General features: G+C 38.5%; 13 protein-coding genes across 29 annotated transcripts; 8 read left to right on the forward strand and 5 right to left on the reverse strand.

Annotated features, from left to right (window-relative positions):
- The first annotated feature begins 11,310 nt into the window (after positions 1–11,310).
- LOC103984973 (tubulin alpha-3 chain) lies at positions 11,311–14,463 on the forward strand. Its single transcript, XM_009402570.3, has 5 exons — positions 11,311–11,558; positions 12,089–12,303; positions 12,410–12,609; positions 13,403–13,911; positions 13,994–14,463. Exons 1-5 carry the CDS (start codon positions 11,446–11,448, stop codon positions 14,307–14,309), a joined length of 1,353 nt encoding a protein of 450 aa, XP_009400845.1. The 5' UTR covers positions 11,311–11,445; the 3' UTR covers positions 14,310–14,463.
- A 1,088-nt stretch (positions 14,464–15,551) lies between these two features.
- Positions 15,552–26,241, forward strand: LOC103984974 (uncharacterized). Its single transcript, XM_009402571.3, has 20 exons — positions 15,552–16,964; positions 17,117–17,320; positions 18,391–18,495; positions 18,604–18,669; positions 18,754–18,918; positions 19,620–19,694; positions 19,806–19,960; positions 20,112–20,247; positions 20,336–20,405; positions 20,483–20,610; positions 20,694–20,750; positions 21,115–21,300; positions 21,439–21,531; positions 22,611–22,696; positions 22,780–22,846; positions 22,984–23,050; positions 23,144–23,280; positions 24,831–24,922; positions 25,033–25,099; positions 25,712–26,241. Exons 1-20 carry the CDS (start codon positions 15,720–15,722, stop codon positions 25,874–25,876), a joined length of 3,366 nt encoding a protein of 1,121 aa, XP_009400846.2. The 5' UTR covers positions 15,552–15,719; the 3' UTR covers positions 25,877–26,241.
- Positions 26,242–26,836: 595 nt separating this feature from the next.
- Positions 26,837–28,626, forward strand: LOC135638996 (small ribosomal subunit protein eS28). Of its 2 annotated transcripts, none has more exons than XM_065152659.1 (2): positions 26,837–26,964; positions 28,238–28,626. In XM_065152659.1, exon 2 carries the CDS (start codon positions 28,239–28,241, stop codon positions 28,434–28,436), a length of 198 nt encoding a protein of 65 aa, XP_065008731.1. In that variant the 5' UTR covers positions 26,837–26,964; position 28,238; the 3' UTR covers positions 28,437–28,626. The 2 variants fall into 2 exon arrangements, with proteins under 2 accessions (XP_065008731.1, XP_065008732.1); XM_065152660.1 differs by lacking the exon at positions 26,837–26,964 and adding an exon at positions 27,826–27,850.
- Positions 28,627–31,281: 2,655 nt separating this feature from the next.
- On the reverse strand, positions 31,282–32,300 carry LOC135639185 (protein SOSEKI 1-like). Its single transcript, XM_065152984.1, has 4 exons — positions 32,109–32,300; positions 31,942–32,011; positions 31,735–31,867; positions 31,282–31,653 (listed from the first exon to the last, which is right to left on the reverse strand). Exons 1-4 carry the CDS (start codon positions 32,254–32,256, stop codon positions 31,282–31,284), a joined length of 723 nt encoding a protein of 240 aa, XP_065009056.1. The 5' UTR covers positions 32,257–32,300.
- Positions 32,301–37,997: 5,697 nt separating this feature from the next.
- LOC103984976 (DEAD-box ATP-dependent RNA helicase 37) lies at positions 37,998–53,789 on the forward strand. The gene is made up of 7 exons (XM_009402573.3): positions 37,998–38,157; positions 38,418–39,253; positions 39,832–39,915; positions 43,052–43,294; positions 46,490–46,657; positions 46,824–46,937; positions 52,757–53,789. The coding sequence occupies exons 2-7, from the start codon at positions 38,459–38,461 to the stop codon at positions 53,249–53,251; spliced, it is 1,899 nt and encodes a 632-aa protein (XP_009400848.2). The 5' UTR covers positions 37,998–38,157; positions 38,418–38,458; the 3' UTR covers positions 53,252–53,789.
- Positions 53,790–57,199: 3,410 nt separating this feature from the next.
- On the forward strand, positions 57,200–64,748 carry LOC103984977 (uncharacterized). 3 transcript variants are annotated; one of them, XM_065150480.1, is made up of 13 exons: positions 57,200–57,367; positions 58,566–58,792; positions 59,473–59,542; positions 59,974–60,170; positions 60,263–60,338; positions 60,452–60,535; positions 60,611–60,690; positions 60,800–60,926; positions 61,457–61,516; positions 61,981–62,031; positions 62,110–62,268; positions 63,045–63,177; positions 64,266–64,748. In XM_065150480.1, the coding sequence occupies exons 2-13, from the start codon at positions 58,620–58,622 to the stop codon at positions 64,436–64,438; spliced, it is 1,383 nt and encodes a 460-aa protein (XP_065006552.1). In that variant the 5' UTR covers positions 57,200–57,367; positions 58,566–58,619; the 3' UTR covers positions 64,439–64,748. The 3 variants fall into 3 exon arrangements, with proteins under 3 accessions (XP_065006552.1, XP_065006554.1, XP_065006553.1); XM_065150482.1 differs by lacking the exon at positions 57,200–57,367 and adding an exon at positions 57,495–57,721; XM_065150481.1 differs by lacking the exon at positions 57,200–57,367 and adding an exon at positions 57,496–57,717.
- A 2,586-nt stretch (positions 64,749–67,334) lies between these two features.
- Positions 67,335–73,352, reverse strand: LOC103984978 (uncharacterized). 2 transcript variants are annotated; one of them, XM_009402575.3, is made up of 9 exons: positions 72,965–73,352; positions 72,364–72,456; positions 71,861–72,283; positions 71,321–71,456; positions 71,022–71,184; positions 69,373–69,501; positions 68,690–68,884; positions 68,211–68,333; positions 67,335–68,056 (listed from the first exon to the last, which is right to left on the reverse strand). In XM_009402575.3, the coding sequence occupies exons 1-9, from the start codon at positions 73,143–73,145 to the stop codon at positions 67,946–67,948; spliced, it is 1,554 nt and encodes a 517-aa protein (XP_009400850.1). In that variant the 5' UTR covers positions 73,146–73,352; the 3' UTR covers positions 67,335–67,945. The 2 variants fall into 2 exon arrangements, with proteins under 2 accessions (XP_009400850.1, XP_009400851.1); XM_009402576.3 differs by having other exon boundaries at positions 72,364–72,441; positions 72,965–73,344.
- Positions 73,353–77,628: 4,276 nt separating this feature from the next.
- LOC103984979 (uncharacterized) lies at positions 77,629–80,788 on the reverse strand. 3 transcript variants are annotated; one of them, XM_009402578.3, is made up of 3 exons: positions 80,224–80,788; positions 79,670–79,746; positions 77,629–77,939 (listed from the first exon to the last, which is right to left on the reverse strand). In XM_009402578.3, exons 1-2 carry the CDS (start codon positions 80,740–80,742, stop codon positions 79,723–79,725), a joined length of 543 nt encoding a protein of 180 aa, XP_009400853.2. In that variant the 5' UTR covers positions 80,743–80,788; the 3' UTR covers positions 77,629–77,939; positions 79,670–79,722. The 3 variants fall into 3 exon arrangements, with proteins under 3 accessions (XP_009400853.2, XP_065006909.1, XP_018681424.2); XM_065150837.1 differs by lacking the exon at positions 77,629–77,939 and adding an exon at positions 78,130–78,555; XM_018825879.2 differs by lacking the exon at positions 77,629–77,939 and adding an exon at positions 78,584–79,541.
- Positions 80,789–87,887: 7,099 nt separating this feature from the next.
- On the forward strand, positions 87,888–90,559 carry LOC103984980 (glycerol-3-phosphate acyltransferase RAM2-like). The gene is made up of 2 exons (XM_009402579.3): positions 87,888–89,026; positions 89,530–90,559. Exons 1-2 carry the CDS (start codon positions 88,406–88,408, stop codon positions 90,430–90,432), a joined length of 1,524 nt encoding a protein of 507 aa, XP_009400854.2. The 5' UTR covers positions 87,888–88,405; the 3' UTR covers positions 90,433–90,559.
- A 2,736-nt stretch (positions 90,560–93,295) lies between these two features.
- LOC103984981 (AAA-ATPase At3g28580-like) lies at positions 93,296–101,539 on the forward strand. Of its 7 annotated transcripts, none has more exons than XM_065152174.1 (11): positions 93,296–93,791; positions 93,875–93,959; positions 94,049–94,086; positions 94,167–94,254; positions 95,868–95,967; positions 96,103–96,259; positions 96,500–96,591; positions 97,832–98,017; positions 98,102–98,851; positions 99,286–99,438; positions 99,624–101,539. In XM_065152174.1, exon 11 carries the CDS (start codon positions 100,041–100,043, stop codon positions 101,493–101,495), a length of 1,455 nt encoding a protein of 484 aa, XP_065008246.1. In that variant the 5' UTR covers positions 93,296–93,791; positions 93,875–93,959; positions 94,049–94,086; positions 94,167–94,254; positions 95,868–95,967; positions 96,103–96,259; positions 96,500–96,591; positions 97,832–98,017; positions 98,102–98,851; positions 99,286–99,438; positions 99,624–100,040; the 3' UTR covers positions 101,496–101,539. The 7 variants fall into 7 exon arrangements, with proteins under 7 accessions (XP_065008246.1, XP_065008243.1, XP_065008245.1 ...); XM_065152171.1 differs by having other exon boundaries at positions 94,175–94,254; XM_065152173.1 differs by having other exon boundaries at positions 93,296–93,779; positions 94,175–94,254.
- Positions 101,540–115,496: 13,957 nt separating this feature from the next.
- LOC135585707 (protein NUCLEAR FUSION DEFECTIVE 4-like) lies at positions 115,497–120,861 on the reverse strand. Of its 2 annotated transcripts, none has more exons than XM_065150523.1 (2): positions 120,372–120,861; positions 115,497–116,569 (listed from the first exon to the last, which is right to left on the reverse strand). In XM_065150523.1, exons 1-2 carry the CDS (start codon positions 120,852–120,854, stop codon positions 115,670–115,672), a joined length of 1,383 nt encoding a protein of 460 aa, XP_065006595.1. In that variant the 5' UTR covers positions 120,855–120,861; the 3' UTR covers positions 115,497–115,669. The 2 variants fall into 2 exon arrangements, with proteins under 2 accessions (XP_065006595.1, XP_065006594.1); XM_065150522.1 differs by having other exon boundaries at positions 115,497–116,902.
- Positions 120,862–133,515: 12,654 nt separating this feature from the next.
- Positions 133,516–140,219, forward strand: LOC103984985 (uncharacterized). 4 transcript variants are annotated; one of them, XM_065150183.1, is made up of 13 exons: positions 133,516–133,778; positions 133,906–134,004; positions 135,566–135,684; positions 135,793–135,976; positions 137,409–137,503; positions 137,593–137,722; positions 137,791–137,895; positions 138,416–138,522; positions 138,614–138,665; positions 138,990–139,079; positions 139,169–139,253; positions 139,319–139,380; positions 139,906–140,219. In XM_065150183.1, the coding sequence occupies exons 1-13, from the start codon at positions 133,590–133,592 to the stop codon at positions 139,990–139,992; spliced, it is 1,404 nt and encodes a 467-aa protein (XP_065006255.1). In that variant the 5' UTR covers positions 133,516–133,589; the 3' UTR covers positions 139,993–140,219. The 4 variants fall into 4 exon arrangements, with proteins under 4 accessions (XP_065006255.1, XP_009400857.2, XP_065006257.1 ...); XM_009402582.3 differs by having other exon boundaries at positions 133,517–133,831; XM_009402583.3 differs by having other exon boundaries at positions 133,519–133,831; positions 135,566–135,667; positions 135,833–135,976.
- A 302-nt stretch (positions 140,220–140,521) lies between these two features.
- LOC135639186 (uncharacterized) lies at positions 140,522–141,608 on the reverse strand. Its single transcript, XM_065152985.1, has 3 exons — positions 141,009–141,608; positions 140,718–140,964; positions 140,522–140,559 (listed from the first exon to the last, which is right to left on the reverse strand). Exons 1-3 carry the CDS (start codon positions 141,606–141,608, stop codon positions 140,522–140,524), a joined length of 885 nt encoding a protein of 294 aa, XP_065009057.1.
- Position 141,609: the final 1 nt, after the last annotated feature.

Consider the following 141,609-nt stretch of genomic DNA (forward strand, 5'->3'; position numbering starts at 1 on the left):
AAAATATATATATATATATATATATATATATATATATATAAAATTAAATCTAAGGGGAACTAACAAAATTATTTGATAACCCTACCCTCTCTAATTCCTAACACATGTTCACCCTCATTTTTAGAAATGATATGTTTCTCTAGAACAGCTCTCACCTCAGCTATGCTGCAATGGTCGTTATTGTTTGTCCTTATCCAATCAGACCAAATTCCTGTAGCCAAATCGTACGCACCCCCACAGTGATCACGTCATCCCAAGATCTGTACCTAAAAGTGATTGATGGATGGGGGTGTAGTTGTTGCATCAGCTGGTGACATGCAAGTTTCCTCTGTAATCCAGTTTGGTGGCTGATCCAAGTCAGCGCTCCATCGGTCACTCTCTCTCCTCCGCCAGAACGATCGAGGAGGTGGGCTGCAATCTCTCAGCGAGGCTCGCCCGATGGACACAGCCATGAGATGGGCACCCACCACCATTTGGTGATGAGATTCGAGCTCATTGGCACTTTTGGTGCATGCATGCTTGGAAGAAGAAGATGTTGCGGCAGAGAACAGCTCAGCAGCTCATCCTCGGTCACATTCTCTCCACTTGGAATGTTCTCCGCTCCCCATACTGCCCATGGATTGATACCATATGGTTTTTAAATCTCTCCCCTCTTTATCTTGTTTTTGTCGTTAATCATTGTCATTCTTTGCTAATACATGGAAGGTTGTGCTTCAAACATCATAAGAAGTATATCATCAATTAATTTTCATTGATCAAGTGATGCCAAAAATAAAAAGAGAAAATGGAGATCACCTTATATTATCTGCTCATGTAAAGGGTGACTACCTCATAAAGTGTAAAAGTGACAAAAGTGCAAAGATTATCTCAAAAACTATAAAAAAATTTGTCATTGGAAGAGGCATAAGATAAAATGTACTCGGGATGCATGAATCAGGAAAACTTAATCTATATAAAAGGAAATCCATCATAAATGGAGGCATAAGATAAAATATGTCCAAGGCGTATTAGTCAGAAAAAACCAACTCACATAATAAGAAACTCACCAGGGTGAGAGGCTTAAGATAGAATGTGCCCAAGATATGTAGTCGAGAAAATCTAACTTGCGTAATAAGAAACCTGCCACAATAGGTAGCACAAGACAAAACATGCTCAAGGTACATGAATTAAGAAAACTTGATGTACATGAATTGAGAAAACTTGACCTGTATAAGAAGAAACTCGTCACGCTAAGAGGCACAAGATAAAATATGCTCGAGACATGTGAGTTGCGTAAACACAACCAATGTAATGAGAAACTACCATGGCTAAAGGCACAAAATAAAAAATGCTCGAATCGAACAAGTTGATAAAACATGACCCTAGTAAGAAGAAACTTACCACAGCGGGAGGCACAAGGTGAGATGTGTTCAAGGTATATGAGTTAGGAAAACCTGGTCCGCATAAGAGTAAGTTCACCATGACAGAAGACACAAGGGAATAAATATCTGAAGTAGGGAGGTGGAGCATCGACCCCTCCTTTACTCGAGGTGAGTAGGTCACTGCCTAATATAGTCTATCATCTTGGAGCCCCATAAATTGAAGAGGGGGAGAGAGAGATACAAACACCTCAGGCAGAAAAATAGAGCTTCCGCATAATAACAAAAGAGATATGAACCCTTCGCCTTCGCTGAGGTGGGGAGGTCAATGTGCCTAACCCTCGCCTTCGCTTGAGGTGTTGAGGTCGGGAAGCTCGACCCCCTCCTTTGCCCGAGGCATGGAGGTCCGACCCCCACTTTTGCACGAAGCATCGAAGTTGGGAAGCTCGACCCGCACCTCCATTGGAGGTGATGAGGTCAGGAAGTCCATCCCCTGCCTCTGTCCAAGGCGATGAGGTCATAAAATCTAATCAGATCGGGAAGAAATGGGAAGGTTGGGGAACCAACCCTGTCTAACCCAAGTGCATTCATCGACGATACGAGTGATAGGTCGATGATAGATCACCACTAGCAACGCGTGAGCATGATGAGGTAGACATGTAGGATGAACTAGATATGCCATTTGATCAATAATGGATCAAAGAGGTATAAGCTTGGCGTGTCAAATGAACCAAATGCCGCACTTTGGACCCTTTTCGCAATAGCCCCAAATCATACATTGGAAAGAGGACAAATGATAAGGAGTATACCATCAGTCAATCTTTATCCAACACGTGACCATGTGGGTAAGATGAAAGGAGAAGATGAAAGTCATCTTCCATCAGTTTGCCCATGTGGGCAAATGTCCAAGGCAAATGATTATGGTTACTCGTGTTAGGATCGAGAGCACTAAGAGGGGGGGGGGGGTGAATTAGTGCAGCGGAAATCTTACAGCGATTTTAAAAGCTAAAGGCTGCGTTCGTCCGATAAAAAACGATTTCGATATAAAAGTAGAATCACAGTGCAGTTTGCATCTAAGCGCAGTTTGCGTCTAAGCGCAGTTTGCGTCTAAACTCAGTTTTACGTTCAAACGCAGTTTTACGTCTAAACGCAGTTTTACGTCTAAACGCAGTTTTGCGTCTAAACGCAGTTTTACGTCTATACGCAGTTTTACGTCTAAACGTAGTTTTACGTCTAAACGCAGTTTTGCGTCTAAACGCAGTTTTACGTCTAAACGTAATTTTACGTCTAAATGTAGTTTTGCGTCTAAAAGTAGTTTTGAACCTTGAAAAGCGTTTTACGTAGAAAGCAATTTGCAATTATAAATGGAATCCGAATGTAAGCGTAAACTGCAGTGTGAAGATCGTACGAAAACACGATTTACGTTTGAATGCAGATTCTGAAAGATCAGAGCTTAGAAACTCGTTCGTAAAGGCGCAGAGGGCAGTAGCAATGTAGGAGGTTTGCAGTAATGATAAAGTGCTCAAGGTAAAAGCAAACCAGAGATTTAGAGTGGTTCAGTCAGTCTTGACCTACTCCACTTTTGGCTTCCTCCTCCGACGAGGTCACCGACGTCAACTAGCTGCCTTCCTTCAATGGGCGAAGGCTAACTGCCCTTTTACAGTTTCTCTCCTTTTGACAGGCTCAGGAGACAACCTTTACAGATCCTTTCTCTCCTCTCTTTACAACTCAAGACTTGAAGAACAGAAGGAGGAGAACTTTAGGACTTTACACAAATTTGAGCTCTTTGAATCACTGAAAAGATCAAGAATTCGGTGTGGATCTGTGTCTTTTCAGTGCTGAATGGGTGGGGTATTTATAGGCCCCAACCCAGTTCAAATTTGGAGCTCAAAACGATCAAATCGATCAAATCCCAGAATTCTGGGATCAGGCGGTTGCACCTCTTGACTGGAGAGGTGGCACCGCCTGGCAGAGCTCGACGACTGAGCTCAGGTGATTGCACCTCTCTGCTAGAGCTCGAAGACTGAACTCGATGGTTGCACCTCCTGGCAGAGCTCGAAGACTGAGCTCGGTGGTTGCACCGCCTAGCAGAGCTCGAAGTCTGAGCTCGGTGGTTGCATCACCCAGTCTAGCTCGAAGACTGAGCTCTGGGCGGTTGCACCTCTTGGCTGGGGCGGTTGCACCGCCCAGCCTCGCAGCCCTGGCGGTTGCACCTCCTGGCTGGGGCGGTTGCACCGCCTGGTGCAATCAGGGTCCGAATGGTTCGCTCCATTCGGCCCAATTTGAATCTTTTCAGGGGCCCAATTGCCCCAAGATTAAACTAATGGGATCACCTCCCATTTTCAAGCTTAATCATCGTGCTAACTACGATTAACTCTAAGACAACTTCTGCAGCTTTGCTCCGATGCGTCAATCGCTTCTTCCGGCGAGTTTCCGGCGAACTTCCGTCGATCATCCGATAAACCCTCGGTGATCCTTCTGCGGACATCCGGCATACTCCTGGACTTTGCGACGATCCACTTGGCGAGTTCCGACGAGCTTCGCTTGGCAAGCTTCTGGACTTCTCGGATCTGTTCTCGCTGAACCTCCGACGACCCTCCGAACTTCCGTCGAACTCTCGAACTCCCAACGTGATCATGATCTTGACTCCGGCGCAACACCTGCTGCTTGTCTTACTCTCATCGTAGTTAATCCTGCACAACAAATCAAAACTTCGATCGAGACAATTAATCCTAAGCAATTAACCAAGTTGTCCGACATGTCATTGGTCCCTCGACGCTTCGTCCGATTCTTCGGCGCATCGTCCTCTTCTGCGGCCTATTGCCCAATCGGCCAGTTGACTCTGCAACTCCGATATCCTTGGCACAATACCCGCTCTTCTTGGCCCGATGCCCGAGTCCACGGCCCGAAGCCTTCTGTCGATACGTCGACCGATCCACCGGCCCGACGTCCAATCTTCTGACATGTTCCTTCGGCACAACATGATTTTCCTGCTTTAATTGTCTCATCCTGATCGAAGCATCCTGCGTCACTCAAAACGCAGATTAAATCATAAACATATATCAAGTGGTTTCATCATCAAAATACGAGATTCAACAATCTCCCCCTTTTTGATGATGACAACCACTTGATGACGGAGTTAAACTTAACTCCCGGAGTTTAAACAAACTCCCCTTATCAATATGCCATATTGATAGAACCTTGAATTCAAACTGAATTCAAGTCATTGCAATATTCATCATGAATACTTGCAACACGTCAACATGAACATATGCATAAACTTATGCATCACATGTCATGTCATCAACATACTTTCATCAACATACTTCTCCCCCTTTGTCATCAACAAAAAGGAGAAGTATCACAATCAAGTGTTTGTGATATAGATTCAACTTATTGCATGAAAAAACAGTATCAAGTTTTATCATCATGCAATCTTGGAGCTAGAAGATTTAGCAAGTGTTACATCATGCTTAAAACATTCATGCTATCAAGTTTTAGATATGCAAGTTTTATAGCATATAAGATAGCACTTTTAGTGATATTCAAGATAGCAAGTTTTACATCATGCAAGCTAGCAATTTAGAGATGTTCAAGAAGGCAACTCTTGCTTCTTGAAAATTTTGCTCACTTTGCTAGATGCGCAAGTTAGCATTTTTGCCTCTTGAGATAGGCAAGATAGCACATTTGCTTCTTTTGAGATAGCAACTTTTTGCTTCTCTTTAGACCAACAAGCTAGCAATTTTTACGATATACAAGTTTCACAACATATAAGCTAGCAAAAATTTCGAAAGCAAATGCAAGATAGCTTTCTTGTGTAAGTTCATGATTCTTGCTTCCTATTGCAATGTGCAAATTGCAAGTTTTGCTTCTTGAGATATTCAAGATAGTGATGTTCAAGAAGACAATTTTTCTTCTTGAAATAAGCAAGTTAGCAATCTTTGCTACTTAAAATAGGCAAGCTAGCAGTCAAGTTTTTGCATCTTCTTGACTTGTACAAGCTATCTTCCCCTTTGTCATTGTAAAAAAGAAAGAGAGAATACAGTTTTGTAGTTCTCTTTTCCTTTTACAACGATTTCAAAATCATGACAAATGATGAATAATCAAGTTATGAATGTCAAGATAATTTTTTATCATGAATATTTTATCATTGCATGCATCATTATCATAAATTGAAGTATTACATGCATGATATCATATCACCATTCATAATTACATTAATGTTTCAATATAACAATTTCTTCTCAAAATGTGTAACTTGGCACTCATAGCATTTTAAATCATGATTTACATCATATGCAATACATCACATCATAATTAGAAAGCACAAGTATTGCATGCATAATTGCACATCATAAATGTTTCATATCATAATGGTATCAATTTTGTCAAATTATATCCTACCATGCATGATCAAAACTTCTCCCTATTTTATCATTGAAAACAAGAAGAAAGTAGGGGGGAGAGCATAAAAGTGTTAAATATTTCAATCATTTCAAGGCATCATAGATCAAGTCATGATTCGTGATTCAGCAAGTTAGTTTTCAATCATCACATAATTCTTTTAAGGAATTTTTGAAACATAGGAGAATGATTAATTTAAGCATACAATGTTTCAATCCAATTCAAGTCATGAATATCAATGCTTTCATATTGTGAGTATCAATTCATGAATACCACAAGATATTATTTGTGACTTCAATTTTGCAGGATCAAGATTATGATTTAGATAAAACTTATTCAAATCAAATCATTAACTTGAAATTCATAATCAAGTCATTAAAATTAATTTCGAGATTCACAAAATATCATGAAATCATTAATCTCGATCAGATGGGAAAAGCATTTTATTAAGATATTCTTTTTCATCTAAGCATGCCTTAGTGTTTATATGCCAAATTAAGATAAGCATGAAAGTTCAAGACATAAGGCAAAGAAATCTTATATTATGAAATTTATGATATCAAGGCTCATGATTGATTCGAAAAGATATAGTACAAAGAGCAACTTGAAACATTCTTATCAAGATCATATTTTAAAATATTCCAAGTTTCAAGATATCAATATGACACTTCATTGAATTGCATTTCATTTGAAGAACTCCTTTTTGATAAATGTAGGGAGCATAATGAACGATCTTGATTTATAAAGAGCTTCATGTTATAATTATCAAGATCATGATTATGATTATTCTCTTTAGCAAAAACACTATCATTCATATTTCGAGATGGAATTTATAAGCAGGAATCATTTCATCAAATCCATTTTAGAAAAATATTTTTTATAAGTGTATGAGAAAATGCGATTGTTAGGATACCAATTGTTAAGTGAATCCGAAAATGAAATTAACACTTTCATATATTCAGACATGATTTTTGTTATAGGTCTTGAAATTAAATCAAGAAGATCAAACAAGCTCATGATCATGGATAACTTAAAGTCTCATGCATAAAAATTGTTAATAACCATTTAATATTACATCTTTATGCATTACTTTAAATCAAATGTGATTTCATTCAACAATGTTAATCAAACATGATACACATTATTACTTCTTAACCATGATCAAAATCATTTTGTTTGTTTATCATAAAATATGCAATATTATCATTTTCGAAATTATCAGCATGATCATAATTTTTGTATTTTTATTTTTAAACATGTAATTTTCAAGAAAATTAATTCTAAACTAAAAAAGAAAATAAATCATGAAAGCATCAAGTAATTTTAAAATAAACCAAAGGCATTTTAATTACCTCAATGTCGTAGGCTGGTAAGGCGTAGTTTGCCGCCTCGCTTTTGTTGACTTTCTCGTCTTCAGATGAGCTCGATTCATCCCAATTTTTGTTCTTCTTCTTGCGTTTAAAGCAAGTAGTTCCATTCTTTTTGCTTTTTAATTTTCGTTTCATTTGTAGTTTAAGTTCACCATCACTTGAGCTTATGCTCGAGTGGTCTTCAAATGTTCTATGTCCCAAATCCTTTCTGTTCTTTGGAAGGTGGTTCTCAAGTTCATCACGTGCATTGCACGTCATTTCATATGTGATCAATGAACCAATTAGTTCTTCAAGTGGAAATTGGTTCAAATTTTTCGATTCTTGAATAGCAGTTACTTTTGAATCCCAAGTTTTAGAAAGTGAGCGCAAAACTTTGTTAATGAGTTCAAAATCCGAAAAGCTTTTACCAAGTGATTTTAAACCATTGACGACATCCGTAAAACGGGTGTACATGTCAACAACGGTTTCGCTTGGTTTCATATGAAAAAGCTCGAAATCATGCAGTAAAATATTAACTTTCGAGTCTTTGACTCTACTAGTTCCCTCGTGCGTGATTTCAAGAGTGCGCCAAATATCGAAAGTCGTTTCGCACAAAGAAACCCGATTGAACTCATTTTTGTCCAAAGCGCAAAATAAGGCATTCATAGCCTTTGCGTTTAAAGAAAAATACTTTTTCTCCAAATCCGACCATTCGTTCATCGGTTTGAAGGGAAGTTGAAAATCATTTTCAATGATACTCCATAAATCCATATTTAGAGAAATCAAGAAAACTCTCATTCGAGTTTTCCAATAAGTGTAGTCCAATCCGTTAAAGAACGGTGGACGAAAGACCGACAAGCCCTCTTGAAGAGCCATTTCTCTCGGGTGTAAATCCGAAATGAGAAATACCCCGCTCTAATACCAATTGTTAGGATCGAGAGCACTAAGAGGGGGGGGGTGAATTAGTGCAGCGGAAATCTTACAGCGATTTTAAAAGCTAAAGGCTGCGTTCGTCCGATAAAAAATGATTTCGATATAAAAGCAGAATCACAGTGCAGTTTGCGTCTAAGCGCAGTTTGCGTCTAAGCGCAGTTTGCGTCTAAACTCAGTTTTACGTTCAAACGTAGTTTTACGTCTAAACGCAGTTTTGCGTCTAAACGCAGTTTTACGTCTATACGCAGTTTTACGTCTAAACGTAGTTTTACGTCTAAACGCAGTTTTGCGTCTAAACGCAGTTTTACGTCTAAACGTAATTTTACGTCTAAATGTAGTTTTGCGTCTAAAAGTAGTTTTGAACCTTGAAAAGCGTTTTACGTAGAAAGCAATTTGCAATTATAAATGGAATCCGAATGTAAGCGTAAACTGCAGTGTGAAGATCGTACGAAAACACGATTTACGTTTGAATGCAGATTCTGAAAGATCAGAGCTTAGAAACTCGTTCGTAAAGGCGCAGAGGGCAGTAGCAATGTAGGAGGTTTGCAGTAATGATAAAGTGCTCAAGGTAAAAGCAAACCAGAGATTTAGAGTGGTTCGGTCAGTCTTGACCTACTCCACTTTTGGCTTCCTCCTCCGACGAGGTCACCGACGTCAACTAGCTGCCTTCCTTCAATGGGCGAAGGCTAACTGCCCTTTTACAGTTTCTCTCCTTTTGATAGGCTCAGGAGACAACCTTTACAGATCCTTTCTCTCCTCTCTTTACAACTCAAGACTTGAAGAACAGAAGGAGGAGAACTTTAGGACTTTACACAAATTTGAGCTCTTTGAATCACTGAAAAGATCAAGAATTCGGTGTGGATCTGTGTCTTTTCAGTGCTGAATGGGTGGGGTATTTATAGGCCCCAACCCAGTTCAAATTTGGAGCTCAAAACGATCAAATCGATCAAATCCCAGAATTCTGGGATCAGGCGGTTGCACCTCTTGACTGGAGAGGTGGCACCGCCTGGCAGAGCTTGACGACTGAGCTCAGGTGATTGCACCTCTCTGCCAGAGCTCGAAGACTGAGCTCGATGGTTGCACCTCCTGGCAGAGCTCGAAGACTGAGCTCGGTGGTTGCACCGCCTGGCAGAGCTCGAAGTCTGAGCTCGGTGGTTGCATCACCTGGCAGAGCTCGAAACTGAGCTCAGGCTGATGCACCTCTCTGCCAGAGCTCGAAGACTGAGCTCGTTGGTTGCATCACCTGGCAGAGCTCGAGACTGAGCTCAGGCTGATGCACCTCTCTGCCAGAGCTCGAAGACTGAGCTCGGTGGTTGCACCGCCTGGCAGAGCTCGAAACTTGAGCTCTGGCGGTGCTACCTCTTGACAGAGGAGGTTGCACCGCCCAGTCTAGCTCGAAGACTGAGCTCTGGACGGTTGCACCTCTTGGCTGGGGCGGTTGCACCGCCTGGTGCAATCAGGGTCCGAATGGTTCGCTCCATTCGGCCCAATTTGAATCTTTTCAGGGGCCCAATTGCCCCAAGATTAAGCTAATGGGATCACCTCCCATTTTCAAGCTTAATCATCATGCTAACTACGATTAACTCTAAGACAACTTCTGCAGCTTTGCTCCGATGCGTCAATCGCTTCTTCCGGCGAGTTTCCGGCGAACTTCCGTCGATCATCCGATAAACCCTCGGTGATCCTTCTGCAGACATCCGGCATACTCCTGGACTTTGCGACGATCCACTTGGCGAGTTCCGACGAGCTTCGCTTGGCAAGCTTCTGGACTTCTCGGATCTGTTCTCGCTGAACCTCCGACGACCGTCCGAACTTCCGTCGAACTCTCGAACTCCCAACGTGATCATGATCTTGACTCCGGCGCAACACCTGCTGCTTGTCTTACTCTCATCGTAGTTAATCCTGCACAACAAATCAAAACTTCGATCGAGACAATTAATCCTAAGCAATTAACCAAGTTGTCCGACATGTCATTGGTCCCTCGACGCTTCCTCCGATTCTTCGGCGCATCGTCCTCTTCTGCAGCCTATTGCCCAATCGGCCAGTTGACTCTGCAACTCCGATATCCTTGGCACAATACCCGCTCTTCTTGGCCCGATGCCCGAGTCCACGGCCCGAAGCCTTCTGTCGATACGTCGACCGATCCACCGGCCCGACGTCCAATCTTCTGACATGTTCCTTCGGCACAACATGATTTTCCTGCTTTAATTGTCTCATCCTGATCGAAGCATCCTGCGTCACTCAAAACGCAGATTAAATCATAAACATATATCAAGTGGTTTCATCATCAAAATACGAGATTCAACAACTCGCACCCCCTATGTTGACACCACCCCCCTCCCTTATTGCCCACGTAAACAAGAAGCCAATGTAGAATATTTTATGAAATATTTTGCTCTTATATATTAGGTATAAAAGCTTATTTTTAGCATAATGAAAAGGGGATGATTTTTTTTTACCACTAGCGTTCACACTTATACACCTCGAGTTACTAACTTGGATATTAAAAAAAAAATCTCTCGTAATCTCAATTTTCTTATATGTGCCATATCAAACAACTCTATGCATATAGATCAAGAACACATCAAGTTCACCAAAATGTCAACAACTTCTTCCCTCAGCAAAAAGAATTACTAGAAACAATAAAAACTATATAAACAATAATAAAATCTTATTAGGAATATCTCAATGATAAAAGAATAATAAATATTAAACCCCAAAGAGTAGGAATATCTTGAATAGATTAATTATGCAATAATATAATATCAGTAATATGAGATATATTAATTATATAACAAAAATCATATTACATCGAATAAATTATTATTATTGTTATGGTATTAACAAGATTTATAAAATTATATGATGAAAAATAAAGTTAATTGAAATTGACATGAGATAGTGTCAAGAAAAAATAAAAGATTAATTTCAGTATTTTTTTTAATGATGGTGCCTGAATAATTATCCAAAATGTTGTGAATTTTGTATCTATGTGTTTACATGAGGATACATTTAACAAACGTCATGGACTTTTTTGTAAAAATAACGAATAACACGTATCAAAGGAGGGCGAGAGAGGGAAAACTACTCGGTGGAGAAGGGCATGCCGGTCTTTTCGACCCAACATAGGCGCCCAATGGCAGAGCAGTGGACCCCGACGCGCACGCGGGCCCACCAGTTGCCCGGAATCCAAAGCAACCAGTCGAATCTGGTCGAACCGCTCGTCCGTCCCACTCTCCCCTGCCCGAGCCAAATAAATGCCCGCCTCCCCTCGCTGCGTCCTTCGCCCAAAGGAAAGCGAAACCTCCCCTCTTTCTTCCGCTTCCTCTCGCTCCTCCGACAAATCTTTAGGGCTTCTGCTCCAGATCGAGACGGAAAGAAAGGGAGAGGGAGAATAGAAGATGAGGGAGATCATAAGCATCCATATCGGTCAGGCCGGGATCCAGGTGGGGAATGCCTGCTGGGAGCTCTACTGCCTCGAGCACGGCATCCAGCCTGATGGCATCATGCCCAGGTCTTTGTAATCTTCCCCGCTTTCAATATTGCGCATCCGTCTTTTCTTGTCGTTGTTATGCCGTTTCTTTAGATCCGGTTGTGTTCTTCGTGTCATTAATTCGTCGCCTTCGTGGGGGTGGTTTTAGGCTGATTTTGGCCCCTGGAATGTCGAGATCCTGGGGGTTTTCCTTCGAGATGAAGACAATGATCATCTGTATATCCAAGATCTCCTATTCGAAATCAGTCCTGATTTATATCTGTAACCTGGCAATATCTCGTAATGAACTTGAAACTTGGTATCAGATCTGATTTATGATATTCTTTAGAAAAAGGTAACGTGGAAAGTTAATGTCAAAGATCGCACCTTTCTGGTTTTGTCCCTTAAATGAGTTATGCCCTCATTTGTTTAGCAAATCATGGCTTGCATGTTTCACTGGTGTGACATTCCTGATCGCGTCTTTGAGGAATTGTCGCGAAGGAGACTACTTTTTGCTGCTCTGATGAACAATTTGTGTGATTATTGGCTGACGCATCTCTTGTCTCCATCAGTGATACTTCGGTAGGGGTGGCATCCGATGCCTTCAATACCTTCTTCAGCGAGACTGGTGCTGGCAAGCATGTACCAAGGGCCATCTTTGTAGATCTGGAACCGACTGTCATCGACGAAGTCAGAACCGGTGCGTATCGCCAACTCTTCCATCCCGAGCAGCTCATCTCTGGGAAGGAGGATGCCGCAAATAACTTTGCTCGGGGCCACTATACAGGTATCGATATTGTTCTTCGTTTGCTATGTTCACCTCTTCTTTCTTTTGAATAGTCCCCTTTTCCTACCTTGGATTTGACCCTGTATGGTCTTGTGAGCTGCTGCAGTTGGGAAGGAAATTGTAGATCTCTGTCTCGATCGTGTCAGAAAACTAGCGGACAATTGTACTGGCTTGCAAGGGTTTTTGGTTTTCAATGCTGTTGGTGGTGGTACTGGATCCGGTTTGGGTTCCTTGCTTTTGGAACGGTTGTCTGTGGATTATGGGAAGAAGTCGAAGCTTGGTTTTACGATATACCCTTCTCCTCAGGTATTAAGAAGTTGTGCAAAGGCTTTGATACTTTCAGTTTGATCGTGACTGTCTGATAGATCCTCTTTTCTGGAAAGTAGGTCTATGTTATTGATTCTGATTCGTTTTCATTATTATTCTGATATTTTGAGACTTTGAAGTGAAGGCTTACTGTTAGTATATAAACTTTTATCTGATCTAGCTGAACCCAAAAATCCTATTATCAGAAGAGTATTGTTAGCAATCAGATAACATCTCCATTTCATGGTGGAATCATCTATGAATCGATCAATTTTCCTGTAAAGCACATGAAATTAGGTTGGAACTAGTGCATTCTGGTGTAAATGTCTCCAATTGCGCAATGTGTGCTTCTATGTATGGAGTATGGAGCATCATAATAAATCAAATTATTTTAATGAATTCATAATAGAAAATGAAATTAAGTCCCAATTTGTTCCTGAAGTTTGTCACAAAGCTGACTAGGATTTTATCTTACATTTTCTGTGGCCATAGAGTCTGATCAAGAACACAAGAACAATATAAGAACTTCCCAGAATCTACATAAAATCCTTAACCAGCAATGTACTTTCAGTGATGAACCTTGAGAAGAATATGGATACAGTATCCTTGTATAATGATACATTCTTATGAGCAATGGTAGGTAGGTAAGTTGGTGTTTAGTTGCTATTCTTGTTTGGTGCTTCTATATTGTGTAGTTGGTACTAGTGGCCCAGTTGGTGAATGCTTGTGAAAATATTGATTCTGTCTTTTCTTTTCTGTGAAAGATGGTTAATCCTATGGTATTTTGTTGTAGGTATCTACTGCAGTTGTGGAACCATACAACAGCGTCCTCTCCACACATTCCTTGCTCGAGCACACTGATGTTGCAGTTCTTTTAGACAATGAAGCCATCTACGATATCTGCAGAAGGTCTCTGGATATCGAGCGGCCAACCTACACCAACTTGAACCGGCTGATATCTCAGATCATATCCTCCTTGACTACCTCTCTGAGGTTTGATGGGGCCATTAACGTGGATGTCACAGAGTTCCAGACCAATCTTGTTCCGTATCCCAGAATTCATTTCATGCTGTCCTCCTATGCCCCTGTTATTTCCGCTGAGAAAGCATACCATGAACAGCTCTCTGTCCCTGAGATCACAAATGCAGTATTCGAGCCATCCAGTATGATGGCCAAATGTGATCCAAGGCATGGAAAATACATGGCTTGCTGTCTGATGTACCGAGGAGATGTTGTGCCTAAGGATGTCAATGCCGCTGTTGCAACCATCAAGACCAAGAGAACTGTCCAATTTGTGGACTGGTAAGCTTATACCAGCATCACCACTTATTGCATCATATGTTATTTTGGGTTGGAATTGACTGCTTCATCCTATTCCATGAAGGTGTCCTACTGGATTTAAGTGTGGAATCAACTATCAGCCACCAACAGTGGTTCCTGGAGGAGATTTGGCTAAGGTTCAGCGTGCCGTGTGCATGATCAGCAACAACACTGCTGTGGCCGAGGTGTTCTCACGAATCGACCATAAGTTTGACCTCATGTATGCAAAGCGTGCGTTCGTTCACTGGTACGTCGGTGAAGGGATGGAAGAAGGTGAGTTCTCAGAGGCACGAGAGGACCTGGCTGCCCTGGAAAAGGACTACGAGGAGGTCGGAGCAGAGGGTGCAGATGATGAAGAGGATGAGCCAGAGGATTACTGAGTCATGTTTGCATTGTGAGAATTTGGTCTGAGTTGGATGTGCAATATCTCAAGCTTGTGATTAGCGTCGAGCCCTCGTTCGATATGTTCTCGACTTCTGGTTGTTTTTAAACACATGTCGGGTTTATTAAAATTGTTCCAGTTATTTCAGGTTATGCAAATGTGTATTTGAGTGTAGTTGCTTCATTAAGGATTCAAGTTTCCGCACATCCGCATACCGCACATCCAATGAGAATAGATCTGATCAGTTATTAAACTAATGAGTTACAGTCGATATGATATCTAAAGGTTTGTTGGCTCCATGAAAAATTCACGATTTGTCATAGGGCAAAGACCTAATATGATATATCAGCATATACAACTTGGTCGATCAAGTAGCTCAGTCGTTGATGGGGGAAAATATCGGTGATGCTTATATCAACTAATCATATTGGTGGTTGATGGGAAAAAACATCGGTGATGCTCTGATTCGATTCAGGCCTATATATGGAAAAAGATTTTGAGCACTCACTATTATTGTTTCTACTAACTCTTCTTTTTCTTAGGTCTTCTAAAATTAAAATTGGACAAGATTCGAAGTTAGGTTTAACTTTTTCTTCCTCTTACTATTTCGACTTTGTATGGTTTAGACAATTCAAAATAAATCTTAAATAATCTAATTAGTGAATATATATATATATATACATATATATATACATATATACATATATATATATATATATACATATATATATGTATATATATATATATACATATATATATGTATATATATATATATATATACATATATATACTATAAAAGATGCTCTTCTACATCCCTCCAAAAGCCCAACCAATCCTTAATCTCCTCTTCCTTTCCTAATACTTCAAACAATAGCAACGTCAACGTCAAAGGAGATGATGTACAGTGCCATTTTAGCTTCCTCTTGTCATCTTTTGCTTACTAGTTTTGTCACCGCATCGTGTCTGATTCTAATGTTATTCATTCATAAATCATATATATACACATTTTTAAAATACGGAAGATGATAAAAAAAATATTGATATATCTTTTTTTTTTTAAGAAAGAACTTAAAAAAAATCATAAAATTTTATTGTTTCAAATAAAAGTAAAAAAAAAAATATTCGAACGACTCTTTCTATCCAAAAATACACAGTTCGGGCCGTGTCAATTAAACTCACTTAATTAACAGTTACAGCCCATCTCACCCACGTCTTAATCCGCCCCCTCCATCTCTTTCTCTCATCTCCAAAACCCTAACCATAAAAGGGGTCGACAAACCCCCAAATCCACGAGCCAGAGAGAGAGAGACAGTGCGAGCGAGTGCCCGCCCGACTTCCCCGATCTCTCTCGACTCCAAAACATCATCTTTCTTCTTCTCCGCCTTCGTCTTCTTCCACCGGTACAAGCATGGATCAACAGCAGCAGATTGCCGCAATTCTCGGGGCGGCGGAATCGGGGCCCTTCGAGTCGCTCATAGGCCAGTTGATGTCGGCCTCCAACGAGCAGCGCACCCACGCGGAGTCCCTCTTCAACCTCTGCCGCGACCACCACCCCGACGCCCTCGCCCTCAAGCTTGTCTCTGTCCTCCACTCCTCCCCCTCCCCCGACCTCCGAGCCATGTCCGCTGTCCTCCTCCGCAAGCTCCTCACCCACCGCGGCAGCGGCGACGCCGACTCCCCCCTCTGGCCCCGCCTCTCCCCCTCCTCCCACTCCTCCCTCAAGTCCCACCTCCTCTCCGTCCTCCACCGCGAGCCCGACCGCTCCATCGCCAAGAAGGTCGCCGACACCATCTCCGCCCTCGCCGTCTTTCTCCTCCCCGATGCCGACTGGACCGACCTGCTCCCCTTCCTCTTTCACGCCGTGTCCTCCCCCGAGTCCACCACCCGCCTGCAGGAGTCTGCCCTTCTCGTCTTCGCCCAGATCGCCTACGTCCTCGCCGACGATGCCTCGTTCATCGGCCCCCACCTCCCCACCCTCCACTCTCTCCTTCTTGCCGCCTTATCCCACCCTTCGTCCCCCGATGTCCGTGTTGCCGCCCTCTCTGCAGCTGTCAACCTCGTTACCTCCCTCGAGTCTGCCGCCGATCGCAACCGTCTCGCGGATCTCCTACCCGCCATGATGCGCACGCTCACCGAGTCCCTCAACTCCGGGCAGGAGGCCGCCGCTCAGGAAGCCCTTGAGCTCCTTGTGGAGCTTGCCGGAGCCGAGCCACGGTTCCTCCGCCGCCAGCTTGCTGATGTCGTTGGTGCCATGCTGCAGATCGCTGAGGCCGATGGGCTTGAGGAGGGCACGCGCCACCTGGCGATTGAATTTGTTATCACCCTTGCGGAGGCCAGGGAGCGTGCTCCTGGGATGATGCGGAAGCTCCCCCAGTTCGTCAGCCGGCTCTTTGCTGTGCTCATGAAGATGCTGCTAGATATTGAGGATGAACCTGCCTGGCACACTGCCGAGGTTCAGGATGAGGATGCAGGGGAGACTAGTAACTATGGCATGGCCCAGGAGTGCCTCGACCGTCTTGCCATTGCTGTTGGTGGAAACACAATTGTTCCAGTTGCATCTGAGCTGCTACCAGCCTACCTGGCCGCTCCTGAGTGGCAGAAACACCATGCAGCTCTCATCACTCTTGCTCAGATCGCTGAAGGCTGCTCAAAAGTACTCTGATCTTTAACTACTTTATCATCGATTTGACAAAAAGATAGGATTTGTTGTCATCATAATTGGAGTTTCTTTAAGATGGTGTAAGTGTAGTATTACTAGCATAAATGTTGTTTATTATATTCTGTTTGCATTCTCTTCACGTACAGGTGATGTTAAAAAACCTGGAGCAGGTGGTGACTATGGTCCTAAGCTCATTTCAAGATCCCCATCCTCGAGTTCGCTGGGCGGCAATTAATGCTGTTGGACAGTTGTCAACGGATTTGGGGCCAGATTTGCAAGTTCAGTATCACCAGAGTGTGCTCCCAGCATTGGCATCAGCAATGGATGATTTCCAGAATCCCCGTGTGCAGGCAAGTGGTCTAGAGAGGATTAATAGTTGTTATTTATGATTTTGTGTTGTCTAACTACAGATATAGATGGACTAATCCAAATCACTCTTTTTAGTTAAGAAGGTGTTGTCTGTTGTAGAAACGATGAAGAATTTGTAGATTCTATGATAAGTTCTTATGATATTTGTCATATTGTTTTGCAGCTGACCTTTGGATGAGTTTTATTAATTCAAGATTATTCCAACTGATTCCTTTCAACAAGACTGATGAATTCAATTTGTGAACTTAGCTTTGCCAGCTTATGTAAACTGATTATTCTTGTCTGAACTAACAACAAACCTTTTATACTTTTATTGGACAATTGATTATAGCTAAGGGCCATTGTAAGGCTTACATCAGCTTGTGAGTGCCCCAAAGCATCCAGTTAGACACAAGTATGATCACTATTTGAATAAGAAAAGTAACAGTGTAACGAGTCCTGAGTGATGATCACGTAGCTTATGGAACAACATGGTTTTTTGTGTATCCTTGAAACTCTATTTGGTTTGCAAAAATCAGCTTAATATGAGGATTTTCTATGTGGTTCTGTTTAACTCCTAATATCTGGTTTATGTTTTGCCTGCATGGTTTTATTTGTTAGTTCTTTTGACCATCTTTAAATTTGGTTAATCAATTAGACGCATAGCAGAATATATGTTACATGATAGAGATTATTATGACATTAATCTAAAAGGTGTCCTGTGCCACTCATTGGTTGAATATAGTGAGTGGAAAATCCTAGTTAAGAATTTCTTGTTTGTCTTCTCTTTTTTATTTTTTGTTTGGACTATAAATCCTGTAGAAATGGACAATGTCTTACTTAAATTGCCAGATAATTTCAAGGGAAGTAAGATGTTGTAACTGTAATAGGTTGAGAAGTTGGCTCATTCCTTTTCTTTTACACTTAAGCAATTTTTCATGTGTTTTGGTTGCTTAAATTTGTCATTCATTGTGTGTTTCTTTATATGTAATGTACATGCTTCTTGAAAATATACTTGAATTCAAAATATCCTGGGTCATCCTTTCTCAAATTGTATTGATTGATTCCTCAGGCACATGCAGCTTCGGCAGTTTTGAATTTCTGCGAGAACTGCACTCCTGATATCTTGACACCTTACCTAGATGGGATTGTTGGCAAGTTACTTGTGTTGTTGCAGGTATAGATTCGAAATTTGCATTGATCTAGTAAACTATCAATATGTCCTTGCTCAGCTTTGGGGTTAGAACTTAAAGATAATCATGAAATTTGTAATTGTTTTATTCAGAATGGGAAGCAGATGGTTCAAGAAGGAGCTTTAACAGCTTTGGCTTCAGTGGCAGATTCATCACAAGTACTTGTTTAAAACCATCTTTGTTAAACTGTTTGTCAAATGTGCTATTGACCAGAGAGTTTCTGACAAAAAATTGAACTGCAGGAACATTTCCAGAAGTATTATGATGCTGTTATGCCATATCTCAAGGTTATTTTAATGAATGCTACTAACAAGTCAAATCGGATGCTTCGTGCGAAATCGATGGAGTGCATAAGTTTGGTTGGAATGGCAGTGGGCAAGGATAAGTTCAGGGATGATGCTAAACAGGTGCAATCACTTTTTCAAAATTTTTTGATGTATCACCTGTGGTACATATTTGAGAAGTCTCTTGTGTGAATAAAGGCAGAGGATTATACAGATTGCTCTTTTATGTTATCTTCTATTTGTTGAGTTGTTTACATGCTACTATTTTATGTGAGCTTCAGATTCACATTCCAACAATTTGTTTTCTTTTTGATATATCTTACTGGTACTTCAAGTTTATTAAGTTCTCTAGTTTTAAATTTTACATGAATCTTGTTCATGGTTGTTGTAGCATGTTAAAAATGAGATTCTGTTTTTATTTTTAAAATTTTGATGAAATTTAAGATATTACACCTTCTTGTGTTGAGTATGGTGACAGAATGAGGTCTTTAGCCTTTAATAATGCCTTTAGCTGAAATTACAGCATGAACTTTGAGAGTTATGGTATTAACTAGTAGGTACAGGTTTCTGTTTAAGTACTGGGAGTTCCAAGTAGTTTGTTGCTTTTTGAAACCTCATTAGTACCGACGAGTGGCTAATTATTAGTCTGTCAATAACAACTTCTTGAGCTTCCTCTTTTTTCTTTGAAGAGTTAGTCTTTGTATTTTTGGGAAGTTCATGAAGAGTGTGTTTGTCTCTCTGTAGTTTGTACTGAACTATTTTTGCTTATGATGTTATTGTTTATTAGGCTTAACAGTCATAATTTTACTGTTATCATGTGCCAGGTTATGGAGGTTCTTATGGCATTACAAGGATCACAGATGGAGACAGATGACCCTACTATAAGCTACATGCTTCAGGTGTATTTTAGCTCCCATGGCTTAATATGCAAGACAAATGATATTTCCAATGTAATCATAATATGCAAGACAAATGATGTTTCCAATGTAATCATTCTTGTTCTTTAATAGGCCTGGGCCAGGTTATGCAAATGCTTAGGACAGGATTTTCTGCCATACATGAGTGTTGTTATGCCTCCATTGCTTCAGTCTGCTCAGCTGAAACCAGATGTGACTATTACTTCAGCAGATTCTGATGATGATATAGAAGATTCAGATGATGAAAGGTTTGTTTCTTGGTGCAAAATATAAAAAGAAAACAAATCATATTTCTTTCTGCTTGTTCATTGAGCTGGTCTGGTCAAAATGTTGACTGTAATATTTAAGATTGTCATGAACATATGCTATGATGTTTCTTACTTCTGCATTCGTATGCAGTGTTGAAACCATCACTCTTGGAGATAAAAGGATAGGTATTCGGACTAGTGTCTTGGAGGAGAAAGCCACAGCCTGTAACATGCTTTGTTGCTATGCTGATGAGCTAAAGGAGGGCTTTTATCCATGGATCGATCAGGTTGGTTATGACCATTGCCATACTTTTTGATAATGGAATTGACTTGCCTCTAGGGGAACTAATGCTATATAATGCAAACTAAATTCAGGTGGCTCCTACATTGGTACCTCTTCTTAAATTTTATTTCCATGAAGAAGTGAGGAAGGCTGCTGTTGCAGGTATCTATTTTTTTTTTCTTCATTTTTTTATAACATTCTGCGTATTGATGGTTTGGTTTATTTCTGCTTATCCGTAGCCATGCCAGAACTACTTCGATCGGCAAAACTAGCAGTTGAAAAGGGGCAATCTCAAGGCCGTGATGAATCATATGTTAAGCAGTTAGCAGATTATATAATTCCAGCTCTAGTTGAAGCATTGCAAAAGGTTATTCGTGCTATCTGATGGAATGATGTTATTTGTCTTATGACATGTGAGGTTTTTGATCTATCGGCATCATCTTTTTGCAGGAACCAGAAACAGAAATCTGTGCAAGCATGCTGGATTCACTTAATGAGTGCATGCAGGTATATCCTTGTCTTAAAGTTGCTTTATTGTAATTTCCTTTTAGAAGGAACACTAGGCCCAGAAGGTGATCCACATATGGAAGTAAGCTAAACGAACCATTCAGACACACTTAGTCACACAAAGCCCATAAGAGCCAACAATAAGGAAGAAAACACTGCATGAGTATGCCCAGCTTGCATGCATGGGGATCAAACCTCGACCTTTCATGAGGAAAATAAATGTTTTATCATCCAAGACAAGGGACCATGCAGTTTTTTTTGGTATCCTAGATTATGATAATTTATCATCTCCTTGTGTTGCTACAGATAAAAATGTAAACCGGTCCTAATTGTTGGTTGCAACTTCTATGTTTGTTTTTTGCAGCTTGCTGGGTTGCTTCTTAGTGAAAACCAGGTCAGAAGCATAGTTGACCAAATAAAACATGTGATAACAGCTAGTGCGGCTAGGAAAAAGGAAAGGGCAGAACGAACAAAGGCAGAAGACTTTGATGCAGAGGAAGAGGAAATGCTCAAGGAGGAAAATGAGGAGGAGGAAGAAGTGTTTGATCAGGTTAATAATGAATTGATACAGAATTATACTGGATTTTTGTAAAATTGTTTTGTTTTAAATGTGTTTTAATGCAACAGTAGTTACTTTGTGAAATCAAATCTTGCCCATTTTTTATCTGCCCTGGTTATTGCATTTCAGGTTGGGGATTGCCTAGGCACTTTGATTAAGACCTTCAAGGCTTCTTTCAATCCATTCTTTGATGAGCTATCTTTATACATAACTCCGATGCTGGTAAACTCTCCAAAGCTTTCTGTATGTTCAGCATATTGTATAAGATGTTTGGATATTGCATACCTTTAGTCATCTACTGTATTTTATGGAACTTCTGGATACCTATGTTCTTCAGCTATGTTAACATTTTTTTGTTGATGTTAAAGGCTTTTGAAAAACATTTTATTAGTATAAGCATGGCATCCAGAAGTTATGCAAAGTAGATTTCAATTGGACTTGGTTTGGCACAGTTATGTAGTTCTGCCTACTCAGCAGTTGCGACAATCAGCAGATAATGAAAACACAATGAAGCATGTAAAAGATTTAAAAAAGAACTAACAATACAACAAACAATAAGATGAAGACGAAGAGAATCAGGGTCTGTGTCCTGCATCTTTTTCTTTTTTGAAGGACTTCGTAGTCTGTGCTTGTCTCAGACAAATGCTCCTCTAACAATGTGGCTTCCCTTGTACATCAAATCCTAAACTATCATAAGAGTGATAATGTAGTAACTTAAATGTTTCTTTGATGTTGGAATCTTAAAATGGACTGTTATTAGTGATTAGAAATTAAGTCATCAATCTATAGATTGTGGAATCCACAAATGAGCTAATTCACTCCCAAGTATGTATGATTTTTTTTCTTCATATTGTGTGCAATTTGAGGAAGTGGATTCACAAATTAGACACTTCCAATTTTCTTATTTGTTTAATTTTTATGCAACTTTCAACCTAGGTCTCCTACTTTTTGACCCCCATGTTTGGAAGACTGTTAACAAATATTCACAATTGCATTATTATATTTTTCATAGTTTCATGCTAATGGAACATGGCTAGTATTTTATCCATGCATATTGGAGTTCATCTGGAATTGCATTTAGAAGCTTTCATATATCTAGTATTTTATCCATGCATATCAGAGTTGTTCGTCTGGAATTGTATTTAAAAGCTTTCTTGCTATAGTTACCAAGCTCTTTTTGCTCTGTCTTATGATCTTGTTGTGATATGAATTGAAAATAGTAGATTCTGCTTTTTAATAGTTAAATTCATCTTCATGAAACTTTCTCTATGGCATGGTTATGCATTGTCTTTTGCATACAGGGCAAGGATAAAACAGCTGAGGAGAGGAGGATTGCCATTTGCATTTTTGATGATGTCGCAGAACAATGCCAGGAAGCAGCTCTGAAGTATTTTTCTTTTCAATCAGCGGATTATTTTAGTAATTGTGCTTAGTATCTGTGTGTTCATATTATCTGTTTCTTTTTGACAGGTATTATGACACCTATCTTCCTTTCCTATTAGAAGCATGCAATGATGAGAATGCAGATGTTAGGCAGGTTTGGGTTCATTCTTCCCTTTGATCCATCTTATATACCTAGTGTGTACTTTTTGTTTAACTGGGATACATACTCATAATTACCACCATCATGAGATTACGGTTGTTAGTTATAAGTTCTTGTTTTTGCTTTTCCAGGCTGCTGTTTATGGAGTTGGTGTTTGTGCTGAATTTGGTTCTTCTGTGTTTCGGCCTCTTGTCGGAGGTAGCTTAATGTGAATTATGTTATTCACATAGAAGTTCACGTCTTTGGTGATCCCTCATGTTTATTTGTGCAATGTTTTCTTCCTCTATGTAGAGGCCTTGTCGAGGTTGGATAATGTGATTAGACATCCTGATGCATTGCACCCAGACAATGTGATGGCATATGACAATGCAGTTTCTGCTCTTGGCAAAATATGTCAGTTCCATCGTGATGGTATTGATGCAGCTAAGGTAGCTTTGTGTGCTCTCTTATTTTTGTCCTATATAGTTGTATCTTATAATCTATTAAAAGCTTATATTTTGCATAAAAGGTATTGGTAGTTGATGGCAACGGTATTATTAGCTAGAGAGATCATAGTGTCTCTCTCTCTCTTCTCATTCTATAACGGTGAATTTCTTAATCTCTAATGTTTTCTCATTGTATAATTTTTAATCGGTCTATCTGAATGAGGTATTTTTGTAGCCAACTCTAAATATTTGTCCAATTATATTAACAGCTCTATGAGCTTGAACTATTTATACTGTTGTCCTCAGATTTTTCATTAGTTGCAAGACATCTTTTTGTTTGTCAATTTCCTCCAAATCTTTGTATGGTTTGCAATTGAAGTATAATCCATGTCAAAGTAATGCTACAGTGGTCAATTGTGATTTACTTGTTTAATTTGATTGTTAAAAAGTGAGTTATCTAGGTTGGCAGGGGAAATTAGATAGGATTATTTCAAGATGATTTATTTTATCACAGGTCATCCGAGTTAAAGCCCATTGATCTGGTTGATTTTACCTTCATTAACTCTAAAGCCTTTGATTTAAATCAACTTAACCCTCCTTAACTCTGAACCGGATACAGCTTAAGAAAAGGCAAACTATCATTTCTTGGGTAATTCTACATTATGGTTCCACAAATTTATTAAAATCTTATATATTTAAATGTCAAATTTTGTCAAATGATGGTGGTTTGCATGGATATTCTTGGATTCCTTGTTAATCTTCTGTTATTGCATAATTGAGATGATTGTGTTTCTGTTTGAGCAAAATGAGACTTGCTGTACTATTTTGTTTTAGTGCCCTTGGGAAGTCATTTTGATACTCAAATTTTGACTTGCTGGGCTATTTATTGTACATGGAAGTTATTTGGATCCTCAATTGCGCACCCATAAATCATGTTGGATGGATATCTATTCATGAGGACTCATCAATCTCTCTAAAGATCAATTCTATATGTTACTGATGATTTGACATTGAAATTTTGCCTTTTTATTTATAAATCTTATAAAAACTTCTAATACTTTAAGTTCCACAACATAAAAAATATTATCTACTTATAATATGTTAAAATTTTATTTTATTCATCTGTGTTTCTCCTTTTTCTTTCCATATTGGACACTTCCGATGCACATCAGAATTTGATAGTGTTTTCATGCAGCCTTGCTTCTGGTGTACCATTCTTGAAATTCGTGTGCGTCTGTTTTCTAACTTAATTGTTGTGTTTTAGTTCTTATTGTAAGGTCATTTTGTCGGTCAACTTTCTATTTGCACTGGATATCACTCTGCTCCTATTTTTTTGTTATTGTACTTATCTTTAATTTAGTATGTCAAAGGAAATTGTCAGATTATTCCTGAGGCTGCAATCAGGTGTATTAGAATATTATTTTGCACTGGATATCATTGTACACTGCCTGTATGTACTTTTCTCATTGCCACACTTGTTGGACTTTCATGAATGCAATGCAAACTGACGACATTTCTCGATGTTAATTCTGCTATACATTTGGATTTGATAGGTTTTTCCTGCTTGGTTAAGCTGCTTACCGATTAAAAATGATTTAATTGAGGCCAAAATTGTTCATGAACAACTTTGCTCAATGCTTGAAAGGTAACTCCCTGATTTGTGACTGGAAATTAGAATATTTGATCCATCATAGCTTCTAATTCATTTTTTGGTTTGGTATTACACTGAATATTAACCATGAATTCTCTCCACAGATCGGATAGGGAGCTCTTAGGACCAAACAACCAGCATATTCCTAAAATAGTTTCTGTATTTGCCGAGGTGAGCTATTAGTTTCCCCCCTTTCATTTCTGTGGTAAAGTGATTTATATTCTCCCACTAGTTCTAAAATATAATTGTATAGTGATTGTTATCAGTGGCATTATGAAGCTCAACCTTGTATGCTTTTATCATGACAGAAACTTTATTGATAGTCAAATTTTATCCTGTCTTCCGTCTAGTAGCAGTACGGGGTTTTGCACAGTGCTTTTAGCATCACAGAACCTTTGATGATACAAAAATTTTAACCCATTTTCATGTTGGGTAGTGGTATGAAGTTTTTCTGCTGTGCTTGTATCATGATTGAGCCTTCATTGGTACTCCAAAAATCTTTTAAACCTTCATTGATACTCCAAAAATCTTTTGATCTTTGTCAAAGTTGCAGTGTTTACCAGGATGATTTTACATGTCCTTGGCTACTTGCTGTCGGCTGTTGCACTTGAATACCTTCCTAGCCCTATCAATAGTAACAAAATGTCAGATTGGTTTTTCGGCAATAGCTATTTTGCCATGTAGTCCTTTGGATACCGTCTAATGGTTGTACTACTTTTAGCGGCAATTTGATGTTGTTTGATTGTCACCTGAGATAGTGAATTCTTTTGTTTTTTCGTCTAGGTTTTGTGTGCAGGAAATGATCTGGCCACAGAACAAACTGTTAGCCGGATGATCAGTCTCTTGAGGCAGATTCAACAGACATTGCCACCATCTGTCCTCGCCTCAACCTGGTCTACGTTGCAGCCTCAGCAGCAACTCGCGCTGCAGTCTATACTATCTTCGTAACCTTTCCGGTGCCCCCACTGGGGAAACTGTTCTTTCTTATGGTTTGTGTGCCTTCCTACTTTACATCATTATTGCTTTTGCTTATCATTCTTTATGTCTATTCATCAAGTTGAATCAAGTGTGAGGGCATTGTTCGATCGAGTTTTATTTAAGTTTCAAGAGAATTTTGCAATTTTGGTGGGGTGATGTATAAAATCAACAGCTGGAATACATGTTTGTCATCTGAGGTGTACATTGTGAAGGGTGAAGAAAGATTCTCTTCTGTTGAATCTTACCGGTTATAGTGGAAGTATTGATCAAAACGGTCTGCTGCAGTTATAATGATTGTAATGTTCATGGAGTAATTGATTTCTGGTCAAGTGTCATGATGCCAGTCTTTTTGGTGATGGTTAGTGTGATCCCTGTAATGTTCTCTCATCGCAGTCTCTTGGAATTATTCTCACCATTGATGAGTAGCTCTACTCTAGTGCTTGCGTTTCCTTGACTTGTTGATCCCTTTGGTCTCTGCCCTAATATTGCAGATGTGTTAGGATTTCTGTTCTATCATGCGCATGAAATTGAAAGAATAATAAATAATTACTACATTAAAAGTTTCATCAAAAAGATATAAAATGCATCACAAGTCTCAAATAACAAAAATAAAAAAGGTTGAAATTGCTATTATTATCTCAAGTTCACAATGCTATTATCTGTAAAAGCTTATATCCTTGGAGGAGATCTGAGTATTTTTTTATAATAATTTTAATATTATACAATTTGTATTTTATTATCAATAATATTGCCTTTGAATGGTCTGAATTGTATTCTTAGCAGTGAGTTATACATATTATTAATTAGTAGTCCTTTATTCTCATGTTCTTGGACCGGGATAGACTTCTGGAAGAATCCATCTCAATGTAATTAGCCAGGCTTAGGTCATCTCGGCTCGAACCGGCCTGTTAAGCAGGCCTTTTTGACTCGCGGCCCAGAGTCTGAAGCCCTCGGTCGATGGCGCCTATAAATAAAACCTGACTAGGGTTGTTCTTGTTCTGCTTTCTCCCGCGGCCGCCTTCGGTTACCCATCGCCCCCTACGCGAGAGAGATCGTAGGTGCGTGCGATTGCTTCCGAGTCCCCAGTTCTTTTTTCGCTTGTTATCGATTTATCAGTGGATGTTGTGATGTCCTGGTAGTTTGTATTCTGTCATCCAGCAATACTGATTGTCGGTTCTCTCAGTCTTCTATCGAATTTTTTCGATTTGTGGAGGACTTGTACGCTAATTAATTTCTTGTAGCGCATGATTTGCATGTTTAGTTGGTTACGATGATCTGAGTCTTAAATAAGCTTCGAGTTGTTTGTTTGTTTGATATGATTTGCAGTGAGTTGTTTGTTTGTTGATATGATTTGCATCTTTAGTTGTTTACTTCTTTGATGTTGTGGTCTAATGGGCAGTTGTGCTGTTGTTTGATATATACATGAATTTAGATCTCGATCTCGTACTGGTTGACCACTTAGAATCATTGGCTTGATATGCTTTATGCTTAAGTTAATCGAAGTGTCTGTAATTTTTCCCATGTAAGAAGAGGTTGGCGAAGAAACATCACTTGACAGTCTGTTTCAAGCACCTTAAAAAGAGAGCACACAGCTATTTGACTTAGTTTGGTTTTGGGTTAAACAGGATTAAGCTGGTGGTTATTGGTTTGATTACTCAAAGGGCTAATTTTACCTAATTAGAATAGTTAACCTGGATAATTACTTGTCCTGGAGAGCGGGTTACAGTAGCTCACTCTCGTTTTCTTTGTTGATCTAATAATTGAGTTAGCCAGCTAGTTAAGTGACCAAACTAAAGAAAAGTAAGGCTATTTAACCGAGTTCCATGTTCTTTACAAAGGGTTAATTAAAACTTGTTTTCTTTGATTGATCAGATCTCAAGCTCTATGATGCCTTGTTTAATTTTGCGCCACCTCCACCGTAAGCCAAACACACCCTCATCATAGGTCATATATTCTACTGAGTTAATTTTCATCACTAAACTAGTGGGTTTTAATTTATTTCATTCAGTACAGATTTCACTACTTCATCAAAATATATCATAGAGGTCATCGTATATACACTGTCAGAACAACTAGCACAAGGATGCTACTTTCCTGCTGATGGTGTTCTGCAAGTTGCCATGTAATATGATAACTTACATCACTTTCCATTTATGGCAATGAGAAACTTAGTTGACACAAGTGCACTTCAAATGGTGGCACACTCTTCATGTTTCTTTTCTTGTAATTTCGTTTTCATTGTCGTGCCATTATTTGGTTCTTTGTTTTCTTTGGAAGTGGGAATTATGATGAGCACTCTTATCTGATTGCATTGCGTACCGATATGAACAGCATGGATACTCAAGCTAAGCTTGCAGTTGTGGTGAAGGTGATGGGCCGCACTGGATCTAGAGGTCAGGTTACCCAGGTTAGGGTTAAGTTTTTGGATGACCAAAACCGGCTGATCATGAGGAACGTAAAGGGCCCCGTGAGGGAAGGTGATATCCTTACCCTTCTTGAATCTGAAAGGGAGGCTAGGAGATTGCGCTGATAATAGTAATTATTATTATGATACTCTATGGTCTTTCTTGCCTACTTCAGTAGGCTATTTCTATTTGTCTACAAACTTGTATTATCGGCTCAGTGGGTTTTGTTCATTTTTTTTGTCGCATGGATTGTGTTGAAAATTTGAGAAACTGCTCTATGTTCTGTTTTGGTATGAACCCATAATATTTTAATTCGCTGTGGTGTTTGTGTCTGGTCTTAATTTATTGCATGTACTCACTCCATCAAAAATGTTTTCTCTTGGAATGAGCCGTGGATTGAGCATGGATGTCAATTTGTTCCTCTCAGATGAAATCGCATTTCAGCTCCTATGTTTTCTTTGAATTACCTAATGCTTCTGAAATCGCACCAACACCTTGAGCATGAACGTGATGTGTATATATTATCCAGATTGATTCTTGCAACACTAGAAACTCCAAATATAAAATCTAATATAGCCTCTCAAAATAATTGCATTTGTTCCTCATTTTTACTGACTGGCATAGCTGGATTAAATCTACTATTATGGCTGTTAAAGTTGAAATATTGTTGCAGATAATGGTTTTAGTAAGATCTCTGCTTTAATTGGTAATGATTTGTTGATGATTTTGCCAAATGCACTAATAGCTAGTGTAATATATGGATTTTGTTTAGGAGGCTATGTGGGAAAAAAAATCATCTGAACCACAACATTTGTATCATGCAATCACATGGTAAAAATCCAGACATTCAAAATTGCATTTGCTTGTAACTTCACCTGCATTTATTTATTGTTTAAAGAATATATAGAGCCAAACACTACATGTATAAATTCATGTATGCAAAGAATATACATGAAAAACTAAAACAAAACTGATCACAAAAACCAAAGCATTTCAAAGATTCATCATCATCAGTGCCATACCTGAGACATCATCTCCACACACTCACTGCAACCTTTAAATGTTCCATCTAGTTTATTTGATCTGATGATTGTCACCTCTTTTCTTCTTATTGTTCTTATTGTAATGATAGGTAGATATAGTACCATGTCCACCTGGAATGCATTGTTGGCTTTAGGTAACATGTTTTACCATGAGAAATTTGGGGACTGCTGCCTTGAACTCTTCCATTTTCGATTCACTGCCATAGCATTTTCATCATATCTGGGACTTTATATCCCTACTTGTCCATTGAGACCTTTACATGATTTCATGTGTGAATGCAATTTCTGCAGCTTAAATGTCTTCCCACATTGCCTGCGTGACGAATTTGCAACCAATTAAACCAATCATTAGTGAAATGGATTCGAGCGTAAAGTAATTAATTGCATTTGCACTTCCATCGAACCATGAGCAAGTGATTTATAGTAACCGGATATTATGAAATCTCTATGGGCTGATTATAAATTACCTTCCCGTTCTCAGTATTCTGGTCCATATAGTTATGAAAATGAAATATCCTTCTAGTCTCTAGATTTAAAAACTTTACAATAGAATTTCTATAATTATGAAAATGAAACATCAAGATTTGTTTACTCTAACATTGTTGGTTTAATCGATAAAAATATAAAAATAATAGATAAAAATGATGATTTTTAACATTTCAGTTGATGATTGCGGTTGATGTTGGGGGTTATACATGGTTGTTGTGGATTAGGAGAATGAGGACAAGAGATGAGAGTCATTCTACGTCGGTGTCGATGTAGTTGTTGAGCGACAAAAGGATCGCTCGACATCGATAGTCCTTTTGTCACTCATTGCATTAATGTCGACGTAATTATCGAGCGATGTCGCTCTACATTTATACATCGACATCGATGCAAATGCTGAGTAGTCCTTTCATCGCTCAACAATTACGTTGACGCAGTGAGCGATCTTTTTGTCGCTCTGCATCGATGTCGACGTAGTTGCCAAGCAGCGATTTGCATTGGCGTCAATGCAATTGTTGAGTGACGTTGCTTTGCATTTGCATCGGTATTGATGTAGTGACCAACCCTTTTGCTATTCGATAATTGCATCAACGCAAACGCAGTGAGCGTCCTTTTCGTCGCTTTGCATTTACGTCAACGTCAACGTAGTTGTCGAGTAATGAAAAGATCGTTCGGCATCTACATCGATGATCCTTTTGTCGCTCGACAACCGCGTCAATGCAGATGTAAAGAGGCGAAAGGATCACTCAGCAATTGCATCGACGTTGACATAAATGCAAAGTGGCTCTCATCTCTCATCGTTGCTCTCTTCATCCTCAATAGTCACTTGCGACGTTGTTCGTCACAACCAATGAGAATATTAAATTTATTTATTTATTTATTTATTTTTATATTTTTATCTATAAAACCTATGATATTAGGGTAAATGGACTTAGATGTTTTACTTTTATAATTATAAAAATTTTAATATAAATTTTTTAAGTCTAATGATCTAAATACTAAAGAAGTTAGGGCTAATATATAATTAGCCTAATATGTACGCAACTTTGGGACGTACTATTTAATGACATAATTTTGACTGCTATTTCAGATATCAATCACTATTGCAGCAATACCTATGAATCAAGAGTGAATAATGGTGTGCCATAAAACTTGGATTCGTGTCTTCACGGAGTCGGACTGTGACCCGTGTGTTTCTCAACCAACTACGACTCGATCCGAGTCACACGAGCCACGAATTAAGAGACGAAGAGTGTGACTTACGAGCAAGTGGGTGTCCCCGCCGGCGTGTAAACCGGGGCGGCTTCCTGCTTCCCCGCCTTCCGCCACCTCCTCCCCCCGCCGCTCCTCGTCCTCCCTTCCCTGCCAATTCCAACTCTTCAGCACACAGCAGCAAGGCCTGTAAATGCAAAGCAGATGACTCCTAATGGCACCGATGCGATCACCTTGAACCCTCACTGTCGCCGCCGCGGCCACCGCCGGACCGCTCCTCTCCCTCTCGGCTTATCGGCCGCAGGGCCCCGTCGTCGGTCTGATCCGCGGTCTTGCACCGGAGGATGTTACGTAGCGCCTGCGTCGCTCGCTTGGAGCAGTTGTTGCTGTCGCTGCTGCTGTCCATTATCGATGCCCCTCTCTCCTCCTCCTTCTCCTCGTTCGGCTTCTCCTTCGCTTCCACCTTCGACGCGTCGATCTCGGGTGCCGCTTTCTGCTGTGTTGGCGATGGCGGCAACACCAGTAGAGTGTCGGCGTCAGATGAGGCCGCCACTTTGGGTGGTTCCTCATCGACCGCCGACGTCGACGCCGGCATCATCACCTGGTCATCGGTGAAAGCAAACGATGCACATGAAGTCAGAGGAGATGAGTGGGTAACAGAAGGTGGGGTGCTGTGCTGCACCTTTTTGCTGGGGGTGGAGACGGGAGGATCCGTGGCGAGCTCGGAGCCTTTGAGCACGTATTCGGCGTCGGCGAAGGGCGTGATGGGGTCGTCGTCCGTCAGGTCCTGCCATATGTATCCGCCTCGATACCGTCTGAGAAATCACACCCATGTAATCATGGCACGAATAGCATCGAACGAAGAGGATGAGACGATGGAGTAGATCACCTTTTGTAGGACCAGGCGAAGGAGTCGGCCATGTCCTTCCCTCTGAACTCCGACAGCCATCTCTTCACATCTGGCAGATCGAGCAGGCGCAGGAAATAGTTGGGAAACAGCCGAAGAGATACGAGGAGATAGATCAAAGAGGCGCAAGCAAAGGGGAAGCACAGTACCGCGAAGGTAAACGTGGTCTCGACGACGGCGATGGATGCGGAGGAGGTGCGGGTGTTCCACCCGGCCATTCCGGCTGAGGAAGTACACCACGTTCACTCTCCTCATCTCTCCTCCTCCTGCTGCATTGGGTACCTCCACGGGCGTCATGGCGCATGCAAGTAAGTATCAGGGATTGCTGCATCAACCACCTATTCAACTCAGTCGAGGCTTCCATCGTCACCGAGCATACGTGAGTTTTATATAAGAAGGATTGCAGGACTGGCAATAGGAATATTTTAAGGTTTAATCGTCGTTAATACTCGTGGAAAAGTAAATAAGAATAGTTATTGCTATTACCATAAAACAATTCCTTCGCCCAAACAAAAATTAGTATGCATTAACCCCCCACATTATTACGGATCCCTTCGTCGTGGTGTTGATATATACGTAAGAATGGAACTCTGGCAGATGCATAAGGGTTTGGTATATAGTTGCCAACATGACACACAATCTCCAGAAATCGATGCATATTATTTACTCTTTCCTATCCATCAGAATATATGTTCGCAAGCTGTTTTTGGTCAGAAATGTAGACATCTAACTCATTAGTGTGATGCGGAAGACAACTCATGACTGGTCAGCTTATAAAAGGTCTTACCACATAATATATATATATATCCCTATAAGAAACACACAACATTATTTAATTAATGATTTCAGATATTGGTGAATGGAGTGAAAGTAAGTAATAATAATACCAACAACAACAATACAATACAATAATGCAATAATGAAATAGCTGCAAAATGAGGTCAACTTAGAATGCTGTCAGAATATAGTTGAAAAGGATAATAGAGGCGATGAGCACATCGGTGTTGGGTGTGTTTGTTAGCTCTCAAGGCAACGAAAGGCTAAGTTTACTGCCAAAACGAACCACAACCACAGCACGAAAGGAAAAGCCAACACAGATGCCAAGTTTACATGATCTTATTTGCGGGCTAATTATAGATCATCCTTTAGGGTTAGTCCTTCTTCACATCTTAATATTTATACTTTAAAAATTTATATCAAAATCTTTATAGTTATAAAAATAAAATATATATATTCATTTACCATAACATCGTTGGTTTTATCGATGAAAATATAAAGATAAAAGATGAAAAGATAATTTCAATATTTCAATTGATGATAGTGAACAACGTCGGTGATAACAAACGACGGCATCACTAGGGGCTGTGGATGATTACTGTGGTGACGAGAGATGAAGACCACTCTATATTTTGCATTGACGATCTTTTCCTTGCTCGGTAATTGCGTCGACATCAACGCAGTGAGTAGCTCTTTTATTACTCTACATCTATATCGGTATCGATACAGTTGTCGAGTGACATCATTGTGTATCTGCATCGGTATTGATGTAGTTGCTGAGCGACCCTTATCCATCGCCACTGCTCTCCTCATTCACAGCAGTCACCCACGGCCCCTAATAATGTTGCAATCCACCACCACTGACATTCTCTGTCACTATCGATTAGAATATTAAAATTATTTTTTTATCTATTATTTTTATATTTTCATCAATAAAATCGATAATGACAGAATAAATAGATATAGATATTTTATTTTCATAATCATAAAGATTTCAATGTAAATATTTTAAATATGAAAATAAAAAAACTAAAAAAATCTAACTATAAAGGATAATATATAATTAACCCTCTTTTGTTATGTGATGACCGGAGGGCAGAAGGTGAACATCAATATTTTTTCTATTCGGAAGATTTCATTATGAAAAGTTATGAAAGATTGTCACTAAATAACTATCATGATTTGACTTCCAAGAATTTGTTGCCTCTTACGAAGGCTTTGCGTGATGGCCAACTCTGAATGTCAACCTTTCAGTGTTGTCTTTTTATATAGATTGGAGTACAAGACTTGGCAATTGTATAATACACCAATCCATCAAATACCCTTTCATAAGAAACTTGGGGTGAAAAAGGAGAAATAGAACAAAATAAAACATTCAGCTTCCGAGAGAATGAGGGGAGCTCAGCTTCTTAAGTCCTTAGATTAGGGAAGCAGTCAACGCAAATATCACTTCCAAAGCCAGCCTTAACTCAGGACAAGAGAATTGTTGCATGAGGTGTTGACCTCACTTTCATCTTTGGCAATGCACAAAGGACAAGACCAAGCATACGATGTTTGGTAGTGCATCTTTCCTTGAATGGCTCGATGATGGGTTTATAGATGAAAGAAGGGGAGGAAGTATGTAACCATTAAATACTTTATGTTGAGTGTAAATTGTGTTAAGTTTAAATTAATGGTAATAAGCTCATATAAACTTTTTTAAGAGATTAAATTAGAGTGCAACAATGGCATATTGCATGTGAAGCTAAGTCGATAGGACTTTCACATCCATCATCTCTCTTTTCTATTTGAATCATTATGTTATGTTTAATGTAATGTTTGTATCATTTGTTATGATAGGATCTAATAGAATAATTAAATCATTATCTTAATAAACCTAAACCATCGATCAAGGCATTTAAGCTCAAAATAATAGTATCAGATCGCCCTATTGCTATAAACCAATTCAAATGTTCATTCAAATATTACTTATCAATTCAACATCTAATTCGACACTTGTATCCTATGGATGAGACAGGTAGCTAATTATCGTATCATGTCATATTGTGGTAAATGATATGTGATCAAATTTATTATTATATATTATATCTAATTTTCTCGACTTATTAATAGATGTAATGCTACATATTTTTATTTACAATAAGTATTATCTTATAAATAACACATGAATAAAACTTGTAGATGCGATTATTAGACCACAATAAAAAAGATAAAACTTTTACTTACGAAAACTGTAGTATTAGATGAACTTTTATCTTCTATATTTAGACCTTATTAATATTATTGTTCATGTATTTAAAAAATTTATATTATGATCCTTATAGTTCTAGAAATAAAATAGATAATCTTATTTTTTCTAACGTCATGAAAGAGAGCACGTGACATCACATGCTAGACTAATGTGAAATTGATAAGTTAAAAAATAAATTTAATATATTTTTTATTTTTTTTAATTTGCCTAAATTAAAATAGAATTTTAACATAGCAATAACTACTTGTAGACCCTGCCATCTTTATCTCTACCCATACTAGTCTATTATGTTCTTTGTCCGGACAAGCACAAAAGAGATTTATTTATCTTTATAAGATTTTGGCATAATATGTGATTTTGAGTAATAACATTACTCAAAATGTTGTCTCCTCTTAAAAGCAATCATACTAAAACCACACAAATAATACTCACATAAATGAAATATAATAATTTATCATATAACCTATCACGATAGGACATTTTCAAAAAACCATCATAATTAAGCATATAAGTTATAGCTATTGATCGGACATGAAGCAATAGCATACTCTTGTCCCGATGGCGATAGTAGCGATTATTATATGACGAATGAAGTTACGACTAGAGCTCAAGAAAGAGTCATGACATAAGAAGCATTGAGGAAGAAGGGGAGGAGGATGAGAAGAAAGACTAAGGAGCTGGGGAGCCGAGCGACGAAGGTCGATGCAATGCAAAGGGTGACGTAGAGATATTGAAATTATCTTTTTTTTTTTTTTTCATCTAAGTTATACTAATGCAGTATATGATATCACGTATTATATCTTTTAATAGTGTCACTGATGATATTAGGAAAAATAAAATTATTTCTTTCGGTTTTAAATTTATGAAAATACGAATATCTATTTTATAAATGAGATTATGGCACATCATCACTTATGGGGTTAAACAGAGTCTACCAACAAAGATTATCACTATATAAGGAAGACATTTTGCGATCGACGACATGCGATCATCGTAAGTACGTCCTCATTGTTGTCATGTATGATTCCATCTTTACGCAGGTGCATGATGAGAATGAAGTCATGAAGAACAGTGCTGCAACCACATAAGCCTCTTCCCTCGCTCCTCCTCCAATGCTTCCATCGCACTCTTTGGCATGAAGCCAAAGGAGGCCGGTAGGAGCACAGCCGCTGATCTCTCAGTCTTAACCATGCAAGTTGACGTTCCACCCTTCCCTCAACTTAACTTCTTCTCTCTCTCTCTCTCTCTCGCCAACCATGGCGACGCGTTCCGATCCGAGCAAGCAAAGCCGCATCGATCCGAGCATGTCCAGGAGAACAAGGAAGGCCATCGAGGTCTTTCAGGAAGAGCCGCAGCCGGAGGAAGCCACTGATGGCTTTCGACGCATGTCTTTGCAGGAACTGATGTCACAAGGTGCAGGCCAAGGCATTAATGGTGCTGCTGCTGTTCGTAAGCTCATGACTAATGCATCAAGAGATCAGGAGGATGCAGCGGCCGCAACAAGTAACGATGAGTGGGAGAAGACCCTCCCCATCGTTCCAAAGCAAGGAGGAGTAAGAGCTCATGGGATTCTGAACAGGTACGTGAAGGTTCTCAACAATCTGATCAAGGCGAGATGCAACTCCAAGGAGAAAGCAAGGTCTCAGTGAGGCTTTTGAAATATATATATGTGCAATAACAATGTATATATGTGGCTCATTTCTATGTGCTTGTAGACCTATATATATATATATATATATATATATATATATATATATATATGTGCAATAACAATGTATATATATATATATATATATATATATATATATATATATGTGCAATAACAATGTATATATGTGGCTCATTTCTATGTGCTTGTAGACCAAGTCATCCGCCATCCATTGTCCGAATCCACCTCCACCACCATTACATCTTCATCCACTATTTAAGGGCTCCTCTCTTCTCTTGTCATTCTCTCATCTTCTTCTTCTACCTCCCTCCCTCTCCACCGTGGCAAGCGGTCTCCGTGCGCTTTGCATCCTCTCGGCCTTCCTCAGCCTCATCGGCTGCTGCATCTCCACCCACAACGTCGTCGTGGAAGGCCGCGCCGCGTGTACTGCGACACTTGCCGTGCTGGCTTCGAGACCAACGCCACCGAGTACATCGAGGGTGCCAATTAGGTGAGGTTAGAATGCAGGAATTACACCACCGGCGAGGTCGTCCACACGGAGGAGGCGGTGACGGACAAGGCCGGAACGTACCACGTCGCCGTCCTCGACGACCACCAAGAAGATACCTGCGAGATGATTCTGGTGAACGGCCCCCGCGGCGACTTCTCCGAGATCACTACGCCTCTGTCGTCGCCACTCACAGCGTCGGGATCGCCAGCAACGTGCGCCAAGGACAAGCCGCTCGCCTCCTGTGGCCAGTTGCTCATGCAGAACGCGCACTGGGAGTTGACGAGTGAGAGAGGCGTCGACTACGAAGCACTAACCACTAAGTATATATATGAATCATTTAGCAGTCCTTTTTTCCTCTTTTTGGTTGGTAATTCTCAGCTAATTTTGATCCCAGAAAAAAGAACTTACTGTCTCGATCTCATCGGTCATAATGAATTGATCTTTTGTGCATGTAATATACAGACCCATATAATCTGCGCCTTTTTTTGGTTGGTGCCGCACCTAACTGACTTCTCATTGGAGACGGACGCGGGGCCCATGGTGGGGTCCCACGGACGCGTAACGAGGACAGGTCTTAAGCCAGGCTTCAGCGTACGCACTTCTCGTCGAGTAATCTTCGCGATTCCAATGTACGGACAACAGCCGCGGGGGAGCGAATCGCGGGATCCTCTCCTGGTGTTTCGCTGAACCTTGCACGATCGGACCGCTCATGTCGAAAATAGCAGCGGGACCCACCCAGACTATTGTGGATTTCGCCTCCCTTGACGGGGATTCGATCGTCTCGATTCAGCGCGGGATTGGAGAGAATCGTAATTCATGGAATGGAGGCGAGTCATGAGTTGGGTATTTCTCTTTCGGTCTCACGCTTTAGGAGATCGTTCCGGTTAGGTTTCCTTTTCTTAGCTTTGCTCTCCTTCTGGTTCTCTTACTCGATTGCTTTCCTTACTCTTGCGACGCTTGGATCGATCCCATTTTAGGGTTTCTGACTGATCCTCCTCACCATCTCTCCAGGTATCTCCGGTCCCCTAATCGTTCGTTTTGGTTTCGTTGTAAGTCTGGATTTTGGTGTTTCTTTTCCCTTTTTCTTCGTCAAACCGGACTTTCGTGATCGTAGTTTAGTTTCTCGTATTTTATTAGCTTTTCGGTTTGCTTGAGTATTTCCCTGTTCCTTACTAAGGATAAGATTTGGTATCGTGTATCTTTCTTTTTATTGGGCTGGGTGATATAATCTAGGGTTTGTGATTGTTGGCTGTTCTAAATCTTTTGCTCAGCTGGAGATTCGAGTTTGAAGATTGAGATTGTTGTCTGAATTATGCGAACTTCATGGGCTGATTCTGTTGCGAACGCCGAGAGCTCGGCGTTTGCGACCGGTGCTTCTGCTAGCACCACCAACACCAACGCTGCCGACGCCACTGCTGCTGCTGTTGTTTCTGCCCCTCGCCCTCCTCGTGCTGCCTATGTCCCTCCTCATGTTCGCAACCGCGCGGCATCTTCGGAACTTCCGGCGTCGCCTTCCGCCGATAGTTCTTCCGCTGCTAAATTTGCACCTGGGCCCGGTGCATCTTCTGGAGGAAGCCGTTGGGGTGGTGGCACCAGCCGAGACATGGGACGCACTGGCTCTGGTGGTGGTGGCCGGAGCGTGGGCGGTGGTTGGGGCTCAAGGAGCGGTGGGTGGGATGGGAGGGTGCGAGAGGTCAACCCTTTCGTGAACGAGGAAGAAACCACTGAGGTTGCTTTTGATGGTCAGGAGAATACTGGGATAAATTTTGATGCTTATGAAGACATCCCCGTGGAGACCAGTGGTGACAATGTGCCTCCGCCAGTGAGCACATTTGCTGAGATTGATTTGGGGGATGCAGTGAATGAAAACATCAGGAGGTGCAAGTATGTGAAGCCAACACCAGTCCAGCGCCATGCAATTCCTATCTTGCTCGCGGGACGTGACCTGATGGCCTGTGCTCAGACTGGGTCGGGAAAGACAGCAGCTTTCTGCTTCCCAATCATTAGTGGGATTATGAGGGGACCACCTTCACAGCGGCAGCGGGGCTCGAGGACAGTGTGTCCACCTGCGCTGATTTTGTCTCCTACCCGAGAGCTTTCTATCCAAGTATGCTTTCTGTTAATCCATGAATCCATTTAAATATCGTCTTATTCTTGTTTCAGTAATTAGCAGTAGTTCAATTGTCTGGAATGTGTTAACATGGTACTACATTCAATTAGTTATGCTAGAGGATTTTTTCACTGGGCATGAAGTTTTTTTGGTTGCATTTTCTTTTTGCAGATCAGCTGATATCACTTTGTCACTGTTTTACTGGTAAAATGACTTTTTTCCCACACTCCAAATGCACTTAAAGGAAAGAGATTTTATTGCTTTTTTTCCTTGCGACCAAATGAACCATTATTATCAGATTTTACAATTCACTACTGTTTTTGATATTTTAGGAGACAGCTTATTGCATGTTGAGTTATTTGTTTGATATTTTAGTACCTTATAGAGATACTGGTCCGTCCTTGATTAATGATAGTCCCTCTGTACATGTTTGTTAGTGGTTCTCCCTAAATGATTATTGCATTACTCTCTTCAACTTAGACATCATATGGACTCCCTGTTTGGTATGCTTGTTTCCTTCTCATTTTTCTCTAATGCACCTTTTTCTTTGTTGTTTTCTGTTGTTGGTGTCTTAGATACATGAGGAAGCTAGGAAGTTCTCATACCAAACTGGTGTTAGGGCTGTTGTTGCCTATGGTGGAGCTCCAATCAATCAACAGGTTCTTAATTTCCTAGTCTGAATTTAATTTTGTCATTGAATTGCCAATTCCTAATGAACGTATTCTGTGGAAATCTGTTGTTTTCCTTCTCATATGTACGCAAAATTCAGTGATTTTGGATAATATTTGATTCCTATAGGTTTGATGATTCCATCTAGGAACCAAAGCAGGTATTCATGCATTTGAGAACAAAAAAGAGAGCATTTTTTCTTTAGATGCAAAATTAGGAATTGCTTAGGGATGTTTTGGACAATTTATACCTTGGGTTCAATTTGGGATAATCCTAGGTAAAAAAAGAGGTAATAAGCATAAACGAAAAGGTCAAGGCCTTATGCATTGCTGTGACATGAAGCTTGCTTACACTGTCACCCATCTCTTCTCATATAGGTCTTAAACTGCTAAAATATGTGAGTGATGAACATCTTATATACAGAATAAAGGTCGGCATCGATTTATTATAGCTTTAAGTCCTCCTATCAGAGGTCCATATTTCTTTTAAAATAACTAGGTTCTTTGTGCATGTGCCATGCACATGATTTTTTTATTGAAGTTAAAAGGAATGAAGAGTCTTCTACATAAAAAGCAAATGGTTAGTGGACAATATAGAGAAGGCTACAGATTTTATCATGTAGTTTCTAAGGTGGCAACAGTATCAATATTTCCTTTGAAGCATATAATCAACCACATAAATTAATCATAGCATAAAGAGCTAAGAGATACTATTTAGCTAATAATTAGAGTGTGATGATACAAAATATATTATTATAAGCTTATGCATATCATCTATTCAACAAAACCAATTGCACTTTCAAAAATATGGACTATTCAGGTATGCTAATTTATAGTTTGTAGACAAAATGGTGGGTGTGGTTATAGTATATTACTAAAATCAAGGGTCTGCTGGACAAGAGCTTAATAAAATTCTCTTAAATTAGGACCATATTATTTGCTTTTGGAGTGTTGGTTTACACAGAAATCATGAAAGAGGATATATTTTGAGGTGAATAATGTAGAAGAGTATATTATTTCTGCTTCATAATAATCAAAAGATCTTCTTTCAAAAGCATTGCTTATTGAAAATACCATGATTCAAGGCAAATGACTATTTAATAAAATGAAGTGGAGAGAGGGGAAGGAGACGACGAAAGAAGTGAAAGAGAGAACTTAGGCAGGTGTAAGAGAAGAAACAGGAATGAAAAACAATAAAAGGAAGATGAGGGCTAAACACAGAACCAGATGAAGAAAAATGATCAGGCAGAGGTATAAGAATTCAAAAAAAAAAGAAAGAAAAGAAGGTGATCAGGCAGAGGTATAAGAATTCAAAAAAAAAAGAAAGAAAAGAAGGTGATCAGGCAGAGGTATAATAATTCAAAAAAGAAAGAAAGAAAAGAAGGTGATCAGGCAGAGGTATAAGAATTCAAAAAAAAAAAAAAAAAAAAAGAAGAAGGTGAAGGTAAACAAGAAAGTAGAGGAGGATGCAGGTATTATAGTTGTTAGCACACTTTTGAAAGGACATACTACTGCACCTATTGCTTGTGTTATGAAATGGTTCCATCATCCAAACCTCTCTTCCATCAGCTTCAAGCATAGCCAGGGCCTATCTGGCTCTTGACCATTAAAAGGGCTTAATTTTTTTCAGATTTAGCATGGTTCAAGATTGGACAGCATGGCGCAGTCGATTAATGCATCAATTCAGCAGAATTCAGTGCACAAGAGCTCAATTTATCATGGTACTAGCTCTGTAGTCTGTACAACAATCATTCAAGGAGAAGAAAACTCCTTGATTTTGAAGAGATCAAGCCTGTTTAGTGTTGAAGAAGAGTGGTTAGCTGAATCCTAGTTGGAACAGGAGTGGTGAAATATTTTAACACGGAAAAATAATGTATTATTTTTGTAGCAAAAGATTTTTTTGTTGTGATTCTAATTAATAACTTTTATTTTTTCTCTCCTTCTACTATGGGGATACCACATTTGTTGATTGGTTAATGATTATGACTTGAAGGCTCATATCATGGAGAGGATAAGGAAAAAAATGCAGGAATTGGAAAGAAAAGTTTAATTTTTTATGCTCTAGGAACTGTTTTTAAAATTAAGAGCCTAGTATAGAAAGGTTTGAGATTAAAAATCTATTTATAGTGGGACTATTATATTATGGAACAATTGATACAGGAGCCAATGTGTTTTAACTAGTTCAAGTTGAAATTAAGCAGTTTGACTGATATGGATTCCAAATGGTTCATGTCAAACTGACAGTTGGACTGAACTAGGTGAAATAAATTGATTTGTTTAAAATATTGAATGTTGCTGGAAATTTGGTGGTCTACATCCTAGACTGATTTCCAGATAGAATGATCTTTTGGTGGAGTGTCTGATTTTTTCCTTTTTTGCGAGGTGGAAATTTTGTTCAAGGATATTGTTTGTTTTCTCCTTAATCTTTGTATGTTTGACTTCGTTTGCACCTTCCCTTGCTCGAGGATTGTGCCCTTTAAGGCGAGAATTATTGCCAAGTCTTTAGCTCATAGGATCCTTGACATGGTCTAGAGTTTGCTACTCTAATTTCTTGATATACTTGTGTTAAGTTTACAATCTTATTTTTTCTGAGGGTTCTGTTTTCTAAGTAGCCTTAGTATGCTTGACTTTATTTGAACCGTTACATTTTTTTTAAAAAGAATTGAATCAGGTGCCAAGTATGTAAATTATTGGATCAATAATATTGTTACTCTGTCTAACCGATTTATGCTTTTAGTGAATTGTTTCCTTGGCTGCCTTATTTGCTTGAGTATATTCAATGCTCCCTCTCTGTTGGATTAACTGGTCTTCTAACAAAGTAAATTGTCCCTTTTGCTATTGATTAATTGTAAAATGTTTTACTTTGTAAGTATCTTTAACCACATATAATGCTGTTTCTGCTTGTTCTTTCTTTCAGCCTCTGTGGTTATTTAGTAATTCTTGTGATTGTTTGTTGCATGACTGCCTGTTTATTTGGATTGCTTTCTTAAAGCCAGTCTTTCTTTTAATAAATTATATCATGCTATTGGCAGAATTGGCTATTGGAATCTAGGTGTGTTACAATTATGTTTATTCTTTCTTTATTTCCAGTTGATTGTGCCTTCACAATGTTTATAAATACTGGCAGTTGCGGGACTTGGAAAGGGGAGTTGACATTCTTGTTGCGACTCCTGGTCGCCTGGTTGACTTGCTTGAGAGGGCCAGAGTCTCTTTACAAAATATCAGATATTTAGCCCTGGATGAGGCTGATAGGATGCTTGATATGGGTTTTGAGCCTCAAATTCGAAGAATTGTTGAACAAATGGACATGCCTCCACGTGGTGAAAGACAGACCATGTTATTCAGTGCCACATTTCCTAGAGAGATACAGGTTTTCTTTTCTAACTTTTAATCATGGTACCTGAAGAATCTACGGTGTTCTTTTTTTTAATGCTATATCTGGTTAGAACCGGTGATCTCACTATTTATGTTGGTGCTTATTTAAGATGAGCTGGAGAGTTTTCTCTCTATATTTCTGCTCTTCTATATTTAGTTGTTTTGATGCCATGGTACATAGATGAAGTAACTTTTTTTTAATGTTATGTGATATTATGATTGTCGCTTTGTAATTCTAAACTATTTGTTACTGGAATTGCAAGTACCAATGGGCCTCCACCCAGTCACTGACTAGATATATCTATATTTTTTTTTTATATTTTGATTTATGGCAATATATGGTCAATTTAGGTCTCAGTTTGGAACATATGGTCTTGTTTAAAATTTTCATGTCATTTTAATGTTTGTATTGCTTCTAATAGTTTGGTTAGGATTGTTTGTTTACTGTAATGAACCATCATGACTGTTTTCTCTTGTATGGTAAACTGTCATTCTCAGGCAAGGGTAATTAGGAGTGAACAATTATATTTAATAAAAGGTGGCAACTGCATTGCAGAAGGCTCCTGCACATGCGGAGTCTACATATAGTGGGGAGTAATTATATTAGTTCTTCCAAAGCTTGTGAACATTATTTTATACAACTTGTAGCTGGATTAGCCCAGTGATTGCAAAAGGCGCTCGGGCGAGGCGAGGCGAGGCCCGAGCGCCTCGCTAATGTCCCAGGCGGCGCGCTTCAAACAGGCGCCGCCTGGGCGCTCGCCCGAGCCCAGGCGCTGGGCGCTTCGGGCGAGCGCCTGGGTAAACCAAGGCGACCGAACCAGAATTTTAGGTCTGGTTTGGTCCTGGTTCGGTTGTTAGTTGGTTCAATCGAACCAACTAAACCGATATAACCCCAACCCTAACCCTAACCCAACATTAACCTGCTGCCGCTCTCGATCGCGATCTCGTCGCTCGCTGCCGCTGCTCCCGCTGACGCTGCTCGCGCCTCCCGCGAGTCTTCCCGCTGCTCGCGCCTCCCGCAAGCCCTCTCGCTGCTCGCGCCTCCCGCGAGCCCTCTCGCTGCTCGCGTCTCCTGCGAGCCTTCCCGCTCCTCGCGCCTCCCTCGAGCCCTCCCGCGAGCCTTCCCTCTGCTCGCGACTCCCGCTGCTCGCGCCTCCCGCGAGCCCTCCCAGCTGCCGCGAGCCCTCCCTCTGCTCGCGACTCCCGCGAGCCCTCCCGCTACTCGCGCCTCCCGCTCCCTTTCCTTTTCCCCCCGCCACTCGCCGCTGTCGACGCTGCTTCCTTTCTCCGTCAAGCTCAGACTGCTCAGTATACTCTTAAATCTTAATATTAAGTTTATTTGAATTTTGAAATGATTAATTTTCATTAATAGATTAATAATATATTATTTTGATTTTAATGTTATTAATTTTGTGATATTGTATCTTAGATTTTTTTAATTTAATAACATATTTTTATTTAAAATTTTAAATAATTATATTTATTAATTATATTATATATTTTTATATTTTAGCGCCTCGCTTCGTTCGGGCGAGCGCCTAGCGCCTCGGGCGTTTTTGGACCTTGGCGCCTTTTGGCGCCTAGCGCTTTTTAAATCACTGGATTAGCCATCCTTGTAGACTTCTATTTAAGTTTTTTAAAATGATTTTTAGTTAATTTTGTTTTCATATTAAATATGACATCCTTTTATTTGAGTACAGGCTTGCCTTGGGTCTGATTTGGATATATTGTAGGGTAGTTTGACCAGCTGTTGATTTATTAATCACCTGCTATAGAGTTTGTGGTAGGCTGTAACTCTTGTTTAAAATAAGTAATCAGCTGAGTAGTTTAAGGTGTTCACAAGTCAATATTTATTTACTTCTTGATGTCTTTACCAAAATAGGTCTGTAGATGGACTGACTATGATAAATAAGAGTGCAGTTGCTTCGATACAGTGATCAGGCATTGCATTGAAAGAAACTTATGTGATCTCTACCAGTTTCTCCATTTATTTTTCAATTTTCTGACACTTTTTTATTTTCTCCCTGCCATAATAGTCTAGTGGTCTTAACATTAAGCAAAGGACAAACTTGCTAGTTAATTTGCTGTGATCAAATGACTAGCAGTAATCTTGCTTCTAGAGCTGAAAGCGGAGGTCCTTAGATCCGGGCACCACTGGAGTCTCTTAATCATTCATCCGTTTCTTTTTCAATTTCCTTCTCATTAATTTTTTTTTTTTCTCCCCGCCATATAGTCCAGTGGCCTTAACATTAAGCAAGGAACTAACGTACTTGCTGGTTAACATGCTGTGATCAAATGACTCGCCATAATCTTATCTCTAGAGCTGAAAGCGCAGATCCTTAGATCCAAGCATTATCAGAGCCTCTTAATCACTCGTCCATTTCTTTTTCAATTATTTTCTTACTAATTTTTTCTTATTTTCTCCCTGCCATATAGTTTAATGGTCTTAAGATTAAGCAGAGAATTAACTTGCTGGTTAATTTTCTGTGATCAAATGGCTGGCAGTAATCCTATTTGCAGCTGAAAGCAGAGATCCTTAGATCTGAGCACTATCAGAACCTCTTAATCTCTCTTCGATCACCATAGATCAATTCAGTAATGCAACATTAACAGTCTGTATTGCTGCTCCTATGCTGCAGCAGTCTTTAAAAACACTGTTGAAGCAAATCATCTTTAAAGATATCCAAGTTTCTTTTGCTCCGACCATAGATTGCAGCAATGTTGATCGGGATTGGAAATAATGATGGTCCACTGACGAGCCCAGAGCCTGTGACTGTGCTGCCATGTTCTCCACTGTACAAAATGGTGAGCCTTGCAGCCCATGCACCATGCTCTAGCTCTCCACATGCCGGGGACTATTGATTGTGTTGGCAGTAGGTGCTGCCACAGATGATGATGATGACCATTATATTTATTATTAGGCATAGAATTTAATATGTGTATTCTATTTTGTTATGCTTATTGCTGATTCTAAGGCTATATTATTTTAGTTATGAAGGCTTGAAAACTACAGCCTAATTCTTTGTAATGAAATAGAAGACTCTTTAGTATCTCTATGAGGTCAATTGGTTTTGAATTAGATTCAGGCAAGCTCAACTATTTAATTGTTGATATTTAACATCATTTTCTTTTTATCTTCCTTTTATCCTTTTTGTGAAATATTAAGGTACAAATATTTCTTTGTTTGCAGAGGTTGGCTTCTGATTTCCTTTTCAATTACATCTTTCTTGCTGTTGGAAGGGTTGGTTCTAGTACTGAACTGATTGTTCAGAGAGTAGAGTTTGTTCTTGAGCCAGACAAAAGAAGCTACCTAATGGACCTCCTTCATGCCCAAAAGGTTAATGGTGCCTATGGAAAGGTAGGAATATTTTACAAAAGGTCATTGCCTTGTTTTTGGATCTAGGATGGCTTTGCTTGAACTCAAATTTTTAATACTCTTTTGCATGAAAGAACTTAGTCTCTTTGGTTATGTTTATCATTCTACTGTAATCAATATTTTTGATATTGTTGCCTCATTCTTTCAGCAAGCTCTAACTTTGGTCTTTGTGGAGACAAAGAAAGGTGCTGATTCGTTGGAACATTGGTTATCCATGCATGGGTTTCCTGCAACTACCATTCATGGTGATAGGACACAACAGGTAAGTGAATCATCATTGATCAAATTGTTACTTCAAATCTATTAGTTTAGTTCTTGTTAGCTCATAAATTATTCTACTAACTTATTTCCCTTCTCCTTGTGAGAATTTGTCATTTTGATTCTCTATTGTATCCTGCGTCTTTGAAAGGACGAGTAAGCTGTGCAGGATGTTTGAGAACTTGATACTGCTAGAAGACTATCTTCAGCTGTATCTGTTTTCTGAAATCTAGTTTGATCAGATTGTAACAAATTCAATTATGGCTTATGAAGCATGGATACAAAATCATTATACCGATATTATATGACGGATATGTTAACATGCCAAAATTTGAAAGTTTAGTATGTGGTAAATGCGATATAAAACTATTTGTAAAATTTATAACGATAAGTTTTGACATATGTCTGTGATTTTAGATTACGTTAAAGTTTAACATTTATTTTGTTGAACAAGACTTCAATATAACAAGATTTTATATTTTCTGTAACTTTTGGACCATATATTTCTACTTAGCTAAAATCTTCAATGTATATATTCAGATGTATTGTGTAACATATTTTATCCCTTAATTTAATTCCTTTCATTTCTAAATGTAGATTTTATCTTTTTTCTATTGTCAACAGTGATTTAAAAAGCGCTAGGCGCCAAAAGGCGCTATGGTCCAAAAACGCTCGAGGCGTTAGGCGCTTGCCCGAGCAAAATGAGGCACTAAAAATTAATAATATTAAAATTAATAGTATTAAGATTAAAATAATAATGTTATACTGTATACAGTATAATAGTATACTGTATACAGTATAACAGTATACTGTATATTGTTAACAGTATATTTTTGATTTCGAAAAAGGAGAAGCGAAAGAGAAGAGAAGAGTGTAAGGGAAGACCGAGGGTGCTGAGAAAAGTGGGAGCGGTAGCGGCAACGGTGAGCGACGACAGTGGCAGCGGTAGCGGCGACAGAGGCAGCGACAGCAGCGAGCAGTGGCAGTGGCTGCGGGAGCGACGAGCAGCGACAGTGGCAGCGGTAAAAGCGAGCAACGACAGCGAGAGCGACGAGCGACAACAGTGGCAGCGGCAGCAGCGAGCAGCGGGAGCGGGAGCGGCGACAGCGGCAGTGGCAGCGAGCAGCATGAACGACGAGCAGGGTTAGGGTTGGGGAAGTCGTGCTGATATCGGTGTTTTAGTTAGTTCGATTGAACCAACTAAAGCACCGGAGACCGAACCAGACCTAAACCGCTGGTTTGGTCGCCTGGTTTAACCCAGGCGCTCGCCCGAAGCGCCCGACGCCTGGGCTCGGGCGAGCGCCTAGGCGGCGCCTCTTTGAAGCGTGCTGCCTGGAAATGAAGCGAGGCGCTCAGGCCTCGCCTCACCTCGCCCGAGCGCCTAGGCGAGCGCTCGAGCGCCTTTTTAAATCACTGGTTGTCAACGACACAAATGGTGCCGCTAGCAAATACATATCATCTTGAATATCTAGTAATTTCATCAGGGTTCAAGTTTTACCCTTTATGCAATCTTAGGTGGATTGGGAAATTACTTGCTTTGACATGTAATATCCTTTTCCTGTTTTGCATGTATTTGCTCTAACATTTCCGTTATACTTAAATAACTTATCTTTTTGTTTTATTTGTGCAATAAAAGTCATGTGCAAGGCCTATTTATGATTTTTTGGAACCATTATGGTTCCAAAAAATAGATTTTATAATTCAAATTTTCAATATGAATTCAATATGAACACCATTATGCTTGACATCCTAGTTCATTCTTGTATATTTCACATTGGTGATGATTCTCTTTTTCAAAACATTTGCCATTACCTCTAAACTATCTTAGTAGCTTTCCTAACTGCTTATTTATCATCCTTTATATAAATTTCAAAATTCTTGTCATTCTTTTTTTTTTCTGGTTAAGCAATAATGCAATATAAGATGTTCTTTTCACAATAATTGATTTTCTTTATCACGTCACACTACCATCAACATTACGTTGTCAAAAATATGCTGCTACCTTTAGCTATCTTAAAATATGTTTTGCTAGTTGTTTAATGTTTTCTAGGCTAAATACACCAATTTGTTCTTTAGCCTCCTCTTTTGTAACCCTATACATTTATCCAACACAAATATAATTGTGAGTGAAGCATTCCTCATATATGATTCTGAGGTCTTTGCATGATATTTTTTCTATTATCTTAGCAAGGGGGAAAGAATGATTTGCATGATATTTTATCTATTATCACATGCTTTATATTTATCCTCAAGTAATAGCTATTTTTCCTCCCATCTACAAATGTTGAAGTTTTCATCATTGTTTCATTTTTGCAAAGCTTTATCTTTTTTCTGTTTGTAAATATCATTACTTTATTCTACATATGTGGACCAATTCATTCATTGGGTTAAGCTTTGAGGACTAGTGTGAAAAGGATACATTCTAATAATAATGAGCTGATTGTAATATTAATAGATAAGGTTATCCTTGTCATTATTAGCCAGTGGCATGTTGTGATGCATTTTCTTGTTAAATTGGCATGGCTTAATTTCAACAATTGCCAATGTCATATGAGATCGATAAGCAAATTACTGGTCAGCTAGATGAGCTTATTCTTGAGTTATGATTATGCATTAGCATATTATGGCATCTTTTGTGAAAAAAATTGTTGTTTGTTGAAATAACCTTATGTGAATTGACTTGGCCATGGACAACTAATGACTTAAAAAGATCAGGCAAGACCAAGTCAAGTGGAGGCTGTAAATTAATTCTTTTTTGGATCCATCAGGTTCTTGCGATATACCATCTACTATAATCTATTAGGCAGTTGTGATTATGCATTAGGATATTATGGTATCTTTTGTTAAAATTTGATAGAACGTTGAAATAACCTTATGTGAATTAATTTCAGCATGGACAACTACTACAACAACAACGGCAACATCAAAGCCGTGAAGTCCCAACTATTTGGGTCTTAGCCATGGACAACCAATAGCTTAGAAAGATCAGGCAATACCAAGTCATGTAGATGCTGTAAATTAATGTTTTTTTGGATCCATCAGGTGCTTGTGATATAGACTCAACTATAATCTACTAGAAAGTTTAGGATAGCATGGGTACTTGATGGTATCTGTAGGTGTATTCGATTCCTTATTGTTTCTAATGGTGTCATTTTGAGTTGCTTGTGAAACAATAGGCCTTCATTCCTAACTTTTTAGTGTTCTGACACCAATTTATCTGGTGTCATAGATTTATCTCATTCCTAGTGACGGATAATGGTGTATGACATGCAAGGATTGAAATATCATACCATACTAAATTTCGACATTCTCTCGGTACGGTATGGTACTGTATACTGAGCGGTATACCGTTCTATCATGAATGGTCGTCGCCCACTCGCAACAACTTCATTCAATGAACCGTTCGCCGCTTTTGCATGCTTGAACAGAGACATGGCAGCCTGTTTTACCTTAGTTTTATGTGTTTTTGCTTGTAAAAATATATGTTCGAACAGGTTGCAGTGCACAATGCGATCGCTCATCGTACCAGGTCAAAAAGCCCCAAAATGGCTTCGTTTTCGCGTGCCGCGGGCTGTTTTCTACAGCCCGTTGTAGCGTGCGAAATGTCAGCTATCTTAGCACCCTGGAACCCGTCGGGTGGCACAAGGTTAGATGGGGCTTCGCTATATTGTTGGGAGTTGAACAATCTTCACAAGTTCGCACGTTTTCTTGACGGGAACTTTCCTTCATGCCCAACACCCGGTGAGCAGTTGTTTGTGGACTTGCAACTGTTCGTTCTACCTTCTAAAGTCCTTGTTTTCTTTCTCTCTCTCTTTTCTCCTGTGTACACAAGGTGCTTGCTGCATTGCTTGTAAAACTTTCCTCTTTGCGAGATGTCGAGACTTGTCCGTCGCTCGTTTTCAATCTAAACAACTTTTTGGTTTACAGGTCCTTCGGGACCTGTACGAGATTGCAACTAGGCTGAACCTTTGCGGACGCATATGTCGCAAGGATGCCTCAAGACTTAGGCAATCCCAGCTAAGTCCGAGAAGTTGGCGCAAGGGTGCGTCGCGACTTAGGTAACTCAAACTAAGTTCGCGTCTTGACCGCAAGGGTGCCTCACGACTTAGGCAATTCCAGCTAAGTCCATGACAGTTCGATATATATATATATATAATCTTTTATTTATATATCTATTTATTTATATATTTATATATAAAAATTTTTAAAAAATGTGCGACGTCGCCTCTCTTCTCCCCAGGCAGGGCAACGTCGCCTTTATTTATATATATGTTTATATATATATATAATTTATTTATTTATAAATAAAAAATACCGCCCAATAGCAAGCGGTCTGTGTATCGGTTTACTGTTGGACCGGTACATACCGCCCATACCGGGTGGTATCATTCGAAACTGTATACCTTATTGACATGATCAAAATTACTTCCATGTTTTTTGCATCTATAAAAGTGTATCTTGCATTATATCTTGGACTTATCATGGTTCTTGATATTTGTACCATTGAGATTGTCTCCATGTTGTTGGCATCTTCAAATGGAGTTGCTTAACCTGTTATCATATCGTGGATTTTGTTTTATATATTTAAGGTGGATATTGTCAACCAAGTTTAAATTTTACTTGTTATGAAATGAATATTGCTTTTTTTCGAGGACTAGTTCTTTTAGTTATATAATGTCCATGTCCTGATGACTATGTTCTTACCTCAGGGTTTATTTATTTGAGAGCTTATGCCATTTTTTTTGTTTTTACAACCCCATCGAGTTTGGAAGTTTAAATTTTGCTAATAAGATGAAACAAATAAGGGGTGGTCCAGTGCATGATGCACTAGTCAACGTGGGTTGATATATGCAACCCTACTCTTTCATGCAGTGGTCATCTCCATGCTATGGTCTGGTCACCCAAGCTTAAAGGAGCAACCTAATTTTGGAGCCAAGACTTGTCTTTCACTATGACGAAATAAATATGAAAAGATCCCAGTGGACCATGAAAGAAAAAGCAAATAAGTAAAACTCTAAACTCTTTAGACATAGTTAAAGGATGACATTTGGCATATTTATGATTGAAGATTAGTTGATTCTCGTTGAAGGTAAATTATACAAAAGTTTTGCCAATTAGCAAATACAATGAGCCATACCATAAGTTTCTGAATGTAAATTTTACAAAAGTTGATTCTCGATGAAGGTAAATTTTACTAAAGCTATGCCAATTAGCAAATACAATGAGCCATACCATAGGTTTCTGAATAATTGGTTTGTTGTTATTTGATTTTTACATGTTGCCCACAGTTTTTGGGTGATTTAGCTTTTGGGAATTCCCTTTAGATAAAAATCATTCTTAGTGAAAAATTCTTGACATGGTTATCTAATTTTTCACTCTTATATATTCGAGATTCAGATTAAGCTTATTGGTGATATATTTATTTGACATCAATTTCTTGTTTTGATGCTATGTTTCATTGAGCAAATCCAGATTACTGTGAGGTTTCTTTAGAACCTACAAATATAACTTCCCAGTGAGATATGGCAACTTTGAGAATCGGAATTTCAGACCACTGATTCTGTGATGTGCATTTGAAAGATATAACTAAACCACAGTGATTGTGTAAATCTCAAAATTGTTGGAAGATCAGATAATTGTTCCATTCTTCTATACAGCTTAGAAATTTGAGTAATATGATTCAGTGGGTGGAGTAATTTTCATTACTCGGTTAAATTAACCTTCTTCTCCCTTTATGAGCAACACAATATTTTTTTTAAGTAATTTTTGTACCTTTTCTGTTCGGTAAGTGATATTTTGACCTGTTGTTTGTGACATATTTAGGAACGGGAACGAGCACTGAGATCCTTCAAGAGTGGTGCAACTCCAATTCTAGTAGCAACTGATGTTGCTGCCCGTGGGCTCGACATCCCCCATGTGTCACATGTTATCAACTTTGACCTCCCCAATGACATTGATGACTATGTTCACCGCATTGGTAGGACTGGGAGAGCTGGAAAGAGTGGTCTAGCCACCGCATTCTTCAATGAGAATAATTCATCTTTAGCCAGGCCATTGGCAGAGCTTATGCAGGAATCAAGCCAGGAGGTGCCAGATTGGCTTTCTCGCTATGCAACCACTCGGTCTTCATATGGTGGTAGAAACCGTCGATCAGGTGGAGCACGATTTGGAGGCCGTGACTTTCGAAGAGATTCCTCTACCAGGAGTGGAGGCAGTGAGTATTATGGTGGAGGCAATGGGTATGGAGGTGGGTCATATGCGGCATCAGGGTATGGAGGTGGTTATGGCAATCAAGGGTTGTCTAGTGCTTGGGATTAGCACCATTCCATTAATTTATAGCTTAGATATATTCACCCATTCATGAGGGTTATAATTTTGATAGCATGACACACTTGAAGGCTAAACATAGTTTGCGATATCCCTTTTCTTCATTGCCTGCTTAATCACTAGCAGTTTCTCTTTCCCCACTTTTGAGAGTATTATCTGACTGAATCACATATGATCGAATGGAAGCATGGCAAACTGTAATGCCTCAGGCAGCTTCATTCTCAATTTTTTTTTTTTTTGTGTGTAAGTTGGAGGTTGTAAAATATGTGATGAGACTTGGAGGGTCCTTTAGGGCTGTTTGGTTCGTCTCAAACATGTTTGTTTGACCTGTTAAAGTGGTGGGGAAGTAAAACATCATCATTGCTTTTGCTTTATGTGTTTATCAATTGGGTTCTTGTAAAATTTTAAGATACAGAAATCATTGTTGGGAGGTAGAAGGAAAAGGGGTGGTCTGTCAAGTCTTGTCAGAAACAGGTGTTATCTTGAAACTGATACTATAATCTGATCAAGATGCTGAATTGTACTTCAATGTCTTTCTACAGGTCGGGGACTGTTCTCGAGTAATGCCTACATATGTTCTATGATTATTTCAAGGAAATGACTTCAATATTTATTGTTTGAGCACATCAATAACTGACCATGTCAATTCTAGCATTATTTTTATTGGTTAATGTCCTGTGTTCTTAGAATATTGGTAGCATTTAGTGAAAATGTACGTTTTCACAAGGTGTTGGTGAGGTAATAGCGTATTGCTTACCTAGACTACTTGCTGTTATATTCTGTGCAAAGCTTAAGATGTTCTGATGATGAGATTATTACAAGTTTTGTATTGGGATTGTCCTATAAGGTATTTAGAATCCTTGCAGGATTCTTACATGTGGCATGATTTGATGACTACCGACTCTTTGCTGATTCAATATTGTGTTTTTCTGATTGCATGTTTTGTTGCAGTCTGCATCTGTTTTATTGTTTAGCTTGCTGGTTAGTGTAGGTACTACTTTGTACCATCTCACTTGCTAATCATGTGGTTGATTTTATGTCTAACATGCTGTTAAAAACAGGGAAAGACATGTACACTCTCTGGTCGATTGTGCAGGTAGAAGCTGTCGGTGGGGTCTGCACATGCCATTGTGGGGTTTGGTCTTGTGAGGATTTGATGATTTCTTGACAAGAAGGTATGAACCGTTGTTGAATTTTATTAATAACTTCACACAATTATTCAATTTGATTTATAAGCATTCGGTGTCATGGTTGTGATTAATTTTTTTCATCACTCAATCTAAGTAGAAGATGTGTATGTCATAAGATGTTAGGTTCTGAAATGTTATTATGTTTGATACTTTAAATATCTAATATAGTGGAATATAATCTAAATATAGTATTGAATGGATGTGGAATGCAGATGAGATGATAAATTTATTATAAAATTTAGATCCCAAGTGTATGCCATGTTTAACCTAGCTTTTGTCTTGATGGCTTCTGTAATCTAGGAATCCCAACAAAATTTCTTTCATCACCAATTGTGTTAGACTAATCCCAGAACTGAGGTTTGTCATGGGTTTAATTTGAATATTAAACTTTTAAGTTGATTTTGGAAATTGGAACTGAACCTATGGATTTGGTTTGGTTTGGAATTAATTAACTAGATCGAATGTCTTTAATATGCCAAGAATAATATTTAATGGTTTTCTAGTGGACCTAGATTATATTGAAAGTGACAACCATGATATATTGTAACCCTATAAGCGACGGGTAAAATAAAAATCTTTTATATTTCATGGTGTATGAATTAGCTAGACGTTTGAAATCACTTTGGCCATTCAATTATTAGCACTAGCCAAAACCTTTTTAGATGTGTGGGTCGAGAACTTTCCTGGTCCACAAGACAACAAAAATTTCACTGATGTTTTTTGTTGTTCTAGCCTATGATTTTTGTATAATATATTTCAATCACTAGAACTAGGAAGCTTTTCCCATGGTGTTTCTCTAGACTTACCTGCATCATTCTTTGCATGAAACAACTTAACTTGGGATGCTCTAACGAAGCAAAAATGATTTAAAAGCCTCATTAAAACATGAGGTAGATAAAAATCTGTCTCATTTAGCTCTCTTAGTTCCATAATGCAGATGCTCCTGGATGCTGTAGAGTAGTAAGTGCAGGGAAATAGTTGGGAAATGTTTGTTACAACATTATTATAAAAGACCTATCTATTGTATGCAGAGAATAATGGAGTTGAAATAATGCTTCCTACTTTGTTCCATAATTTAGAAACACATGCCATTATGTGAGGCCATCAACTAGTAGAGGGCCAAATCTTGATAATGTGAATATTGTGGGAGGACAAGAGGTAGAAAATACATGTACTGTAGCTTTTTGTTCAAAGTTTCTTGATACCTCCGTTTGAAAACCTTGTCTTGTTCCTACCTCATCTTTATCCTAGGTTGATAATTGTAGCACATCTTTATCCTATGATAATGCAATGTAATGTCACTAATATATGCATTAATTATACACTTGAAAACACATTGCCAATGTAAAATTAGGTGATGATTTTTTTTTTTTTGGCAGGATGCAGTTGGCAAGGGTGGATCTCAAGGTGGAGATAAATAAAACTGCTCCTATTTTTATCCCATTCAATATAATTTACGGTTAAAGTTGATTAAGCTTGACTTAATTGATGCACCTCAGTCTAGTTTGATTCGTCCTTACCACGTATCTTATAAACAATTTACTATTTCCATTAAAATTGATCTAGTTGTGAAATTGTCATCCCTAATTGTACTGTTTTGGTCACATCTCACTATTATATGCATAGGATCCAACAGTCGTAAGCGCCCCCCCTCCGTTAACGGCACGCAGAAATTAGATAGTTTCAGACTCCCATCATCTTGGTTGCATCGTCATTCATTAATGCTTTTCCATGTCCGGTATATTTGTTCGCTTATGTGATATCCTACAATATTGAAGCTGTGACATTGACTTGTCGACAGCCAAATGTGTTACCTCTCCTCCATGCTTGATTCCCTGAGACCTGAGGATATTCTTTTTCTTTATAGATTGGATATACTGTATGATGCATAGATCTCATCAAATCCATATATATGGATTTGATGAGAAATGGTGGCTTCAAAACTTAAAAGTTAGCTTTTTGTTTGATCAGTCGGTTCAAGAGGAAATTTATTTAATTTTAAGACTTTCCTATTTTTATTATAATATTATTTTTTTTCGTGCTGAAATTTACAAATTTGGTGGAATTTTTTTGACTAATATCTGATTTCTAAGATTTAGGATGATGACACACCACAAGTTTGCAACGAGAGGTCTTGTCCAACCAAATAATGTATCATTCTTCACCTCGGCATCCTTATCTTCACAATACTTCTCGATGACGAAGGCTGATACTTCCAAAAGATTCTACTTTGCAGATTCCGACGTCAGCCGCCCCTCTGGAGCCAATGAAATGAGCCGGATCGAAGCCACCGTCCTGATCCCACAATATGTTCTCTAAGCACGCACAAGCTCCGAGGAAGGCGGCGGATCCGGATCCGGATCCTCTCCAAGTTTTTGCGGCTGAGACACGTTCAGAAGTTTTTTTTGTGACCTGGGAACTTCTACGTGGGCATCGATTTCGTGGATTTTTAATTTGTTGTTTGCAGTATGAGAGGTTGAGGATCCTGCAGAACCGGAGTCCCGACTCCTACGCCCACGCCGCTCGGGCACAACATTCGAGGACCGAGGAAGGATACGAATCCGGATCCTCTCCAAGTTTCGCTTCTGAGGCGGGCCCCCTGTTCAGGATCTATGATTGGGCCATCGCAGAAAAGGCTTTCGCAGGCGATTGATGCTGAGATTATAAGATTCTGTTTGCAATATAATCTGGAGAGGATCCTCACGGAGCCGGATGGAAAAGTGGGTGTTTCCTTTGACACCGTTGCGAAAGGAACAACGACTGCCGTTGCCGAGTGAGGCAAGAGGGAGCATGATGGCGTTCTTTCTTCCACGCCATTATAAGAGCCTCATTTGATCGCTTCCTCGATGCTCTCCACAAACGGAGGCGTTCGTTGCGGGATCTCAATCCCCGCGTTAACCTGTCCAGTCTGACCGCGGTACGGTCTTTTCATCTACTTCTTCTTGTTTTTGTTGGGAAAATATCGCTACTTTGCGTGTTTGCTCTGTTCTTGTTCTCTGTGGTTGCGTGCCTTGAGGGATTTCGTTAGGTTTTGGAACGGTTGGCATGTAAAGCTTCACGTCTGATGTTCTTGAGTGGAATTTCCGCGTGTCGTGGGAGATTGCTGCTGTTCGAAGCTATAAAAACTCGATCTTTGTGCGTAGAGATCGAGGAAGATTAGGAAATTGGGCGTGGGTACGGTTGCATAGGCTACGCTAGCACACGGCGGGTGCTCGTTGATGCATGAGAGAAATTACTGGTGTTCGAGGGCCAAAAAACTTCTGCTTCGTATGTCTGTAGTAGTTCCTTTTAGTTTTAACGGAAAAATCGATAAAATTAAGGAGATTGAACATAGGTTTTCCCTTTGGCTTGTACGTAAGGTAGTACCACGAATCATATTCTTATTGGGTTCGATTTGCTGCCCGCTGTGCAAAAACAATCGAAGATGCGTTTCTTCGGCTGTTGGTTGTAAACAATGAGGATTGAGGCCGTTTATCTCTTCTACATGCCTGAGAGATAAGAGGAGATGGCTAGGCGTGCCATTCAACTCTTTTACTGGTCTGCATTGATACCATTCTCTGACTAGGTGTTGTCAGATATTCCAAGGTCTTAGTAGTAGTTCCAGTATCAGTGATTCTGGAAACATTTCATTATGGGTTTACTTGATTCACGCCTTTTGAAAATTGGCCTTCGAGTCTTTGCAATACTTTAGGCTAGAGGAGGCTGCCTTGTCTTCTAGAGGGCTAGCTGAAATGTTAGAAATACTGTTTTCCTGTAAAACAATTTTGCTTAGTATATAACACAAATCCTTTTGGAGTCTTCTTGATATGGAATATTAGGGAAAATTATGCTAGTCAACATACAGATTTTGCGAGTTTTAAAGTATCAAATTTTAAGTCATGATGTCTTTTGCTACCTTGTTACGTGAATTTGATTTGTTCCAGAAATCTTTTTTTTTCATTATGAAATTGTTGATATTATTATAAAAGTGAATAGGTTGTTGAACTGGAAAGCATGGGAAGGTCCAACTTTTTATTTTTTACTTGGTCTTCAAGTTGTATGTTTTCAGCTTATTAATATAATAAATTCAAACCTTATTTTTCAAGTAGTTCACTAAATCTTTTTCCTCTCTGCAGATTTTTAAAAAATAGAGGCACTTGTGGAGAAAATTGTCTTTCGTTACTTCTACTATGGTTCATCATTCAGTCAGTGATGAGTCATCATCAGAAGCACAATATGCTGGGCCTTTAGGAAGATTAGCCACACTATCATATGGTGCTGGACACATGCTAAATGATATCACATCGGCATGTTGGTTCACTTATCTTTTGTTGTTCCTGACAGATATAGGACTAAGTCCAAGGTACTCATATCTTTCACGTATTGTTCCCTTTGTTTCTGAAGTTTTTCTGCAGCATTTCCCTTGGATATTTTTATTTGGTACTTGCAAATTGAGTGACTCAAAACCCTGTGGGAAGAATATACCTCCATCATAACGAAATTGAATATGTTGCAGGCTGTTGGCATGACATACTTGTATAGGCTCACCTGCTAAGCAAGAGCTAAGGGTACCAAGCTGATTGCCTTTTGCTTATGCATGGCTTTTTTAAGTAATGGTAACACTAACGGGAAAATAAGTGAGGTAATGGTAAATTATAACAAAAGAAATAAGACTGTCTCTAGAATTGCCATGTGTATAAATATAGTTGATCTTTAGGATGGTATTAAATAGTTGTGGAGAAGCAACTAGGCATTTTGTCTTCGATTGGATTAACCCATCTTCTAGGAGGCAGGACAAATTATCTTATGTTCTGTCTGAATACTGACAATATGTGATTTGCCTGCATATGCATTTTCTGACTTCCCCAGTGTTCATCTAAAGCAATAAACTGTCTTTCATATTATTCCAGAAATTAAGTCTTTTTAAATTGAAAATTTCTATATTCTGGGAGTTTTCAGGAACACTTATCGAGCATTTTTGTGCAAATTTATAAATAAGTATATTTAGATTTTATTTTCAATATTCACTTGATTAATTTGCAGGGATGCGGCGATTGTCATGCTCTCTGGCCAAGTTGCTGATGGCTTCACTACAATCTTTGTTGGGGAGCTGGTATAGATCTGTTCTTTTTTTTTTTTCAAGACATGCTGGGTGTGTCCCACAAATTGAGGCATTTCTCTTTCTATTAAACTTCAATGAGATTCCTTTAATAGCTTTTGGCCAACTTTCTGAATCCTTGTTTTGTTTCATGACATTATCTATGTAGTGTTGGACTTACGCATGGAATTGAATTTTAATGAGGGGGAAATTATCAATTTTGATTTTCTTTTTACTTGTTCATGGTGACGTTTATTGTGATCCCAAATCTGGAGCAAGTGTTCTTTAGCCAAGAGTGAATATTGTTTAAAACTTAGAAGATCAATTGTATAAGAGAATTCTATAAAAGTTGCTTCTTCTGACATACCAAAATATCTCAGTGTGCTAAATTTTAATGGATTATACATTGTGATGTTCTTTTCTGAGGAGTGAATTCTGTATTTCAGATAGATCGGTTTGGGCACTTCAAACTATGGCATGCTGGAGGGTCTTTTCTGGTTGCTGTCTCTTTTTCATCTGTTTTTGGTAGCTGCCTTCCTTGTAAAGTCATGGGCAGCAACTCGCTTACATTGCAAACTATTGGCTACAGCACATTTGCTGCAATTTTTAATGTGGGTTGGGCTGTTACCCAAGTTTCTCACATGTAATGCTCCACTTAGAAAAATTCCTTTGGTTTCCTGTGTAGCTAAATATCTGAGTCTTTATCTAAGGAAGATTTTCTCTTTTTTGTTTAAGGTCAATGGTGAATTGCATCACTCTTAATCCAACAAGCAGAGTCGCACTTGCAAGTTGTCGTAATGCCTTCACAATGGTCATATCCTTTCTCTAATACGTGTTTTGTCGAACCTCCATGCCTAATAATATGATTCCAGATATCAATGAATTACTAATTTTTAGTCATTGTTAATCTTTTTGTAATTGAAGGTAGCCAATCTTAGTCTCTATGCAGTTGCTTTATGTGTGTTCAGTCTTTATAGTTCCAAGGACACTGTGGATATCAAGATTCAGGTAGTTTACAATACATGGTCCAAAAGAACATTCTTGTTTCTCTGTTTTATCTTATTTCTTCTCTTGATTGATCAGTACCGCTGGATTGCTTACCTGTCCATTTTCATGGGGTGCTGCTTTGTGGTCCTGTTCCTTGTTGGTACCAAAGAACCGCAGTAAGCTGATTGTTTAGTGCATTTTACTCTGTGTTTCTTTTGTAAATCAATCTACTAGACAATTTGCTGTTTTTCCATCTTAAAACATGTGCTTGTTTTTATCATGTAGGTTGAAGCTGCAAATTCAGTGTAAAAACGTTTCCAGTATCTCATGGACCCACTGGTTCAAAAAAATACTCTACTATCAAGTTGCTCTTGTTTATACACTTACCCGGCTGGTGACAAATGTTTCACAGGTCAACATATTTCATTTTATAATGTTGACTGCTTAAAAGTGAATGTGAACTATTATGTACTTGATTCTGACTAACTGTGAAATTTACTAGAAAGCGGCTGAAAAAAGTTTAGAAAAGAGCTGCATTTGATGCACGGATTACATATGGCCCCTTTATGTAAAAAAATTTGATATCCTATAATTTGTTCTAATTTATGATTGTTGTAGATTATATCAAATTGTTTTTGGCTTGATTTATAAATTTTAATGAAACCTTATATATATATGAGAATAATATATTGCTAAGCCACTATGTGCCTGTCATTGGTCTGATTGTTCCATAAATGAATTACAGTTTTTGTTAAGATCTTTTTTACTTCTTTGTTTTATATCCATCAGTTTTTTATTGTACATAGCAGATAATGATTATAACTTCAAGTGTCGTGAATGCATGTGAAATTAAATAAAGTGGGTACCTCTATGTTTGAAGTTGGTGGAAAAGAGTTTAGCTATGGCCTTTTTTCTTTTAACAATGTTGCTTGTTTTTGCCAGGCACTGCTTGCTTTTTTTGTCACTAATGAATTGGGCATGGGCCAATCATCAAAGGCTTTGGTAAGAATTACAAAATTTATTGACAATTACTTAAATCAACTGTGTACAGCACATGTGCATCAGTATTTTTATATAATTATGAATGTCTCATAGCTAGCGAACTAGTAAAATTAGTGATATCCAGAAACAACCTCTACTACTAAGTTAATTATTCAGCAAATATATCGAGTACCATGTTGTTGGTTATTCAGTTTCCTAAGAATTAATAGTTAAGGTTCGAGGTTTTGATCTCCACTTTAGTCATTTCAAAATGCACAGGAGACAACTTATATTGTTGGATTTACTGTTGCGAAGCATTCCCCACAAGAATTAAGCTTGTTTGAGTCTTTGAGAGTATGTTGATAATACTCCAAAGTGGTGCAGTGACTAATGCCCTTCATGCATTTCTAACAAAAGAAGTTTCCATTTTAAGAGTGTTTGGTGGATTGGTTGAGTTTAACTGCTCATTTTTCTTTCCATTTCAGGTGCCTGCCATTATATATATTTGCAGCTTCCTGGTGTCTGTTATTCTGCAGGTCTCACTTGGCCATTTTATGGTTGAAATACTTTGCCTGTAACAACATTTCTTGATTCCAAACTTCTAACTAATGCAGGAGATTAGATGGTCTGGGTGGCGCCTTAAGGCCTTCTTTAATGCTGGAGCCATTCTTTGGATGTTTTCTGGTGCAGGAGTATCTGTTCTTCCAGACAGCATGCACAATCTTATGTACATTCTCTCAATAGCAATTGGTGCTGCTAATGCTTTGATGACGGTATGTTAATTGTCTCACATAACATAGGAACTTCAAAATTGCCTGCCATGAACTTATGAAGTTTGAGGCACATTGGACTTTTGAGTCAAAATAAACTTGAGCAGTTTATGTAGCCAATCTTTCTTAATTATCCTATAGCCCTATTTTGTCGTGTGATCTGTTAGAACATTTTGTGACACTTTGTTGCTTATATTTATTAATTCATTGGTAGGACATGGTCTTAGAGTTTGTTTTTGTAATGTATCGTGGCAGCTGATAGATCGTGTTCCTGACTGTCCGTCAGTGACAGAAGTGACTAATCAATTGATGTTGAAGTTAAAATGTGATTGCGGATTTAGCTTGGTCATTTCACTCAACATAAAGCACCTGCATGTTACAGTGACTCGTGAGATCCATGAAACTTGCAAAATGAGTCGTTCTTATTCATTGACATATACACAGAACAAACTCTTTTAATTTACTTCAGAAATTATAACAAATTTAAGAAAACATTTTGTACTCAGACTAATTTACATATACACAGAACAAACTCTTTTAATTTACTTCAGAAATTATAACAAAATTAAGAAAACATTTTGTACTCAGACTAATTTGCACTCTGCCTGACACCTTATATAATTTGAGTAACAGGAGTTACATCCACTGTATAGATCCATGAATGCCCTTTTTGATGGTAGCATTGATAGAGCAAATCTAAAATGTGATTCTTCTAGGAGTCGGATATATCCTCGAGGTGGTTCTGTTTGGTCTCTCATTTTCTCTTTTTTCCGATGCAGGTGACTGGAATTAGCATGGAAAGCATGCTGGTTGGAGAAAACCTAAACGGATGTGCTTTCGTGTATGGTTCACTAAGTTTTGTTGATAAATTATCATGCGGCCTCGCTTTGTATGTTCTCGAGTCATATCAAGGTAAAACAGTAACTTGGTTACAGATGCCATGTTTCTAAACTAATTTATGCTTATATTATCATTATCCGTCATTTGTCATATTGGACCTGAATAGAGATACAAGTTGATAGAAGTTAGAAATGTTTGTTTGATGCAAGGAATCAGCCAGAAATAGCTTCTTTTGATTTTCTTTGCTGTTACATTAACTTGTTTAAGACTACTGCTTCTCCCTTGAACCTTGAATTATGTTCTGAATGGTGTTATTTCAAGTTTTTTCTCAAGGTATCCCACCCCTCCCCCACCTTCATCTCCTCTTCCCTTTCGCAAGTCTTTACTACCTGTCCTCTTGAGTGCTTCATTCTTTTATTTTGGAGATAAAATGCATATCAATGTATTTAATCATTTACCTCAACTCATGCTAATTCAAGATTTCATCCTTTATGCTAATTTATAAGCTTGGATATTCGTGCTCTATCATGTACTTATATGATTTTTTTAATAAAATGTTTCCGTACATATATCTTTTGCATCTTCCTTTTTTTAGATTAGCAAATTATTAGGTTAAAAGCATGGACTCAAAGCTAATGAAAGACACTTGCATAACCGTAGGGTTTCATGCTCTTCGATGAACTATATCCTTAATTTATAAGCTTGGATATTCGTGCTCTGTCATGTACTTATATGATTTTTTTAATAAAATGTTTCCATACATATATCTTTTGCATCTTCCTTTTTTTAGATTAGCAAATTATTAGGTTAAAAGCATGGACTCAAAACTAATGAAAGACACTTGCATAACCGTAGGGTTTCATGCTCTTCGATGAACTATATCCTTAATTTTCTCTCCTCTCTCTCTCTCTCTCTCTCTCTCTCTCTCTCACAGCTGTTCCTTTCAAATGATTTATCAAGATTGTCCATGCTTTAGTACATCTCAACCTTCATTTTGCTTTTCTGATGCATTATTTTAGCTTTTCAAAACTGTGAGCTAACCAATTTCAGATTCATGGGGTTGTGCCTAATATATCATAAACTTTTACAAAAAGGGCCGAAAAATATCTTTTTTGGTTTGTCAATAAGATCTCCACCTGACAATAACATCTTCTCTTCAGGTTCACCTGATGTCATGGGGAACCTTGGCAGTAATGTCAGTCATTCAGTAAACAGATATGGTCTGGGAGTGATTCCTGCAACCTGTGCATTTCTTTCTGCTGTCATCACATACACCATGAAACTTCCAGATACCACCAGTTCAAGCAATCTGGTAGAACCCCTTCTTGCATGATTTTGGAGGTGGAGTGTGGATGATTTCTACATGCTTTCATGTATGTTCTACATCACCTGGAATCTCTCTTCCAAGTTGACATGAAATGTGCATGGAGAGCAAGCGGTTGACTTCCATCTTCAAGTATTGACTGCATCATTTCTTGGCACAACTAATATGTACATATGATTATTTTCTAGGATGGAGTTTGGTATTTGCTGAAGTCAGGTAATTTCACTGTATCAGGAAAAAAACATATTTCATTTGTTCTTAAGCATCTTTTGCATTGCAATATAGTTTCTAATTCCAAAAAGCATCAAATTCCTGCGCATGATTGGAAGCTGTTGCTCTTCTTTTGATTCCATGAAACAATCCAAATGCAGCTGGAGCCTTGCGTTCTACCTTGCAAAATTATGATGACTAGAAATTAAATATCAGGTTACTCGGTCTGTACCGATTGGTATTTACTGGTGAAGGTCGTTGATGCTAGTCGATATTTATTTTCTTTTTTTTCTCTCTCGATAATACCAGAACAGTATGAGCCGAAGTACCGACCTTTTATTAAAACTGATCTGATCGAAATTTAAATTCTTGATATTAGCTAGTAATTTGATTGTTTCTAAATCAACCTTATTGAGTAGGATGATATTATTATAAGTACATAATAAAAGAAGAATTGGTCTTATATTAAATACTAATGCAAAACATTTTAATCCTAAACCTACATACGACGATTGTGAGGATAGACTTTACGTGCAATAGTAATTGTTAAGAACAGATATCAAATATTAATATTAGCAGTTATTTCTGAAATTACAATTGACTATTTGAGGCTAATTATATATTATCCTACCGCATGTAGTTAGTTATCTTTAGAATTTTAGTCTATATATTTTAAAAGTTATATTGACATTTCTATAGTTACGAAAATAAAACATCAAGGTCAATTTACCTTAGTTTCAATTGATGATAATGGATGACATCGATGGTGGCGAACGATGGTGCCACTAGGGGTTGGAGCTCCTATTGCTCCACTTATTGCCGATGTAGATGTCGAGCGACGCCACTCGACATCTGTATTAGCGTCGTTCAGCTAAGGTAGCGGTAAAAGCTTTGGCCCCCAACGATACCGATGCAGATATCGAGTGGTGTTGACATAGATATCGAGCGACGTCATTCAATAACTGCATGATGTCGACGTAGTTGTTGAGCAACATCGCTTGGCATTTGCATTGGCACTGACGTAGTTGCCAAGCGGTGGTGCTCGATATCTGCATTGGTGCTACTAGGGGTTGGAGCTCTTATCGCTCCCCCCGCTACCAACGTAGTTGCGGAGTGGCATTGCTCGATATCTACATCGGTACCACTAGGGGTCGAAGCTCCTACTGCTCCCCTTACTAAGCGACGCTGCTCAGAATCTATGTTGGTGCCACTGGGGTCCGGAGCTTCTATCACTCCTCATGCTGCCGATGTAGTTGCCGAGCAATGTTGCTAGGTATTTGGCTCGACAATGAGCAGAGCGGTAAGAGCTCTGGCCCCTAGCGACGCCATCTTCCGCCACCATTGACGTCATTCATCACCACCAACTGAAACTTAAAATTATTTTTCTGTCATTTGTTTTTAACGATGTAAAGGTAAATGAACCTAGATGTTTTACTTTCGTAACTATATGGATATCGACGTAACTTTTTAAAATATAGGGGGTCGAAATGCTAAGGACAACTAACTACAAGAGGTAATATGTAATTAGCCAGACTATTTGATGATGAAATTTGGTATGCAATGCTGCTTTAGATCATGAAACATTATCTAAGTCACCGTTGTTTTATATTTTAATTTCATGATATGTATTGTATCTTGTTTTAATTATGTGGATTATGTTGGATTCGTGACAGTCAACACTGTTCATATTATATACCAAATAATTTATTTCTAGGGATACTTAGGGTCTCTTCTTTAAAGTATGCATTCATATAATGGTTAAATAGTCAAATAAAATAGTAATATTTGCCACATGGACATCAGCTTGTCAAAAATAAATAAATAAATAATGAAAGATATTTTGTTCATCGCAAGTGGTTGAAAATTATAAGATTCACGATTGAGAACTTGGGTGATGATGCAAGTTGTTCTCTTCTCTTCTCTTCTCTTCTCTTCTCTTGCTTCATACATTTTCATTTTACATTTAATTTGAGCATCCAATGGACCCTCGACAATAGTTTCTCTCTCTCGAGACGAATCATTTATGTCATGGAAGATTCTCAAAGTGCGTTAAGAGAGCTAAGTCAAAACGTTGAGCATCGTAAAGATCTTAACAGTAGGTTCAATGTCATGGAAGATTCTCAAAAGCAGAGCACTAAGTCAACGGGTTGAGCATCGTAAGGACCATAATAATAGTCTGTTTGACTTTGGACTTTTTGCCGCTTGTCAGCCTTCCTCGTAGTTCATGTCGTTGGAAGATTCTCAAAGTGCGGCTCGCTCTCTCTCTCTCTCTCCTCTCGATAAAACAATGCCAAAGCTGCAGCAATGTCGATCCGGAGGCAGGGGTCGCCGGGCCGCATATGGAATGACACAGTACATGGAATTGAGTTCGACGGAGCGAATTCTCATCCCAGGATAGTTTGTTGTTTATCCACTTTCGAGTTCTTCCTTCTTTAATTCCTCCCGTTATTTTCATTTCAATCGTTGTTGTCGCCCGTAAACGTTGACACAATCTCGTTGATTTGTGTTCATGTTCTAACAACATCGGTATAGCTTGTCGGATTCTTCTGATGGTGGTCACCTGCATTGGGTAATGAATGCTAAACCTGTTGTGCACACAAGATTGCATGGTTGAAACTTGGCTTCATCATCGATCTCGTTGCTTTTGTTTTCTATTTTGTTGGACTGCTGCGATACATCACATCGGCCAACAGGCTGAAGTAATACAAATTATCACTGCAAACTCTGTCCGTAAACGAACATGAAAAGGCCAAACCACACAACTCTTCTTCTTGCTTCTGTTTCTTATCATTATTTTTGCAGCTCTCAGCTCATCTCATTTCAACACTCGAACATACAACCAAACTACAATTTCTGCTTTTGTCAATGTGCACATGCCGGAGATAAGAAAATGAGAGACATCCAGATGCTTGAAAGCTGGAGCACCCAAGAATATTTTTTTTTTCTTTTATTCAGCATGCACTTCTGCAGTCGCGGGAGATACAAATGCGACATCAATGTCGAACTTTTGTGTTTCCACCTTTCGCGCTTCAACTTGTAAATGTGTAAATGTCAGAGAGTATCTGCCCTGACCACATTCGAAGAATCGAACTTTATTTTTTCCACAAGACGAAGCCCTGCTTGCATCCGTCCATTGTCAAAGAGGGCTTCTTCACAGTTTGTAGAAATCTTCTTCATGCCTCTCTGTAACTACTTCAGCAAGTTTTTTTTTTTGTGTCTGTCAGTGGTTGTTTTAGTTGCAATGGGGTATGAAGATTTGGGAATTGTCGATATCTAAACAATCAAACACTTGTGTTGGTTAGCAGTTCATTGTGCCAGATGCGAGTTAACTGCAAGTTGAAGGTAACTGGTGTAGTCGATATTATTCAGCCGCACACAGCACAAGATATGCTCTGGCAAGTCTTCAGGCTTGTTCCCCTGCATACGAAAGAAATTAGTTCGTTCGATGCTTCTGTTAAACTTAACATGCAGAGGCCTCTACAACTTCTAAAGAAATTATTTGACTTTATGATTCATATTAATGAAAATATGCAAGTGCATCTCGGTTTTGTGCTGAACATAAAGGAGTTACCTGTATTGTTAGGCCAAAGTCCAATACACAAAACTTCAGCCTGTCAAGAAATGCTTCAAATCCTTTCCTCGCGATGTAACTAAATCGATGTATATCCAAATCAATCTCAAAGTAGTTATTGCCCTGCAAATTGTAAATTACAGCAGCAACATAAGGGTCATGAGATGAAATATTTGTGCTAGAATGATGTCTCACTGCAGCATGCAGTTCATGTCAAAGTTCACGTAGAAAATATATCAATCACAGAACCTAAATTCCAAATTTCTTCTATATAATTTCCTTTGGATAGACACAAAAATAAAGCAACCCAATGAATGAAACTCCATCCGCGTCTGGTATAGGGTTATATGTCTGTGCCTTCTGCACCACACAGGAATATACTGTTCCCAAAACTCAAACCTATTAGGCCAAAGTGGCACAATGATGTGGATCTTACAGTGATGCAAACTTTTTTTATCACCAAAGAGGGATAAACTTACCGAATAGAAATCATGTTGTGGACGAGAAAGAACAGGCCTCTCATTGTACGTATTTATAAGCTTCCTCTCAGCAGTGCTTAAATGAAGATCCTCCAAATTTGCTGCATGGACAAGGATTTTTAGCCTTTCTCTGAAGGGAACAAATGTGTCCATAGGAAAACTTTTGACCCTTTCTTCCTCATCATCAATTATCCTCTGTCAAGAAAGACGTGCAAGAATCAAAATATAGTATAGAAATCTAAACAATCATTTGAATGATATGACGAAAGCATACACACTCTTCCAAAAGATACCAACAAAAAGTAAGCGCCCAGTAAAGTGAGATACAGTCACAGACATCTATGCATAAGAACCATATGCATAGATGCAACCAGGGCTTCAAAACCTGTCCAGACTGGTATTAATCAGACCGGTATTTGCTGTTACAATACACACTCTTATTATACTTAAAACCTAGTGGATTACTCAGTATGGGCCTTTTTCACAATGTTACAACAGGCACTCTGAGATAACAATGGATATAGTCCAAACTACAACTGACCACTCATAACATGCCATGCACCACAAACCATAAATCATGCTCTTAAAACACCTCAATCTCCCAAGTGTATATTTGGAGTATGAAGTTTACTGGATGAACAAAAAAAAAAAAGATGCTGATCAGAAATCAGAATTAATCTTACCCTAATATTCTCCAAGAAATGAGATGGAAGTTCCTTTGAGTAATCTTCAGAAAGCCTAAAATATAAAACAAAGCTCATTCCTTCACCATCAGTTTCACTCTGGAAAATAGTAGCAGGATACAGTGGAACCTGCGAGACACAACAAATCTTGCAGATAAGTTTGACTGCATGATACTCAAAAGGTTGTAGATACAGTAAGCAAAAAAAGGACATTGCAGGTTTCTTTCAGATATCAACTTGGACCGATATGTAAGTGAATACAAGTTGAATCCTTGATCCAAGTTATTTTACCTATATATCACTTTTCTGATCCAATTTTTTATGTATAACTCTCTTTCGTTTCACACAATACATATTAGTTAGGGAATCCGAACAGCAAATATGCCCAGGCTGATCTAAGAGAGAATTGTTGACTGTTTGTCCCAGTATCTAAGCCTGACCTAGTAAATTGGAAAAATGATTTGGTACATGCAAGTCAATCATTGGCCAGCCAACCAGCTGATACTGTGAATGGTTACTGTTGCATTACGATGTCATTATATCCTCCTTCCTTTTTCCTTATTTTTCAATATGTACAGTATATCTGGTCCCATGAGAACCTAAGCAGTTGGTGGACAAACCACCAGGAACTGGCTGCCATCTACATCTAACCTTCTTAACATGAGAAAGCACGACTCCTTTACACAATACAGCTAAAAAGTCAACAATCATGATGACAGTCTATAAGGAGTCAATAAAGTAAAAAAGATAAGGTAGCACCATAGCAGGATAGGTATAGATGTATAGTTGCAGTTAGAATTATTAAAGTAAGAGAAATGCTTCAACTGAATTCTTTTATTCATCAACATTACTCAGTTTTTACATTATGGTCAGAAAATTCCATTGTTCTCTCGCATGAATCTCTAGATCTTGGAAACATTTGATGCATACACATGATATGACTGCTTTTTCTTGGAGATTTGGATAAAAGTGTAATCAAGTACCGACTAGATATAGGAAGAGGATTTAAAGAGAACAAGGACCAGAAAAGTATGCCAGAGTTAGTAGTATAAAGCTTTAGCCCTTTCAATAACAAGCATGTTGTCACCCCTAACAAACTCAGTCAAGATATTTAGTCTTCCATTATGTTACTTTTGTTATGCTTTAAGATTGACTTTGAAAATGCAGGTTCCTGTATCAAGAAGAAAGTCGGCTGTTATAGCAAACCAAATGATTCGGTCCTTTCAGTTCTTTGTTGAGCTAATTAAAGAACAAAAATACAATGATGCCTTGAACAAGCAAACAAGAAAATTTGTTCATACCAAATAACAAAATTGTGTTTTAGTTTGGCTCCTTGATGTACCAGTTGGGATAAGTTATACATGAATGGAGAAGTTTAAAAACAATACCTATGCTCACATCAAATGATAAACTAAACCGCTCTTGGTAAGCAGATAAAATATGCTCTGATATCTTTGTTACACTAGATTACTTTGCCCTTTGTTGGTGGATATGGAAAACTATATTTCTGGACAGTGTTTCAAGCCACAAACTAGTATCATAATGTCGATTATAATGTGCTTTATCATAGAGCATGACATACATCTTGAAACAGCAAGTAAAAGTCATAAGGTAAACATACTTTCAGTAAGGCTGGTTTGGCTACGTACCTGAATATTAACTACAAGAATAGGTGGGAGCCTGCCAGATGAACTCAAATTGGGGAGTTCCACAAATCGAGCAATGTGATTAATTTTTTGCTGGCACAGGTAGACATCGACACCAAATGGACAGTATGCTGCATTATTTGGAGCAAAATCTTTCTTCTTGTCCCTGGCAACAGTTGAAAGCTAACATCAGAAATTCAGTCACAATTACATCATCCAGATTTCACATATGTATAAAATGAGGCATTTCCACACTATAATTGAGAAAAAAGTAAATCTTTGGATAATTGAACTACAACTACCTAAAGTAATGTGGCCCCCGTACTTTGAATGTGCTGGGCTCTATATGTGACCAGCTATCAAGAATTTTCTTCTCTAGCAGGCAGAAAGGAACTTGAGAACCTGCTAGTGGCTTTTCAAGAAAGGGCCTTGTAGAAACTTGCACACAAATAAAAGACAAAAGTCAGTATTACATTTCATGATCAAAGAGAAAGCCTCAAAAGATTTCTTTATGAACTCATAAATAAAGCTATTTAAGCAAATGGAAATGATACATGAAATTAATGAGAAATACTCAAACACAGTTAGTTCAACTAAAATGTATGAGATTCAGTGGTTGCTACAAATCAGAAAAGATCAGGACACAAAAGAAACGAACAAATTATTGCTGGTGAAGATTAAGATATTCAAGAGACAAGAGTGGGGTATAACAATTAGTTTGATGATATTTTTTCTATTTATTTCAGAGAATAAACAACTCTCAGATGAAGTCCAAAGTCCAAGAATTATTTTACTGAAAAAACCAGCATCCAGATGAATGAAGAGAGGGTAGTAATACTAACATAATGTAGATGTGGAATGTGCTTCCCCTGACTTCCACTTGAAGGAAAGCTTCAAGGATGTCTTTTTGGCTGAGTTTGGTGGACTTGAGCATAAAGCTTTTCTCTTTTCAGCGGTCGATACAGGGGCAACGAGGCATGGTAAGCAGTTGTTTGGCAGGATCCCGCAATTGTTCAATATACCCCCATCATGCCCTCCAGCATTCGCATCCGCAGGCATGATTGACAAATCCTCAAGACTCACAAAGGCTTTCGCAGTATTCTCCGAGTTCTTTGGAGACTGCTCCCCTAATTTTCGTCCCTTCTGCTGTCGATCAATAGAAGAAATGGAGGAAGCATTCGGGTGGCTTGCTCCTATGCTGCCATCCCTGAAAGATGAAGGGCTCAATATGTCTTCGCCTTCAAAACTGTTTATGGAGAAAGCATCTGCAGAAATTTACGACGCATATCACAACTCAAGGACAAGGGAGATCAAATAATCTAAAATGATATGTGCAACGTAGTACCATCCTGAACGCTCCTAAAATCCTCCTCATCTGATGCAACCGCAGAGAATGTGTCGAACCATGCTTCCTCGGTACTCCCTGTCGATATCATAGCTTCAATTTTAAGCAATGTCATATAGTTAGAGAAACCAAAAAGATTGCTCAACTGATTAGTGCCAAACAGTAGTAAACAACATGGTAAAAAAGATGAAATCAGTATCAACATCTCATGTCTTAAGAACTTATCAAAAGTCTGCTACAGAGCATGTGTTGCACTGATTATTCTGTCAAGCCGCGTTCAATTGCAGCATAGACGACTATGATCATCCGGTTGACTTTTCAATCTAAAGCATAAAGCTTTGATCTCTTTCAACGTCCCAACTTGGATCAAAAATCTACTGCCATTAAGAATCGAAGTCGAAGGCACTCCTTCCCCTATCTATCTGTATCATTCGAATCCAAAAACCAGGTGGCTAAGATGCCAATTTTGGGAACAAAACCAGCTCGATGCACATCAGGACTCACCCCCCAGCCATAAAAACCTCACCTTTTTTGGCCCCCTTCGAAAACCCCAAACCAAATCGAACACCAAAAACAAGCGAAGACGAAGTCAAGCCACAACCTCGGAACGCGGGGTTGCTGTAGGGCGCCTGATCGGCCTGGGCCTCGTCGATCGTCTCCATCACCTTCCGTGCCGCCGCACGCCGCCTGATCGTCCTCCTCCTCCTCCTTCGCCGCGTCCCTTCCGCCGAGCTCCGCTGCCCTCCGACGCACCCATCCGGTCTCGAGAGGCACGGCCCCATATCCCTCTCTCCGTTCTCCTCCTCTGCCCCTGCCTCTGCGTGTGTCCCAATGCTGGGTCTGCGGTCGTGACTCCGAGATCGCGGAAGACGAAGAAGAAACAGAGCGGGCCGACCAAGGACGAGTTGTTGCAACTCTCACATCTATCATAACATCACGACAGAGATATATACCTCATTAATAATGACAAAAGCGGGATCGACTGAACAGCCGCAGGAGAGCGCGAGAGGGTGTCGGAGGCGTACGTAGACGGATTCTTCATGTTCGGATACAATCTACGCGTGTCACCCTCTACCTGGCCGAATCCCGGCGCAGCGCGTGACGACTACTTTTTCCCGCTGTGGACCCGATCCTTTCATCCAATTACAAGTCAACAACGCGAAGGGTATCCCAACGCGGAGTGGTCGAAAGCATTCGCGTAATCCAGGAGGCCCTCCTCGGTCGCCGCGTGTGCGCCGCCGTGATCCACACGGTCTCGCTCGGATTCTGTGGTAGATTGCGGTCCCCACCAATACTAATATGAACAGAAAAGGATTGTGTTTGCCTTTGTTCGAGTGGGAATCCAATTCTTACAGCACTATGGATACTCTTTTTTGAAGAAGAGAGTTGTTTTTTGGCTTCTAACACATGATTCGATTTGATGTTCGGAAAATAATAGGACACGACCAAAGAGAGACCAATGAAATGGACGATTCAAATTACTTCTTGTTTTGGTGGGCAGAATCTTTATCAACCTCAACGTGGTTTAGAATCCACGACACCATTTTTCTAAAGGATCTAAATGACTTTGGTCGTGCTTTTTGAAGGCCACGGAGAAGGTGGCACTAAAGAACACACATGAACATGTGGCTCACAAGTGAGAAGAATTATTTTTTGTTGTCGTCAAACAACTGCGGAGAATACCGACAGCCAAAAGAAGCATGTTGTGCGGTATCCATCGGTCAAGTTAGGTGAGATTATATTCCAAATGTTTCCAAAGTTCATAGCCTCCTACGATGAATAATGTGTGATATGGCATTGGTTTTGAACGCCCATTATTCCGATTCCAGTGGGGGAAGTGTGTCCAACTTAATGAGATAGATTGTGAATGAGATTGACTAAGCATAATTTAGCCCAATATGGTGGTACGGTTTAGTTTGATTCGATTTGTTTGTCTAATTAGAATAATAGTTTAAAACCTTTGGCTCGATTTACAACTCCCAGTTTATATGCAAAGTTTTATCATGTTCAAGTTTTATTTTTTGGAAGAAAAAAAAATCAATCAATAGTTTAGAATTACGATTAATGTTGATGAATTGACTTGCATCGAGTTTGGACGTCTCTTCGATAGAATAATTATTTTTTAACTCATTCGATGCACCTTAACGAAGAATAATTATTTAGAGCACTTGATATATTATAATCGAGGAAAATATCTTCTTGTACTTGATACGTTCATCAAAGATAAAAACATCTAAGGCATCTAATTCTATGTATAATATCTATTTCCAATATATAAGTATTCAAAGTATTTTGATGTACCATAATTGAGTAAAGAATCTCTCATATATAATTTGTCATAATCGGAGAAGGCATCTCCTTGCACCTTATGCATTCATCCCGAACATAAGCATTTGAAATCCCGATATGTCATTTTCAAATAAAGTATCTTTTTGTGTTTGACGTATTGGCATATGAAGTATTGGTGGAGTATCTATTTATCTTAATCAAGCAAAAAATCTTCTTGTATTTAATATATTTACTCATGATATACACATAAGAAGTGCTGCTTGCATTCTAACGAAGTAAAACATCTCTATGCTTCATGTATCTGCCCATGATAAAAGCAGATATAAGCATTGAAAGTACACCTTATATCCTTATTAGATAAAACATCTTCATGATGCTTTATGTGACTACCCATGATAAAAGCATCCGGAGCACTTGATATGTTCTAATCGATGAAAATATTTTCTTATGTATGATATGTCCATCAATGATAAAAACATCCAAGGCACTCGATGCACCCTATGTCTAACATTTCATTCTAGGATAAAAGTATTTGAAGTATTTGATATATCATAATTGGATAAAGAATCTCTCACATCTAATTCGCCATATTTAGATAAGTTATCTCTTGTATTTGGTGCATTCATTTAGGACATAAGCATTTAAAAGTGTTGATGCATCATATTTGAGTAAAGCATCTCTTTGTATCTGGTGTAACTATTGAACACAAGTATATGAAGCATTGCTAGAGTATCTAATGTATTTTGATTAAGCAAAAAATCTTCTTATGTTTGATATATTTGCTCATGATAAATGAGTATCGAAAGTATTATTTGCATTCTGACTAAGTAAAATATCTCAATGCTTAATGTGTCTACCCATGATAAAAGTATCTAAAGCACCAAATGTATCGTATCTAAAGCACCAAATGTATCTTAACTACGAAAAAAAAATTCTTTCATCCGATGCATACACTTCAAATATAAGCATTCAAAGTGCTCTTTGTATCCTAATTAAATAAAATATCTTCATGATGTTTTATGTGTCTATCGATAATAGAAATATCTAAAGTACTCGAGATAAAAAAATATCCTTATGCATGATACGTCCATCAAATATAAAAACATCCAAAGCACCTTATACACCCTATGTCTAATGTCTCATTTTAAGACAAAAATATTCAAAGCACCGAATACACCCTATACCTAATGTCTTCTTCCAAGATAAAAGTATTCAAAGTATTTGATGTATCATAATCGGATAAAGAATTTATCACATCTAATCCATCACAAATAGACAAAGTATCTCCTTGCACCTGGTATAGTTATCCAAGACATAAGCATTTGAAAGTTCCGATACATCATCTAAGCAAAGTATCTCTTTGTATCTGATATATCAACCCAGGACACAAGAATATGAAGTATTGATAGAGCATCTAATGTATCTTAATCAAATAAAAATCTTCTTGCGATATATTTGCTCATGATAAATGAGCATTGGAAGTGCTCTTTACATTCTAACTAAGCAAAATATCTCTATGCGTGACGTGTCTGCCCATGATAAAAGCATTCAAAGTACCTAATGTATCCTACTCAAAAAAGAATTTTCTCTCATCCAATGCATATACTTATATACTTAAGTTATAAGCATTGAAAGTGAGGTAAAACATCTTCATGATGTTTTATGTGTCTACTAATGATAAAAGTATCTAGAGTACTTGATATGTTCTAATCGAGAAAAGCATCTCTTTGTACTTGATATATCCATCAAAGATAAAAACATCCAAAACACCGGATGCACCTTATGTCTAATATCTCCTTTCGAAACAAAAATATTTAAAATATTTTATATATCAAAATCGAGTAAAGAATCTTTCACATCTAATTCATCATAATCGAACAAGGCATCTCCTTGCACCTGATGTATCTATGACATGATCCATTATATCCGAACAAAACATCTTTTTATATCTAATATATGCACGTAACGCAAAAGCATATGAATCAGGCTAAAATTTTTACCTATGTATTCATCTTAGATAAAAATATCCAACACATATGATTCATCCTCACTACACAAAAATATTTTGTGTATTATTTTTTCATCTCGAATAAAAACATTCAATAACTATTTTTAATATAAACAACGATTATCAAGATCCTAAAATCAAAATAATAGGTGTAACTGATATGACAAATATGCAAACAAACAATTAAGCCTCTGACATATAGAGTCCAATCAGTTGAGAAACAACAATGTACCAATATGTATCACATCAATATAGCATCTAATAGTAGGATTTCCTTAATCATAATTAATACCTATAAGGATCTCTCCAAATACGACCTATCTGATTCCTTACTCTTAGAACTCGTTTTAACCTTTTTGAATTCTCAGGTTTTTCTTCATTTGACCCGAGTAAATGCAAACTTAAAGCATCGAAAAATCTTATCGGGAAGATCATTGGTGCAAGTTTTACAAGGAAACTAATGATACTAATGAGCTCCATCTAAACTCCCTGAGCTGACATCTTCCTAGTCAACCTTTGAGATCTAATTTTCCTCCAAAACTGACCCTCTTTTTTTTTTTTTTTTTTGTCTCGATTCCGAACGAAACAAAATTGGATAAAACATGTTACGTCGGGTCAACCTTATCATCTCAAATTAACGATCAAATTGGCATCGATATATATTTATCATTGTATTTATTATATACATACATACATACATATATAAGATCAAATCCTCGTATTTGGGTGGGGCCGTAATGAGATATTGAAGCCCAGTTTCGGGTGCCAAAAAAATGGGCATTGTCATATATGTAACTTTGGAATTAGGTGGCCTAATTGCGACAAGAACAATTACTAAGAGGTATACATGTACTATATCAGTATCAGTTAATGTCCTATATCAATATCAAGATTATATATACCACCAATTATCAACCAGGGATTTGGCTGATTGCAGATATCAGAAGGGTCTTCTGCAAGAACACCCAGAAAATAACAATATTTTACTGATTATTACACATGAAAAGATGCTACACCTCACCATTATCAACAAGGGAACAACAACAGAAATCTGATGCAAATATACAGTGATGAACCATACGGTAACATAGTTACTATTGAGAAAGTTGGTTTGGCTAATCGAACAGGAGATACGACAAGGCAACACTCTTTAGCTCAGCAGCAATATCTTATGAGAAGCATTGCGGGATGCTCGAGAGGTTGTGCTATCGGCTAATATTTGGTGTCTATTCCACGGCCAACGTGCTTATATCTCACATGGGTTCTTGGACGTGCACAACTGAAAATTCACAAACCATGAGAGAAATCAGCGTACCAGTTTGATACATATGGAGCATTATGATAGTTCATCTGAGAAGAATATGCTATGACTATGTTCACCGTTTCTGTATATATACAGTAGTAATGCAAAGAATGTCAAAACCACTGAATCAGTTCATGTTATCTTAGTTCCTCAAACATAGAGCCCGGAAAGAAATATAATAAATAAATTTAAAAGTATATCATCTGAATGGTACAATATTTAGAAGTTTAAATCAAGAACACAGGAAAAAGGAGATTCTTCTCATCTGTTAACAAACTCAGTCATCTTTATAGTTGTCGAGCAAATAAATTTGACCAAGCATAGAGTTGATAAAAATCTCAATTGTCATCATCACTGATTAAAAGAAAATCTTATTCATGGGATTCGATCTAAAATCCTACTTGTTCCCCTTGTTGCTGAAAAGACCCAATAATATGCAGGTTTACAGTTGAAAAGGATCAAATTATTAGCATCATCTTCCCTTTTCCATTTCTTCTTTTAGACTTGAGAAAAACAAGAGGTCCACTCTCACCAGTAATATAAGAATCTACCACCAAGACATACTAAAAATCAATTTTCTTGATCGGCCACTCTGCAAGTATACGAGTAACAAAAATCTCAATCATGATCATGAACTATCTTTTCTGCTTTATAATTTAGAAACACTTACTCCACAAGATTCTTTCTTATAATTGTCCATGCTTAGTTTTACAACCAAAATTGTATAGAACAAATAATGTGTAATGGTACATATGAGCCTAACATAAAATGTTTTTCAAATAAAGGAACGACTTCCAAATCAGGCTAATATCCTGAGGTAGCAGAAGAAATCTAAAACGCTAGAGAACAGGATACGTAGGATACACAACTCAAAAACACATTTCACTCAATTCTCTGGAAACAATAAGCTACGAGTACTTTTAGTCATCAGTTAACCTTCTGTTTTGTGTTTGCCATAACAGGAATGAGTCTGGATTCACATAGCAAAGAGGAAAAAAATAAATCACAGAGGAGAATTCTGATGTGGATACTGCAACACAAATCAAGCAAATTGAGAGTGATCAGGAATCAATTCACTGTAGTTCTGCACATGAATGACTAGAGCTTGTTCACTTGAAAAGAAGTTAAATCTAGTGTGCAAGGACTATTGGTTGAGAAATCATACTTGAGGCAATAGAGAGTTGAAAGGTGACCATGAGAATATTTACCTTGATTAAGTTTTCCTGCTAAAAGGAGCATGTCAATATATGTGACAGGAAAATCGTAACATTACTCAATTTTCAGCCCAAAAATTCCTTCAGACATGCAACTTTCATCATTCTATCGGGGGTGGTTTGGACAAAATTTTGAAAATACAAACATGCTATTCCAGAAAATTTCTTTAGAGAAATACTACTGCCATTCTGTCAATGAAAAACTACAAACTACAATTAATTTTTATGTAATGGAACAGGAACTCAAGATGAGTGGTGTTTGGGTCGGAAGTGTATCCTAACACTTCTGACCTTTCACCTCTTGAAAATCTTCTGCAATAGCACTTCCTGGTTCATGCCATGTGATTCAAAATGGCCATTAGATCTGCAAGATTCTTCCTCATAAATAATGTAAAGCAGGCACTTTCGTGCATGACTTCCCAATGTTAACCCATTTAACCAAGAAATCATAATAGTGAAAATTAATGATGAAGTGAACATACAGCAAAGTACCTTTAGAATTTCCATGCATTAGCCAGCTGGTTTTGTCTTCTCACATTAATTCGTCACAGTTGAGGTGCAAAAATGCTCTGAAATGGACAGGAAGCAAATATATTGTTTAATCAGTACCAAGATACACAGAATTGTGTAATCAGGCACACTTTTAAGAAATTTAGGTATGAAGTTTCTCTCAAAAGTTCTCAGAAAAAAAAAAAATATAGGAAAATTCCAAACATAACCCTCCAAAGTGGGCAAAACTGGATCTTTTCCTTGACATGTTGAATTGTATTGCATATTCCTTTTAAACTCTAAATTGATCATAGATTTCCCTTTTTCAATGTATGCGTATTAGCTTTTTGTTCTTAGAGTCTTTTACAAGCGATCCTAAAAAGGACATTTTGCTCGGCAGAAGGTTGCCATACTATGTCAACCAAAAGGATAAGAAACGCTTCTTTGAGGCGCGACGTTTTCCACACAATTCGATCTTAACTACACACCAACTTCGTGTCATGTTGTAAGGAACCATTTTTTATTCTGACACATACACAAATACAAAGGGACATTACCTCGAGCATGGAACGGGCGACCTCCTTGGCGCGGCCGAGCAGCGAGAGACTGCCCCTGCAGGAGTGCACGGTCTGGAACTGCTCGATGCCGAGCTTGCGGGTGATCCATCCGACCTGGAAGTAGATGAACTCAGAGGAGGGGACGTCGACCATGATGCCGCCGACGTCGAACCAGACCATGAAGCGGCGGACCTGGACGCCCTCGAGACTCGCGATGCCGCCGTACTTGATGACGCCGGACACGCGGGGGGCGTAGTAGACCAGGTACTCGAAGTCGACGTAGCAGGGGCCGTAGAGCTCCACGACGAACCGGCCGTTGCTGGCGAGCGAGAAGGACTTGACGGTGTCCGGAAGAACGCCGGGCGGCAGGCCATACTCCGGAAGCAGGTCATAAACGGTGGTGCCGTTCGACGGCGAGGCCGGCGACTCAACGTGGCCAGCGGCGAGGGTGGGCAGGAAGAGGAGAGGGAGGTGAAGGAAGAAGAAGAAGAGTAACAGAAGAAGGGAGGAGGAAGACATGTCGAGCGGTATCAGAAGGAAATCAAGGGAACCCGTTTCCCGAGAAGGGTAGCTCACCGGACCTTCTAATATAAGCCAAGAGGGGGAGGGAAGCGGATTGGATCCGATCCGATCCGAATCCGAAGGTCCCAAAACAAGAAGGGTAAAGCCAAATAAGAATGAGAAGAAAGAGAACAATTATTGAGATTGCTATTATAATCTTTTCGGCTATGCTTTCCTATATTCATGTCCTTATCGATTGAAATCGAAACAAATTACGAACGATCCAATCACCGATTCTGATCGAATCTAATGCTATTGATAATTTTTTTTATAGTTTTATCTATTATTTTTCATAGATATATTATAAAAAAAAGACTTAAAATAATATGTAGAAACACGGTGGGCAAAAGAAGGGTGATTTCTTTTTCCTTGGTATGAACCGACGAGGACTTAAAAGATGGCTTGACGAGCGAGTATAGATTGGAGCATCGGGACAGGATCTAATGGACGAAACGCGTCTACCGTGGATGTGACAACATGAGGGAAGAGGGTGGGTACCAAATGCTTGTTCACATCAGTCCAAATGGTGAAAGATTACAAGCTTGGTGGGTAGGGTAGGGTAGGGGATAGCAATCCAACTTGGATTTGGACCTTGTTGATTCACATCTGCCTAAGATTCTTTGGTTTTTCTTTTTTTGATCAATTTTTATATTTATCCCCATAAATTTACTTTGAAAAATGGTACGATCTTGATATCTATATTTATCTAACTTGGTTACATTTACATCGTATTATATGCCAACTAAGATTCTTTGGTACTTATAACTTTTTATAATTGAGAGACTCTATAAATCTCAGTGATAATTAGATCTTCTTTAATCTACACTAGCTTGTATGATATTAAATAATTTTTTTTATAATTTTAAGTGCTTCATGAATGATTTGGATACAATATTACCATAGCTTCCATTGTTTATGATTATTGTATAGACTTTATTATTAATATTACATTGAGAATAGAAGATGTTCTTGTGTTGAGATAGATCTTTTTACGACGAATAATAATCTTTTTATAACACATGTCATGTATTCTCCTTCTTCCTATGTTATTTCAGCATTATCAAAATCATCAATCTTATCATCTTAGGTATCTCCTTCAAAGTTATCTTTGTGATTTACAAAGTTGACAGTCTTACAAATATGAAACTCGTTTGAATGATAATCACGCCCCCCCCCCCCCTCCCCTCCTCACATTTGAAATATTTTCCAACCATAGGTTGAGCACATGAATTGTTTATGATAGGCGAGATATGCTTAGCTTGCCTTGTTGCTCCTGCATATGTTTTGATTTGTAAGTTGTATTGACTTAATCATAATTTGCTTTTCTTTATTAAAAATAGTTTGTGTTGTCAGAAGAGAATTATTGATTAACAATTGAAGGTTGAGTCAATAACATTTTAGCCTTTAATGCAATATTGTGAGGTTTATCTACTATCCATATCGGAGTTAAAATATTCTTTTTTATTATAAATTTTAGTTTGTTGATATATTTTGTCATCGATTGCTCTTTTGATTCTTATAAGTTATATCTGGCTACAAGACGTAAGAACTTATCAGTATACTCGGTTACAGATCAAGTGCCTTGGATGCAGTTCTAGTATTGTTGAAACAACAATTGTTCATAGTTTATGGGTAAAAATCTTTTTTTGAGAAGTTACTTCATCTTTCACCATGTTTGTACAGTTCTTTTCCTTGCCTTCTTCTTGTAATATATCCTACTAAACAATTGCATATCCTTTCAGCTTGTATGTAATAAGCTTGACTTACTTGTGATCAGGAACATCCATCATCTCAAAGAAATTCTCTACTTCATAACTCCAACTAAGAAAAGCTTCAATATTGATGTGGTCATTAAAACTGGTTAAGTCTATTTTGAGAATATAATCCTCAAATAGCCTATTTCATCTGGGTGGTGCTTGATGTCTTTTATATTTTTTATTGTCATTTTTTAAGTCGTCATCATAATATTGGTTGTCATGAACGGATAGTATCACGTCGGTTGAAGTATTGAGGTTGAGCTGCACCACATCTCTTCTTTGGTTGGTTCTATGATAGTCCATAATCTCTTTTTCTTTATCCAACTTATCTTTATAAGCTAGTTGCCAACATTGAATTACGAGCACGTGTTGATTATTGGGTTGGTTGTTAGCATCAACTCCGACCCGATTGATCCCACCATCATCATGAACTCTGTTAGTGCCTAAACCCAAGTTACTGAGTATGCCATGAATCTTTTAAAGTTTCTGAGTGTTTCTGATGTTACCCATATGGTTAGCATTCTCCGATCATTATTGTTAGAGTCATTGTCATTGCCTCTATCATAAAGGTCATCACCATTGAAATTACCACTATAATCATCGATAATATCACCGTCGTTGTTGTCATTATTATAACTAAATCTCATATTGATGGATTATAGGATTGTATTTAATAAATTAAATTTTTGATACACAATATCCATTATAAGTGGCAAGTGTAGAAAATACTTTTTAATTTTTAAGGTACAAAATACCAACTAACGGAAATAAAATTTAAAAAAATACTACTAAAAATAATTATATATAGTAAACTACCCTTATAAAGGGAAAAAAAGGAAATCAATTATTTATATTATAGAAGAAGATTGTTTACACTACTTGAAAGATATTATTTTTGATATATTGAATAGGCTTAGATGAAGACTTTATTTATACTAGTTCAGGCCTTAAAAATTAGTTAACTAAATAATATGAGATAATTAAAATAAAAATGATAAACGAACAACTTTAGGCTCTTTAAAAAATAATCTTTTCATGGTATTCTTGAATGGATCTTGGTACCTATTTGAAGATTGTCATGAGATCTCTACAACCATATATTATACTCTTCAATTATTTATATATTTTAAAATATTTGAAACTCCAAAGTAGACTCCTTCATCATATTTATTTATTTTTTTCTTAAGATTGACTTGGTCAATTCTTTTATAAAAGCTTTCTTCCTATTGTTCCATATTAAATTATTTTTTAATTATGATCATAAGAAACATGTGAACGATTTTAATATTTAATATATATATATATATATATATATATATATATATATATATATATATGTATGTATAACTCCTTTGTTTTTTTTAATAGAAAGAAAGCAAAATCTGTCACTGTAAACACCCATGCTTTGTGGTAAAAAAGAGTGTTTGTCTTTTCCTTTCACTGTCTTTCGTGATGTGGTTTGGGCTTAGCAACAACTGGTGATTGATGGATAGTAGTAAATGCCAGCAAGAAGGAATCAAATTTTAGGACAGTAGGACAAGAAAAATTCAAGTGGAATAGCTGCTCTGCCATTGCTTTCCATTTGTTTTCTCTTTCTTGTTCTTAGCTTCGTGGGGGCTCACACAAGTTACATCTTTGTAAAATTTACATCGGTTCGAGATGATATCATCTAACTTACTTTGATTAAGCTGATAATATATATGTTCTTTCTTTTGACTGCATTTGTGTTGGGGGTTTCAATTAATCTTAGAATCTCAGATATTACTGTCACCTACTCTTTCTGGTGAACAGAAGAAGTCTTAGTTTCTCATGTATTTGTTGCATGGTTTGATCAAAAGAAAAATACTTGTCAGGAGACAGTACTTGTATATTCTTTGCTGCACATATCCTTAAGCTTCTGGAGAGCACAAATCACCTCTATGGTATCGATGCATGGTTTAGTTTATGGTTATTGATTGTGCTCTCACACAAATCTTCATGCATCATTTTTGGGAATTTTGTTGCTTCAGATTTGCTGAACCATTTTGACAATTCTCTCAAGTTGTGGTTCCTCCATCTGAGACTTGAAACATGGTGGTCTTAATCAGTCACATCTATTTCTTGAGTCAAAGTGTGTGTATTCATAAGAATCTCTCTGATTTGTTTGATTAGGATTGTCTCTCCTAAGAGTTCCCTTGGGAATGTGACTCCATGTAAGGCTTACTGTGGTGGTTTCAACACACCCTAAAGAGCATTGACATCGATACAACAAAGGCTCCCAATCAAAAAGTTTGAAGAAGATGAAAAGCCCTATAGTTGTAGGTGATAAAAATTAAACGAAGAATATAGAAAGATAGAAATTGAGAAAATCTTATCTGCTTATCATGCCCCGCGAGCTTCCATCAAGAATATCGATCTTGGACCGATGAGATGAAAAAAGTTTACGAGCGAGAGGCTTTGTGAGTAAGTCTGATAGTTGATCGACTGTATGTACGTGAGAAACACGGAGTTGATGTCTGACAACTTGATCTCGCACGAAGTGAAAATCAATGGCTATGTGTTTCATGCGGGAATGGAACACTAGATTAGCACATAAGTAGGTAGCTCCAATATTATCACAATATATTGTAGGAATAACTGTGGAGTTAACGTTGAGTTCCTTGAGCAAATTTGTGATCCAATTGAGTTCAACATCTTCTCACTCCCTTTATTTCTTCGCTCTCTTCCTCACAAGTTTCCTCTATTTATTGAGGGGCACACCTGAGATGATTATCTTGTTCATGCATCCCTTCCAAATCTGTTCATATATTTCAATCTTTTAGTGTCGTGGTCTGGAAAAAATAGACAAGAATCAGATTGATGTGAGCGGAGAACTGCAGCACTGCCAACTCCTTCAAATCTGTGTCGTGGTTGGTTGCTGTCATTATAATCGATAATGATGTTCATGTTCAAGTTCTTCACCATTTTGAAGCAAAGTTGGCTCTTTGAAACGTGATTGCTGTGTCTTTTCCGGATCAAAGATCCATCTGAATCCCCAGCTGCAGGTTTTACTCGTCTTCCTCGTCGGTCTACGTCTGACGGCGACATGGGTCTCTCCTCTCTCTCTCTCTCTCTCTCTCTCTCTCTCTCTGTGATGCGTGGTTACTGCAAAGAACTTTGGAACGACTAAACTATTTGCTTCAGTAGTATATCTTAAAACGATATATATCAGACAGCCGATCGCATCGGGTAATTGGCAAAGACTGTGGCTACAGATGTTGATCGAGACCAAGGGAATATTACATCGGATCAACACAGGGAATTGGTGGGGACTCCTCGCTGGAACTGGCCATGGGTGCCATGCAAACGAATGTTCTCTTGTTCGGGAGGAGAGAGAAGAGATCACATGCATGGATCGGCACCTTGTGGTACTCTTCTTCTTTGGATGCTAGTTTTCTCGTTGGTGTTTGACTCAACGTGTACAGTGATACATTATAGCCGCTTCAAACGCCATACTAATCTTAGACCTCCACAAAGAACACACAAATAAATATATGTTTGTATAATTAATTGATGGTCTTTACTTTTTTCCCTATTTGTGTCTCATCTTAAACCTGATTAATGAATATTCTAATCGACTTTAAGATAATCGAATGGACATGATACCCAAAATCTGATCCGCAATCACTATCACAATCAAATTTATCATGTCCTAACTTAAATTCGATTAAGGACACATGTCTCCAAATTCATTTCAAACCCATATCTATCTTGTTACTTGTTGCTCTCATTTGCCATGAGTGAATTGAATTGACTTAACTCTTGAAATAAATTTCATGTTCTCCTATCATTAGATGTCAATACACTATTAACATCCTCCCATTTCTATCAATAAGTTATTGATGTAAAACTAGTAACAACAAGTTTCCTTCTTAATGATATAGCGATACAAAATAAGAAAAATAATAATAATTAAAATATAATTAAAAAAACTAATAAGATTTCATATTTTTATACTCTCGGGTCTTATATTTTTATACTCATACATAAATGATGAGATATTTTTTACTTGCACACAAAATAAGAACGGAACTCAATTCAATTCATTAGTCCTTTTTTTTTATTTGCTTCATCATTTTTTTTTGTGTAGTAGATGTCGATAATTTTATACACAGACACACGCACGCACGCATGAACGCGCGTGTGCGCACACACATGCGCGCGCGCACACACACATATATATATGAAATAATACTAAAATAATTAAAATTTATTTAGATAAAAGATAATCTAATGGATTATGCATCCACAGGAATGACAAAATTATAAACCATATCCATAATTTTATTAGGGTTTAAGCACAAATAATGTAAGCGAATGAAAAGGGTAATGATCCCTATGCCAAAATTCGTACCCGGATGTTTTACTCAGAACAGGTGGCCTTTAGACAAACCCACATTGTGGAGCCGACACATGAGTTTGGTGGTGGTCGGCGCAATGTAGGTAAGCCAATTTAATATCTAATTATTATTTTGACATATATTTAACTTTGTGACCCCCCCAAAAAAAAATGTCGAAAACAATTGCATTGGCAAGAAATTAGAATACAGAAATGTCATCGTCATTGTAGCTATGCAATTTGGACGTCTATTGATGGGAATTAATCAATGCTGTCCTTTGAATTGTGACCTCTCGAGATAGCGTAGTGAACATTGCTTTCATAATTAGTCAGAGTAAAGGAGATGTCCAAATTATTGTAGCTTGCAAAATTACACGTAGCTCGGACGATTGCATGATAATTAATGGATATTAATTACATCCTCAACTACCTATTTATGTGAAGCTCCAACATCACATTAATAGCTACTTGCATAATTTTCAAAGTATTTATTAAGATGTATCCGGGTCCCATAATCTTTTTTTTTAATACAAACTTTATCTGTGATATCAATGGAATAATAACAAGAATCATCGAATAATATTTATAGTGAATGTGTCGAATAATTTAACCGGTAAAAAATTTAATAGGATATCGTAAGATTCTGAGCTCGAATCCTGTCTTTATTATTTATTATTTATAATAAAAATATTTATCTTTTAAATTGTGTCGATAATCATTGACAACCAAGTAGAAGAATCTTTTGTGCTTGTAACTTTCTTTTACTATGAATTGGATAAGTGATATCAATGGCATGACGATACATACATATTCGACTACCTACTTTTTGTGAAACATCAACATCACAACAATAGTGTGCACAAAATATATTCAAACTGTTTGTCAAGAATTATCTTATCAATTTGATTTTGTTATTACTTGTTGTTTGTATAGTTATAAAAAGCACCGGAAAGAAAGAAAGAAAAAGAGAATATGTCACCACACCTCGCATCAGTCTTTTTGAGATCCACACAGGTGATATCCATGTCTGCCCCTCTGGTGAGGGAGCTCATGGAAGTGGCATTTATGGAACCAGCAATGCAGCAGCTAAGAGTCGCCACCACCACCGCCACCACCGGGTCTTAATCTGCCACAGCGAAAGCATGCGCTTGACACGGAAAGCTCTTGTTTTCTCCTGCTGCATGGCGCCAATGTGGTGATGATTCCCAAGAGCATTCGCTGGTGGAGAATGCTTCCTTCTCCTGGGAATAAACGTTTAATCCCAAGCAAAACCATGGCCTTTCTGCAATAAAATACTAGCAACAGGTTTGGCCATTTCCAACTACATACCAACACTTCTCCTTCATGCCTTGTATACTATTCCTTCTCCACCTACCTTCCCGCTCTATATATGCAACCATAGGAAAGCATGCAACTTTAAAAGTAGCTTCTCCTCTGCCCTTTCCTCTCTCTTTCTATCTCTCTCTCTCTCTTGGCAGATACGGGGGGGGGTGGTGACAGCACCGAAATGGTTGCGTTCCGGGGTGCGACTTTCAAGACCGTGGACCAGTGCACCTCGGTGGGGCGGGAGGGGCACACGGTGGTGGCCGACATGGACGGCACCTTGCTCCTGGGCCGCAGCTCCTTCCCCTACTTCGCGCTCGTCGCATTCGAGGTGGGCGGCGTCCTGAGGTTGCTGCTCCTGCTCCTGGCGGCGCCGCTGGTTGGCGTGCTTTACTACTTCCTGTCGGAGTCGGCCGGGATCAAGGTGCTCATCTTCGCGGCGCTGGCGGGGGCGCGGGTGGAGGAAGTGGAGTTGGCGGCGCGGGCGGTGCTGCCGAAGTTCTACTCGGCGGACGTCCACCCGGAGGTGTGGCGGGTGTTCTCGGCGTGTGGCAGGCGGTGCGTGCTCACGGCCAACCCCAGGATCATGGTGGAGGCGTTCCTGAAGGAGTACCTGGGCGCTGACCTCGTCATCGGGACGGAGCTCGGGACGTACAAAGGCCGGTTGACGGGGTTCGCTGTCCACCCGGGGGTTCTCGTTGGAAGGAACAAAGCCGCCGCGCTCCGCAAGCAGTTGCCGGAGGCGTCGCCGGAGATCGGGCTCGGCGATCGGGAGACCGACTTCCCTTTCATGAGTCTTTGTCAGGTACGTGCGCGCTGCTGCTTCTTCCAAAAGCCATGCATTACGTAACTATAGACATGAGAGAGGAGCATAGAATGAACACTACGGTTTGCGTTTCTTGAGGCAGATAACGGCGCTGTGAGAAAGAAAGAGAATTAGCAACGCTTGCACGAATCTTAAATAGTTTTTAGATCAATTCTTTTTTAAATAAAAACTTAGTCATAAGAATATATTGAAAATTATTTAGAAAAATAAATCAGATTAATTTTTGAATTATCTATCTTTGATAAATAAGTATGGAATACCACCATATCGATCAATATTTAAGATATAAGAATGTATTGGAATTAGCTGTAACATCTTCATTGTCTAAGAATAAAAAATAATATATATAAGAATTTTTTGCATATCAATTCTTTCAAAAGTTGAAAAGTATATATATATATATATATATATATATATATATATATATATTTATTTATTTATTTATTTATGCATGAAGTGAATGCTTGGTGTTATGTACACAGGAGGCGTATGTGGTGCCACCGAAACCCAGATGCGGGGCCGTCGCCAGTGACAAGCTGCCGAAGCCGGTCGTCTTCCACGACGGCCGCTTGGTCCAGAAGCCAACGCCGCTGCTAGCCCTCGTTACCGTCCTCTGGTTCCCGGCGGGCTTCCTTCTGGCCTGTCTCCGCATCGCCACCGGGGCCCTCCTCCCCATGCGCTACGTCTACCACGTCTTCCGCGCTCTCGGCGTCCGCGTCATCGTCCGCGGCACCCCTCCTCCCCCGGCCTCCACGTCCCTCGGCCATTCCGGCGTCCTCTTCGTCTGCTCCCACCGCACCCTCCTGGACCCCGTCTTCCTCTCCGTCGCTCTCGGCCGCCCGATCGCCGCCGTCACCTACTCCGTCTCCCGCCTCTCCGAGATACTCTCCCCCATCCGTACCGTGCGCCTCAGCCGCGACCGCGCCCGCGACGCCGCCATGATCCGGAAGCTCCTGCAGGAGGGCGACCTGGCGATCTGCCCCGAGGGGACGACCTGCCGCGAGCCCTTCCTGCTGCGCTTCTCGGCGCTGTTCGCGGAGCTCACGGACCAGATCGTGCCGGTGGCGACTTGCAGCCGAATGAGCATGTTCCACGGCACCACGGCGAGGGGGTGGAAGGGGATGGACCCCTTCTACTTCTTCATGAACCCCAGTCCAGCCTACGAGGTTACCTTCCTCGACAAGCTCCCGCTCGAGATCACCTGCGGCGGCGGCAAGTCCAGCCACGAGGTGGCCAACTACATACAGCGGGCGATAGCCTCCACTTTGTCCTACGAGTGCACCCGTTTCACGAGGAAGGATAAGTACCGGGCGCTCGCCGGGAACGATGGAACTGTTCCTGAGAAGAAGTCCAAGGCTGAAGGCGCCACGGCCATGGATCGCTAAGGAGGCAGCAGCTACTACTACTACTACTACTGCATATGTTCTCTCTCGTAATCCCGACTGTTCCGGCTATGATCTCAGTGCTTAATGTACATTGATATCTCTATAATAATCATTAAAATTAATGTCAGCATCCTGTTCTAATGTGCATTGATGTCTATGTCTATATAACTACACAATGGATGAAGAGAAGGGATCAAATCAAAGTGCCCCTCTCTGCTGCTGCAAGAGAAAAAGGGTTTCAATGATCAATCAAGGCTAACACAGAGCTAGAAAATGAATGCAGTGTTTGAGACCATGTTGTTGTGCCATTTATCACAAGAGATGTGGCTCTCTTTTCTATAGCATGCCAAACATTCTTTATGGATTGCTTTGCCAGCATCATTTGGTGATCAGATTAGTTCATATTCTCAGCTACTGATCTGATATTTACTGACCTTATCTCACATTTCTGAAATCTCACAAGTCCCAGACAATAAGTTTTGGCATTAACACTGTTAGGTACATAATTAATGACAAGAGGACCCTCCATCAAACAATTAATCCAACCAAAATATAAGTTTCTTACCATCACAAACTTCCTGACCATATATTTCAGGTCTCCTCCCTCATGTTCATGAGGTGGTCTTTTGTTCTGGATAGCCTAATCTTTAGACACACTTGATGCATGAGGAGCTTGCTTTAGCAAAACAACATACCAAATATGTGGTCTCAGCCTCTCCAATCACTTTCTTGGGCGAGATGAGCAAACAATACAAATCTTAACTAGATGTATACTAAAACAGAACAGGATAAGTTATCTGTCAGGTTTCTGGTTGCAGCAGTAATGTCATTGTCGGATACCTTCATTTATTAGGTTACAGTTTGCCAGAGATGAAGGAGTACTGCCAAGTGCTTGAACAAGGAGAGCTCTTTAAATTTCAATCATTGCGATATAGCTTATTCATCCATTATTTGATCATTTACAAGCTTTTTTTTTAGTTTACATGATTACTAATCTAATGTCTTATGCTCCGAAGAATGTTGTTGATGTAAATAGGACAATTACTAGAAAACAATAAACTGGTGCTTCCTCCCTTCCAAAAGTCAACTTAGCTCAACTCAAACCCAACAACAAAGCCTCAGAAATTTCATCATTAAATTGCATTTAAAATAAAAAATAATCACTCCCTAAAATGAAGGTGCTCTTTGGGAAATATATAAAAAATATATAAATACTGCTTATAAATTAAAAACCAGAATAATAAGAGAAAAATTAGACTGCTTATAAACCCAATAAACACATCAATAAATAATAATAAAAAAGATAAGTTGATTTGATAAAAGAATTAAAAAACCAGAATTTATTTAACAAATAATTATAAAAAAAGGGGAAAAGAGCAAATAATTTGAGAAAACTAAATTATAAGAAAAACAATAATGTTCCGACCTCCTTCCAAATTATAAGAAGCTTATAATTGGTAATCCTTTTTGGTATTTACAACCCCTAAAAAAATTATAAAAAATATTTTTATTATTTATAGTCCCTCAATTATCGGTGATACTTTTATTTCCCACAATCCCTTATTTAATTTAATTTATAGAACCCTAGCTATGCTGATATCACTTGATGCAGTTCTATAGTCAGTGTGACATTATTCATCACTCGATGAAGAAAAAGATTTCGCTATGACATCGTTCGCCACTTCAATGCCACTCGACATAGAGGAAGACTCATGTCACTCAATACTTCTATGTCATTTGACCCAACACTACTCTGACTCCACAAGAGACGAGAAAATTTTTACTTTAATGTCATTCTATTGTCTAATATCACTTGGATGACCCAACACAGAGATAATCCATGAATCGATCCTTGTCGATCTACTCGAAAGGTATATCTGTTAGTCACATTCCATCGAGCGAGTTGATTAAAAGTTAAAGTTCATTTGCATAGGGGCATCTTAGGAATATTAATTTAAAAAAAATTTGAATTGTAATAGAAATATTTAAATAGTTTATTACTTACAGCTCATTTTCTCTTAAAAATAATAAAAGTATTATTTTACTATTTATAGTTTTAGTATTATCGATTTTATCTTTTTTTTTTCCCATAACCCTATGATTATCGATACGAACGCTCTCTCGCCATCGTTGATATCGCTCCATGCTATATGTTGACACTCAACGCTCCCTCGCTTCTTGTCTTTCGGGACCTTGCTCATTACCTTCTCAATATCGTCATTCAAAAAGAAGAAGATTAGGATATTTCTATCTATTTACAAAAGGTATTTAGAAATATTAATTTTTTAAATAATATTTTAAATAGTAAATTTATGGTGGTAAATAGTAATCTCCAATCTTCAATTAAAATAAAGAGGTTACTATTCAATGTCTATTCTTACAATTTACGATTCTCTTACTATTTATAATTATTTTAAAAATTAATAAAATAGTTTACAAAGGCAAATAACATGATATCTTCTTGGTTGATATAATTGACTTAGAAGATTATATTTTCTGAATTATTATAGAATATACATAACTAAAAAATATTAATTTATTAAAAATAAATATTAAAAATTATTTCTCACATCTTTCTTTTCAATGTTTGATTTGTTACATTTTATTATCTAGTTTTTTTAATTATTTTATGCCATTTATAATGATTAAGAGGTGAAGGAGGCGAAAAAAGAGGAAAAAAATATAAATGAGAAGTGAAATGATTTTATTATACTTAAATTATAAATTAAGGTCATACATAAAAAGATAATTCAGAAATATTCAAAAATTATTGGGTCGTAAATAACATGATTATAAATAGTAATCTCCCAAGTAAAATTGATCCTAAATCATCGTAATTCACCGTAATAGCCTTCGCCGACGTCTCCCTCGATCCCTCTTACCGACTCTCACTCTCTTATGGCCACCGCTTCTTCCCCATCCCGTCGCCTCCTCTCTTCCTCCCCGCTTGAACCATCTCCCCCCGCAGCTCGCGCTTCCCCGCGGCTCCTACCGGTCGATCTCGTTCCCTCTGAACACTTCTTCCCCCCATGTCCGATAATTTCCCTGCCGCGCCATCCGCGGACGGATCCTCCTTCCTGGAAGACGACTGCCAACCCCTGCCCGCCGACCCTCCCCCCGGAAGACCTGCTTCCGACGCTCCTGCAACTCCCGCTGCGCTCCGCCGCCGTAGAGAGGAGGAGGAGCGGAAGAAGGCTGGGATGGTGATCACCTTGATCGTCCAGTCCCCGCTTCCTTCGTAGCTGCCACGGTGAGGGCTCCGCTCCATGTGGGAGCTCGCCGCCGTCCTCAACTGCCTCCATGTTCCTGGCTTTGGAAATGATCTCTCATCCGGTAGCATTTTTAGGGTATATCTGCTGGTATTCCTCGGAATTTACTTGTCTGTTACCTTAAAAATCTGGATTTGAATAAGTTTCATAAGAACCTATTGGCATGTTGACAGGCAATCCCTCCAGTTTCTCGCATTGCTATAGGGCATTCAACCTGGGTTACAGTACTCTGCAGCAACTTAAGATTGGTGGCACTGTGTATGTAGCTTGTTCAATTATATCCGCTGAGATATTACAGCAAAGAGATGATATCATGGAATGGCTAATCTAATGGTCATTTACCGCAGGTCACTGATGGGGACATACCAATTATTGCATCCCATGGGTGAGTTCTTTGTATCTATGGAGTCTAAGACACTTAAAAACATATCCATCTGATAATACTGATGAACTCTGACTGTTAAGTTTTGCAGAACGAAGATCGAGACATATGACTCTTGGTCCTAACCCACATATGCTAATTTCTAAAGCACTATGTAGCATCCGTGTTGAGGTGCTTATTGTGATGAATAATAATACTAATTTGAAAGTTTAATGCCTTTATTGCAAGTGACAATGTTTAATTATTATTTATGTTTTCCCTTTGTTGATGGATGTTGGCTTTTATCTTGTACATAAACCTGAAAAATGTATAGCTAAAGCACTTTCCTTGCACTTACTGTCTTAGTTCCACTTCCTGAGTTGTCTTACAATGATGTTTGTCAACATTTATGCTTCTTTGGTATCATTTTTTTTTTCTTTGTATATAAGACATATATCTTTTTTTTTTTCTTGTTCATGTTTTTTGGTATTCGGCTTGTATAGCTGTCATAACTTGTATATGCAAGAGGAGGACCCAGGACCTTTTTGTTAATGTGTCTGATGGTACACCATAATTTTTCACTTTGCAATGGAAGTAGAAAGCTTTTTTTCCAACATTTCAGAAATAATGGAGAAGAAAAAAAATTGCCAAACATATTATGTGGTACCTTGCCAAATAAAAGTCACCACTATCCTTGATCACTGATTGATGGTAGCCACCATGTTTGCTAATGGTCACTGAATGCGACCTCCATCACCTCCAACCACTGCCCTCCATGACTTGCCATTAGTCCCTGGTTGTCAATCTCCGCTGCCATTGGAAGACATCATTGTCCATCAATTCTGGCTGGTTAAACTCCTGTTACAATCCTTTCATTACGCGTTTTCTGTTCACCATTTTCCACCGGTTGCCAGCAGCTGCTAACCCGTAATTGGTTGTCAGTTGTCAACCACCACTATTCCCATCTTCAGTTGTTGATTGTTGTTGCTGATTGCTAGTCATCATCAGATTCAGCATCAACCATATTTTCCATCACCAACTGCCACCCTCAGCTACATTGATTAAGAACTGGTGCATTGTTGAACGGAGAAGCAAGTAAGAGAAAAATAATGAATGGGAACAGAGTGGAAACATCTAGAATATGTTTTCCGTTTTTAGTTTTTAAATTATACCTTTGAGTGCTTGTTTTGAGACGAAATGGTTGACCCTTTAGCTGACAAATTTTTTAGGAGCTTCATAATTTTTAAAACTAAGCATTTCCCCCTTAGTTTTTCTCTGCTTATTTGAAGTAAACGTGCTTTCTCAAATATCATAAACTAAAGGATTAGAAACTTCCGATCTAGAATTATATAGAGCTTTCATAAGTTGACATGGATGAACATTATACATGTTGCACTACAGATTTGTCCACACTATAATATGTTAACTGGTACTGTTTCCTTTCAAATGGCACTTGTCATTGCTAGATGAATCAAATGACTCTCCATTCATTAGTGTTGTTATCCAGTGTACCATATAAATGAGTACTATATCCTAATAATTGATTTTGACTTGTTAGCACCATATAGGTTACTGTCTCAAGAATTGTTTCCTTGTCAATCATTTCAAACTTTTTACAGGTACTTCTGAATCCTATGATGCAATTGATACTTATATATCATATAATTGTGAATATGCGATGTTGAATCTCTAGCTTTTTGATAATCAACATTATGACATGACTAACTGAGCTCTGAAAATGTAGTCTTTACTCTGCTTGGTTGATTTGATACTAGAAGTTGACTTCATTTTTTTTCATTTTGCAGCAAGAAGACATTCATAATCTTATTGATGATTCATTAAAAATGAGGCATTCAACTCTTGCAAAGCAAGGATTGGTGATCATTAACATTGGATTTCTTATTGGTATCCTGATAAACTTCATGGTTATTTTAGAAGCCACCCAAAACATTTGGATATTTATTTTAAACTACCTTTTGTAGTCATATTGCAAGTGTCATGGTTAACACTTAGTAATTCCTTCATTTCTTTGTTTTGCAGGTACGAAGATGATACAACTGTTGGCCATCCATTGTACTGTGAAATTAGACAGGTTGAGGTAAAGAAGGTGAAGGCAAAGGGATTGTCATTTGCTTCACATATATCTTTCCAGAGGGTAACTGTTACAACCAACATGGATAAATTCCAAGAAGTTTCAGTGAGTTTCTCCATTTTGGTTGGTTTTAATTGAGTGATGTCATCTGTGTTTTGGTAGTTTAAACTGCACTATTCTAATAGTGATGTGGCTTAATCAAAAGTCTATAACCATTAACAATAAAAAAAAGAACTATAGAAAACTCAGCACATAACTCTATTAATGAAGATTAATTCTTACGAAAGTAAACTTTGTCTTCCTTTTCTTTCTCTAATTGGTAGCATAGTATATTTTTTATTTCAGGTAAAATTTTCTCAAAGTAGAAGTGGAACGGAATCCTCTCTTGGGAAGAAATTAAAGTTTGAATTCTGCTGGATATCAAGAAAATTCGCAAAGTATGGGATTCTTTGCACCTTAGTACTTATGCTTTTAGTCTCATTTTACATGGCATGGTTAACCTTAAATTAGTCTTTGGTAATTCAAAGCCAATAATTTTTCTATTTCTGTTGTACTTTGGGCATTCAAACATAAGAAAGAGAGACTGTTGAAAAAGCAACACAGAGAAGCTCTCCTCCCAGGCAGCTTTGTGACTCCAGATGGAGCTTCCTCAGGCCGCTTCCTTTGTGATGGAAAGCCTGTCATGTATACTTTGGTTTATCCTATTTCTACTATATTAAGTTTAATAATTTTCTACTTTGATGTTCTAATAAATAATGAAGAATATGTATATAGAATGGTTTCCACCTACATGTTTTACCTTCCTAGAGCCATGAAACACGTTGGAAGAGTATGATTTTGTGCTTCTCTAATGGTGCTGAATATCATTGAATTCAAGAATGTGTTTATAAAGAGATTTGGCAGTTGACAAGTTCTACGAGTGTTTACAGATTAGTTGAACTTGCTTCTCTAGGTATACTGCGGATCACATGGAAAAGCTCTTTTTGCTTGTGTTTTTTTATTTTTCTTTGAAAGGTAGCTTGCAGTATTTTTAAAATGTTATTTTTCTTACTAAGCTAAGCACCGAGGATTTTATAATGGAATGACAGAGGGCTGAAAATGGTTTTAGGAGCTTTCATATGTTTACTTCTGTCTAAATTTGAGGTAGGTACTTCTGCTCAGGATTCTGTGGGTGGTGGATATTAGTGTTATTGATCTCTGATTAGTTTATTTTGATTGGTTTTTTTTTTAATCTTATTATTTGGTTTCTAAATTTCTGCTAATCCTGATTAGTTCTGTTATCGTCTTTGTATATTTCATTGATTTGATGTACATAGCTAAATTATCTAAACAGGGCATAACTAAATATTTAACCTGAAATGGTCTATTCCTGTGAATGTTTGACATATAAAAAATGTCCGAATCCTAAAAGGTGGATATTGGTTATTAATGATTGTTTGAATTGTAGTTTCTTTCGGTTTTCTCTTAATGATTTCTGGCCAAACTCAAATTAGTAGTAGTTTCATGTTAAACAATTTTTCAGATGACTAAGATCACACGATCAATGAAGCTATCAAAATAACCAAACATTTATACAATCTCTTTTTTTTTTCTCATTTATGTTCCGCATCTTGTTTATTTCTTGATGAGGCTTCTCCACCGATTTCTAATGCTTCAGTCTTATGTGATATGTTTTAGGAAAAGACAATGCTCAGCTGTGAGTGTCGTCAGGAGATCAGTCATTGGGTGGCCTGATGTCTCAACCAATGGTAAATTGAATGGCTGTTGGCAAATGGATCTGGTTAACAATGATACAAGGTGCCCAAAATCAAATTACTATGAAGAAATTAATATCAAACATCAGGATGAGCCTCTTGACCACAGGTGTCTTCTCTTTCATGCTTGTTTTGAGATGTATAGTTTGTTTCTAATATGATGTATCTTACTGTTGTATTGGTTGGAATTTAGCAATAGGTGGAGGAGAAGGCCTCAGAAATATTTGGAAAAAGGATTTTGTGGATACTGTTTCTGATATTGATGCAGGCTTCGACAGTGATGATGACATTGTAGGAGAAGCAGTATATGATGAGGAATATCTGAGAAGTCAAAAGCAGCAAAAGGTGTCAAGTTGGCCAGAGGGGGATGAGGCGTTCCGTTGGAAGGAAGAAAATGTAGAGGATGATGAGATAGAGGAGGAACATTCCTCGAGCACTAGTGAGATTTGGAGGATCAACGCTATTACGAAAGGTTTCCTGGTCGAACTAGGCAGGAAACAAAAAAATTGAGATCAGTTGATGAGCTCTAGACAGCCGTAAGATGCAGCAACAGAGCTGCGTGACCATGTATAGATTGCCTGCAGTATGAGCTATCAGATACAGATTCCACAAAGTCTAATGAGTCAGATGCAACAGACAAATTCTGGTGCATCTGATAATTTAGAACTCTCAACAGCAAGTTAAGTTTCTCAGGAAGAAGACAGTAAAGAAATAACGTATAACAAAATGAGTCCCATATTGACCAACTACACTGAGGCTGCAGATAAAGATCGGCAACCAGCTGTGCATAAGACGGACAGCATCGGGGAGGAAGCAGATAAGCCCCAAAGAATAAGATTCGTAGACCTGAATGAGCTCGCCCCAGGAACGAGTTCTGATGATGGCCTGAGCATTAGGGACCAAGACCAGGAAGATTTTTAGGCAGGTCTGTTGAAGAGAACAGGTTGGTTCATTCATAACTCTGCACAATTATTTACTTAGGATATTATCTCAAGTGCCAAACTGAAGGTCACTATTTAACAAAAGCAGTTGTTCTCGCCAAGATGGGCTGTCAAATGACAACATCTATTAGCAATCTTGGTCTGCTTCCATTGATCCACTTTAGCAAGTACTTGATAGCAATTTTGAAGTAAAGAATCATCTTTTTTTTTTTTTTTCTGTTCTACATGTTCCATGCATAATATGCGTTTGTGCTAATCATTTGACAGATTTCTAGATCTAACTGTTGCCTCGTATGTTTTTTGCTCTACATGTTTCATGTACAATATGCCTTTGTGGTAATCATTTCAGATTTCTGGATCTAACTGTTGCCTCGTTTTTTTTTTGTTCTACATGTTCCATGTACAATAATATGCTTTTGTGGTAATCATTTGACAGATTTCTAGATGTAACTGTCGCCTCTTTTTTTCATTCAGAGGCGCGATGCCAAGTTAGATCTGAGAGGATGTTTACCCATGTACCGATTTTAATCAAGAAGATGGTCCTTACCGTGACCATCTAAATTCTACATGTACTTCGGCAGAATTCAAGGTCAGTCCCCGTTCTCTACTCTCCATTTGCCAACATGAAATGGCTCTTGATGGTTGGCATGACAATTTATTTGGTCCTCATTAGTTGCTTATCCAATTTATTGCGATTAGGTTTATTGTATACTGCATGCAGTTGTTGGAATTGGTTTAGCTGTTGCTAATTTGACGAGGATTTTTTGCATTCAGATATGTTAGATGAGATCAGTTCAAACATGGCGGTTTGATCATAATCGCACGTCACTCGCGCCTACGTCATCCAAGATGGATGCGCGTGAGACTGCCAGCGAAGGGCGAGTTCAGAGGCTGCGTCTTCCTTGCTTTCTGCTCTCTTGCAACAAATGCATGCGTTGACGGAGACAGCGTTCGGCCTTTCGCCCCCGGCTTTCGGCCCGGGCCGTGGATACACCTGGCATTGTGGTGGTCCCGCTACCAATGCGTGGGAAGAATTCATGTGAATCCTGTGCGAGGCCGGCATCTCATCCGCTCCCGATGCCTGCGTTTTCTTCGTCGAACCGACACAAGTGGAAGACGAGGAGTCTTCGAATCACTCCGATCTTTATGAAGGGCTGCCGGTGATCCGAGTAGCCACTGCGTTCTCCCACCATGGCGAGAATGAGCGATCGGTTGGCGAGCTTGGGCTCGCTCGCAGCCAGCCTCATGGTGGTCTATGCCATCATCCGCCGCTACCTCCCCCTCCACCTCCTCGAGCACTCCCTCACCAAGCACACCTTCCGCCTCTTTGCCTCCGTCTACCCCTACGTCCGGATCACCATCTCCGAGTTCTCCGGCGACCGCCTGAAGCGCAGCGAGGCTTACACCTCCGTCGAGGCCTACCTCAGTGGCTCCTGCTCGCAGCGCGCCAACAAGCTCAAGGCCGAGCTAGGCGCCGGCTGCGACAGCCTCACCCTCAGCATGGACGAGCACGAGGAGGTCACCGACGACTTCGAGGGCGCCAAGCTCTGGTGGACCTCCGTGGCGCGCACTCCCCGCTCGCAGACCGTATCCTTTTTCCCGGAGGCCGAGGCGCGGCGGCACTACCGGTTGACCTTCCACCGCCGGCACCGGGAGCTCGTCATCGGATCGTACCTCGCCCACGTCTTGCGAGAGGGGCGCGAGGTCAGGCGCCGCCGCCGGCAGCGCAAGCTCTACACCAACATTTCCGGCAGTAGGTCGTACGAGTACAGGAAGACGATGTGGAGCCACGTCGTGTTCGATCACCCGTCGACCTTCGACACACTCGCCATGGATCCCGGCAAGAAGGAGGACATCATGGACGACCTCATCGCCTTCCGCAACGGCAAGGACTACTACGCCAGAATCGGCAAGGCGTGGAAGCGGGGTTACCTCCTCTACGGCCCCCCCGGCACCGGCAAGTCCTCCGCTATCGCCGCCATTGCCAACTTCCTGGACTACGACATCTACGACCTCGAGCTGACCTCCGTCAAGGACAACACCCAGTTGAGGAAGCTGTTCATCGAGACCACCAGCAAGTCCATCATCGTCCTCGAGGACGTCGACTGCTCGCTGGACCTGACGGGTAAGCGGAAGCCCAAGAGGAAGAAAGAGGGCGAAAGCGGAGACAAGGCCAAGCCGCCGTTGCTGCCGGAGAAGGAGGACAAGGAGGAGAGCAAGGTGACGCTCTCCGGGCTTCTCAACTTCATCGACGGCCTGTGGTCGGCCTGTGGCGGTGAGAGGCTCATAATATTCACCACAAACCACCTGGAGAAGCTGGATCCGGCGCTGATACGGCGGGGGAGGATGGACAAGCACATCGAGATGTCGCACTGTGGATTCGAGGCGTTCAAGGTGCTGGCGAAGAACTACGTGGGCGTCGACGCGCACCCGCTGTTCGAGGCCGTCCGGCGGCTGCTGGAGGAGGTCAAGATGACGCCGGCGGACGTGGCAGAGAACCTGATGCCCAAGTCTGCGGAGGAGGACGACGCCTCGTGTCTCGGGAGGTTGGTTCGAGCGCTGGAAATGGGCCGGCCGGGAGCAGCGGCCAAAGTCGAGGACGGCAGTAGCGGGGATGAGACCGCCGAGAGTGAGCTGACGAGTTAATTTCGAAGGTAATAAAAAATAGACATTAATGTCGGATTTCTATCGGTTATTTTGTCTTTGTGCTCGGTGTATGCTTAGATTGGGCTCCGCCAAGCTGTTCTCGTCGATCTTATAATACAACGACTAATAATGCCACGTAGGGATGACGTTGGCAGCCGTTACTTCCAATCAAATCGTCGAGGAATCCAAATTCATCTCAATGCCGACTACATTGTTCATATATACTTAATACATTTGATTAAAAGGTATCATTCAGAAATTTGACACGTGAATACCGATGCGGTTGGTGATAGTGTTTTTTTTTGAAGGTATTGCAGGAATGCTACTATTTCTTTATATGATCCAACATGAAAACCTAAAACCTGAGATCGATATCAAGCTAAATTTGTTGAGTTGATCTTTGATCTTTTTTGAGTATTGGTTTCTCTTAAGAAAAGAACCTCTTGACATAACATGGATGATTAGTTTTTGTACCTAGTTCATGGAGGAGACAATTTATAACTATCCCAATGTCACTTTTTAATATTTTGTTCACACGGGTGATAGGGGAAGACAAGCTCGAATAGTTTTCCTTGGATCATTATTCATAAGGGTCGACAGGTGGAGGGTGATTAGGATATTTTCCTTTCATGTTAGCCTTCACGTGGCGACTAGGAGCCGACAGAATGTTAGAATTGAGTTAAGGTAATAGAAAGCTTTTAGACAAGTCTTTTGTGAGTTGTTATGTTATTGTTGTATAAGTGCATTTTGTAGGTAATGAAATGTTATTGATAGATTTGAATTGATATATCGTGTAAAAGTTTTAAAAGACCCCTTACGTTTGAAATTTTAGAATATTAAGTTAGTTTTATGATGATATAAATTTATGAAAAATGGTTGGAGTTCTAATTATATAAATTCTTATATAAATTTATAAGTGTGGTTAATAAATTATTAAGTTAGCTTGGGTTTTCATAAATGTTTGAGTGATGTAATGTATGATTATAAACTGCATTGATTCTTAATGTCCTCAAATGTTAATTTGGATCCTTCGTTTGTTGATAAATTATAATATTCATATTTAAGATATGTTCATGCCTCTTGAATGCGATAATTTAGGGGGCGTGACACCTCTCCCAAGCATACTTTGGGACTCTTGCTAAAGGGGTTCAGAGCATGGTGTTCAATTCACTTGACAGGCCTCAACTCCATCCTGTTCCTCTATAGTGTGAAGGACACACATGTAGGCATGAGTCTATTTATGATCACATTGTATATTGAGGGGATGCCAACCATTATAAATTTGGTCATTATCGTTTTAGAGCAAAGCTTATTGTCGAACATGACATGCAAGCTTATCAGTGAGAAAGTCATAAGGGTGAGATCATTAGCAAAACTCAAGTTTTTGAAAAGCGTCAAAGTAGAGGATGTTGGCAAAACTACCTATGTCGATTATAACCCTCTTTACTCGGGCGCTAATCATCCTCACAGAGATCACCAAGGCATCATCAAAGTTTAGGTCGAGGTACTATGTCTCTTCTTCTTTGAAGGTTATTTTGGAGTCATCTATTGATCTCAGGTGCTTCTCGTTGGTTTCTCGGGTGTAGGCTTTATGACCTGAGGAGTTGTCTCCTCTTGAGATAGGTCCATCGATGATAACATCGATCTGCCATTCCACCAGCCCCTACGATCAAGGCGAAGGCTCTCGGAGCCTTCGAATGAACCTCCTAATATATCCTTGATGAATAATCTCTTTAGTATATTTCTTCAAATCATTATAGTCTTCTATGTCGTGGCCATAATTATGATAGAAGCGATAGTACTTGGATTTGTCACTCCTCTTCAACGGTATCTTCATGGATCGAGGGTCCTTCAAGAATCATTTTTCTTTTATCTGTAAGAAGACCTTGATTCTCGTCATGTTTAGGGGAGTCAACTTGGACCTCAAACGAGGTAACTTAGGTTGGTTATATTTTCTTCCTTGTGGTGACCTCAGGGTCGGAGTTAATAGTAGTCGCTCCTATCGCAGCCTCTTGTGTGTCTCCTCTTGCTTACTTGAGACCATTGCCTCCGCCGCTATGTATTGGTTAGCCTTCTAGAGGGCCTCGGGTATCGTCATCAGTGGCCTCTCCACCAATGACGAGAAAAGGTAAGAGGGCCTGAGCCCTATGATGAAAGCTTAAATCATAAGTTACGGATGAACTTCTTGCATGTCTCAAATTTCATTAGTAAATCAAGCAATAAAGTTGGAAAGTGTCTCTTCCTCCCCTTGCTAGTGTCCAAGCAGCATTACTATCAATATTCTCAAGGAAGTAAAGCTCAAACTCTTTTGTGAGCTTAACAAAGGAGTCGATCGAGAGTGGTTTCAAGCAAGTGTATACCATTCTTGCGTCATGCCTCTTATAGTTGTCAGGAACAGATGACACATCAAAACATCCAAGGTGTCATGCAAAGACATCTGGCATGGAAGGCGACAATGTGTTCTACCGAGTCGGTACTATCATCAAAGACATCCAGCGATGGGAGGCCGAAGTTTGTCGAGATCGATTTTTCTTGGATATTCTAAGTGAATGGAGGCCAACATGAGATAGAATCGATCGGACTATCCCCTATAGACTGCTAGAACTCATGATGCATTTTATCCAAGCATTGGTCTGTTTGCCATAGTTGGGCCATAAGGGAGTCATCCATTGAATCCATCGACTGGGTCTCGGATTCGAGCATAGCAGAGAGATGGTGTCATAGTGCATTGAACTCCATAATTAGAGAGTGGGGCACTCCTTCGACTAGTAGTTTCATGGGCCTTGGGCGATCCTAAGATGTTGGCATCGTGTTGATCAAGGGGATCCCAACAGTTTAGGTTCAATCATGGTTGAGATGGTGGCATCACTTATTGGGCTAGTTGAGGTAAGAGCAGGGTGATAGCCTACATCATGCCCATAAGCATCTATACCTGTTGGGTAAGATTTAGGAACACCTCGATAGGGACAAATAGGTGGTTCGAGGTCATCCCTAGGGGTGAGAGGCCTAGATTATTGAATAGTTGTCAATATTGTGCTAGTGTTTGTAGCAAAGTAAACGCATCTACATGTGGGAAGGATGATAGCTACCCTCCTGAGTAAAGTTGCTATGAGTTGGAGGTAGGGCCTTCTCACATCATGCCCTCCTTCTAGCGCCAAAATGTTAAGGAAAATCATCGTTGATGTTTGAGTCAACTCAACGTGGTCTAGCTCGAAGATGCATGAGTGTTTAAAGTGGCTTCAAAATGGCTCCGAGGTGATTCCTACACTAAGACCAATGTCGAGAGAAGTTTCTCGCCCTAGTCCCTTCGACACTCAAATTAGTTTGAGGTCATTTTGGGGGATTTTTCGAAACGAGAACCCCTCGGCATAGCATCGGGGGTTAAGTTTTATACCTAATCCATGGAGGGGACTGCTTATAATTATCCCAATGTCTCCCTTTGATATTTTGTCTACGTGAGTGATAGGGGGAGATATGCCTAAGCAGCCTCCCTTGAATTGTTGTCCATGGGAGCAGACAAGTGGAGGGTGATTAAGACATTTTTCTTTCACGCTAGCCTAACTTGTGAGTGAGGCTTAACTTATGGTACGTAGCTAGGCCCGCCCAACTGTCTGACTAGCATTAGCCATATTATTGCTCCTCTATCTAATCTATTGTACCTCAAATCAACTTGTTACCTAGATAGGCATGTGTGAAGCATGTGACTTATCCAAGACTCAAGTTGGTCAGTTCAATCTGAGCTAGTATTATCCGACATAGTTAATTCCCTCTATTTATTGGTTTGAGCTCGTTAATCAATTGAATCAGACAAGTTTGATTAGTTCAAGTCAATTTAGGGTGATTCCAAACCAACTTGACAAGTTCGAACCTACCTGATAGGGCACATTTTGGTATCGCCCATGTGGACCCAAGCAAGCAAACACGATAATGCGGATGTGGAACTTCAAATCCGTCGTGGCACGTAGCACACACGTGGCTGGCAGCCGCTCGTCGCTCCCGTCGTACGAATGACATCATCACGATACAATTGTCCCGGAAAGCTCAGGGCTGTTGAATCTCGTATTTTGATGATGAAACCACTTGATATATGTTTATGTTTTAATATGCGTTTTGAGTGACGCAGGATGCTTCGATCGGGATGAGACAATTAAAGTGGAAAAAATCATGTTGTGCCGGAGGAACATGTCAGAAGATTGGACGTCGGGCCGATGGATCGGTCGACGTATCGACAGAAGGCTTCGGGCCGTAGACTCGGGCATCGGGCCAAGAAGAGCGGGTATTGTGCCAAGGATATCGGAGTTACGGAGTCAACTGGCCGATTGGGCAATAGGCCGCAGGAGAGGATGATGCGCCGAAGAATCAGACGAAGCGTCGAGGGACCAATGACATGCCGGACAACTTGGTTAATTGCTTAGGATTAATTATCTCGATCGAAGCTTTGTTTTACATGTGCAGGATTAACTACAATGGAAGTAAGACATGCAGCAGGAGTTGTTCCGGAGTCAAGACTATGATCACATTGGGAGTTCGAGAGTTCGACGGAAGTCCAGACGATCGTCGGAGGTTCTGCGGGAACAAATCCGAGAAGTCCAAGAGCTTGCCAAAAGAAGCTCATCAGAAATCACCAAGTGGATCGTCGCAAGTCCAGGAGTTTGCCGGAAGTCCGCCGGAGCATTGTCGAAGGTTCATCGGATGTTCGCCGGAAGTTCGTCGGAAGCTCGCCGGAAGAAGCGATTAACGCACCGGAGCAAGTTGTAGTAAATGTCTTAAGAAATGTCGTAGTTAACATATAGATTAAGTTAGAAATGGGAGCTGATCTCATTAACTTAATCTGGGGGCAATTGGGCCCTTGATAGACCCAAATTGGGCCGAATGAATCAACCCATTCGGACCAGAATTCCTGCTAGGTGGTGGCACCGCTAGGGTCGACGGTGGCACCACCCAGGAGAGGGTCTCCCAAGAAAGCTGGGCGGTGGCACAGCCTGGGCTTAGTCTCCGAGCGAGACTGGGCGGTGCAACCGCCCCTGAGAAGTGGTGGAACCGCTTGAGCTCGGTCTCCGAGCTCTGCCAAGCGGTGCAACCGCCCCAGTCAGACGGTGGCACTGCTAGGGCTCAGTCTCTGAGCTAGACTGGGCGATGCAACCGCCCTTGTCAAGCGGTGGCACTGTCCAGAGGCTCAGTCTCCGAGCTGCCAAGCGATTTTACCGCCCCAGTCAGGAGGTGGTACCGCCAGGACCCCAGAAATCCAGGAAAAGATATTTTTGAGCTCCAAATTCAAACTAGTTTGGGGCCTATATATACCCCACCCTTTCCTGGATAAAAGGGCACCGAAAATCCAATCTTACTCTGTGATTTTTAGAGCTCAAAAGTATTGTAAATGCTAGAAGTTCTCCTCCCTCTTTTTCCAAGTTTTGATCTTTTAAGAGAGGAGAGAAAAGTTTCTAAGGGTTGTCTCCTAAGCCCGTCAAAAGGATTGAAACTGTAAAAGGGTGATTGGCCTCGCCTATTGAAGGAAGGCCTCTAGTGGACGTCGGTGACCTCGTTGGTCGAGGAAGCCAAAAGTAGATATAGGTCAAGATTGACCGAACCACTCTAAATCTTGGTTTGCATTTACTTTGAGCATCTTATCTTTACTGCAAACCTCCTCAATAGCTTACTGCCTTCTACTCATTTACGAACATGTTTCATAGTTAAGTATTTTCCGAATCGGTGTTAAGATGGAAATCGGTTTTATCGTACGAACATCATATTTCAGTTTGCGCTTACATTCTGATTTCTATCTTAACTGCAAACTGCCTTCCTTACTTTACTTCAAATACGTTTCCGTAAGCTTTCAAAGTTATTATCTGTACGAAACGACTTTTACGTTGGAATCGGATTTCAACGTACGAATGCAGTTTTAATCATTGAAAGTTTTCCGCTGCACTAATTCACCACCCCCACCCCCCCCCCCCCCTCTTAGTGCTCTTGATCGTAACAATTGGTATCAGAGCAAGGTTTTTCTGATTTCGGATTTACACCCGAGAGAAATGGCTCTTCATGGCTTTCAAGAGGGCTTATCGGTTGTTCGTCCACCGTTGTTTAACGGATTGGACTACACTTATTGGAAAACTCGAATGAGAGTTTTCTTGATTTCTATGAATTTGGATTTATGGAATATTGTTGAAAATGATTTTCAACTTCCCTCTAAACCGATGAACAAATGGTCGAATTTGGAGAAGAAGTATTTTTTTTTAAATGCAAAGGCTATGAATGCCTTATTTTGCGCTTTGGATAAAAATTAGTTCAATCAGATTTCTATGTGCGAAACGACTTTTGATATTTGGCGAACACTTGAAATCACGCACGAGGGAACTAGTAGAGTCAAAGACTCAAAAGTTAACATTTTATTGCATGATTTTGAGCTTTTTCGAATGCAACCAAGCAAGACTATAGGCGACGTGTACACCCGTTTCACGGATGTCGTCAATAATCTAAGAGTTCTTGGTAAATCTTTTTCAAATTTTGATCTCGTAAGCAAGATCTTAAGATCCCTTCCAAAAAGGTGGGATCCTAAAATAACCATAATATAAGAAATAAAATATTTAAATATTTTTCTACTTGAAGAACTAATTGGTTCGTTGATGACATATGAAATGGTGCACAATGCATGATGAACAAAATAACCTTCCAAAGGACATAAAGGATTTGGAACTCCGGACAAATGAATATCACTTAGCGATGACTCAAGTGATGAGGACAATGATGAACTTGAACTTCGAATACTAAATCTTAATAAGTTTAGTAAATAAAAATCTAAAATAAACAATGAACTTGAACGGAGGAAGATGCTAAAGAAAAAGAACACAAAGTGGGATGAATCGAGCTCTTCCGAAGACGAGGAGAAAATCAAGAAAGGCGAGGTGGCAAACTATGCTTTAACTGCTTTCAATGATGAGGTAATCGAAATCCCCCTAATTTATTTTGAAATTACTTGATACTTTCATGATGTAGTTTCTTTTTTTAGTTTAGAATTAATTTTCTTAAAAATTACATGTTTAAAAATAAAAATACAAAAATTATGATCATGTTAGTAATTTCGAAAATGATAATATTACATATTTTATGATAAACAAACAAAATAATTTTGATTAAAAATATGAAATCATGGTTAAGAAGAAATAATGTTTATCATGTTGATTTCCATTGTTATTTCTCGATTTTTAATGAAATCATGTTTGATTTGAAGTAATGCATAAAGTTGTAATAAAAAATATTGAAATTTTGATACCATGATTTAACAATTTTGTGCAGGGTTTATTAATCTTGATGGTTTTTATGATGAAATTCATTTTTCGATCATAAACGTTGATGCATGTTTTTCATAAATGAAAAAGGCATCGTTCTATGAAATAAATCATATAAATTGAAATGGCTAAAAAGAGAAAAGCATGTTTCTTGATAATTCTTTTTCTCTATCTTATTGACCGTGATGAATCTATTTGATCATCTTTTTATGAATTTCTTGAAAATGATTTTGATTTGACGATTTGAATTTGAATGAATTTTTATCCTAATTATGATCTTAGTTTATTGGAATTACTTGAGATCTTCTTTATGAATCAAAATATTATATCTCCTACATTTCCTTTTACCATTTCCTAAAGAGGAGATCTATAAAACTAACCATGATCTTGATAATTATATTTTGAAACTTTATGTAAATCAAGATCGTTCACCATGACTTCTTGCATTTTATTAAAGAAATTATTTAAATGAATCATGTCTTTTGGTATTTACACGATCCTTAAGATTTTATCTTTCATGACATGATGTGATTGTATTTATGGCTTGTATGCCTTGAAATGATTAAAATATTTTACATTATTTTGTTCTTCTCCTCTTCTTTCTTGTTTACAATGATAAAATGAGGAGAAATTTTGAAATTATGTGTTTTGGATATAAAAATTTTCATGATCATGAGCATGTTTTATCTTCATGATTGTGTTTGAAAATCTATAGTAAAACCATGTCCAAATGCATGAAAGTGTTAAATTTTATTTTCGAATTTTCTTGATCCTAACAATTTATTTTTGAAAATCTATTGATCTTGATTTGATGATTTAAATGAGCTTTATCTTGATTTTTTGAAATTTATAAATTGAGATTTCTTATGCTTAAATCAAGATTTTATATGCATGAATTAATATCTTGTTCTCTTACAAGATTGAATGAACTCTATCTTTTTCATGATCTCCTAAGAATTATTTATGTTATTTATTTAAGAGGAGATTTGTTAAAATGAATCATGGTTTCTCTTGATTTCTCGAAATTATAACTTGAGTATTCATTTTATAAATCAAGATTGTTTCTATGTTCTCTCATGACATCTTTTAAGGCTTATGACTTGAATTATGTTATGTAAAATTCTTTGAATGAATGACATACATCTCATCACCTAATAATTCTTCTTGATATTCCTTGTGTGATAATATGAATACATGAAATATTCATTAATTTGTTTTGATAAGAAGTTTCGATCATGCATGGTAGGATGTAATTTGACAAAATTGGTACCATCATAATGTGAAATAAATGATGATTTGGAATCATACATTAATAATGATTTTATATTTTATGATTTGGTATGATGCATGCAATTATGAAATATTCATGAATTTGAAATGATGCATGTAATACTTATGACAATGATGTACATGATGTATTGCATATGATGTGTATCATGAATGCTTTAAATAATGAATGTTTAGTATCATGATCAACATGTTGATAAATGCTAAAAATTTTAATGTTTGAGTATCATGAATGATATGCTCATTAATGATGATTTATTTATTTTTCGGTATCGTGCATGAAAAATAAGGTTTTTGAAATTATGTATGTTTTAATTTGAATATATAATGATGCACAAATAAGATTGATACTTTCCTTTTTCATAATCTGAAAATTGATAGAAGGGTCTTCCCTTCTCTTTGACAATGACAAAGGGGGAGTAAGAATTTCTAGCTTGAACATCATGAAAAGAGACAAACTAGCTAGCTTGCACAATTCAAGACGAAAGCAAAAATTACACTTCTCAAAAGCGAAGAAATTGCTATCTTGAACATCACCGATAATTGCTAGCTTGAAATCTCAAGAAAATATAAAAATGTTCTATCTTGCCTATCTCAAGATGCTAAACATGCTAAACTTGCACTTTGCAACGGAAACAAAATTGCGAGCTCAAACATTGTAAAGAAAGCAAAAATTTGCTAGCTTGCAAACTTGCATATTTCAAGAAGCAATAGTTGCTTTCTTGAACATCTCTAAATTGCTAGCTTGCATGTTCTAAAATGTTATAACATTGCTAGCTTACATGATGTAGAACTTGCTATCTTGAACATTACCAAAAGTGCTATCTTGTATGTTGTAAAACTTGCATATCTAAAACTTGATATCTTGAATGTTCTAAGCATGATGTAACACTTGCTAAATTTTCTAGCTTCAAAACTGCATGATGATAAAACTTGATATTATGTTTTTCATGCAATGAGTTAAACTTATATCACAAACACAAGAATAATTATACTTCTCCTTTTTGTTGATGACAAAATGGGAGAAGTATGTTGATGACATGGCATGTTATGCATAAGTATATGATGACATGTTGCTTGGATTTTTAAATCCAAGAGTTTCTATCAATATGGCATATTGATAGGGGGAGTTTGTTTAAACTCCGGGAGTTAAGGTTAACTCCGTCATCAAGTGGTTGTCATCATAAAAAAAGGGGAGATTGTTGAATCTAGTATTTTGATGATGAAACCACTTGATATATGTTTATGTTTTAATCTGCGTTTTGAGTGACGCAGGATACTTCGATCAGGATGAGACAATTAAAGCAGGAAAAATCATGTTGTGCTAGAGGAACATGTTAGAAGATTAGACATCGGGCCGGTGGATCGATCGACGTATCGACAGAAGGCTTCGGGCCGTGGACTCGGGCATCGGGCCAAGATGAGTGGGTATTGTGCCAAAGATATCGGAGTTGCGGAGTCAACTAGACAATTGGGCAATAGGCCGCAGGAGAGGACGATGCGCCGAAGAATCGGACGAAGCATCGATGGACCAATGACATGCCGGACAACTTGGTTAATTGCTTAGGATTAATTATCTCGATCGAAGTTTTATTTTACATGTGCAGGATTAACTACGATGGAAGTAAGACATGCAGCAGGAGTTGTTCCAGAGTCAAGACTATGATCACGTTGGGAGTTCGAGAGTTCGACGGAAGTCCGGACGGTCGTCGGAGGTTCTATGGGAACAAATCCGAGAAGTCCAGGAGTTTGCCAAAAGAAGCTTGTCGGAACTCGCCAAGTGGATCGTCGCAAGTCCAGGAGTTTGCCGGAAGTCCGTTGGAGCATCGCCGAAGGTTCGTCGGATGTTCGCTGGAAGAAGCGATTGACGCATCAGAGCAAGTTGTAGTAAATGTCTTAAGAAATGTTGTAGTTAGCACGTAGATTAAGTTAGGAATGGGAGGTGAAATCATTAACTTAATCTGGGGGCAATTGGGCCCTTGATAGACCCAAATTGGGCCGAATGAATCAACCAATTCGGACCAAAATTCCTGCTAGGCGGTGGCACCACCCAAGAGAGGGTCTCCCAGGAAAGCTAGGCGGTGCAACCGCCCTAGGCAGGCGGTGGCACCGCTTGAGCTCATCCTTACAGGTATAAAAGCTAACCCTCCTTGATCAGGAAAAGAGGACACTCAACTCCCCTTAACTCCACAACACTGACTTAAACTTCAGAGGGGTCAAGTTCGGAAATCCCCCTCGCGACCTCGACCTTTGTGCAGGAACTAGTAACGAAGCAATAGCAATCCATCTAGGGAGAACCGCGCTCAGGAGACGACGCTTGGACCTAACCCAACCCAATGTCGACGTGACCCGAGCATCCGCGTGGGCAACCTTACACATCCGGGATTGGACCGAGCCGTGCTGACACCTCGACCACGGCGTAAAGGTTCACCAACACTACCTAACCTAATTAAAATTAATTAAATCTAAATCTGGCCCGTTTAAGGTGATTCTAGAATTGTTCTATAAAGATTGGACATTGGTCCGTTAGATTCTAATTGAATTAAGTTTGATTTAAGTCAATTGGATTATTCTAATTAGAGTTATAATTGTTTGAGAACTATCGAGGGATTGATATCTTATGTTTTTATGATTTGATAAACTTAAAAGTTTTATCTGAACGTGTTATTTAAAAATAATAATAATTATTTTTTATTTTTTTTAGATTAAGTTTATGATATTAATATGATTGTTACTATATAGTATATGTTGCTAGTTATAGGTGCCCTGCAAGCTAATCACGTGAGTGATGCAACGTGTGACTTGACATGTAGTCTTTTTGCTTATTATTATTATTTGATATGTTATCACTTTATATTGCTTATTGTTTAAATATATTGTGATGTCCATGGATCTGTGTAATAGGAATCGGATCATGATGAAATCATGATAATGAAATTGATTCGCCTTTAAACACATATTCTAAATAATCCTGGTTATAGGTTACTCGAGAGGGACATCGAGATAATCGGATAAACTGGTGTGCTGTATACTCATCCATATGATGGATGCAGCTGGTCTCATAGCTGCTTGTGTGGCGACACTAGGGATACGGTACAGGTGCTCATTAGAGAATGAGTTCACTGATTGATCCGCTTACGGAATGTTGGATGGTTGATGATGTCTTATTGTCAAACAGCGATTTTGTAGTATCAGTGGTGTATCTGGTCATTAGACTTAAGAAACCAAGGATGTCATGTATGACTACTCTACTCTTTGATACCTGACTTATAGCTATGTAGGTTCCAGATCTATACAACCGACCATCGGGAGTGATAACTAACCTTACGAGGACTATTGAGTGTCGATAGAGGATCATCCGCTCTTGGTATCATGAGAGGAATATCACATGTGTTCTTGTTCAAACAAATCCTTAGCCAGGGTCATTCGGATTGAGAGAAAAAGAGTTTTTCGGGAGAATATGATTAAAGCGAGACTCGAGTAGAAACCGTATGGGTCTGATAGTATCATGCCTAGTATACGGTCTCTAGGATATTATATAGTTGAGGGACTATAGGTGCACGGTAACTGAGGATAGATAGGTCCAATGGATTGGATTCTCCTGTATCATCTGGGGACTACGACATAGTGGCCTAGTACATCTGCAATCAATGAGTTGAGTGAATTATTATGAAGATAATAATTTACTAAGCCAGAAGGAGTTCTGACATATATGACTCATGGCTAGCTTGATATTAGGCCTAGAGGGTCACACGCATATGGTAGGCGTTGCGATGAGTAGAGGTTCGGATATGAGATATCCGCTGGAGCCCCTATCTTATTAGATATCCAATAAACCCCTGAATTATTGGATCCTATAGATGAGATATAATAAGAGCCAATGAGAGATTATTGAATAGAGATATACTAATCTAATAGGCTTGGGTAGTTGGATGAAAATCCAATACTCAATAGGGCATGACCCATTAGGGTTAAGTTGACAAGGGACCTCTATAACTAGGAGGGAACTAATGGTTCATAGGCCAAAGCTTTTTGGGTTGCCTCTCCTATTCTTCTCCCCTTCTCCTCCTCAGATAGTAGGCTTGGAGAATTGAGGATCATCATCGTAGCTCTGCTGTGTGGATCACCGATAGAGATGAGGACGCTTGACCTCCTTCACTCTCTCCTACATATCTATAGGGATTCAAGGATATACGATCTCCCTAGGTAACACAATCTTTCATATACGTAGTAAGTTTCGTAGTTTTTGCGCACCAATCTTCGCATGATGATAAATACATCTTTGGAAAATTTAGAATTTTATTTTTAATGTTTTTCCGCTGCGCATGTGATGTCGCCCCCTAAGATTTCCCAACATATGTGACTATACTAATGGTTTACATTGGAAGTGCAATATGTGAAAAGAGCTATGGGCTCATCATAGTGTAATGCAACCATTAGACATAGTCTAGTAGATCATAAATCAAACATAGTTCCTATATCATAAATCAATTCATAGATCATAAATCAAACATATGGGCTCATCATAATGGTTATCATAATATTTTTTTTAAATGTATACATGAATCAATATAAATGAATGATTATGATTGTTTATGTATCTCTATCGAGGGCAGGGCAGGTAAAGTAATTTTCTTTAGGGATTAATGAGCCATTAGATGTGACAGTTAAACGGTTCTTCCATCCACTATTGAGAAGAATGTGTGCGATATGGATTCTCTCATCAACTGTTGGGAAGATCCAACCCGTGAAGCATACGTCTCCATTTACTATTGGGAGAGTTCACCGTCGGATGTTATATATGTTTTTATAGGATATGGGTTCTCTTTATCAATTGTCGTAAGGATCCAACCCGTGAAGTATACTTCGCCATTCACTATCGAGAGAGTTCGCTATCGGATGTTATATGTGTCTTTATTATTTGACGGGTATGTATGTCATCGAAATGTATTACATATACATGACGTATGATTTTATTTACCATATAAGAATTATCATTATTTTTTAATACATGAGTTTTGATATTCATATTTATTATTTTATATTAAATTATTTAATATTTATATATTTTATAAATATTAAAATTATTTTTATATTTTTAAAGATTCACACTAGTATACGATGTTACTTATGTATTTTAATCTTATATGTATTTTTAAAATAATCTATTATTTTATAATAAATCTAAAACTTAAGTAAAAGAAACCTTTTCGTCCCTTAAAAGATCCTACCAAGCAGATGTATTTTTTCTAATAAAAAATATTTATTATTATAAAATAAAATTTTAAATTTAAAAATAAATTTTTTTTGTAAATTATAAATATTAAAATAATAATTTCTTTTTATAAATCTCGGATGTGACACTATTCATGTTATTTGAACACACCAAGATCCCTTATCCAAATCAATAGAATCATGCAACATCATGTAAAGTAGAAGAGCAAGACTCGATCAATAAATCTTTCTACAACAAAATACTATAAACGATTTCTCACTCGACTTTATACATCATTGTAAGACCTCACGTAAATCATCAGACCGGAAACTATTCCATTTTACTCGCAAACACAAAACAAAGACACCAAGAAAAGAACCACCTCATTATTGAACATGACTTTGCAGCTTTGTATATATGACTTGCTCGTAAAACCTTCTGGTCCTGCCAAACAATATCAATGCAACAACGGTGCCGAAAAGGCTGACAGATGCCATTATTAGAAATGATAACATGAAGCAGTGACGGCCGATGCAGTCATGAATGTCCGATGATGAAGTTGATGACTCCATGTCATATATGTACCCCACCACTCTTACAGAGAGGATATAAGATCCAAATGGGCTTGCAATTGCAATGGTGTTGAAGATGGTACCGAAATGTTGTAGCCCAAACAATTCAGATGTGATGCTGGGCATAAGTGACCACTGAGAACCATAACAGATGCCAACCAATACAGATCCCACATATAGAGAACCAGGAAGGCCAGTGGCAATGACTGCATGGCCTACACTCATGACCGCAAGGGTTAGAGAGATGAACAAGGGCCGCGCCCAACCTTTACGACGCAGGAAGTAATCAGATATATAGCCGCTGCCAAAACGACCGAGGAAGTTCCATATGCTCCAAAGAGAAACCAAAGTACTTGTCTCCAAGCTTGTGTATCCAAGAGAGCCTCCTATCTGACTGATGTTGTTTACTGTGGCCAATCCTGACCCCATGCCGCATGCCATGGCTGAGAACAGCAACCAGAAGTCACATGTCGACATGGCCTGTGTTATACTGAAGTTTTCGCCCCTCTGCAGCAGGATCAGATCTCCATTTGATGGTTCATGCCCAGAACCACAGGCCAATTTGTTTGATGCGGTAGGATCATGCTGCACACAGGTTCTATCTGCTGCTACTCGGTCATATGTTCGCTCTTCTGGAGCTCCTTCTAGATTATCTTCCATTAATCTGGTCCTTTCATGACAAGAACTTTCTCCAAGTGCCTTTGCTTCGATCATCTGAGCTTTAATTACAACAGCAGTTGGAGAGATGAGCATCATCATGAGAGCAGCAAACATCAGGATATGGGCTACTGATCCTATTCTTAAGACGCACTCCCCAATTATAACAAGCATAAGATAACCAGCAACAGTTACAGCTATGAGTGAAAAAGCATCAAGAAATTTCTTCTCAGAACCACCATTTCTGTGGTGAACTTTTACGTAAGGCATTAGTAGTAGTGTGAGGAAAGTTGGCAACAGCGCAAGCATCAGTATAAAAGAGCTTGGGTTGCCATCAAACATTGTCTGATATATTTGAATAAGAATAGCTCCACTTAGACCCAGAAAACCCTACAAGGACAAATTCTCTCTATTAGACTACAGAGATGCTGCCAGTAATAGAATCAGACACCACTTATGCCCTTAAAATACAAAGTGCAGAGAAGTAGGATAATAAAATTAAATCTAACAAATACATTGCATACGTTAGAGCTTGCCATTCCCAGAAAAGAAGTGTTTTTACAGCTTAGAGCATCAACACAATATTGTATTCAGAGAAATTCAAGCTGTGCATGGATGTTGTTCATGCTAAAATTGGTAAAGTGAACCATCAAAGAGGATTTAAGACCTTAGCATTATTCTGGTTAATCAGTTTAGAAAATATAAACCATGGCTAATCATTTAGTATTTGCACATATCTAAGCTAACATGTCTAGTTCAGCCACCATAAGCCTCGATCTCCATCGACCATCGTAGCAAGTTGAAACTTGAAATCAAGGGTTGAAATATCGTACCGTACCAGAGTTTCGACATTCGATCGGTATGGTACGATACCGTATACCGAGCGATATACCGTTCGGTATATATATATATATAATATTTTTATATATAAATTTTTTTATAAAAGATGATGTCGCGTCACCTCGGCGATATCGCCCCGCGTGGGAGAAGGGAAAGGCAACGCGACGTTGCCTTTTATATTTAATATATATATATATATATATATATATATATATATATATATATATACATACATATATACTGCCCGGTAACGGGCGGTCCGTGTACCGGTCTGCTGACGGACCAGTATGTACCGCCCATATCGGACGATATTATTTGAAATTGAAGACCTTACTTGAAATTATAAAATAGATAAATGCCATCCATTTGCTACTTTTTCCCAATGATTTTTTTATAAAACTTTATTAATATTAATAATCTCTCATTCACAAGAATTTCTCTCCAACAAAAAGTATCTCCCCATCTCTTTGTCATTCTAGACAACAGCACTGGTAAACAACTGAAAACTAAATACCATCTCTATGGGCCTCTACTGCTGATCCATCCATAAGCTTGTTAGTGACATTTGCCTTTATTTTTTTTTTTCAAGCTAGCATTTTCTTGATGCTCAAGCTTGAGTTCTACATGTCTCAAAAATTGAAATTCAATGTAATCCTTCAGGAAGTACCATTCGAGCAGACTGGCTGTTCTTCTGCTTTCGCTCATGAACCAGTGTATTTTCTGCTTTTTAGGGAGGGATTTCATGCTTGAAGCAGATTTTGACATTTTATCTGTCCATCAAGATTCATGTGTCAAATGCTATGCCCTTATATCCAGACATCTAGATCTCTTATTTAAATAGGATACAGACCTCTTTCTGTATACTATTCAAATAAGACTTTCTGCACGCATCCTGCATCAAGACTGCAGGACTTAGCAGAGGGAATGTCTCATCCGTGGATCAGTGGAAGAACCACTTTCCAGATGTCATATTCATCAAAAGTATGAGTGGGGCTGCCAAGGGTTCTTTGGTCAAGAAATTGTATTATCTTCATAAACATTCAGCATGTTGATGAGAACATCCATACCTACTCTATTTGGTACACAAAATGCTCTAACTGCTGATAGCTACTATGCAATTATGTAGGACAATGGGTAAATTGACCAAAAGATATAGGAAATAAACTTAAACATACAGAAAGTTACCGTAAAACACAATGAGAAAATATCAATGTTTAGCTTTTAAATGTAAAGTTGCATATATTGACTTTCCTCAGACCTCACCCGATGAGAGCCCTATGTACTAAACCACCTTTTTTTTTCATAAATGCACCACTTATTTTAGAGTTTCCAACAAAAGAATCCTTGCCTATGTAGAATCAGACTTACATCTTCACAAATTTTGTTAAATATTTTTAGGTGATACGATTGTTATCTTTGCTATCTAGATGATTAGGGTTCAAGTAATGGATTCTACATCTTTGCTTGCAGGGGATAAAGCTATGCATATTGACCCTCCCAAACTTTGTACATCATTTAAAATTATGGCACATAAGAGGACCCTATGGCTCTGCTATCAATCCCTTTAATGAAAAAAATAATAAAAAGGAGACAACTCACTTGGTACCTTTCCAGCTTACCTATCACCATCTTCGTACCTATGACTATTTAATTGCCAAAACTACATGACCAACATAAGATGCTCAAGACTATTAATCTTCATGATTACCACCTAAATCATGAACGTCACGGCCACCACATCTAGAGTCATAACTATCTCCTAAAAATGAAGATTCTTTTGGCTATTGATCTGAAACTTCTTCTTGGGGAAGTTAAAGACTACGGTGAACCTGCACAAAAGCAACTGACAGTGTGTGAAGCCTTAATCCTAAGGATAAGTATTTGCCAAGTCACAAAAACATGCATTGGAACAGAATTTGTTTCCTAAGTTACACAGTATATTTTCAGTAAAAAGGTGATCTTTATTTTATGCACAATTACATGAATGTAGTCCAGACAGGAAATTTGAAGCCTTAAAATATCAGCTTGTTCCATAACTGTGCTAATACTTCAATAATTAATATGTTCTGCAAATCATGTCTGATGGCACTAATCAAATTGGATGCAAATTCTAGAATAGATTCCAGCACATCATTGCAAAGTACAATATCTATTTTAATTAAATGTCAGTATCCAGTTTCTTTGCCTTCAAAATCATTCATAACTCTGTATAATATTGGTCATTCATGCTGACCATTCCTTGAAAGGGATTATGGAACATTTTTATTTGTCAATTATAGAGTAAAAAAAGGGACCTAAATGATGCATTTCCTAATGATGTAAATACCCTGTCACCATATAGGTAAATAGAATTCTCATCTCAAGCCTTGTTCCTCCCTCTAGACCTCCTCACAAAATCGGCTGAATAAAAATAAAAAAATTACAACATTTGTTAATAGAAAGGCACCTAACCTAGTATTTCACTGAGGGGTGTTCCCTTAAAAAACACACATTAATGCAAACAGCAAAATCCAGTTACAGAAGGGGATACACATTTACTATATGAAATCGATAGTTTCTTTTTATCAATGGTAACGCATACATGCTAAGAATTGTAAGCACGAGGATGATCCTAAAGCCTCTTTAAATCCAATGAAAGTCAAAAGTAGATAGTCAGATTGTCAGGATTACAAATGCCTCAACGATTTTCATTGGCTTGATAATTGATACTGGTGATTTGTAATCATTTTTTATGAATATGCTAATGAAATCCAATTGATTGTCATGTACTTTAATTACTCAGTTATTTTCTATTTCCACTGAAATTACTTGTGCTTCAAAATTCAAGAACAAAAAAAAGTCAACAACAACAAAAGATAGAAATTGTATTCAAGCAGCTTTGATCACAAGTTTTTCTCTGTCACAACAACGAAGAAAAATTCAATTTGAGCTTCGAGATTAACATTAAATACCATATATAAACGAATAATCCCAATCAGTGGTCACAAAATTAACGCCAGAGAAGGGGAGGAGCGATTACCTTCATGATACCGATGACGGTGCCCCGGCTATCCGGGAAGTTCTCGACCGCGGTGACCACGTTCGCGGTATTGAAGAACGTCTGGGCGTGCGCCGCCAGCAGCATGTAGAGGCACATCAGCGCCGGCGCCGGGCGGGGGACGCACCCGGTCACCGAGAGCCACATGAGGAGGTACCCGACGAAGCACTGGGCAGCGCCGACGAGGTGGACGACCCACGTGCGCCCGTGGCCCGCCCGGGAGGAGATTAGCAGGCCGGAGAGGACGCCGATGTTGGCGCCAACGTCCTTGAAGAAGGCGACGGAATCGAGGGTGGACTGGTCGTAGCCCTGGGACGACTTGAGCATCGGAGAGTACACCCCGAAGCAGTAGGAACCGCCGGAGGCGCACTGGATCCACGTGCTCGCGGCCATCGCCGCCCACTTGCTCCGCCGCGCGGCGGCGTCAGCGGACGATGCGACCCCCATGGCGCCCTCGTGCATCATGACCGCTTCTTCTCCCTTTTGCATATTCAAATAAACAATCGGAACTAAGCCAAACCAGAGAACAGGAAACTAATCCAACTATATTGTGCCACGTAAAACTAATTTTACGTGCCATGTTTTAGGTCGGGCTTTGCGGGGGACGCTGCGGCAGCTGTTACACACGAAGGAGATAGGGATAAAGATTCTTAGCGCGGCGTCGATGGCGGTATCGCCAACAATTACGGACCTACCATCGAACATCTACCATTCAATCACGAAGCTGGTATGGCTGGGTCCCACGCGAATGAGTGGTTGGGATTGTGGAATCGGACGTTGCCCGCTGACGGGTAAGTCGGGGGTACGAGTCCTCAAGACGGTGAAGCGAGGATGGTAACGGATGGACACCACGGAGAAAGTAATTGTTTCATTTGAGAGGTCCTCCTCGTCGTCACTATCCGTTCGTGATATTATTAGAAAGTAATTATATTCGAGTTTGAAAAATATATATACGAAGTATTTTGAACGAATTTTTGAAAAAAAAAAAGTTTTTAAGTTTCAGAATTTTTCTCAAACTGATCAACGTTTGAAAAAATTTTGTAAAACATCTTTGATCGTATAAAAATATTATTTTACTATTATAATTTTAAAAAATCCTTACACGAACCTCTTCGTTGACGACAATAAGAAAGGAGGGCATGAGGAGACCTTGATGACGAGGAATAGACACGAGGATGTTGTTCGATTCTCATCGAACCCTTAACTCTCATTGTCATTGTCCATCGTGGAGGTATCGTGGAACACTACTTGTAATCACATCAAATATTTAAGTTAGGAATTGATTTTCTTTCCTTACTTGTTATTATAATTTAAGGAAATCTTAATCTACTTCCTTGTTTGTTGATATGAATTAAGGAAATAACTAGTAAGTATTCCAAATATGATGATATCATATTTGTTAGTATATTAAATGGAAATAATTTATATTAAATAAATACGAAAATTAAAATTTATTTCCCTTAATAGAGGCTCACCTCCTCCTATTTAAAGGGAAGGGATCTCTCTCCTTCGTTTCTCACTCTCTCTCCTTCGTTTCTCACCTAGTCGAGCATGTCAGCGGGAGGAACGAGGAGTTACACCCTATTGACAAGAGAACGAGGAGTTACACCCTGTTGACAAGAGGTAGGTTTTCCCTACATTTCTTAAAAGTTTTAGCTTTTATTTTGATTCTTTAAATGTTGAAAGTTTTATAGTTTGAAAAATGTGTATCAATTCTTTAAATGTCAAATTTTTTTGTATTAAAGTAATCAGTTAAAGTTTTCAAAATATTCTCTGACCCATGATTAAGGTTTTTATTGTAGAATTAAATATGTTAAAAAGGTATATGTTTTATATGATATATTTTCTGTATTACAGTTTATCTTTAATCTTATCTGGATTAAAATCTTGTTAGACTAGAATATGTTATCTAAAATCCCTTTTTGATATTCTTTGATCTGAATTTTAAAATATATTATTCTGAATGATTTAAAATATGACTAGAATATGTTGAAATTTTATGTGTTGAAAACATGATTTTTATTTGAATTTAGAAAGCTATTTCCTTGTGTTAAAAACTTATCTCCTAGTCCCTCTTTTAATGTCTTATGATTTCTAGTCAAATTGAGAATGTTATTTCTTTGTATTAAAACTTTTCTCTTCATCTATCTTTTAATGCATTATTATGTTTTCATATATGTTGTTAATGGGTATATGCTATGACTAGTCCATGGGCTAAGGCTGGATCAGTTTTATGTAATGCATGCTCAATCATGTATAATGCACATGACCAATAGATGGACTGGCTCAATCTAGCCCAATATTATTGTTGAACTTGAGCCCAAATATTGATTGAATTAAACTATACTTGATTAGTCTAGATCAATTCAGGGTGATTCCGAATTGATTGACTTATTCAAGTTAGTTTAACCTAAATTGAACTTAATCTAGTCTAAATTATACTAGTTTAGGGTGGTTCCAGACCAGTTAAATAAGGATTAGAGATCAGTTCAGTTAGGCTCTAGTAAATCGAGTTCAATTGAATCGATTAAACTAGAGTTCAAGTCAATTGAGGGTTAATTTATATTATTTGATATTGATGATTTTTGAAAGAGACGTTTTAAATATGTTATTTCATCCCGAAATGGATATGACCAGTGTGAGATTATATTCCTGCCAAGAGCAGGTAGGGCGATTCCCTTCGGGGATTAGCGGGCCGTCAGACGTGGCGGCTGGACGGTTCCTCCATCCGCTGTTGGGAGGAACGTGTCCCCACTTTGGCGGGTGTGGGACACCACTCCATCCGCTGTTGGGAGTGTGATATGAGTTTGCCTCCATCCGCTGTTGGGAGAACACAAACTCATCCCGTAGGATAAAGCCTCTCCATCCGCTGTTGGGGGAGTGCTCCTTCGGGTACTTGATATACGCCAATGGGATGATTGATTGAATTTTGGTCATGTATTTATCTTGATTTGACTTTTGGGGTTCCTACTCAGCGTTGCTGAATTTTCTTTGTTTTTGATTTTCAGAGCAGCCTCCCTCTAGTACTAAATCGGATTCCAGTGGAGAGCGAACATTCCTCTATCGCTAGGTAGAGCCACTTGGATGACTCTTGAAGTTAACTTTTCTATTTGTAATTTGATGAATAAATGAATTGTAATAAATGGTTATAGATGATGAATAAAGTGATGTTTATTTATTTGGCCTGTGTGAAAATATATGAAAAAAAAAAAATTCAGGATGTGACAATTTTTATGGTATCAGAGCATGGTCTAGGGCCTGTAGGTGTATTAGGTCCCTTGATTGACTTTAACCAATGATTGTCTTTAACCTATTATAAGAGTAATAGAGCCAATTCCAAAGATTAGTGGTTTTATCACTCGGGGTGCTCATGGTCGTAATGCTACTAGTGTACGCACTCGGAGAGGTGTTCATACAAATAATAAGTTGGAAACTCTTTGACAGTTGATCAGATATATAGAAACTGTATTATTACTATTAAAGGTCATGATTTGCTAGTAGATCTTATTATACTAGAATTTCAAGATTTCGATGTTATCTTGGGTATGGACTGACTTTCAACATACCATGCAAGTGTCGATTGTTTCCGGAAGACTATTACTTTTTCACCCTTAGATCAACCATCTTTCAAGTTCATTGGGATTCAGGAAAAGTTCCCTTATATTATTTCAGCTTTGAGTGCTACCCAATTATTACTCAAAGGATGTCAGGGATACTTGACCTTTATTTTTGGAGAAGAATCTAAGAAGCCAGTATTAAAAGACATCCCCATTGTACGGGATTTTCCAGATGTTTTTCCCGAAAATCTACTTGCACTACTACAAAATAGATAGATTGAATTTACAATTGATCTTACCTGGCACTGCACCTATTTCTAAACCTCCGTATATAATGACACCAATTGAGTTGGAGGAGTTAAAGAAACAGATCCAAGAGCATTTGGATAAGGGTTTTATTCGATCCAGTGTATCACCTTGGGGTGCCCCTATCCTATTTGTGAAGAAGAAAGATGGATCTATGCGACTATACATTGATTATAGACAACTTAAGTGACCATAAAGAATAAATATCCCCTTCCCCGAATAGATGACCTATTTGATCAACTTCAAGGTACTCAGGTATACTCGAAAATTGATTTGAGATCCGGGTATCATCAACTAAAGATAAGGGAAGGAGACATACAGAAAACTGCCTTTAGAACAAGATATGATCATTATGAATTCTTAGTAATGCCTTTTGGACTCACAAATGCACCAGCTGCCTTCATGGATCTCATGAATAGAGTGTTCCACCCTTATCTCAATAAATTTGTAATTGTGTTTATTGATGATATCTTGATCTACTCCAAAAGCATAGCAGAGCATGAACACCATCTTAAGACAGTTCTGGAAGTCCTAAGGCGAGAGAAACTATATGCCAAGTTAAGTAAATGTAACTTTTGGCTCAATGAAATTATGTTTCTTGGTCATGTAATTTCGAGCATTGGCATATCTGTTGACCCTCACAAGATTAAAGCTGTGATAAAATGGAAGCAGCCTTCTAATGTTTCAGAGATTAGAAGCTTCTTGGGTTTGGCTGGATACTATAGAAGATTCGTAGAAGGCTTTTCAAAAATAGCAGCACCATTGACCAAGTTGACACAAAAGAACATAAAATTCATATGGGATGATAAATGTCAACAAAGTTTTCAAGAATTGAAGAAGAAATTAACCAGTGCTCCTATCTTGGTGATTCCTTCAGGGGGAGAAGGTTTTGTAGTGTATAGTGATGCCTCACTACAAGGGCTTGGTTGCGTTCTAATGCAAAACGAGAGGGTAGTTGCTTATGCATCGAGGCAATTAAAGCCTCATGAAAAGAACTATCCTACTCATGACTTAGAGCTAGCAGCTATCATTTTTGCACTGAAAATTTGGAGGCATTATCTATATGGACAGACTTTCGAAATCTTCACAGATCATAAGAGTCTCAAATATATTTTCACACAGAAAGATTTAAATATGAGACAAAGAAGGTGGTTGGACTTTCTAAAGGATTATGATTTTAATATCAACTACCATCCTGGGAAAGCTAATGTAGTTGCTGATGCCTTAAGCAGAAATACCTACAGTCTTGTAGCCCATATGAATATTCAAAGGAATTCTATGATGACGGAGTTGGCAGACTTAAAACTTAAACTTTTATCGGAGACAAATAAAGGTTTTCTTGCGTGTCTGATGGCACAATCATATTTGGTGGAAAAGGTTAAAGAAAATCAGAAGGAAGATACATATCTTCAAATGATAGTTAAGGACATAGCTTAAGGATCTAGATCTGAATTCCTCCAAGCCGAAGATGGTTCTATTACATTCCACAATCGACTTTGTGTTCCCGAAAGCCATCCAGTAAAGATGCAATTATTAGAGGAGGCACATAGATCAAAATTTAATATCCATCCCGGGACTACTAAGATGTATCGAGATTTACGCCAAAACTATTGGTGGCGTGGTATGAAGAGAGATATAGCAGAGTTTGTTTCTAAATGTCTGATATGTCAACAGGTGAAGATAGAACATCGAGTACCTGCGGGAAAGTTGCAAAGGATTTCGATTCCTGAATGGAAGTGGGAGCAAGTCACTATGGATTTTGTGACAGGATTACCCAAGACTATGAAAGGATATGACGGAATTTGGGTAATAGTAGACAGACTTACTAAATCTGCTCACTTCCTTCCTATTAACAAGAAGTATTCATTGGATAAACTAGCAAGCTTATATATTAAGGAAATCATTCGATATCATGGGGTGCTAGTTAGCATTATCTCAGATAGAGATCCAAGATTCACCTCCAAATTTTGGGGAAGTCTACAAAAATCTTTGGGCACGCAATTAAAGTTTAGTACAGCCTTTCACCCCCAAACTGATGGTCAATCTGAAAGGACAATACAAACTCTTGAAGATCTCTTAAGAGCATGTGCTTTGGACTTTGGTGGGAGTTGGGATATGCACTTACATCTAATTGAGTTTTCTTATAATAATAGTTACCACTCTAGCATACAGATGGCTCCATTTGAAGCTCTTTATGGAAGAAAGTGCAGATCACCTGTATATTGGGATGAGGCGGGAGAACGGAAGCTTTTGGGGCCTCAGTTAATTCAAAAAGATGCTGATAATATTCGAATTATACGCCAAAGATTATTAACCGCTTAAAGTCATCAGAAAAGTTATGCAGATCGAAGGCGAAGAGATCTAGAGTTCGAAATTGGTGAGCATGTCTTCTTAAAGGTGTCGCCAACCAAGGTAGTTATAAGGTGTGGTCAAAGGGGGAAGTTAGCCCCAAGATTTATTTGTCATTTGAGATCTTACAAAAGGTTGGGCCTGTAGCATACAGAATGACATTTTCCCCGGCTTTGGCTAGCATTCATGATGTATTCCACGTGTCAATGCTTCAAAGATATATCAGGGATCCATCACATGTCATATCTTACCAACCTCTATAATTACGAGATGATGCCACTTTTAGAGAACAACCAACCCAGATCTTGGAAATAAAAGAACATGTTCTAACGAACAAAATTATACCTTTGGTAAAGATTTGTTGGCAACACCATTCAGACCAAGAGGCAACATGGGAAAGAGAAGAAGATATACGAGAGCAGTATCCTCATCTATTCTATTAAGGTAAGCTAAATTTGGGGACCAAATTTCCTATAGGAGGGGAGAAATGTAATCACATCAAATATTTAAGTTAGGAATTGATTTTCTTTCCTTACTTGTTATTATAATTTAAGGAAATCTTAATCTACTTCCTTGTTTGTTGATATGAATTAAGGAAATAACTAGTAAGTATTCCAAATATGATGATATCATATTTGTTAGTATATTAAATGGAAATAATTTATATTAAATAAATACGAAAATTAAAATTTATTTCCCTTAATAGAGGCTCACCTCCTCCTATTTAAAGGGGAGGGATCTCTCTCCTTCGTTTCTCACCTAGTCGAGCATGTCAGCGGGAGGAACGAGGAGTTACACCCTATTGACAAGAGAACGAGGAGTTACACCCTGTTGACAAGAGGTAGGTTTTCCCTACCTTTCTTAAAAGTTTTAGCTTTTATTTTGATTCTTTAAATGTTGAAAGTTTTATAGTTTGAAAAATGTGTATCAATTCTTTAAATGTCAAATTTTTTTGTATTAAAGTAATCAGTTAAAGTTTTCAAAATATTCTCTGACCCATGATTAAGGTTTTTATTGTAGAATTAAATATGTTAAAAAGGTATATGTTTTATATGATATATTTTCTGTATTACAGTTTATCTTTAATCTTATCTGGATTAAAATCTTGTTAGACTAGAATATGTTATCTAAAATCCCTTTTTGATATTCTTTGATCTGAATTTTAAAATATATTATTCTGAATGATTTAAAATATGACTAGAATATGTTGAAATTTTATGTGTTGAAAACATGATTTTTATTTGAATTTAGAAAGCTATTTCCTTGTGTTAAAAACTTATCTCCTAGTCCCTCTTTTAATGTCTTATGATTTCTAGTCAAATTGAGAATGTTATTTCTTTGTATTAAAACTTTTCTCTTCATCTATCTTTTAATGCATTATTATGTTTTCATATATGTTGTTAATGGGTATATGCTATGACTAGTCCATGGGCTAAGGCTGGATCAGTTTTATGTAATGCATGCTCAATCATGTATAATGCACATGACCAATAGATGGACTGGCTCAATCTAGCCCAATATTATTGTTGAACTTGAGCCCAAATATTGATTGAATTAAACTATACTTGATTAGTCTAGATTAATTCAGGGTGATTCCGAATTGATTGACTTATTCAAGTTAGTTTAACCTAAATTGAACTTAATCTAGTCTAAATTATACTAGTTTAGGGTGGTTCCAGACCAGTTAAATAAGGATTAGAGATCAGTTCAGTTAGGCTCTAGTAAATCGAGTTCAATTGAATCGATTAAACTAGAGTTCAAGTCAATTGAGGGTTAATTTATATTATTTGATATTGATGATTTTTGAAAGAGACGTTTTAAATATGTTATTTCATCCCGAAATGGATATGACCAGTGTGAGATTATATTCCTGCCAAGAGCAGGTAGGGCGATTCCCTTCGGGGATTAGCGGGCCGTCAGACGTGGCGGCTGGACGGTTCCTCCATCCGCTGTTGGGAGGAACGTGTCCCCACTTTGGCGGGTGTGGGACACCACTCCATCCGCTGTTGGGAGTGTGATATGAGTTTGCCTCCATCCGCTGTTGGGAGAACACAAACTCATCCCGTAGGATAAAGCCTCTCCATCCGCTGTTGGGGGAGTGCTCCTTCGGGTACTTGATATACGCCAATGGGATGATTGATTGAATTTTGGTCATGTATTTATCTTGATTTGACTTTTGGGGTTCCTACTCAGCGTTGCTGAATTTTCTTTGTTTTTGATTTTCAGAGCAGCCTCCCTCTAGTACTAAATCGGATTCCAGTGGAGAGCGAACATTCCTCTATCGCTAGGTAGAGCCACTTGGATGACTCTTGAAGTTAACTTTTCTATTTGTAATTTGATGAATAAATGAATTGTAATAAATGGTTATAGATGATGAATAAAGTGATGTTTATTTATTTGGCCTGTGTGAAAATATATGAAAAAAAAAAAAAAATTCAGGATGTGACACTACTTGCACTCTTGCTTGTACGAGGGCGACGAGAGTTGCTCCGTCCCTGATCTATTGGGGTGTGGCAGAGGCCACTACATCTTTATCACTAAGAGGGTCTGATGAAGAGGGTGATCAATAGAGCGACAATGTAGCTAAGGAATAAATGAAGGGCAACGGGGGATGAGAGTAGGATTATTATTTTTTAAAAATGTTGAGCTATGTGAAATTTTTTTAATTTTAAAATGTTATTTTTTTCTAATTTAGAAACTTTTTTTTAATTCACCCACAAATATTTTTAGTATTTTTAATTTTATAGTTACTATCTACTTGACCGACTTAGACAAAATCAAATATATCAGACGTGAAATATTAATGGATGCACCAAATTCACGATGTTATGATTTAGGTTGTTGAACATAGCTTTTCCTCAAAAGTCATGTTCCAAAAAAGATGATTCAGACGGGCATAAATTGATGTGTAACAAATATATGGGATATTAATTTAATTTAAAATTTGAACTTACAGATTATGGAGCAAATTATATATATATATATATATATATATATATATATATATATATATATATATATAATTTGATTATTTTCAATTCTTAGTAACGTCGAACTATCCTTTTAGTTTGTCTATCTATTCTCGTTGAGCACACATGTTTCTTTATTCATGTGTGAGTTGATTATTGATTCTTAAGGGTTATCTTCCCCAATTTTATTTTTATGTGATGATTGTCTTTCTTTTTCACTTTAAAATTCGCCTACATCTTTTTTATAACATTACATAATGATTTACACATTCGTGTCAAGCCGTACTACTTATCTTCATTTAGTCAATTATAGCTTGACTTTGATTACCAAAATCATCTTGACTCAATGTTTTTAATAAAATAATTTTTATTTATTTAAGTTAAATTTTATCCGCTTTGCTTTCATACCATAATAAACATTAACTAATTATAGTCAAAATTAACGTATATCAAATCAATCAAAAGCTTAAGTTTCCACGTTATGAGTCAAATCTATTTTATAATCCGACTCCTTCAATTTTTAGTAATATGAATTTATCCTCTTAGTCCATCTTTTTTTATATTACATAAATATTATCTTATCCATTCAGTCCATATCTTTTAATATCACATGAATATTTATAAGATAGATATAAATGAGATTGCCAATATTTTTTTCTATTAGCACAACAATGTATACATTCAAGAAAGTATATATGTTGCCAATGTTTTCTTTAAAGGGCAAAGTACATGAATGTTTAATTCATATGATCAAAGTATTTGTTCATCATATTCTTAAATTTACTTATAAATCTTGCAAATTTGTTATTTGTATGAAGCCACTACATTCATCTTTATATTGTACACAAATGGTTAGTTGCTATAAAAAAAATTGCTAGGAAGTAGTTAAAAGTAACAAAAAAAAAGGTTAGTTGCTATAAAAAAAATATGGACGCTCAAGAATCACACAAATGATTTGGTGCAACTACTAAAGGAAATAAAAGCCTAGAAGAATAAGTGGGCTTTCAAGTTAAAGACTCAATAATATTGTTCTCAACCAAAATATAAAGTTAGATTAGTTGTGAAAGACTTTGGTGAAAAGAAAGGTATTGACTTTGAAGATATTTTTTCTTCTGTTGTTAAAATATCTCCTATTCATGTTGCTCTTGATATTGTTGTTAATCAGGACTTGGAAGGTTGAGCAGTTGGATGTAAAGATAGCTTTTCTAATTATGATTTGGATGAGAAAATTTATATGAAGAAACCAGAATGCTTCAAAGTTAAAGGTAAATAGAACTTTGTCTACAAGTTGAAGAAGAGCTTGTATGGGCTGAAGCAAGCTTCATGATAGTGGTACAAAAAGTTTGATTCATTTATGACTGAAAATGAATATAAATAAATGGCTTCTGATCATTGTGTGTACATCAAATGGTTTGGTGAGGATTTTATTATTCTATTACTTTATGTTGATGACATGCTTATTCTTGGAAAATATACGTTTACAGGTTGAAGAAGAAACCGAGTAAGTCTTTTGTAATGAAGGACATGGGGTCAACAAGCAAATACTGGGCATACAGATTTTATGTGACAAAAAAACCAAGAAGATTTGGTTGTCATAGGAGAAATACATCGAGAAGATATTAAAAATGTTCATTATGAGAAATGCAAAGCTAGTTGGTTCTCCTCTTGCAGGTCACTTTAAGTTGTACTCAAAACAAAGTCTATCAAGTGACGAGGAGAAAGAGAAAATATAAAAAAGTTCATTATTCTTCAACAGTTGGAAGTTTAATATACGTAATGATATGTACGAGGTCGGACATCGCATATGCAATGGGAGTTACTAGTAGATTTCTTGCAAATTCAGGTAAAGAGCACTCGGCAACAATGAAGTTGATATTTAAAATATTTCACAGGGAGCTCTAAGGTTTGTTTAAATTTTGGAGGTAGACCACTTGTGTTGACATGTTACATATATGTAGATATGACAAGAGATATTGATACAAGGAAGTCTATTTCAGGTTTTGTACTTATTTTTATATGGGGAGTTATGTCATGATAATCCAGATTGTAAATGTGTATTGTTCTCTCCACCACAAAGGCAAAATATATTATTGTTATAGAGATTTGCAAAGAAATATTATAGATAAAAGAGTTCTTACAAGAATTGAGGTTGAAATAGAAAAACTATGTGGTGAATTGTGACAGCTAGAGTGTCATCCATTTGTGCAATAATTTAATTTTCATTTCAAGTCAAAGCATATAGATGTCAAATATCATTGGATTCGAAATGTACTTAAAGAAAAACAGTTGCAGCTTCAAAAATTTACACAGATAACAACGGAGCAGATATACTGACAAAGACCTTACCAAAAGAAAGACAGAGATATGCCGACAACTTATCAGCATAGCTTCATATTGATGAGTCATGAGATAGTCTCCCTTATGGGCTAAAGGGGGAGGTTGTTAGGCTGACAGCCCACGAGTTCAGCCCATAATGTGCTTTAACAGCTCATAGCTCACCCTCCCTTTCACTTAACCCTAGATCTAATAAGGGGAGTATAGTGGCTGTAAAAATAATGGAAAAAATCTGTTACAACGAGGCAGAAAATTATAGTAATAATTTGATTCAAAAAAGAGGAGAAAATGATTAAAAATAAGAGAAGGAAAGGAAAGAAGATAAGGATAATGCAAAAGATTGTTCTGATGTCAGGTTAGATCAGATCTATAGTAAATTCTTATTGTGATTACTTAGATATAATTTAGATATTATACAGATATAATCCTTATATTCTAATTATTCTCTTATGATTATTATTTAAATTTTAAATAAAAAAGTAAAATTCATTAAAAAAAAATATTATTATTTTTTATATCGCATCAGATGGTAGCCTTGCGAACCACCCGTACTCGGTGAGATCGTTCATCTTCGATCAGACCGACAGAAAAAAAACACTCTAGCAAGCGTACTAAGAAGATGGATGTGTTGCGCCGCGTAAAGCGACGAACGGAGAAGGCCACGGAACCTAAAGTCTCGCAAGGCGACAGAACAGCGAAGCTGGTGGTGGCAGCAGAAGGATCAAAAGAGGTGATCCGTGCTCCCCACCGCCGGTGCAAACTACAGTCTCTCGCGGAGATGCACCGAAACAGAACGAGTCACGAGATGCCGTAACTTAACTCGTTGAATCGAGGTGATATATGGATCCGATTTGGGAATGCACACACGATCCGTTAACTCCTGTCTACGGGTTTCCTCGCCCGCAATGGTGAGGTGAGACCGCGCTCCTATTAATCCAACTTTATCCACAAGACCAGAACCTACCCACGCCCAAGGGTGGGGTCCACTGGATCCTTCAACCCGGCATTCGGGTAAGCTTCGTGGTTAATAACTCCCCGGGGTGGGTAAGTAACTCCTTTTTTTGCCGAATAAGAGAACTATAGGGGCATTTAAGGAAACAAGGCGAGGAGACACGAAGAGGAAGCTGTGGTTTGGAGAAGGGTTATAGACCGGACACGACCGGGTTCCGTTCTGGTACCCGTTCTACCCTTCAGCAACCGACGGTCGTGATTCATTTATTAATGGATAATCTCAGCCGTTGAATGTGCTGTGATCAAACCTAATCTCCAACTCGAACCCCACCTGAGCGCCGACACATCGGGCGATGTTGTTGACACGTAGACGTCGCTGGCGTCCTTTCGGGAGAAAAGATAGCCACACCTCCTTTTCTGTTACCCTGTCGAATACCCCATGATCATCGAGGGAAAAGTAGTGTTTTTATCTCTGGGTCCCACACAAATCTGGTAGTGCATCGTTTGAATGACATACACGTACAAAAATATTTTTTGAGCATAAATACTTGTCTCGACGGAAACCCCTCGCCGACTCAGATACATTGAACGAGAGATGGGACCCATCGGTGAACATTTGGGTTTGCGAATCGTATATCTTAGCCGCGAAGCAGATGATTCTTCGCCACTCTATACGTATAAATTTATGCTCGGGGGAGAGAGAGAGAGGGAGAGAGAGATGGACGGAGGAATTGATGCGACGACTCGAAGCGACCGGTGGGGATACCCGGTACGGACAGCCTCCGACGCCTGCATCGCCGCCATCGATGCCTACTACGACCAAGTCCTCGCCTACGGTCGCGACCGAGCGATCATCCTCCGTGCCGCCCGCCACGACCCCTCCTGCGTCCTCGCCAACGCCCTTTCAGCCCACTTTCTCGCAGGCAAGGACCCCGCCGAATCCTCCCGTCTCCTCGGTGCCGCCTCCAACTCCCTGGTCCGCTTGAGTCTTTGCCGAACTCTTTTGTTTCCTTTGTTCCTCTCGACGTTGTTTACCTTCTGTTGTTTTAGGATAATGCTACTCCCTACGAGGGGGCAGTGTTCGGAGCGATCTCTTGCTTGATGGCGTATGACAGGGACGACGACTTGGCGGTAGATCGACACTTCGAGGTTGGTGGTAGATATTCCTCATTTGAAAGTCGCGAATTTGCTCGTGATGTTTTATTTCCTCTGTTTTAATTGCTATAATTGCGTCTTTCTTCTTGATAATTTGTCGAAAACTGGATTTTTGATCCTAGTCTTAGACTTCTTTTTAGTGTTTCGTGTACGCAATGGTTTGTGCTGTTTAGAAATGGTAATCTGACGAACATAAAGCCTCAATCGAGTCCCCATCTAATTGCCTTAGATTTGAGACACTATCTAAAACCATCAACTAGCTTTCTTCCACCTTAAACTTTTGCAGTCAAACCTTTTTCTTGATAATTAGCTGCCTAAATACTTCAGTATATGGTATGAAGCCAGTAACTTCTTGTGCCAATAGTGATACCAGAGGAGGCCATCCTGATGAACTAACCACTGCTTTGAACAACTGTAACAGAATCCGTTTGGCCATTTTCTGATATTGCTGTCTGAAAAATAGAATAATTTTTTTGGTGGATTTGACAATGTTTCCCTCTTTTTTATGTCTTCTACGTCTATGACATCTACCTCTGTTTGCACTTCTTCTCTGTGCATTGTATTTTTCCTATGCCATAGGCTAACTCAAGATTGCTATTTAAATCTGGTTTGCATGATAAAAATTGGCTTCCTTTAGTACAACAAGTTTACCTAGGACTGTAGGACATACCCTTTTTTTGGTCAAATTGTTGTTGTTTATGGAAATTTCGTTGGCACCATCCCTTACAAAAATGGTGCGAAAGTATGAGCATAGCCCAAAATTAGCTATGCTCATTGTACAGTGATAACCATGCATCTAACTTTAAAATAACAAGTGCAGGGGTTTGGTCTGGAATGTATGCTGGTTGCATCACAGCCTTACATAAAGAGACTTCCCACAATTTTTTGTGAAACTTGCAGCAATATACTTTAAAGTTTAACATGACACTGTTATTGGACATTGCTGTTTGTTTAGCTATATGACAAACATATACAACTGTAGTTCCTTTCTCTCGGTTCAAACATTTTAGGGTTTTTGAGGTGTTTCTGGTGGATTATCTTTGAGCCTTCTATTCTTCGAAAACTTTCTGAATGTGGACTTAGAATTTCTAGATTTCGTTTTCGGTATGGTGTTTTTGGAGTTTGGGCTTCCTTTCAACTTATTATGATATCTTGCACATGAGCAGGAGGACAAAAATGAACAGAGAATCTAAAGAAATATGGTCATTTATACGAATTTTTAGATCTTTGATCCATTCCACTGACTCGTTGCTGACTTCTTATTGCTACTCTTTCCCTATATATAATGCAAAATTTCTAATGAAGTTGTGTCTATCAGACACCAGTGTAGGCTTTAGATGTTGATTTATAACAAAAGAACGTGATGCTTTAACGTACATGGTAAATGTTAGCTATCTGTCTGAGGTACTCTTTGTGATGTTTAAGTTGTGTTTAATTTATAATGTTACTTATTACCAACTTTTAATGTAGAAGGGTAATTTTACATGGAATGATTGATTATTCATAGAGTTGTATCCTCTTATGATGATTCTTTGTTTAAATTTTTTATTTGCAGTTGCTGAAGGAGTTCCCTAAAGATCTTTTATCACTAAAAAGGGCACAGACCTTGTGCTTCTACATGGGTCGACCCGATCTATCGCTTAACCTAGTTCAAGAGGTTCTCTTCTGTATGATGTAATAATTTTTCATAATGTATAAATAATTAGTTATAGGATTTTGATGATTAGTTGACAATGTTTCCTTTGTTTATTACTCCTGACTCGACAATATTTTTTTTTGAAGTGGTCATTGCTTGGTAACTCTGCTACTGAATGCCCAGCAGGTACTGGTATATAACAAAGATCAGAGTTATATCTATGGGATGCTTTCTTTTCCATTGTTAGAACTTGGAAGGATGGCCGATGCTGAGGGGGCTGCAAGAAAAGGACTGGGTATCAACAGCTGTGACCTTTGGTCACAACATAATGTAAGATAATGGTTGTAGAGTCTTTAACAATGAATAGGTTTAAGCATGTCTTCATTTTGATTCTCCCTTCTCTTTTCTTTCTTCATTTCTTTCTTTTACTGAATAAAGAGTAGCTCCTTTTATTCTTGGTATGGTTCTGACATGGTGAAGGCTCCTATATACAGTTTCTTTCTCGGAGATCATATAAATAAAAAACATTTGGAGGTGTAAGAAAACTCAAGAGGAATGCAATAAAAAAAAAAAAAAAATCCGTGTATACTTTAGAGTTTTTTATAAAAAAATAATGAAAAAAATCATGGATCAACGGAACTGCATGTATATTATAGTAATGAAACCATATTTAAATAAAGACCTTGCAAATCTGAATTGCCTTTTTTAATGGTTATGAGATGCTTCAACTATGTCTATGATGTATCAATTGAGTGTTTTATGTCTGCACACTTATTTACTTTGACTTTTTTTTATTTAGTAGAAATAACTGCTTGATTACTGATCAAGGCAAGTCACATGTCATCCCAGTTAATCTAATAATCTGAGGATTTGTTTGAGGAAATGTACTTCCAACAGCTCTCTTGAGCTTTTAATTTATCAGACCAGAGTGGTTTTTTTACTAAATGATTATGCCACAGAATTCTGTTTAGTTTTTGTGAGAGGTGTTGCATGTTCAAAAAGGAAAGGTTAAAGATGAAGTCACATGAAGCCTTGAATGATCATCATGTTATTTTTGTAATATTGAAAGCACTGGATAAATTCCATCAAATTGACAACTCTGAGTTTCGTGTTCTCCTTTGTTTTCTTTGACACGACAAGAGAAGAATATAGAAGGAGCAGACAATGAATGAGAAACAAGAGAAAGAATATCATAATGTGTTTTGCCACTTTTGACCCTTTGCCCGCTAGGAGTAGCTTACAATCAACCAATCTATTCAATTTGCAGAAGTAAAACTCACTGTTGCACTTTTTAAAACTTGTTCAGAGTTCAAACACGAATTTAGAAATAGTATATAATCCACTAATATATTAAAGAGTGTAGCAAAAGTAACAATTCCAATGATTGGATACATTTGAACTGATATTTTAATAAAGAAAGATTGAAGTGGCAATATCAAACTGTCTACACCTCAATATGTCTATTCTAGTTGTAGAAACATATGGAACAGCTGTCCATGAAGAATATGAAATGTATAGGTTACTAGATCCAACTGTTTTTACTTTCTCTGCTCTTTGCCATGTACCACGGACTTGTAACTGTACATTATCTGGAGTCTGGACAGACTTTTGATTGTTCACTTCCATCTCTTAAATTGTTAAATGTTCTTCTGTATCAAAATTTTCCATCAGAAGAGATTTTGTATTTGGGTGCTCAATATCTGACTTCTCCTTAATGATAAAGGTTCTTTATCTGATGCCTGTGATTTGTTTTTCCTCTTAGCTATGCCATGTTATTCAGTATGAGTGTCATTTTGAAGAAGCTGTAAAGTTCATGGAAACTTGTTCTTCCACATGGAATTCGTGTTCATCTTTCATGTACGGATTTCTGTTTTTTTGTATACTTTTTAACATCATGAGGCTTCTTATTCTGGTGTTTGAGTTTCTTCACTTGACCTATTTTTTAGGTATACTCACAACTGGTGGCATGTTGCTGTCTGTTATCTGGAAGGTGATTCTCCATTGGATAAGGTTCTTGAAGTTTATGATCACTGTATATGGAAGGAACTGGAAAGAAGTGATGCTGAGCCAGCAGAGGTATGACCATGGGATACCACAGATTACTCTGCAGTTTGGAATGCTCAAATGCTCTCTTATGCATTCAGGTGTATGTGAATGCACTAGCCTTGCTGATGCGGATCTACGTGCGGGACCATATGCATCATATTGCAGAACGGCTGATGTTGCTAGCAAATGTTTTCAAGGATGAGGTCTAAGTTCTGTCTTAAAAATAAATCTGGTTTTTGCTTGTCAAGTCCTGAAGATATTGAGAATGGCATGCACATAATTTGATAATGGAGAGATTAGATGAAAACCAAATGGTCTTTTTGCTCCTTTTTGTTAATCGTAATAAACAAATCAGGACTAATCTCAAGTTTGCTTGTCAAGTTTTTTTGCTTTCCACCCAAGCTGTATGTGAGCTCTATTCTTCATTTTGTTTATTTCATTCTTGTGCTCACTTTAATACTTCCTGCTCATTTTTCATATTGGTGAGAATTATTAGGTAGATGCATGTAGTTATTAGAAAATATGGAACAAGTAATGGTTTTATTCATAAATTAAATATTGTAGCATTGAAAGAAGATAAAGTAAGGATTACCCTTTAAGATGATAAGGACATAGGCAAATGAGGATTACCCTTTAAATTGGATTCACATTTCTCGTACATTTCCTCTTAAAATGTAGCTGAACTAATTGGTGCTTTTTTTTTTTTTGCACACTTCCCTGCAGTCTATGTGGCATGTTGAGTGGCATCTTGATATCCTGGCACTATGGGCCTTAGCTAGTACAAAAGAGACAAGTAAAGCAGAGGGTCTACTTAAATCCATTAAATCAAGGTGTAAACTGAGCCACATTTTTTTCTTATTTGCAGGAAAATAGTAGGTCTTGTTATTATACTAAATTTCTAAGCTTATCTATCTTCTTTAGGTTTTCCTTAACGAGTAGGAAGAAGCAACAGCAAATGCAAAGTGCAATTCGGGTTTGCATCATTTCTGTCTCTATTTTTTCGTTGGTTTTTCTATTTATCACATGTCACATGCATGTCTTGTTCATCCATATATGGAATTCTCTAATTCATGATATCCTGGGCACATTGTTTTCATTTGATTCCTAAAATTTTAAGCTGCTTAGCTTAGTTTATATCAGTTCCTCAAGTTCTTTTATGTGCCTTTGTCAACATCGGTGATTTCTAAGTTCAGCAGCTTAGAAAAAAAATCCCACTATTCCTTTCTAGTACTATGTTTCCATTTAAGAGTGCAGTTCTATTGAATGTTGGGCAAACCAGTGGTTTTGTTGACCTCAGCTGGCAGAAGCCATTTATGAATACGGAAGGGGTAACTTTCAAAGTGTTTTTGACTTACTTGGTCCAGATTTTGATGCCACTGGCTTTAAAGTATGATACTCCTGGAATCCATAATTTCCCTTTTTTGGTCAGCTTTATTATTGGGACCTTCACAACTTTTCTCTCAAAATATGTTCCAGATGATTGGTGCATCTGACGAACAGCTTGATGTCTTTAATGAAGTTTGGTACATTGTTCTGTTGAATATTGGACAATTTTCCAAAGGTACTGTCTTTCTTTTGAATCATCTTATTGTTAATAGGATCTGAAGTTATCTGTACTGACTACAGTAATCGAAGAGGTCAAAAAGCAAGTTTGTAAAAGAGGAGCCCCTTTCTTGTGCCAATTGCTGGTATGCTCTATCATTGGACTTTTTTTTTTCCCTAAGTATATATTAATATTATTTGATTCTTTCCAAACAAGTTCTCAACCAGCTTTGAAATGCATGTTTCAACACTTTCATATGCCCATCTGCATGTTTGATATACCATCATACCTTCACGCCATAAGGGTCACTTTAATTTGCCCACCCAAGGTTAACTAGAAAGGAATGGCACAAGATTCATACTGATTCCTGTGCCAAGGCAAATAACATAACTTACCATTATTGGCATTGCCTGAAAACCCATTTCAACTCTATCTAAGCACACTATATGAGAGCACCTTGATGCACTCTGCTATGCCGAGAGTCCATAAATTTCTTGGGTTTCATGTACCTGGACAATAATTTTGAATAAAGCTCGCATTCTCTATTAGGCTTCTGAACTCTTTGTTTTGACACCTGTAGATTTGCATGAACATTTCCGTAACAGTTTGAATCTGCCATTCTGCCCCTACGATATTAAAGTTCACATCTGAATGCATGGTTTTTTTCCAGGAAAAGGCATATTCCATGGAGGGGAGATCAGATGCTCTCCTTGCAGGTGAACGGGCAAAGGTTTTAGAAGCTGCCTCCTTCAAGTAAATTGTGAAGGAATCTATCATTATATCAATGTAGCTCAACTAATTCGGAATAAGTGAGAGAGAATGTGGCAAAATAAATCTTCAGTTTTCTGCGATGTTTATGTAACATCCTATCACCAATGTAAATTTTAGCTGCATAAGACTGGGCTGTTTTAATACCTTATGATGTGCTAAAATGATGATTTCACAACAAAATATGTGAAGGTCATGTGCACCTTCATTTCTTTATTTATGTTTATTAACATCAAGATGTCTGGTGTGTTCTTTTCTTTATGCACACAATTATTTTGTGAGAACATAAAAGCAAGCTATGTCCATCTCCAAGTTTTCAGTGTCCTGCCAGGAAAGTTCCCAGGACATTAATTTAGATCCCAGAGTTGCAGTGGTGATCTCTGAGACTAATTGGCCAAAGAAATGTCGCATGACAATGGAAAAGGGAGTGTAAGAATGGTGTTCTTTGTAAGATGATCCAAACCATTGAGCTGTTTTATGAGGTCTTCACAGAGAATGGCAGGATCAGATCATCCAATCTAGCGCTGTTCATATCTATTCTTCAAGTTCCTTGCAGCTGCAAAGATGCAGAAGAAGAAGAAGAAGAAAATGCTGACAGGTGAAACTCGGAACATAAACAGTATGAGCAGAAGGATGATATCATAATGCATGTAGATGTGAAAGGATATTATTGCTGACCAAGGAAAGATAGAACTGAGAAAGAATGAGACTCACCCGTTGAGTTGGCCTTCACCACCACGACCTGAGTGTGGGGGCAATCAGGTGGCGGCGGAAGATTGATCGGAACGAGGCTGCCGTCCGTTGGACTCCGACCGCACACGTAGATGTTGACCAGCCCTGTTTCCTCCTGCAGCCTCCTCTTCAGCATGCCGATGCTCCCTCCAGCAGCAAAAGTCAACGTTCGCCGGCCACTGCTCTCGTCCACGTTACCAGCATCATCTGCTACCTTGTATTGGATAGTCTGATACGACATGACAACATCACATGTCAAGAACAGCATCAAACCACACGATAAATGGCAGTCGAGAACATCCAAGATCCAAGAAGCAGAATGGAATGCGTACGATGGAGGAGGCAGCAGCTGCGTCGCTGGCCACTGTGGAGGAGGAGTAGGAGGCACCGCCGCATATGTGAACCGGGGAGACCGGCGGGTGTGCCGGCGTCTCGAGTAATTCGACGTCCCACAGAATCCAATATCGGGTGTAGGGGAACGCCGGCGTCTCGAGTAATTCGACGTCCCACAGAAGCCTTGGCCCGGAGGAACTGGTCGAAGACGCACTTGAGCCGGACGCGGCAGCCGTCGCGGAGCGGCAGCCAGTTGACGCGAGGGCCGAAGCAAAGGGGCGCCTCCTGGAACACCTTCTTGCCGGTGAGGTTGAGGAAGGCGGTCTCCGTGCGGTGAGCAGCGAGGTAGCGGCCGTAGAAGCTCCTAAGGCGGAGCCGGCGCCGGTCGCCAATGTAGGTGAAGATCTCGACGGTCCACCGGGCACCGCTACAGGAGCCGTCTCGATCGAGCCTCACGTGCTGCGAGTATTCGTCCGCCACAAGGTACGTGTTGTGGATGCTTCGCAGGCGGACTGTGCTCGCTCCCTCGAAAAACTCCATG

This window comes from Musa acuminata, chromosome BXJ3-5 (assembly GCF_036884655.1).
Source record: "Musa acuminata AAA Group cultivar baxijiao chromosome BXJ3-5, Cavendish_Baxijiao_AAA, whole genome shotgun sequence".
Classification (NCBI taxonomy): domain Eukaryota; kingdom Viridiplantae; phylum Streptophyta; class Magnoliopsida; order Zingiberales; family Musaceae; genus Musa; species Musa acuminata.

Coding starts and splice junctions, on each gene's coding strand:
- LOC103984973 (XM_009402570.3), top strand. CDS start 11,446: ATGAGGGAGATCATAAGCATCCATATCGGTCAGGCCGGGATCCAGGTG. Junction 12,304..12,409: donor TGCTCGGGGCCACTATACAG/GTATCGATATTG, acceptor GAGCTGCTGCAG/TTGGGAAGGAAATTGTAGAT. Junction 13,912..13,993: donor ACTGTCCAATTTGTGGACTG/GTAAGCTTATAC, acceptor TATTCCATGAAG/GTGTCCTACTGGATTTAAGT.
- LOC103984974 (XM_009402571.3), top strand. CDS start 15,720: ATGGATCAACAGCAGCAGATTGCCGCAATTCTCGGGGCGGCGGAATCG. Junction 19,961..20,111: donor GAAGATTCAGATGATGAAAG/GTTTGTTTCTTG, acceptor ATTCGTATGCAG/TGTTGAAACCATCACTCTTG. Junction 25,100..25,711: donor TAGTTTCTGTATTTGCCGAG/GTGAGCTATTAG, acceptor TTTTTCGTCTAG/GTTTTGTGTGCAGGAAATGA.
- LOC135638996 (XM_065152659.1), top strand. CDS start 28,239: ATGGATACTCAAGCTAAGCTTGCAGTTGTGGTGAAGGTGATGGGCCGC.
- LOC135639185 (XM_065152984.1), bottom strand. CDS start 32,256: ATGACGCCCGTGGAGGTACCCAATGCAGCAGGAGGAGGAGAGATGAGG. Junction 32,012..32,108: donor AGACCACGTTTACCTTCGCG/GTACTGTGCTTC, acceptor TCGATCTGCCAG/ATGTGAAGAGATGGCTGTCG. Junction 31,868..31,941: donor TTCGCCTGGTCCTACAAAAG/GTGATCTACTCC, acceptor GTGATTTCTCAG/ACGGTATCGAGGCGGATACA.
- LOC103984976 (XM_009402573.3), top strand. CDS start 38,459: ATGCGAACTTCATGGGCTGATTCTGTTGCGAACGCCGAGAGCTCGGCG. Junction 46,658..46,823: donor TTAATGGTGCCTATGGAAAG/GTAGGAATATTT, acceptor TCATTCTTTCAG/CAAGCTCTAACTTTGGTCTT. Junction 46,938..52,756: donor ATGGTGATAGGACACAACAG/GTAAGTGAATCA, acceptor TGACATATTTAG/GAACGGGAACGAGCACTGAG.
- LOC103984977 (XM_065150480.1), top strand. CDS start 58,620: ATGGTTCATCATTCAGTCAGTGATGAGTCATCATCAGAAGCACAATAT. Junction 60,927..61,456: donor TGGTGACAAATGTTTCACAG/GTCAACATATTT, acceptor TGTTTTTGCCAG/GCACTGCTTGCTTTTTTTGT. Junction 61,517..61,980: donor GCCAATCATCAAAGGCTTTG/GTAAGAATTACA, acceptor TTTCCATTTCAG/GTGCCTGCCATTATATATAT.
- LOC103984978 (XM_009402575.3), bottom strand. CDS start 73,145: ATGGGGCCGTGCCTCTCGAGACCGGATGGGTGCGTCGGAGGGCAGCGG. Junction 71,457..71,860: donor ACATTCCACATCTACATTAT/GTTAGTATTACT, acceptor TTTGTGTGCAAG/TTTCTACAAGGCCCTTTCTT. Junction 68,057..68,210: donor ACTTTGGCCTAACAATACAG/GTAACTCCTTTA, acceptor TTTCGTATGCAG/GGGAACAAGCCTGAAGACTT.
- LOC103984979 (XM_009402578.3), bottom strand. CDS start 80,742: ATGTCTTCCTCCTCCCTTCTTCTGTTACTCTTCTTCTTCTTCCTTCAC. Junction 79,747..80,223: donor TCGCCCGTTCCATGCTCGAG/GTAATGTCCCTT, acceptor TGTCCATTTCAG/AGCATTTTTGCACCTCAACT.
- LOC103984980 (XM_009402579.3), top strand. CDS start 88,406: ATGGTTGCGTTCCGGGGTGCGACTTTCAAGACCGTGGACCAGTGCACC. Junction 89,027..89,529: donor CTTTCATGAGTCTTTGTCAG/GTACGTGCGCGC, acceptor TTATGTACACAG/GAGGCGTATGTGGTGCCACC.
- LOC103984981 (XM_065152172.1), top strand. CDS start 100,041: ATGGCGAGAATGAGCGATCGGTTGGCGAGCTTGGGCTCGCTCGCAGCC.
- LOC135585707 (XM_065150522.1), bottom strand. CDS start 120,854: ATGATGCACGAGGGCGCCATGGGGGTCGCATCGTCCGCTGACGCCGCC. Junction 116,903..120,371: donor CCGTCATCGGTATCATGAAG/GTAATCGCTCCT, acceptor TTGTCCTTGTAG/GGTTTTCTGGGTCTAAGTGG.
- LOC103984985 (XM_009402582.3), top strand. CDS start 133,541: ATGCTCGGGGGAGAGAGAGAGAGGGAGAGAGAGATGGACGGAGGAATT. Junction 138,523..138,613: donor CTTAAATCCATTAAATCAAG/GTGTAAACTGAG, acceptor TATCTTCTTTAG/GTTTTCCTTAACGAGTAGGA. Junction 139,381..139,905: donor CTTTCTTGTGCCAATTGCTG/GTATGCTCTATC, acceptor GTTTTTTTCCAG/GAAAAGGCATATTCCATGGA.
- LOC135639186 (XM_065152985.1), bottom strand. CDS start 141,608: ATGGAGTTTTTCGAGGGAGCGAGCACAGTCCGCCTGCGAAGCATCCAC. Junction 140,965..141,008: donor CGACTGCCATTTATCGTGTG/GTTTGATGCTGT, acceptor ATGTCGTATCAG/ACTATCCAATACAAGGTAGC. Junction 140,560..140,717: donor GGTGAAGGCCAACTCAACGG/GTGAGTCTCATT, acceptor GCATCTTTGCAG/CTGCAAGGAACTTGAAGAAT.